Genomic DNA, 144,179 nt, shown 5'->3' with positions numbered 1-144,179 from the left:
AAGTCATACATCTAAAAATGCAACTTTACCAAAAACAAAAACTTCTGATTTTGAATAAAGTAAAAATAAAAAATAAATTCTACTCCATTATTTTGTCATTTATCAAATAAAAATAATGTCAACAACCCTAACTGACCAAAACTAGAAAAACTTAACTAATATATTTTGTTTCAGACAAAATTCTTTTGAAATTCTACTTTGTCTTACATAAGTAGTTGTCAAAATCGCATGTAACTACATTCATTCTTTCTCTGGTCAGACCACTGGAAATAAAAGAAGTTTGTGGGTGGAGCTGGTATATGTGTTGAGGGTAATGTGAAGTAAAACCACACTGAACATGAAGGTAGCACAAAGAGCCAGTGGGGTTTTTGTGGTCATGTGGGAAGGAGCTGTGGAAAAGACGTCTACCAGGGAGCTCGGGATATGCCTGTGGGTGTCTGTGTGTGCTTTGGATCTCCGTTATGCTACATCTATGTGGAGTTGGCATATAAACTGAAAAATCTGAGTTAGCTATGCATGCAATGCGAAGAATTATGTTGCTCTCATGCATGGTACACTGTCTACAATGTTTTTAGATAGTCTTTTTTTTTAAGGTTGACATTTTTCCTCCTCTTGCCTAACCTGTCCAAAGCAATTTGGAAAACATGTTCTTGATTGTAATTAACAGGGTTTGATTTAACCTAAATTATACAAACTGCATTTTTTAAAACACACTATTAATGTCTTTGTTATTTTAGTCTCATATGCAGCCACAGCACTATATGTTCTGTACTACAAACATTTGTTCAGGTACTTTCAAATCTTGACCAGAGGAAGGAGAGCTACTCTGCACTTCATATATTACCTCTTATTTTATTCCTTCAAAGCATGATGCTTCAATAAATGTTCTTTATGACTTCCATGTATGCATTTTTCCATATAAACAAGTGACTTCTTGCACTAGAGCCGAGGTTAACAGATTTATACCATAACCTACATGAAATCAGAGTAGTACTGAAGTGAAATTGACAATTGGGAGGAAAAAGCAATATATGGGGATAACCCCACACCCATAACTTTCCCACTGACATGGCCCTGACCAAATAATTTGACCCATTTCTCTCCCCTCCTTTCTGCTTTGCAGTAAAACAATGCCTGCTTCATTTCAGCCAAGCACGCTCCTACTGGGCCTCACAAAGGGGAAAATCACAGAGGGGATGAGATCTGTGATGGTTTAGTGGCATTGTCTGTGTGCGCCTGCAAGGTGGGGTCTGAATATGTTGGAGTTTTCAGAAACCTTGATGAGGTTTTCAGCAATGCACTTAGCCTTTCAACACACTGGAAGATGTCCCATTGATGTCATGTCATGGATTCTGTGCTGGATTCAGCTTAAAATACAGACTCACATACAGGAATAAGGCAATTTTAAAGGTCCTTAACTAGAATGGGTATTATACCTGAAAACAGACCCTATTTCAAATGAGACTGATGTTTAGGAGCAGCTTGATTGAACAAGGCACGAACTGGTGTGAGATTATCTTGGTAAATAAAAAATACCATGTTTTTTCTGAATCATAGCATTTATCCATATATTTCAACCAAACTGAACTGGAGTAAGAGTAAATTGAGAGCTTATCTGCACCAATTTCTTAAAAAGAAGAACAAGGACAATTGTGGTTTTAATAACCAACATTGATGATAAGGAGTGCATCAGAGGTCAGGGTAAGAGAATCATGGGTTCACATATCATAGTATAGAAATTAAAAGAAGATAATACACTAACTAATGTGAAACATATGTTTGCATCACACAAAAGCAGTAAATTGTTTTTGGCCAACGTTCCAGCTGTCATACAGGTTAAGCATAGATAATTACACCAAAGACTGTGGCAGAGTAATTTGCTTTATTTAATGCAATCTTAACCACTAATAAAGTTCAAGTGTCTTGTTATATTAGCAATAAACTGAGTTTGTGTTACATGATCGTTAAATTGTGTCAAATGTTATTTTTCTGCATCAGTACATGATTAAAAATATACATAATAAGATGCCATTCTGCCAAATCATTCCACACCACATTCTTGCTCATGTTTTTCTAGGCCGTGTATACAAAAGCAGCAGACAGTAACTTCAGAACTTACAACAATAGGAAAAGGCCGATCGGAAAAGCTCCAGCTTTATTAGACTGTCAAAAGTGATGGCCGCCTAATAAGAACCGCAGGTTGCTGGACGCTTTGTGGTCAGAGACTAATCCAGACAGCCTCACAGTCTTTTTTATTATGGATATAATAGAGGGTGTTGCGCAAGATGACAAGAAAGGATGACCTCAAGTTCACTTACAGCACTTTGTCTGGATACATAGTTGTGTGTGTAAAAAAGCACATTTATGAAGGCTGCTCCACATCTATATCTCAGGGTCCTTCAGTCTGAGGCTTCTTTGGAACAGTCTGCTACAAGAGATCCTTTCTGTTATAGTCATCAGAATTTACAATAACTCTTTGAAGAAAATTGGGCAATATGAGTTATTTCCAAAGTAATTGAACTGAATTTCCAGTTCCAGTAACATAATTTGCCACATTTGCTTATTTTATATTATCTTGACACATATGTCGTAAAACGTACATTTTGTACAAATGTATTTCAGTTTCAAACTGCTCTCTAACATTTATTTTGTTTTATTCAATGCATGCTTTTTTGCATTTGTAATGTGCTCTCATTCTAAACAAAGCTCAAAGGTCTCTGTTTTATTGTCTTTCCTCTGATTTCCTGCAAAGCACTTTGGATTGTCTTGTCCATGAATGGAGCAGTACAAATAAACTTTGCTTCGCCTTCTTGTAAGTAAATAAAATGTGAATGAGTCTTCTTTCATCTTGCTGACTGGCAGTATAACAACAGGCGGAGCAGGGACACAGAGTTTTCACTCTGTGAAACAGAAACCCTGGTCACTCCAGCCTCTTTCCTAGTGTTTTATTAAAGGAACCATAAAAACTTTTGTTTTTTAAACCAAGTCTTTTGAAAGTCTCTTTATACATTGACGCTGACATACCTGGTCAAGACTGTCTTTCTTGCCATCTGCACAGGTACCAGGATTACAGAGATTCCTCATGTTTCCGACTCCCCACTGCCCCAAGCTGCTAAAACAGACGGAAACCGTTGTTTTGCTTGTGCTTTTGCATCTAATTGGATCATTTTTCAAAAATGTGCGTGTCCTGTGAAGGATGTCAGACTATTTCAAAACAGGACCTTAAATGCTGTGCTTGTTTTCTGTTTAGAGAGAAAACAAGTTGAGTGAGACAGAGGAAAGACACTCTTCAATTTCCTTATCTCTGATTCTCTTTGGTAACTGTCCAATATCCTTGCTGTGTGTGTTTGCGCACCCTCTTTTCCTGCAGAGTCCAGTCTATGTAACCTGTCTTCATGAGCTGACTATTTTGCTTCGCTTCCCACTCTAACAACCTCCATATGGTAGACAAAAGGATGCCGGAGTTTGTTTTGTTTTTTCACATGAAATTAGACAGAAATTATGGCTTTATTCATGTCTCGTGAACAAACAAGGTCACAAAAAACACTGATAGTTAACAAAACAAATTTCAGGATTACAATAAAAATAGTTCAGGAAGTTTTTAAATGGTTTAAAAATGTAAAACTCAAGGTTTAAAGGAGAGTGCAAATATGACTGAAATTTTCTCTAGCTGTGTGAAATAAATACAACAGAAACAAAAGATGAATTTATGTTTCCCACTGAGCAGGCTGTAACTACTTAAATTGATAATGCGTTATTACTGCATCCTCTACTGTTATCAATGCATTTGTCAAGCACAGACAATAGAAGAGCTCCATTTGCCTTTAATCAACACAGCTGGTGGTAAATTGGAAATAAAATACAATTGTTAAATGAATTAACAATTGTATTTTGTTACAATCTATTAAGTCTATATTTATGTGTATGTTTGTTGAGCTCTCTATGTTGCATCATTTGTCCTTCCTTGGGTCAGTTTATATGAAAAGACACAAAAAAACATCATAAGATGAAGCATTAGAATAACACATTCTATTTTTCATCACTTTAAAAAAAGACAGACTTTAGCTTAATTTAGATATTTTATATCTCATAAAAAATATCTACCTTTATTTAAAGTGTAGTCTACTTTGCTTTGCAATATAATACCCTCATATATAAAGCACATACATATATAACATTTCTACTTTCATAAGTACACAAACACACACATACATATATTACAATAACAAATTATTTTATAGGACATTTTCAGTTGCTTCTTAAAACTGTAATCAGTACTTTGTTAATTTTTTGTGGTACGCTTAATGTCAGAAAACTTTACTATTTGGGACCCAAATCAAATTCAGATTTACAAAACATATCCAAACAAACCAGAAACAAAAACTTTCAGAACAGGAGGGATGGGACGATTTTTCACAAATTTGGTCAGAAAAATGCCAAAATAGAGATTATATTGATTTAGGGAAGTCAGTAAGAAAATAAAAATAAAAAATAGCATGATATTAATGATGCACATCTACTAATTCTGACCTGATAAGTGGAACTTGAGATATATCTGGTCCTACTAAATCTTTTTTCATATTTCAAGTTCTTATTTTCGCAATTTTGTCTAACTTCCTGACTTTTTTTTTCAGTCGACCCGGTAAACCTTTCCTCATCACTTCTTTACATGGCTCAGACTGCAGCTGCCCCAAACCTGTTTTATAACTGCTGTGGCTCTCTTGGCCAGATGTATTCTGTATTCAGAGTTTATCTTACTCTTGGCTTTAAAAGCCTGGTCTTCTGCATGATTAGGAGTCAGAGGATGGGAACAGACTTCAAAAGTTTGGGAAGAGGCATCTCCAGAAGCAAAGGAGACAAGAAAGGAAGGGTAGACTAAGTACTTTTTGATGATGAAATATTGAATTTAGTGTGTATTTATTTTCTGCATATGGCATTGCCCAGCACCATGAATAGAAGACAGAAAACTCTCTCTATTAAGTCCTTTATTATATAACATAACCCCATCTTGCACTTTAAGCATTGAATAAAAGTTACATCCTAAATGCCATTGCTAATCTGTTTTGTATTTTTATTGCTGATTTAAAAATGTTCCAGGTTCCAAATCCATTTAGCATACCTTATATTTATTACCATCGCTGCTGTTTAGAGTTATTGTAATAGTTTCAAGGCTTGCCCTCCTGCAAGCAGCAGACCACAGTCTGTACATCTGTAATGTCTGAACTTTGCATTTTGAGGATGAAGCCATCAAAGACTTCATGCTCCTCTCATATATTGTGCAACATGTTATAGGGGCACAGTCTGGTCTGCATTAGGCTTACACCATTTTCAGTAATACCCAAGACAAATACAGCACAACAGAGCAGGACAAAAATAAATTTGAAATTGGCACTGATGTTTATCATGCTATAGTTTTTTATGAGGATATAGGGCTGAGGGTAATTTGCAAATATATTTTTTAACAACTCAGGCCCTAATCAGTACCAAGATGCTACAGGTTGTTTTTCTTTCTTTCCATATACTCTTTGTGGCTTTTAACCTCATAAACTTTTCACATTTGGTCACATGGGAAGAATAAGCATTCATATATTTTACTATCAGTGACAGACCAACAAAAGAGATTCATAAGTGTTAACTTATGGTGTGTATTTTTATACAACCCCTTTTATTATGATACCACTAATGAAAATACATCAGCTCAACTGCCTTTAGAAGTCACCAAATTAGAGTCTTGATATGTGTTTTAACTCTGCTGAAGAAAAATGTCCCCATTAGCTTGACCCTGCCACCACCATGTGTGATCTCTGTGGCTCCTCCAGTTAGAATGGGTCTCACGGCTGCTTTTCTTATTAATGCTATGGGTTTGACTTAGACGTATCTGAAAACAAAATTCATTGATTTGAAATGAGAAAAGGTGGAGAGAAAGAAAACAATACTTAATAAATACAATTTTAAAAAAAATCAAATATTGTAAATTTAATGTGTAATTTGTTACAATTTAAATAATGTTTTAAAATATGTCTCCTTCTATCGGAATGGTAATTTCAAATATTTGTTTTCCCAGTTAATCTTCATCTAATGCACACTGCGCCACTTAAATAAATTTGTGAAATCTCCTTTTGGTTGTTAATGCCTAAAAATGGTTTACATTTCAACAAACTTTCAATGTACCACAACCCAGTAAACAGTTTTGTAGCACACTGATATAACTCATGTAGAGAAAAATTTTGCTTTCTTTGTTATAACAAATTCAACAAAAGTGAATAATGAGGTTAAGGAAGACTGATTAAGAGTGCTCTAAAACGTAGAAACCCAAATCCTCTCTAATGCAACAAGAGATCCAAGCTTTACCTCAGCTGATAGATGTTCATTGGCTGTTACTGCGAAAGAATAAAGAGATGTTGAATAACATCACATTTCTACTTGAGAGTGTGTGAAAATGCCTGACTGGACTGAAATAACAAAGAATGTCTGAAATCAAAACCCTTGTCAAGGTAAAGTAAGAACAAAATACTGTTTACCAGAAAAATAAGTAGGTTGAAAATATGTAGTTTACAGATTTTTGCTCTCTATTTAGTTGAGTCTAATGTCTCTTTAAGAGTTTTAATTAAGAACATTTCAAATGTTTTTTGTCTTGACTTCTTGCACCTACTCCCTTTTTAATAATTCTAAAATAATATAAATCCATTATGAAAACAAGCATTGCAATTGAACGCAGGTCAAAAGGGTTAGAACAGCAGTGGATTATCACAGTATCTAAAGTCATGTGAGGTAATAAGTTAAAAGATGTTTTTGATACCTGCTCAATAGGAAGGCAGCTGTAAGTGTGCATGAAGACACTCCATTCCCAAATGTGATAAATATTAAACAGCTTTGACCAAAGCAGTGAAAACCTTCTAAACCATTCCTGCTTTTGTTGTTTCTTGGTTCTAAGTGTAGTTTTTCTTAGATTCAAATAATGACTTTGATGTTTTTTGATGCACAGCAGCAGCAGTTTCTAAGGATTTTGCTGTTTGAACTAAAAAATGTCTATAGTTGTACAACATAAGGTATTAGAGTAGATTTTTTTATGCCACTTCCTTATTATGTACCACAACATACTGAACAGTGACATGTCTCCTGCTTATTTGACTTGTCTACGAAGCAACCATGCATTCAAAGTTCAATTGTTGATGTAACATGATACATGGGACAATAGAAGCATATGTTTAAGTGTGAAACATCTTGCAAAACTCAGACCAAAGCCTTGGATCAACCTGCTCATCAAAGACAGAGGGGGAATTACCCTGCACGCCCCTTTACAAACAGACACACAGGCATTCAGGCGGAGACAGACACAGGTCTAATGAGTCCCAGCTGTGAATGCTTGCGTGATACGGCTAGACAACAATTAATGTGGAGAAGAGGAGGAAGATTTTGACCCAAAAGGAGATGGATGGCGAGTAGGAGAAACAGGAGAAGGGATTCAGTGTAAAGGAAAGGTGATAACAAAGATAACAAAAAAGATGGGGTGTTAGAAAATGGAGAATGACTTATGTATCCTCAAAACCTCCAAAAAGACAACAGATCCTATTTTCAAATAATAAATATTCTAATGATTATGGAAAACTCAAATAAACTATAAACAGATTTATCACCTACATATGAAAAATAGACAAATTTAAACCAAAAGTAAAATATTTTTGTTAGAGCATCACCTTTTAGTTTGTATCTTTATCTGCTGTACTGATACAGATCCACAGTGTGCCTAAATGTCCATCACCACTTTCACCTAATAAAACACTGACTTCACACACATCCAAAAAGAAACTAATATTAACTTCAACTTTTGAAGTTCAAAAGTCTTCACTTAATTGTGCTCATTGAATTTTTGAAAGAAGCTGTCGTACCACAATGCAACCACCATGGGCATGACCTTTGCACTGGGAGATTTTTCCTCAGTTTACTGAGGAAACACCAAAAGATTCATCATGTCACCAGCATAAATGAATGTTTTAAAGGGGTTTCAATACAGCAGTCCTTTTGTTCAGTAAGCATGCGACCCTTCACTTTAATTTAACATTATCTAGTGCTCTCTGAACAACTTTATCCAAGTGCAGTCATAAAAAATAGAAAAAAATAGATGCAGAGCACTAGATTTGCATAGTAACTACACAGGAGCTGAACTGCTAAGAGTGTTCCTATAAAATCACTTGGAGAGCTGCTTGAGGCAAGCGCGGTTAGTCCTGCTATAAATTATATTGTGACCACTCTACGCCAGTGTATGCAGGCTGCACTTCACAAGACACACAACACCCAGGTCGCAGATATGCAGCCACCAAGAGTTCTGTACAACTGTTTTGTGTGTGTCTGTTTGTGTTTGGGAACCTTTATGCTCCATCACATGTAAAGAGGACAAAAGCGCATTTCTGATGCACTCCAGAAATCTCTCCATATGTTTTCATCTGTTATTTTTAACTCTCTGGTGGCCCTGTGAGTTTTTTTGTGCACCAGTTGTGTACAGTCTGGCGGGATCGCACTGACCCTGCATGCGCTGTCAGAGTTTTTTTGTGTGTGTGGTTTTGGGAACTCAATTGACAGGCTGACAGGACAACCCCTGTTTCCCCACAGTCACATTCTCGTGAGCATTGTGCTAAGACCGCAGGAGGGTTAAGGTTGTGATATTGTCTTAAGTCAGGTGTAAGTAGTACCTTAGATCTACATGAAGAATTTTAAAGCTGTATGAAGCAGTGAGGAACAAACTTGTGAAGAACAACAATGCATAAACCAGCTCCGATAGTCAATTAATTAGCATCAAGAAAAGCATCAGCACCAAACCCAACGTTTTTCCTGTGAGAATATTCTTGCTAAGGTGATAGTGAGCATAGTGAAGATGAAAGAGAAAAACATAGTAAAAATCATTTAAATAGTCTTCAATTGTGACTTCATTATATATATATATATATATATATATATATATATATACTGTACATACTGTATATATACATGATAGATAGATAGATAGATAGATAGATAGATAGATAGATAGATAGATAGATAGATAGATAGATAGATAGATAGATAGATAGATAGATAGATAGATAGATAGATAGATAGATAGATAGATAGATAGATAGATAGATAGATGTGGTTTGAAGGAGGTGTTTAACAAAGGACGGTCATTTGACACATTTTTGAACACCACATCCTTAACAAAAAATGGCCAAAGTTCTTTTAGTCATTGACAGGAAAACCAATTAACTAATTAAAGACTCTAAGATAGAATTCTGCAAACTTCTTTACAAAACCCCACTTCAACAAATCAAAGTAATTTCTTTGATGTGGTCCTGAAATACACCTGTCATCTGAAAACAATTCAACACTGATTGACTTAAATGCTTCTTAAATGCTTGCATATTTTTCTTTTGAGACTGTTAATCAAACAAACATTGCAATAATCACCTCCCTGAAAAGATTTTAAAAGGTAAATTCAGCTTTAAAAGGACCACAACATGTGGGCTAAAACCATCTCGATGTCCCCGCACACATAAAATATTATAGAGGTTCGGGCAGCAGAGAAGAACATGAATGCATAAAATCCATGTAGTTTCTTACCACACATGCACAAATGTAGCAATGGTTTTGCATTTGGCCACCCCAGACTCACCCAGCTATTAAAGTTATTGGGTGGCAGCCCAGAAAAGGGTCTGTATGTGAGGTGGGTTTGCAGAGTAAACAGACCTTTAAAACAATAACAAGTCACTGTTAAAATATTCAGCGCTGGCAGCGGCTCTGTGGACTAATAAGCCGTGTGTTAGCAGGTGACTTTATTGAAATTTTAGGGGAAACGTGTGGAGGTGTTTGTTTTTGGAACATAAAACACATCAGGCAGCAGAGTGTTGCTGAATCCTAAATAATGACACATTCAGATTTTTGACAGGGTTGGATTGTTTACCTAAATAAACTTGTTCCTTTACTCTTAAACGTTTCCAGAAGGTAAAACCTTATATTTAACTAAAAGTATTAAACGACAAAAGCTGCTTTTTTATTTTCCAGTGCCATGTGATTAAAAATAAAGGGCCACTCTAACCTTGTTGCATCCTAGAAGATCATGTTGGGCTAATTTTTTAATATCTTTTTTTAGTTGTCTTGTGTGAAGATGGCATATTTTGCAAGATGCAAATGCTTGCTTATTGACATTTTTAATCAGTCTGAGAGTGGTGCTCAGGAGGAGCATGGCAAATGTCATGGTCAGACAGCGGGGAAGCAGCGGGGTTGTCCTATCAGTCACACACACAAAAACTTGGTAAAAGCGCACACAGGGTCAGCGCAAACTAGCCAGTCCGCACACATAATAATAAACTCATGGGCACTAAATGACCCCAATTTATAAAAACTAAACAGTCACAGAAACATTGCCATGTTATTCACGTTGCAATGCATTTTGGGTAAATGACATCTACTGGGTCAGACTGCGCTAGCTCGGTCCAGCCAAAACAGCGATGCGTAATGTTTTTAAGCCTTTTCAAATTGAACAAGAGCATGTTGAGATCAATGGGAATGTAGAAATCTAGAGAGGTAATGAAGATAAGGAGGATCAAACAGAGGAAGAAGACAGAGTTGGGCGAAGAAGCTGGTGTTTTGCTGCTGCTGCCTTCAGCTTCGTAAATGAAACAATGAATGACATGTTCCTCTGGTCGGACTGTGTGATCCGGTAAGTACTTCTGTAGGTCTGTGTCCTGTCTGGTAACAGCTGTTTAGGGTTCAATGTCAGTCCATAGTTTGACATTCAGTACCGGTCACAGCAGCAATAACTCGGTTAGCATTTAACAGCGCTCCGAGCCCTGCTTTTCTCTGATGTTTCTCCCAGCTTTTTACGCTCACTAGCCGGCGGCAGTAGGGTTTAGGTGCTTTGTGGATAAAAACGGTCGTCACTGTATGGTAATGATAACCTGTTTGATCCTTCAGCAGTTTTGCTCGTACAAATGACTCAAAGTCTTGTGGAGAGAAATGTTGAGAGCACAAAAAATTCCTTCAGAAGTTGTGTCCATTGTGTCTTTCTTTTCATGTGAGAAGCAATCCAGACTCACCTCACCGTGTTTTTTTTAAATTACAGTCAACAGTGACGCAGTGTGGTATTATGAAAAATTACGCCAGTAAAACTGAATATGATTTTTGTGTTTACTCTGTAGATTCCAGTACAGATGAAAGAGTGGTGACTTCCATGGATGAAAAATATAAAGAAAAATACTCATAAAAAGTAACTCATAATTACTTAGCAAAATAATTATGAGTTTTGGCATATCACAAAGAGCAATTTTTAGTGAATAGGAAAATTACAACATATTTAGGCCACTATGTTCAACTAATTTAGGATCCCTTTAAGACCACGGAGGGTTAAACAACAATAAAATTTGCTAAATATTTCATTCCTTTTATTATTTTGACAAGGTTTCAACAGACTTGAGAGACCAAAGATGAAAAGTTCTGTTGAATTTTGGGATCCATCACATCTTTTCAGAGCTTGTATATTATTTGTAGCCGAAAAAAGTTTGAATTTATTAAGGGGATTGTGTTTTGCTACAACAATAAAGACTTCTGCTTTATTGTAGCAAAACACATTGCATGATGAAAGTTCTAAGACATAATTTGTTTGGAAATTATTCATCAACTCAGACAGACTCACACAGTTCATTTGAAGCTTGGACCATTCACCTAAGCAGTCTCTACAGACCATGGCGAAATGAAACAATGTTCACACTGAAAAAAGAAAATACACTCTCGCTATCCAAGGAATGAGCAAGGAAAACAGCCGAGCAGCACTGCTAGTGAGGTGGAAAAGTATTCCTCACACATAAAAAGTCTGCTTGAAACACCAGGGACAGTGAGACTGGAAGACATAGCCACAAAATCCTGGCCCTGAAAACTTCATAAGAAAACAATAACTGTTGATCTTTGAAAAAAGCAGCCCACAAGCCATTTTATTACAAAGCAGTAAAACTAGAATGTCTGTCTAGAAATTTCTGTTGTCTTTCTCCAAATCATGGAGAGCCGTTCCAATATTAACATAATCCTTACGACATGAAGACAACGTTTTTACATCTGGAGGTGAAGTATCTGCTATGCATTTGTAAAATTACATATAGGAATGAGAGAAGATTAACCTTTAGCAGCAAAGTTTGACAACCACCCAAACACACAATGAAGTCTGCACTACGTTTATTTTCTTTCATCTAATTTCTGAACCCCGGTATGAGCACTGACAGAACTGTGAAACAGCAGCCAAACAAAGACCAGGCTTGGACAGAAGTGAGACCGAGATATATTCGTTCACACTTTCCTAAGTAAACGCCAACATGTGCATCATCAGTCATATTTACAGTAAAGGCCTCAGTGTTGCTTTCTTTTGGAGAACACTGAATTAACTCGAGGTATTTACCATGTGAGGTAATTTTTGGGATTTTATGTTTAGATTTAAACCAGCCTAAAAAAATAAAACAGTGTCTAATCAGGCAATTATTTAAGTTTTCTACTGGTCGGAAAAGGATTTGCTGTATTCCAGTCTGATGAAAGGACATAGTTTTTAGTATTTTAGAACAAACCAATAACCTTTGCCCCAAACTGGAAAATGCCAGTATGTCAGTGTTGCTGTCTGAGGTGAAGTCACTTTTACACCAGGATGTATGGGGAGAGTGATAAGCAAGAAAGAAGCTCCTTCTCCAAAATTGACCTATAAGCTAAGAGTAAAGGTTGACAGTGTAGTGGAGGAAGTGAACGAAGCCATTCAGTCCGTTTTGGTCACTCTTCCAAATATTAGATTAATATTAACCTTCGGTTCAGTACTTCTCTCTTTGCAGTGGAGGATGGTTGTTTACAGCGCAGGCAATTTCCAGTAAGCTTTTTAGCATCAAACCGGAACATCACATATGTCACGGGCAGTGATTGGGTAAAATTTAAAACCTTCCTGTAGTCCGGGAAGCAATCGTTTCTCATTAGTAGAGAGCCCAGACCCTCTGTACAAAGCAAATAGCGTAGGACAAGGGGCTGGTTCTTACCAGGCTGTCTTTAGACAAAACTTAAATGCTAATTTTGACATGAAAAGTTCCTAAAGTGATGCCATCAGAAAACTGAGAAAACAGTCTGCTAGCAGCAGGGCAAATTAATAATAACTCCTCCCTGGGAGGGAATCCCCTCATCAAAGAGTATTTTAAAATCTTCACTAACACTGTTGATTTTAAACCTGTTTGGACTACATGAACTGTTAGGAAGGTAATTTTAGGGTGTAGGATAACAAATTGGCCTCTTTCACCCACTCAAGTCAATCAGGAAAGCAGAGCAGAAAGACACAGGCAGACAGACAGAGAAAGAAGGCAAAGGACAGGTAATCTTAAAGCAGCACAACCGAAAAGAAAAGTCGCCTTAGACTCAGACTAAGATGTGCACAAGAAAAAGATATCATAAATACCAAAGAGAAGCAAAACAGAAACGGCTCTAAATTCTCTGGTGGTCCATACTCTCACTACTGTTGCCACTCTTGATTTAATTGACTGGGAAGCAGGGAGATCAGAGTGGCAGCTTCACCACAAGGCTTTTATCAGACTCAAAAAACAATAACAAATAAAAAATTATAATGATGAAAGAGAAAACAACAACAAAAAAAGAAATAAATTTTAAAAGAAAATTGAACCTTGACAATGCAGGAGAAAAGTATGCAAGGCTGAGTACAAATTAGTGTCAGAAAGGTTGGAGAAAAAAGAGGAAACAAGTGGAGCTGGTGGTCTGTACAGTGGTTCTCAGCTATATTTTACTACCTGAGTAGGAGTGAGTTCAGTAGAAGAGCAGTAGGAGTAGCAGGCCTTCATCAAAGCTGCAGTCACTGCTCATTAGAATATATTACAGAACAGAACTAACCAGCCAGTGGGCTGATTACTGACTGGGTCCAATGGGAGGCCTCATTTGACTGGAATGTACGGAGGCTGAAATAGAAAACAGGTATAAACAGAGAAATGCCGTTTATAGACTAGGTGTTTTAATAGGGTTTTATATAAAACCCCAGGAGAAGGCCATCTGCTCTTTTTCAACAATCCCTGATTTTATTTTCTTCAATTCTTTTATTTTTATTTTTTCTTTTGTCTTATAAGAAATTGCATTTTTGAACGTTGGAGGCTGATTGGAGGTTGAAGTAAATAAAATAAGTACTCAAATGTGGGCATGATGTGACATTTTTATCATCCATTCATGGTTTTGTTTCACATAAAGTCTCAATTTCAGATAAGTTAAAATATGCAGTAGTTGAACTAAATCAATTGTGTAACTTGGAAGCATCAAAGTGAATGCCACTCATGTAACTCCCATTGCTTTGCTCCTGTTATTTGTGTATCCCTTATTTTTTATTTTTATTATTATTTTTTTTGTGTGTGTTGTAAACTACAGTTATTCTACCTTGCAATAGCCTGCATAAGCATCAGGGTTTTCACATTTTGTTTTGCCACAATCACAAATCTCAATGCTTTTTAAGATTTACCAAACATGACTGTGATTTTTTAAAAATTATTATTATTTATTTATTTATTTATTTTTTATTCTTCAGGTGTTTTTAGAAAAAAATATTAAACAAATAGCATCATGAAGACAATGGGACACACCAGATAGGTCAGAAATTAAAGTTGTGGGGTGGGGGAAGGTTCAAATGATGTGTGTTGTTGCATGGTGACAAAAATGTGAAAAAAAAATAACATGCTCTGATCACCAGCAAGGATTATTACCACCTCTACCATAAGATACACTGCTTGTGCACATATGCACACAAAAATAACCATCCAAAGACAACCACACTGACATTTGAATAAGTCAGGTTTGTTTCTGCAGATGGGATTTAACTGTTTTCATGACTTTCTACCAGTTGTTCATTTTTGCAGCATCTGTATGCACTAAGGGTGAGTACGCACTCATTATCTTCTTTATGTTGCCTTGGATCAGTTTACTTAATTTTTACGTCACTGAACAGCTATTTGGATCAGGGCCCTTATTATGTAGAGTCATAAAACAATTTTAGAACATATGGACAATTATTTTGTTCATCTGCAATGATCCTGTGATTCTAATATAGGTTTACCACCTGTTTCATGGCAAAAAAAAAAAAATCCAAAAACATACACATCAAGAAAGTAAGGAAAGTATAGCTTGTAAAATGTCTAATTTTGGAAGAATCCAATTTTTGTTCATATTGACCCTTCATAAAATCTCTTACTGTAAGACTGTGGGCTGACTTGTGTGTGCAGTGGGGGTGGAAAGTGTGTGGGGTTGATTCCTGGAACACTTAAAATTGCACACATGTGAGCAGATACGAAGCACACACACCCCAACACACACAGTTAACAAGACACGGATGATAAGTTGGGCAAATGCTCAGTGCCTGAATGCTGTATTCAATTAAGCAACAGAAGTGAAATTCCACCTCCCCTCAATCCCTACTACATAAATGTGGCTTATTTCTTTTATAATTGGAACAGCTAATGTTAGGCAGTCATAAAAAGGACTTCACAAAATGTGCAAATAAAAATGTTGTGAAGCTCAGTATGGGAGCTGATTATGTAGAAATGTTGCTCAGACTAGGTTCATATTATTTTGTTTAAAAAAAACTAGCTATTGCTTTTGACTAATTCTGTATGTTTGTTTGCTTTAAATAAAAATAAATAATAATAAAAAAAATGCATTCAGAAGTTTGTATTAAATCTTGTAACTACACAGTACAGAAATAAATTTTATATGTCAAACAATATGAATTGGTTGTCAAACTCTGAAATGGAAAACTAACAAATTTATCCATATGGATAACTTTTATAAATGTTACCTGGAACTATAATACTCAGACTTTCAGACTATAATGTATCCTAATGTTATAATAACATCAACTTCTTGGTTGAAGTTCAAGAACATAATTACAAGGGGAAGCTCTATGTTTATATGTTTGATGTTCATCTGCATGGGACAAGTGAAGAGCTATTTGTCAGCAAATAGCTCTTCATAAAAAAGGGAATTTTTTTATTACATTCCTTTTTTTAATATGTGTAAAATACATGAACAAACATAAACAGGATTCACAATGGCAGCAATGTATAACAATAAGAAGCAGAAAATATTTTGATGACCAAAATGACTCCTTATGAAGGACATTCACAAGGACAGCAAATTACATAATTGCCTTAAATTCAAAGAAGACAGGTGTGTCTCGAAAAGTTGAAATATTAGGTTTATTTTCGTAATTCAACTGAAAAGGCAAACTTATGGAGATTCGGTTCTAAGCTAATTAGCAAGAAACATTTACCAAAGAAAGTTGTACTTTGGCAAATGTACACAAAGGACAGTTATTGACCATTTATTTTGGTTAATAACTGAAGCCTGATGGGCTATCAAACATTCAGTTTCTAAATAGGAAATCATAATTCTCTCTTTGCGATATAAGGATATGCCTGTTAAGAAAGGCCAACAATTAATATTTTGGTAAAAATCAAACTTGACATTATAATAGTTGATCAAATTAAATGTCTTAGCAGGGAAAATGTTTATGTTTGCAAGTATATGGTAATAACTAAAAAACTTTGTTTGAAGTTAAAAAAAACCATTTACTCTAGAATAACTTGGACACCCTTAACACCACTTTGACTCAGTTTATAATGAGTACTACATTGCTATAGATTAAAGCATTTGTCTGCTTTGTGTTGTTATTCATTTCTCAGAATAGTAAAGGTAATCTGCTCTGAATTTGTGTTAGACAGTTTTATCAATATTGATATAATCGTAAACTAAACACGGCTGGAATGGAAAGTTTTTCCCTTCTAGCCCTCCTTCTGTCTCTGCATATCTTGTTTTCTCTTAGTCAAAAATGGGCCAGGCAAAAATTTCAACAAATAAACTCAGGAAGTTTATTTTATTTTATTATATGCAAAATTAAAAAAAAAATATATATAGTTTTTGTTCATTCAGAAACAACATACCACCTGTATTTTTTTTTTTCATTTTTCCTCTCTGTTATGTCACCCTGCTCCCTTCTATTTCTACAACTGCCTCCACTTTTCTATACTTTCATTTATACCACTTCCCTATACTGGCCTCCCAATATCTCATCCACCTATTCTTTCTTCCATCACGCCCACAGACCCATCAGTGCTTTTGAGTCCAGACTTGTATATCCATTAGTCAGTGTTATCTTTATGTCAACAGTTCCTCTCAAATATTTACAATAGGCCCTAGTTGGGAGACAGACAACCACGGGTGGAATGATTCACCTTTTGTTAACAAAAATCCACCCAAAGAAACTCTGAAGTACTCGGAAAAACATGGACAGAAGTAATGGGGTAATAAAAAATCCTAAAACATGTTTGGTATACTGAAGTACTTGACCTTTTACAGGTACTTGATGTTTGTTCAGAATCAGTTAAAACAGGAAGCATCCAACAGGAAAGTAGCTACTTAGAAGTTGCTAATTGGGTACAGTTTTCTTTTAACGTATATGGAAACAAGTCACACTTTTATGTCTGCAAATGGTCAAATATTGCATATAGAATGAAAAAAAAAAAACATGGTTGACTTAGGGCAGTCTGGATACATCTCAGTAATTTACTGTGCTTTTAGGTTAAACTACTAAAACAACTTTACTAGCAGATACCCACTCCATCAATCCTTCTACACCCACACATTTTTCAGCTGTTTTGGCTTACATTACATGCAGCATAAAAACCTGCATTCCAATATTTGCAATAACTCGGCCAAATAAATTTCTGTCAAAAAACTAAACAAAGTAAAAATGAAATTAGTTTTTTAGTTTAAGTATTTTGCAAACTTGAGAATGGTTTCCGTTCCGGTTCTGTCTATTAGGTTTTATTAGGGAGAGAGCAGAGCCAGAACAGAAACAAATGAGTCCGTACTTCAAGCTCATTAATGTGAAGTGTAGGCAACAAGGCACTGTCATTGCCTCACACAGTTGCTGAGGACAGATGGTCTTGGATTTTTATTTTTCTAAATAAAAATCTAAAACATGGTGTGCCTTTCCATTCAACTAACACCTTTTACTGCTATAACACCTGCAAGAAATTGTTGCCTATTCTCATTTTCAAGATAAGCTCATACTTAGTCTCATTGGCTGATGAGCATTTATGAACAGGAATGTTCAAACCTTACCAAAGATTTTCATTTGGATGTAACTTTGGATGTATTTAAGGTTGAAGATGAACAATCTTTCGCAACACTAAACTTTTCTTTCAGCATTGCTCTGTATTTAGTTCAACCCATCTTCTCTATAAACTCTGACCAGCTTCTCTGTTTCCGCTAAAGAAAAAAAGTCCCAACCTCATAATGCTGCCACCACTATGTGTCAGTATGAAAGTGGTGTGTTAAAGGGTTGAGGGAGATGCTTTGGTTAACAAGGACACAATAGTCAATGAGTTGCATTGATTTATTTAGAGGAACACGAGTAAATGGGGGCTGGATATAAATGTGCACTACTTCTTTTCCCATGGAAAGTGTACCTGGTTCAGATTAAGCAAAAATCTATGAAACTAAATGTTGAAAATGAGAATAAACAGAGGCTGTCTCAGTTTGAAGGGTCATGAGCAAAAATGTAAAGAAGCTTTGAATAAAAGTTTCAATGAGACAGAAAGAAAACACAAAAACTTTAAACTATTTTCTGTCCTTTCTCCAACATTGGTGACGTAATTTACTCACAATGCATCAGGGACACATTCTTTCCAACCACAGATCAGGCAGTAGCAGCTCAAGCAAGAAAAACAAAACTAAACATACACTTGAAATATTAACTGGCAGTGGCAGAAAGGCCACCCCAGGTTAACCACAGACATGTTGCACGTGTCCGCATCGTAACACTTACTGCTGGGGACACCCATCCGCAACACAGGCCCAAAGGTCATAAAGAAAATAAGCAGATACTGTAAATCTACAATGCGCAGGATGCACATGTGTCGCAAGCAAACATGAACTTCAGGCTGTTCACTTCTACACATTCTGATGCAAACACATAGACTTTCGAGCAATGGGAAGTAAACTGAGTCACGAGTAAACTCAGATGGATAAACAAAATGTTGGGGACAGGGAGTTTATTTGGCATTTCGTTCTGACTCCTTGACTTTGGTAAATGGCATGTACTTGTACAGCTTTTCATCTAGTCCAGGGAAAGCCAAAGCGCTTAACACTACATTCAGTCATTCACACATTCACATACTTTGTAAGATCTCTAATGACTCATCTCTAACAGTGATTTCCTGCAATAGCTGTTTTAGACACACTTACATGCACAGAAACATACATTTTCAGATACACATATGTCAATGAATCCAAACACACCGAATTCTCAAAGGACAACGTCTGACATAAAAAGAAAATTCTGTTTTGCTTTTTTTGTTGTTTTTTTCTTTCTCAGAGAAAAGGAACAAGAATGAAAAAAAATAACTAGAAGCGCTGATTTTGTCCTTATCTTTGGCTATGATTGTTTATTACCAAGTACCATTCTGTTGTCAATCTATGTAAACCAGTTATTCAAGATATGAAATGAAGTTGTTTGACGTAACTGAACTTTACACATAACTATTTTTGTCAATATATAAAATGTTTAAGCCATTTTATTCCTGCAAAGTAGAGAAACATCAACAATCTGGAATGAGTTGGTCAACTAAGACGTTTACATCTACCAGAAAGAACAAAAACAAAACCTCATTGTTTTATTTTTGAGAACTGACTTCCCTTTTCTGTGCAGTATTTTATTCTTCATTTTGTTTTTCATGTGTTTTAATACTTCTATGAATTGTGAACCTACATGCTTTGATGCCCTGACACTTTGCTGCTGTTGCACCTGAATTTCCTCACTGTGGGACAATAAAGGATTATTCTATTCTGTTCTGTTCTGTTCTATTCTATTCTATAATGTAATATCTGATTGAAATGCAGACCTTACAAGGTGTGAAATGCTAACACACACACACAGTAAGCATACTTATTTTTCCAGTCTGACTCTGGCATGCACAGGCTAAGTTGCGACAAGCAACATTTAAAACACACACAAACACAAAGAGCGACATGAATCAATGCACAAGTAAAACAAAGAACAAAAGCTAGACTAAACCTCTGCATGGGAAACATGAAATACACATCTTGAACTAATGTTAGCTGATGACGGAAAATAAATATTTGGCAATGAACAACTAACATTAGTCTTGCCTATTAGTTATCAGGCTTTATTAATTGCCTTAATAGTTACAAACTGACTTCATATGAAAGAAACATTCATGCAACCTTAGTATAATATCATGACATGCACATATATGTATATAATACATGCACAGAACTTCACAATATTTAAAAATACATTCTTGAAATATTTACAGTTTGTATATTCTGTATCATGTTCAGTATCATGTTCAGTATCTGAACATGATACTGAACAGGCATAAATTCAGTATTTATGCCTGTATGTGAGCATGAGGTACATGAGGACATATTGTAACACAACAGCTTTGAACTGCAAACCTAAAACAACACAAATGTTTATTTTTAAAGCTATGTTCCTCATATTAACAAATCTACTAAGGTTTGACAGTGGAGCAAATTCACCTTTAGTGTATAAATAAGTAAGTAAATATATACAGTAAAGGTATGCAATAAATACCCACTTCCACTTGAATCGCATGAATAAACTCAGAATTTTTTTTTCTCTGATTCATAAATTTAAAACTTTGCTCTCGACATCAAAAAATTCATTGAATAGTGTTTCAGCTGCTCTCTGCTTTTTCCTCCCTACTGAATAGAGCTCTAGGGAGGACCTAATGAGTTTTTAAGGCAAAATCCTGCCCAAATGTTGACAAAATCACAGACAGTAGATGAACAGCACTTTTAGTTATAGGACTCCAACAATTTATTTGGAACTTGACCAGGAAAGACCCATAATTAAAACAAACCTTATGTCGAGCTAACCAAACATCGGTGCAGAACTAGTAAAAATGTTGGCACGTCACTGCTTATAATCTTTCTTATCTTTATTGGATGTTTATTTTGCACCAGAAATTGTAGACTTTTTGATGGTAGTACTGTATGATAAGTAAGTGGATTAGGTAAAACACTTGTCATGTTATGAAGATAACATCATAAAAAAATTCAGGATCAAATACTTAATATTCTGGACAAGGTATTTTCCGACTGCGGTCACATTGACTGTATCTTTGCACAACTCCACTGCTGTTTCTCAAGACATCCACTGCAACAGCTGAGAAACATCTCTGACTGAACACTGAAACCCACACACATACGCACGAAACACGCCAGCCCACGCAGAAAATTATAAACCAACACACCCTTTTAGTCGACGCACACACAAACACACCCCGGCAGGTCACAGCCTCTTATTAATATTTCCTATTCTGGAGTGCTGTTTTGGCCGATTTCTCAGTGCTGCTGCAATGTGTGGCCTGACTGAACAAATAGAAGAGTTTCACAAAAAGCACCATAAATTAACTTTTATTACATTTCCAAGAAATGAGTCAGTGAACTGTCACACTAATGAGGGGTTTCCTTGCTTCTAGCACCGGTTTTCTCCTTTTCTGTATATTTCTGCTTGGTTGTGGGCTCATCCTTAAGCTGTCCTCTTTCTGAGTCATCACTAACAACTTTAAAGTACTACATAATGTTTGGCTTGTTTTCTTTTTTTTTTATTTTACTGAATAAAATTTGCCTATTTGACAAATTCCAATTTATGATGGTGAGTAATTTCAGTCGGTACTATTCACATTGTTCAGTAGCATGCAATTTATTCTAACTGTGGTCCGCTTTATTACAATACATTTTGATTCAGAGTGCAATATAACTGCATGTTGTTAGGTTCAAACTAATTCTAAATACAAAGTATCTAATTAAAATACAAAAAATAAACAACATAGTAACAAAAATAAAGTCAATCAGATTCAATTTGGTAATAAATATCAAAGAAAAAACAAACCACCTGAAGCTTGAGGTTTGTATTTTTTTTTAAAATTGTGGAATTACTGCGACTTCAGGTATTTTTTAATGATGTACACTGAGTTCATTCTGTTAGGTTACATTTAAAATCACATAAATATGATTTGTTATTTTGAATGAAATGCTTACAAAATGCACTCTTCACAAACTCTTTAGTGGGAGAGGAGGCAAATGTCAGAATATATTACCGGTGATGTCAATACAGAGGATTTGATTACATTAGATGTTTCTGAAAGGGATGGACTAGTTCTTGAAAACAAATTGGTAAATAAATAAATGTAACTGTAGAACCATCTTTTTTACCACCACAGGGTTAAATCTCTGCCAGCTTTGAACATCTATGCAATAAATGTTTGCCTCTTCTTGTTTGAAGAATAGCCAACATTTATTCAGAATGCTGAAAAATGTTGAGCAATTTTCCAGTTTTACCACAGTGCTTCAGTTGGATTTAGATCTGGACTTTAGCTTGTAATTCTTACACCTAACTATATTTTCATACAAAACCTTGCTACTTTAGCTCTGCTTATATGTTTACCCTACACTGATAGAAGGTGAAATGTTGCCCTATTCTCAAGTCTTTTGCAACTAATAGGTTTTCTTTAAGGATTGATGTGGCCATTACATAAGCTCTAACAAGCAGCCCAGTCCTTGCTAAAAGGACTGGGCTGCATAATGCTGCAATGTGGTGGCACATTGCATAATGCTGCCACCACCATGCTTCATTGGATCATGTGTTCAGGGTAATTTAATTTGCATATAGGCCAGGAGTAGACGTTTATCTGACCAGAGCATCTTCTTCCAATTCTTTCCTTTGTCCTCTTTGTGGCTTTTGGCAAACTCCAAATGGGACTTCCAGGGATTTCTTTTAACACTGGCTTTTCTCAATATCACAGTGTGAACTGATTTGATTCCCACTGGCATCCCATATTCAGGACAGGCACTAGAAAAGCTGCTTGTTTGAAAGTTGTTTGAAAACCAGATATCATGTCACATGGGTGTCATCAGTCTGTATCACAGGATCAGATATGGGTCATTTATGAATAAAAAAGCATACATATTTACACCTCTGTAGGCAACATCAGTAATCAAACATCAGAGACTCAACCTCCATGTCTGACATTCAGATTTCATCAAATACCCACTCAGACGGTGTGATCAAACACTTCATGTGAGCTGCTGGGTTTTGAATGGGCCACCATGCAGCTGGGGAGCGTTCAAAGAGACGATATGCCGGCTGCTGCCGTTCCCCTCTCCTCTAACCACTCAATCATACACGCACATAAAGGAAGTGCATGCACACTCACACAAAGACACACAACTTTGACACAAGTGACACATTCCTTCTGAGACCAGATACTGCTCACATCCAGAGCTCAGGTGTTCCTGCCTTTGTAGTCTTACAAAAACCAAGAAAGGGCCAGAAAGTGAATGAGGCACAGACAGGGAAGAGATGTGATGTTTTCCTTTTTCTGCCTCTGCTGTGAAACCTCATCCTGCTTTCATTCCCTTTTTCATTGTGTCAGTCTTTGCTTTTGTGTGGATTTCTGATGAGTCCCACCTGTCACTGAAGAGGTCATCCTGCTGATATATGATTCCCATTGAAGAACTTTTTCTCCCATAGACAAACTTACACATAGAAAAGCATATTTTAGATATTAATGTATTAAACTTGTGTTTAACAATTACATTAATGTTCCTCCTATAAGAAGGTACAGATTCACAAGTTACAAGCAAAATGTTTGTGATTACTGTCAGAGAGTTCTTTGTATGATGATACTCTCTTGATAACGTTGCAACCACGGAATAAAAATGCCAATAACATCTGAGAAAAGGGAATTATTTCTGGAAAACCACAGTAATGTATTCACTATAACTAGCTTTAAGTCACATTGAGTACCTGAAAGGGAGTTTCCAGCTTGCCTCAGAGTAGACCTGGATGTGTTAAGTATGATCTGCATATATGCACATTTTAATCTCCAACTCTTATTATTAAAAATGAAAAGAGGGTCTATAATTGAGGCTTAGATTTATGCATCTGTATTCTTTTAATTTCCTCAGAAACAAGCCTCTAAGTGACAACTTTCTCCCTTTTTCTTGGTCTCTCTGTTACTTTTTCAACGCAGGCTATGTAACCAAAGATGGTTACCACAGCACAGAAAACATTTAAGGAAATGAGTCACACTTTTATTTTTGTTAATTACCATTTGGAAGTCTTTCCAGGGAAGAAAACCTTAAAAGCAGGGAATTTATCAACATTTCACATATGCCATTTTATATGCATTCCTTTAAGGAACAGCAGAATTAGATCCCACAACTACTCCCACAGGAAGTTGTTTGTCAGGGCTTGATTGAATGAAATTCTAAAGTAAACAGATCTAACTATTAAAGTTTAAAATTTCGCCATAAAACCCATGTAGCTGACTGCTGCTGCAACATTTTCTTGTTGTATAGATCATTTTCTATATTAAGTAATTTCTCTGTAATTTTCAAGGTTCTTGAAAATTACAAGAAATTTTAAGGGGGCACTCCTTGCTCTGTGTTCATAGCTGAGATAGAAATAAGCCTAAATTTGTGGCACAATTGTTTTTGACACATTCACAAAACAATAGCCTTTTTATTTAAACATAGCCCATTATTTTAGGTTTCAAGCTTTTACATGTCCACCATGCTTCTTTAAGTATTTTGTTTAAGATTTCTACATTGTTTACCAAAATATATTGCTAATTCCCTTTCACTCCTCTAAATCATTAAATTCAGGTGTTGGAATAGCTTCCATGGCCACAGGTGTATAAAATTCACCATCTAGGGAAACAGACTGCTTCTACAAAAAAAAAAAAAAAAGAAAAGTCAGTGAAACACTGGGTTAGAGAATGTAATAGCCACTGCAGCATCACTTCCATCTCAATAGTTGCAGCAGCGAGTTTGATGTGGGAAACCTTGACTGAAGAGTCCAGACCTCAAACCAACAGAGCAACTTTGAGATGAATTAAAGTGCAGAGAGTGAGTCAGGCCTTCTTGTCTCACATCAGTGTTTGACCTCACAAAAGATTTTGCAGAAATGTTGTAATATAAATAAACATAAACACACACAATGGCAAGTAATTCAATACTTTTGGCAACACAATGTAGGGTTTTAGAAAGTGCCTGTTGGAATCATGGTGAAAATCATTGTGGATTGTGAAGTACAAAGTTTTATCTCCAAAATATTATTCAAAATTAATTGTTAGCAGTGGTTACATGAGATATACAATGGTCATAAATAGATTAAAATTACAGAGTTGGTGAAGTGCACAATTTGTCAATGCTATCATTGGTCTCTGAGCAATGAGCTAGTGGGTAGGAGTACTACCAGGTAGTAAATGAGAAGCTGAAAAGGTTCAGTTATTGTTTTATATAAGTTATTGGCACAGTTTTCCAGTTAATGATTTCTCAGCATGTTCAGAAAGGAGATGAAAAAAACTATTTACTTGCAAAGCAAAGTGGTGCATGCTTTAAACTTCATGGTACTGGGGATTTGTGGTCATGAGGCTGAATTGCTTTATGGTGTGTTTTGTTAGGACCACCACTGCTTCCCGTTTTACTGCTTTTGTAACTTGTTCTAGATTCACCTTTTTACTCTTGGTGTTTGTGGTATTATTTTTTATATTGGTCTTTTTTTCTGTGTCCCTCACACACCTAGTCCTTGTTTCTGCTAGTCACCTGCTAAACATCACCCCATTACTCCTTCAGAACAAATACATCCCTATGCCTCCAAAATGGTTTCTTATGAGATCGGAGTAGCTGCATTGTGCTTTCCTAATATGATATATTTTTGTCACAATATATCTTAAGTTTTAAGTTCTTTTAATATATCAAGGAAAATTTCAGTCTTTACTAGAGAATGCTGGATATGGACTGGATGAAAACTGGATATGATACCTTTCCTCTGGGATTAAATTGAATCCACAACCAAAATCCATTGAAATCTTACAGACAACAGTAGCTTGGTGTGATTGTTTTTCTTCCCTTTTAGTCTAATCCCCCTAAACAAAGTCCAATGAAACCATCTGCTTTTGAATGTCACTTAATTAGTAAACATTGTCGACATGATATGTGTTTATATGTCAGATATATGTTTCACTTTTGCCTAACAACTCTTGACTGCAGAAAAGACATTAAAAAACTAAAGCGGAGGAGCAGTTTGGGAAGATGCTTAAATAAACATTTCTTTCTCCGGTCCTAATGCCTTTGCATTAATGGTTCTCATAAACCAACATGCAAATGCCCAGACATATACAAACTTTAATCTAAATGTTTTTCCATTTTGAGTCTGAGAAAATGTCATCTCACTACTTCTAACCTCCCATCTGTTCCTGCTGCTGCCATCATCCTCCAATCCCAACATCTCAGCAGTTTACAACCAGAAGTTGGGAAGCAGCTGCACAATAAAAGCAGCTTAAAAGGACAATGTTTACAATTTCTCCAATTTTGAGCAGCGAAGACCAAGGAAGCCAGCTGTTTTTGTCAATGACCTACATCTATCTCTAGCTGTCACAGCTTTAAAAAATGTCCTGATATTTTGGGGACACTGTGCATGTTAGGAAGTGTGTCCTTGAATTTGATAGGCCTCATTTTGGGGGCTCGAGATACTTTTAAAGCACAGCTCAGTATACAGTTACTCCAAACAAATGTTTGGGACGAACAGCTTAGATTTTAGGATATGAAACCAAGACTAGATCAAGGATGAAATCCATAAGACCAATGATTCACAATGCAGTATTTTCAAATTTAAGAAAATCTCTGAAAAATACATGATTTGTGCATAATGACCTTTTTCAACTGATAAAATAATGAGGATAAAGTCCAGGGTTTGCTGTTGCTTTCAGAAGAATTTTTTTTTTTTGCAGTCATTAAAAATACTAAATAAGAAAAGCACAAAGCTAAGTGGTACTGCTTCATTAATCATTTCTATATAGAGAAACATGCGTGTGTATGGTCAGGGGCACTCTCTATAGGGAGAGAAACATAGCATACAGACGTAATGTTGTGTTTTGATTGTTGATTCTATATTGCATTGTGTTTCTGTTTGTAATGATGTAAAGCACTTTGAAATGCCATGCTGCTGAAATGTGCTATACAAATAAAATTTGATTGATTGATACACGCATCTCATATTTGTTGCTGCCTCTTGGCAACCATCAAGACAGAAAGAGACACAACTTAACAGAGAAACAACAAGCCTGAGGTACTTTCAATGGGAAAAAACACAACGTCTACAAAATTATTGGCAACAATACCTCTATTAATGGTTCTGTCTAAAAATGAGACACAGCTAAACACTATATAAGCAAGCCAGAAGCACTTTCTACTGTAGAGAAAAACAGAGCACAAAAAGTAAACAGTAGCAACATCTCCATCAAGGATTTGACCCACAAAGAGACTAAGACAAAAACAGAGGCACTGGGTCAGGTGTATCTTTTACGGAAAAAGTAACAAAGGTAAAACACCCTGGACATAATAACTGCTTTTAAGGCATAAATACAGAGTAGGAGTAAAGTGGTCAGTGAGTCTTTCAGCAGTATAGGTCTATAGCAGAACTGCAATAAGGACAACTCAACATGACCTAAGCCACTCAACTATAGGTTCTAGTTAGACAGTTTATGCTAACTGGCTATATGTTGACTGGCTGATTTGATTTGAAAATGTAATGTTTGCACCATTTTGGTTTGCATCAATGCTCTTGTGGAATCCCACAGAAGCATCGGTCTTTACTTAAAAGTCACAAGAAAATAAAAAATTTGGAAAACTGAACTCCTTTTTTGTTTTCCGGAAAAATAAGTAATTATGGAGATTCAATTTAAACACTCAGATTTATTAACAAATGGGCTTAAATAATCATGTTTTTTTGCAGCAAGTTTTCTAACAGGTTGCATGTTGAAGCAATCAGATTGAAACCCAGCCACACATCCACCCATGTATATATCTTTTCAACCACAGTTTGATGTGCAAGGCTTTCAACATGTATAAAGAAATGCAGACAGCTCTTTTGTATCCACACACACAGAGACATTTTTGTTTTTGCAGAACGAACTGAGACTGCACGTAATAAGTTTGCAACTTTATGTAAAATCCCACTGCAATCCAGTTTGAGCAACAACAATGCAAATTGTCCTGCCTAATCTAATAGTGCAAAAGTGTTTTATGCATTTCATTTATCTGTAAAAATAGATGTGAAAAAAGATTTGATCTGCTAACACAACGTTGGCAGTTCAAATGTTTTGCATTCCCAGGATGGATTTTTAAGGACATTACATCAGTTTTGTTATATGTTTTCCCACATTTCTATCCTCAATTACATTTTAAATTCAGACATTTCTCACATCCTTTGCATGCAAAACTTTAAAGTACCTGAAGCTCTACAGCCAATCAAACAGGAAAACACACTCTACACAGACATTCATCTGTAATTAAATACCAAAAGGAATCACACGCAAGGCTTTTTTTTCTACATTTATTTTGGGCAACATTTACTATGGAGGACAGGCTATCCTGTTGATGAATCATTGTTTATTATGTCTAGAAACTCTGGGTTGCCCTCGACTCTGCTAAAAAACTGTAAGTCCAGTCAAGATCTCCCTAACCTTAAGTGGAGATAACGGCCTGAGTGCCACTTGTTGCAGGATGAAGCCACCCTCATCTTGTACACATGCAATCTTTTCTTCCAAAACCCTATCTGTGCTGTGATCTGCTGTTTGGGCAGTGCCGTCTTAAGCACCTCCAGTTAAATCTGCGCTGATGAATAGCAATCAGTGCAGCTTGTAGATATTTACATTTTAGTCATTGTAATAACCCTCATCATACACTCATGCAATCCCATTAGGAGGACATGCTGAAGTTATTGATAAGAAAATATATTTTAATTGTCTGTGCATCATCTTCAAACTGCATCTTTTGCCTTCATTTTTTAACAGTTGCTCATTTACAACTAACGCAAAACCTGGTTTCGTGAATAAAGTAGAAGAAAATGGATGCATGCTTTTTATGCATTTCAAAAATAAAAACTTGAAAAGTTTGCCACATCTTTGTATACAGTCCCTTTTCTCTAAACAAAACTTGGTGCAATAAAATGCATTCAGAAGTCACCTAATTTGAAAATAAAGTCCACCTGAGTGGTTTAATCCTATTCTGTTCTGTGAAGGCTTAATACGTTTGTTGAAAATTTGTGAGCAGATAGCATCATGAAGACCACCAAGATGGATCAAGGATAACGTTGCCGAGATCTTTAAAGTTAGATTACAAAACAATACATCAGAAGAACAAGAACTGCCATTAATCCAGGCATTTGCTGCAAAAATTTGACATCTCAGTTGTCCTACGAAAAAACAGCTTTATAGCCATAAACCCCAAAACTGTGGTAAAAACAAAGTCATCATAGGGAGTCTTGCACAGCAACTTAACTGTTGAGAAACTGAAGTACACCTTTACACGTTTAAAGGGAAGTTGAAGAAAGAAACGATACCTTCAGGTGACATCTAGTGTAAATACAGCTTTATTAGGGAAGAAAATGTTCAATGACAAACAAAAGAGGGAAAAAAACAGTTTCACAGTACATTTCATCCTCTTAAGATGGTGCATTGAAACATATCTCTTCCAAATCCCAATGTTGCTCTGCACAAACAAGATGCCTTCTTACAAAAATACAACCCCTCAAGCAGAACAAAAAGCCTAAGTTGAAAGCGGGGACACTTAGAAAATACCGGATTTAACCATCCTTCCTTACATAATTTGTTCAAGAATGGCAACAATCTACATGTTTTAATTTTAAGAAAGCCTACTTGCTTGCACTTCTTGACGTAACAGGGCCACCTCTCAATTCAGATGCACAAAAAGAATAAACTATAGCAACAAACTGTTGAGGTCTGAAAATATAATAGAAAAAAAACATATTGGTCCTGGATTATTTGGAAGTATTAGAGCTTGCATGCTGAGCAAAGTGACTGGAAAATAACTTGGGTCCGATCATGTGAAAGTGACACAAATCGTTGTCCTACAGAGGAGTTGGTCGTTTTATAGAGAGGTAGGATATTTGTCATGGAAAAGCATGAGGTCCCAGGATGAATCATTATCCAACAGTTGTTCTTAAGTGTTTGAAGTAGATAAATTGAACAATATACACTCTAATTAAATGACTACAATAAAATAATATCAAAGAGATTTAGTCTTTGTTTAACGAAATACTTGAGTGGTTACACAGAAGCCAAATGATGTGTCTGCATCTGTGAAACTATCCAGATTGAATTGGCACATGATTAAGCAGATGTCTAAAGTCAAATTAAAATGAAGAAGACAAACAGTTCGTGGCGTAGCAACAATTCCACAAAGCGCACTGTTGTTTAGATTCAGATACAACAGATTAACAAATGGTCCTACTTATAAACTGTGATCCTTCATTTCCCTGTGGAGCAGTAATGAGGACGCACTCTGGAGTGGATAAGTCACATTCACTTAAACAAAAAAAAAACAACAAAAAAAACATCTACTGTAATATCTGAACCTGGCAGCATGATTGAACGCACCATGATGGAAAACATAACAAAATCCTTTCAGCTAATCTGAGCGATGAGAGTGTTTGTAAGAGCAGGATGTTTCAGCAAAGCTGTGGGATCACGCTAAAAGCTCAACGCCTGTCTCCTACGATCAGAGGAGGGATATTTTTAAATAAATTTGTCCTGATCTTAGGTTGGAGCCAATAAAAAGAAAATGAGCAAATACTTTAAGCAGATGCTTTTGAAAATTATTAGACCAAGTAAAAAACTTTCTCACATGTTCTCACTATTATGTTTTATAGGTAGATCAATGGAGGGGATGACCAAATTACAAAAACAAAAAAGAATATAGAGGGAAGGAAAAATAAAACTCTACAGCAAATAAGAACCTATTGGTGCATCCCTCACCTTTTCAGTCCAATTTTTTTTCTTTACTTATTAACTATGTCCTAAGACATCTTACAAGTGAAACTGAAAATATCTAACACTTTAATGCATCTATGATCCTGATTTTATTTATTTTTCATCAATAAATGTGTCTAAAGTTGAACTCCTGATTACAATGCAGCCTTTCCTCATGATCTAGAAATAAAAGATGTCCCGTTACATCAGTTAAAAATAAATATACAGTATCTATTATATAGATCCCACTGCTGCACAAGACAACATTCCTTCATTTTTAGATAACATGAAGGGGATCCCAAAAACTGCTCATCTCAGTTGGTGAAGTTACAGCTGTACAAAGATGAATTTTTAAATCTTTTCCTGTTTGTGCTCTCAGGTGGAGGTGTCTCTGAACTGGGGGGGGGGGGAGGGGGTCACGTTACTGGTTCTGAGACTCCCGGACCTTGGCCTGCAGGGCGTCACACGTCTTCTTGGCGTCGCCGAGCAACATCGAAGTGTTAGGTTTGTAGAAGATGGGGTTATCCACCGCTGCGTAACCAACGCCCAGAGATCGTTTCATCACGATAACCTGCAACAACACAAAAAAAATGATCATCGATCATGAAGGAAGAAAGCTTTCGAAAAAAATTGGAGGCAAAAACTTTTATTTTCTTTGATTTCTCCAGAGAGAATATTAAAGATGATCTATTATGCTACCTTAAACAGGTTGGGTCAGGTCTATTGGCTATACAAAACATGTTCATTAAATTTTTTTGTACAAATGTAATGATAAGATTCTTAGATAAGATTTTAGTCTGCTACGCTCCGGTTGCTGTGTGAGGGGGGTTGCCTGCCTGGTTTGTGACAATCCAAAAGGTTTTTGAAACGGCTTAATTTCTAGACCCAAAAAAACGTCAACTTATTGCCAAAAAACAGCTGGGTGTTTTTCTTAAACAGTTAGGCTGTTTTTAGAAGCAGCAGGAATCCAAATGGAAGTAAAAATCTGTGCAAAATGTGAATTTTGCGTAATATGTCCCTTTCAATGGAAAAAAATAAATTCACACAACTGTTGTAACACCATTGTGATGCTCTGAATGTTGTCATTTCACAAGGACAAACTCTAATAGGATCAGCATGGCTCTGCACCTGCACTCATAACAATCTGAATGTAGGCCAGCAGATGGACACGGCTCTGCTGTAAAATCTCCCAGTTGTCATCATCTCTCTGGGGTTTGAGACAGATCTTATCCCGCCTACGCCAGATGTCTCACCTGCTTCGCCTTCCAGACCTCCAGCACGGGCATGCCAGCGATGATGGAGTTGGGGTCTTCTTGGGCGGCCGAGTTCACTGTATCGTTGGCACCGATCACCAGAACCAGGTCAGTTTCTGTTTTCACACGGAACAAATCACAGGTTTAAGAACCACCTTGGTGTGAAAAACACGTGTTTCACATCTGCAGTACAGCTTGTTTTTTTAATTTACTGTATATGTCTTTTAGTGTTGAATCGAGTTGTCATAAAACAGCAGAAAATAATAGACAATTTACATACTTTTCGAGCAGAGTTGATGAGTACTAACGTCACATGTATCTGATTAGGCACAGTTGAGAAAGTGGGCCCACTGAATCCATTTTTTTAAAAGTGTGTGACGCAAACTTAAAAGATAATTCGGGGCATTTAAACACATTTGTTCAGCATTTGTTACAGCGTTCAGATTTTTTTTCAATCCCAGCCTTTTGAGTTAACCTTAAAGTACAAAGGATAAAAAAAATTGAAGTACCAAAAGAAGACTCAAAAAGGGAAAAATAGGGCACAAAGAAAGAGAAATCAAGGAAAGACTGTAAGTAGGACAGACTCACAAAAAGACACAGGAAAGAAAGGACACAAAGAAGGAATGAAAAAGATAAGAAAGGAAGAGAAGGAGAGGAAGAAGAAACATTAGAAAGGAATCAAGGAACACAGGAGAGAGAGATGGGGAAAGTAAAGGTTAGGATAGAGGCATGAAACAGGAGGGCAAAGGAATAACAGAAGAATCAAATAAATAAGCATGAAAATATAGGTGTAATACCGCAAAAAGCAAAATAAAGTTAGAATATAGCTTGAAATAAAGAAAGAAGATGTAAGAAAAAAAGGGACAATTACATTATATAAAATTTCTTAACTAAATGAACCATAGTTTACAAATTCAAATGAAAGCATCAGACTTTCCATTTTATCAGTAACAGTCAATTCCACACTTTTGTATTCATTTCTATAGTTTAATTACTTTTGTCTGCAAAATACCACCATGAGTTGAAGAGTAATTGTAACAAAACTGCGGAAGAAAATGAAAAGCTGGACTCACCAGGGAAGTCCTCATTGATTTCTTCCATTTCCAGGACAATGTCATATGGGACACCTGCTTCAGCCAGCAGCACGTTGAGCTGACCGGGCATACGGCCGGCGACAGGGTGAATACCGAACCTGAAGGAAAACACACCTCAGGTGCTCACTTTGCACAAAAACTTTACTTTACAAAAACAATTCTGACTGGACAGAAGAGATGTCGGAGGTTGCCAAGGAGGAATAAAAATAAACCGAATCGAGAAGAGGAGGATTCAGAATAAATCTAAAGAGTTTGTTGACAAATTAATCTGAGAGATATGAGCAATAACAATCAGATCACATCCAACTCTCAGTGCAAACATCATCTGATTAGTGAACTCCCTTTGTTTGTAACTTGTGCACAGCTCTCAAACTCAATTGACCATGACATGTAATCAGTTTAGGTAATTAGTAGAAGGCTGCTTGTTCCTTTCACCGTTCAAGCAGAGTTTAAAAGAACTCTTGTTTCTAGCAAACAAGCTGATCTGCATATGTTATAGATGAGGATTAAGGAAAAAGAAAGTGGAGCTTTGATCTTAGAAGAATCAGCATTTTGTGTTGTATTGCTGCATCTAACGAACAACAACAGAAAGGCAGATTGCTTAAGACATAAGAAAGACACAAACGATTACACAGGCTGTTGGGAATAAAGGGATAAATTAGGAAACAGAGTAAGAAGACAAAACAGAAGAAAAAACCTGAATGTTTTCTACTTTTTTTCCCTCTGACCACCCACTTTCCTCTAATCAGGCACAAATGCTCTAAGCAGCAGCAGCTGCCACGGCCAGGATCAAACGGCAGAGGCAGGAAAATTAGACGAGGTTCCGCTGTACCTTTTCTGTCCCTCGTTAGCATTTCCTTCTTTACAAACATACACTGGTCTCTACATGCAATCCCATTTTCTTATCAGCCAGATGGAAACAGCACAAATCCTTTATTACCTACCAGTAAAAAATGAGAACTATTATATCATTGTAATCTACGTTCATCCATCTGCCCATGCATTTGTCTTCTGTGGTTCTTTATTGACTATAAGTTATAAACACTTCTTTCTAAAGCAGGATGGAATAAGTTTATATTTCTGAATGCCTCCTTTTCAAACATATAGTTGTGAAAAATGTATATTGTGGTATTTGAATTGTGAATGAGAATATGTCTGAAATAATAATAAAAAACTAAACTAAACCCCAAAGGGAAAGTTTTGCAAATGTGAGTTTCTTGTAGAAGCCACACAGGCGCATCTCCATAATTTACAAAATCAATGAAAAATGTATTTATGTCAATAATTATACTAAAAACAATTGAACTCATTATATTGTTTATAGTATTTATAATACTGATCATGATAGCTTACTGTTGTTTGGAGCTCAAAATCCAGTTTATCACATCATATGAACAAAAAACATACTTTTAAGAAGCAGAAACATAAACACAGTAAAGACAGGTATTATGTAAAAACCCGTCAAGACACATAGTGATAAGCTACATGAGGTCATTTTTAAACAAGTTGTGATTTATACAAAAACAATAATGGAATGTTAATTGGAAGAATAAAACATTTATTCTTCCAATGTGCACAACAAACAGGGAGATTGCAGATTTGAGAAAACTGTGAAGTAAAACCCTTAAAGAGAGTTTGAGGGGAGATTCACAAGGCTGGATAAAAAGTGCTTTAAGAGCCACCGCAAAGGCTTCAATTGTCCTTGTGTTAAAGTGAGTGGTCCACGGACTCCTTTTTAGATGAAAAGTACATTTTGCAACTTATTAACAAGTCATGGCCTTGGAATCTTGACACAGGGTCGGGGGCTGCTCATGGTGTTTTATCAGGTCTAAAGCCAGAGCAGTCATATACAATCATATTTTACTGGTTCCATTTGCTTGCAAGCCTAATAGATTTATTTCTCTCAGGAGAATTTGGCACCTGTCCACACTACGAATAGAAAATGTGTTAATGGTGATATCATTGTGTTTGGCTGGTAAGCAAACAGTGGTGTAACGGCACACAAAAATCATGGTGTGGTAAATAACTTAGTCTTAAAAGTCATGGTTTGGTGCATTTTGTCAGGAGAAGCATAGCAAAATGTTTAAGACTTGGTTTTTTTTTCTTCTCTTTACTCAGCCGACAACAGAGACAAATTTAAATGTTCCGATAATATAAATATGTAACATTATACTGTCTCTTTTATTTGAATACAACATACTAGAGCTCTCTAGAGATTTGTTTTGATTACTGAAAGGATTCAACAAAAGTCAATTAGAAATGTACCTGACTTTCTTGCCAGCCTCTGCGAGCATCTTTACCAGCTCGGCGATGGGATACTGAGCCTTTGCAGCACAAAGTCCATAACCTGAAAGAGATTTTAAAACAGGAACATGAGTTGATTTCGACCCTGATTAAAAGAATTCAAATTTGACAGTTTAAAGGTAAGATGACCTGAGTGAAGTAGCCCTTCCCCTTCACCTCTCTACAAAATAAACAACTGGTTTCAAATGTTTGTGTAGGAAAAAAAATTGTTTGTGTACATATCAATTTAAAGATGTTAATAAATGTTTCCAGAGGTCAAAAAAACAGTCCACATTTTAGATTTTTATCTTGCACCAAGCAGTTCAGTGATGTTTACAAGCCTTGTCTAAAGCAGTCAGAAACTATCCTGTTACAACACAACAGACAGCGAGACACGGCTCAAAAAATCTCACCAAAACTATGTCGTCTGTCTTCCAGCTAAACTATCCGAAGATTTTCACTTTACACCCCTTCATAGTATTTCTTTTGCGAGTTTTATTGCCAATATTCTCACATGAGTTGTCTTGCGTAAAAGAAAACACATGCTTCCAGACCATGCCGTGATGGTTCAGACAAAAGCCAGGAAAACACTTCTGTTTATCAAGCCGGGCCTTAACTGTTTCCACAGACGTCAATCAGCCAAAGTGACTGTGACGGCTCCAATTAGGAAGAACGCTCTTAATGGAAACAAGGGCAGTGACTAAAAGCTGGCGCCAAATAATGATGCAACACTATTAGACAGTGTCATGGCACAAACACGTATTAGTCTTTCGCAAATTGCGATTTTGTTGTATTTTACATATTTGTAATGTAGTGCTACACATGTCAGAGGGATGACGTGTTTATAAGAAACAGGGAATTATAAGAGCTTAAAAAAAACAATCCAGCACAGTTTTTCTGATCAAAATTCCTTATTTCTTCTAAATAAAATTTATAGACTTCACAATCAGTTTTTCTGTTTCAGCCCGTAAGTAAGAACGGAAAGAGACGGACAGAAGGGTTCACGAATGGATAGAAGTATGCCAGAATAAAGAACAAATAAACTTATTAAAATATTTCTGTTAGTTTATAAATCACTGGACGGCTTAGCACCAAAAACATAAAAGATCTGTCGTTGTTGTTGTATCAATCTTTCAGACCACTCAGGTCTTCTGGTTCTCGTCAACTCTGCGTTCCCAGAACCAAACATGAAGAAGCAGCTTTTAACTTTTCTACACCACAAATCTGGAGCAAACTTCCAGAAAACTTCAAAACTGCTGAAACACTGAGTTCCTTTAAATCAATGCTAAAAACCCACCTGTTGAGAGTTGCCTTTGATTAATAGTAACTTGAACACTGGTCAACATATTTGATGAGTATTTGCTTAGTGGTTTTGGTGATGGCAAAATCACCAAAATCAAATATGTTTTTATAGTGTAAAGCAGTGTGAACTGACTTGCTGCTGAAATGTGCTATATAAATAAACTTGACTTGACTAGAATGGATGGATGACTAATTATTGACCTGAAGGGAAGACTGATGAGTTCAGGATGGACTAAAACCTTTCTACTCCAATTTAGAGTAATAGTAAAACCCAGGTTGGTGTCTTTAAATACATGCAAATGTTTCAAGAAAGTTCTTTCACATACACATATGTACATATTATTATATAAAATAATCATGCTGGAACATGTCATTTTTGTCCATCTTACTGATTGTAGGTTTTAATGAAATTTCCCGATACTCTCAGAAGGGAAAGCTGACTATCTGGACCTACATTTGATGCCTCGCTTCTCTTTCACTGGGCCACGGGAGTGCTGTAATTTGGCAATTCTTGTAAATTGCTGTGATTTCCTCAGAAGTTTTTTTGCAAAATTGGTATTGTGCTCTGTGACTGGAATGGCCAATTTGCAGAATAGGTGCTTTTTAAGTCTGTGTTTACATGTACCCACATGGTCATGGCAACCCAGAAAGCATCACAACAGTCTTAAGGAAAGGATTCAAATGTTGTCTGGGGCCACCCAATAATTCACGCAGCAGGCTGAAACTGTGACACGTTCTGCGTCACCTTAAATATGAGAAACATGTGAAACAGAGAAATGTGCAGCTGGAACTAAAGTTGTGTTCAGACCCCACGCATCAGTCCCGAAAAATGAACTACAGGCCAGCTTGGATGATAGTTGTCAACAAAACCCTGTAAAGCTTCATCTCATCTAATTTCCCTCTGACCTTGCATACATACGCCCCACTGTAGAATGTCTTATTTACTGCCGACCACACAGAAAATCAGGCGAGGGTGTTTTTGTCTCTGTGTACGCTCTGCTGGGACTTGTCAATTACCCCAGAAAACTGTGATGCAACATAGGTTGAGACGAGGTTAAACAAACAGAACGCACTTTGCTCGTGCCGGGAAAGAAAAGTGACGAGAAAAGTCAAAGCGCCATATTTTTCCACTCATGAACCAGACCTCTGTGTGTTTTACCTGGAGTGATGATTATGTTGTGGGCCTCTTTAATCATGTCGACAGTCTGTTCCACGTTAACCTCGGTGTGTGTCCCTGTGATCTCCATGGGCTTTCCTGTCCCGGTGGAGGATGTGCCATAACCTCCAAGGATCACGTTAGCAAGTGAACGATTCATGGCCTAAGAAGGCAGGAAATATTTACATTTTTCTCCCAAATAAAACCCCTTTTACTATAATAAGAAGGTACAGAAAAGACGCAAATCAAAAGGAGTCAAAAGAGGTTTTCACATTTAAAATGGTAAAGAGTCCCTCCTGCAGGACAGGAAAGGAACAACATTTAACAGTTTGTCCAGCCAAGCAAAACAAAATCATCAATGTAGCTCATTTTTGCTAAATCTTAAGAGCTATGACATTTTTTAAACTGTACATTACTTACCACACACATAATGTAAGACAGAATGGCTCCAGAGGAGCCGATGAGAGCACCGACGATGGTGAGCAGGTTGTTGTTCAGCAGGAAGCCCTCAGCACACAGAGCCCAGCCTGAGTAACTGTTGAGTACAGTGATGACCACCGGCATGTCCGCTCCTCCGATGGCCGCAGTCAGAGTTACACCCTGAAGGACAGGAGGAAAATGAGGATGTTTCATTAAACGCGAAAAAGACAATAACTTTTGTGACAATATGCCTATATATCAACATTCCTATACATTTTTAATAAAATGATTTAATTAGAACATTTATTCTTTCAGACTCGAAGAGTGGAAGGGGAAGAACAAACAAGATGAGAAGGGGAAGCGAGTAAGGAACAAAGGGACAGGCGCAAAGAAGCAGAAACAGATGATAAGGGGCAAAACAAACAGGGGGCAAACAGAAAGTAAAGGATGAGAGGAAATAAGTTAGAGGTACAAAAACGAAAGAAGGAAGAGGGAAGGAGACAAACAAGGAAGGAAAACAAAGGAAGCAGGTCTTGTTCTAGTTGAAGGGTAAATAAATGAAAATTGTCCTCTCTACTCTGTTTTTGAATTATTGATTTTCAATTTTAACTCTTTCTTTTGCAACGAAGAACACACCATGTTCTTCCAATCTAACGCTTTAAAAACAGAATAAAATTTATGGACATTAATGCCGCTCATGCATTAATGTTCCAGTGACACTTTTAGACCCTGCCAAGTGTTGGCATGAGGAGCTTTATTACATTGGATATGGTGAAAGAATCACAGCTTGGGGACAACAAATATGGAGCTCGTGGGCCACTTCTAGAGTCAACAAGTGCATTCAGTTTTGTTCTCTCTGTTCATCTTGAAAGCAAAGGTGAGGGCCCAGAGAATGAAAGGGTTAAATGTTAGTATAAAGTTTCTGTAAAGAAGACTGTCAAGTCTGAACATCACTGGTGAGCATGTTATTTCGGAAATAATCACAATATCAATGTAAACGAAATATAGTGTCATCTTTTAACTCCACTGTAAATGTGTAGTTTCAACCATCTACATTGTTGTGATTTTCTTACATTTAATGTAATATCAAACTTGGACTCCATTGAAAAATCATATTGGGACATCCCTGTCGTAAAATCTAGGTATAAATTTTAGGTATCCCACTTTTTTGTCTTTTTTACAAAACCTTACACTTGATGAAAATAACTGAACAGGTACATAAAAAGATGGCTAATTATCTATTATCTTATATCGCTATAACTCTGAAAGCCACAGATTACAAGCAAATAATAATAAAACCAGCTGGTTTAGTGATTTATTATTTGATTTATATGCTTAAAAAAAGAAACCTCCACCTGGAGAACTAACATTTTTCACAATTAGGTACAGATGCTCTTTGTTCCTTTATCATTTGTACAGTTGTTGTTTAGGAGAGGCCAACTGTAGTTACCAAAGAAGCAACGATATCCAAGACTGAGTGTTTCATTTATTTCAGCTCAGACTTCATAAATGGTTCCTTCTGACCAGCTGCAAGGTCTATTTTTAAAAACCTCTGCAAACGTACAGTGGATGATTCATAACTGTACTTGTTCTTGAAATACTGATTAGATCCACAAGTTAAGGAAGCTGAGACAATAATCAGCAAACCAATTGTTGGATGCAATGACACTGAAACTCCAGCTGCTGGTTTAAGCAAGAACCCATGCAAAAGGAAGTTTTTTTTCTATTTTTTGTGAATCACAACTGTGAATTTATGTCTAATCTCATGTCTAATCTGTTCAGATTTGCATGAGTATAATCTATATTAAAATATAAAACTCGAGTAAAAGATACCAGAAGCTTTAATGCATAACCTAAGGCCGTTTTATTTTTATTTGATAACCCAAACTTTTGGTTAAAAATATTATTCATTAAAAACTTTTTTACTGAAAAACATTTACAAAATGTAAGATTTCTTTAATAAATAAGCAATGAATAGTTGGAAAAAGCAGATGACTTTGCCTTTTATTGTTCCAGACTTCCTGAGAAGCTTAGTCTGTTAACCAGATGAGATCAAAACCTTTCAAACCTTTAAGTGCCGAGACCTTATTAGTTTATCAGAAGTTATGTATCAAACTTGTCTGCTTGTGACTGCCAGATTTCTGCTCCACTCAAACTTCCCAGACAGCTCCTGTTTTCTGTAACTTGACATTTATTAACAATTCCCACTCTTGTTACATTTCTCCTTATTTCCCCTCCAACATACCTTTTTTCTGACTCTTAAAAACTAGTTCTCCTTCCTGGAGTTTATTGAGGTTTTTAATAGCATTCTTACATGTTTAGCCTGTCAGTCAACATGTAAGAACATTTCAATCTGTGATGTCCAGGTTTTTCTACTTTTAAAAATGCCCCACACTGAGAGAGACAACAAATCTAAGAAACACACGCATGCAGCATACCATGACGGCAGACAGGGCAGAAACCGATCCCAGACAAGTCATGCCTGTGGTGTAACTTGGATCCAACATGTAGGGAACCATCCCACCGACGCTAGCAGCCATGAGCGTGGCATTGAGAGCGTGGCGGCCGGGGAGCATCAGAGGAGCGCTGTTCAGCATGCCTGCAGAAAAACAGAGGAGAGAAGGCAGGTGGGTATAAAGCAGAAAAATAGATGTGTTTAATCATTTTAAACACATAATGCAGAAGTAGGCACACACTCTGTTTATTCTACATAATTTAGGCCTATCCTACTTCCTATCTGCAGAGTGTATTTATTGTGATGATGTGGAATGACAATGAAATACTAAAATTCAACCAATTTTTGTCTAAAAATCTGTCATGGAAAATAACCTGAAGCTTTACTAAAACTAATGCTGCTCTAAAACTAAAACATGCCTATTAATTAGGCCGCTTCAAGGCCATTTACAATAAATCATACAACTGTTTTACTCATGATAATGATGGCCCATTAGTACTAATCTCTATACTTAACTTGATGGTGATGGAAGTCAAGAGTTCTCCACCACTTAGATCCATTGAGGTTGTAAGCATTAATTTATATATTTACAAGGAACACCACACTGATGAAGGCAGAATCTCAATCCAAGTTTCTATACACTGATCATTTTAAATTTCCATCCTTTGTAGATTCCAGTTTGTAGAGTTCTCTGTTGTGTTTTGCAGATTTTTTTAAACATAAATATTAAAGTTTCCTACCAATAGATGGACAGATGATAAATAGATGGATACAAAAATCAATGGACTACGACAGGAGACAAATGGATGGATGTTACAAAAGGGTGGATGAATAGAATGAACGACAGACTGTGAGATTGACAGATGGCTGGATTTAGGGATGAACATATGGATTAATAAATGGCAAAAAACAGAAGAAAAGACAGTAGAATGGATAGATTCAGTCGGACGCATGCATGGACAGACGGATGGATGGATGATGCACACCACTTCCTGTACTCCTCCATAAACTGATCTTAGCAGCTTTCAGATGCCTCAGTTCTCAGACAGTCTTCTCAGCTCGTCTCACCTTGCAGTTTGCCGTACGCCACCAAAGAGCCGCTGAAAGTGATTCCGCCGATATAAGTGCCAAGGTAGGCGACTATCTTGGTCAAGTTGGCCGCGGGGTCCGTGGCAAAGTGAGGGTACTCAATCATATATTCGGCCACGCAGGTGAGCACCGCAGCCAGCCCGACCAAGCTGTGGAATGCAGCCACCAGCTGAGGCAAGTCGCTGATCTCAATCTTCTTGGCAATGGTCAAACCTGGAGATAGAAACATAAAAGATGAATAAGAAAAAAAAAACGCAGAATGCCCCTTAAAGTCCCGAGCATAAATACCATGAATCACAAGCACGCACACTCAGAGTACTGCCGGGAAGTGAGCCCTGTGGAAGAGCCAGGTGCTGCTGACGAGGCCCACCTTGGGAAATGTTTCTGTCGGCCTACAGTGAGTGTGTTTGTGCGCACACATGTCCTGCAGGAAGCCTTTCAACACGGCTATATCTGGTAAAGAGCATTATTATTTGTGTGGATAGTTTAGTCTGGATTTCAGCTTTGTTACTGGAACAATTAGCATTTAAATGATCCAACTGTCCCAGAGCGGCGAGTTAGTGAGTAATACCTGACGCTGGTTGTTCAGATAGGCCTCAGGCATCTGGAGAGTTAGTCATGCTGTGTTTGATGTAAACATCACAAACCCTGAGCACACCTGCTTCTTAATCTTCTTAAGCTTGAAAAACAACAGAAAGCCTCACGTCCATCTGCCACAGCCCCATTCTTAAAGTATTAGGCATTGCCTTCAAGTCTCTCTGGTTATTCTGTTCAAGTAAATTCAAACACGCTCACCAGCCGTTCCACCCACAGCCATGGCTGCGCTCATCTGAGCCAGGAGCTCGGGACTCGGTTTGAGGGCACCCAGAGTGGCAGCCAGCCCTCCTGCGACTCCTATCATTCCCAGAGCGTTACCAAGGCGAGCAGTGGTCTGGTTGGAAAGACCTGCCAGGGCACCGACACAGCACAGGCCAGAGCCCAAGTACATCATCTGTGGAGGAAAAGAAGGATCTAATCATTCTAGTTGTACAACATCTGGATCAACAAAGGTACATTCAGAGGTCTGTTTTCCACTAGTTCTCAGGGGGTTTTCAGACCAGGCAAGTCAGTTGTTCCTCTTGTTTGGTCCAGAAGCGAACTTTTTTTTTTTTTTCCGTTTGGTGCGGTTTGCTTTCACATTTTGCTTTTTTGCATGTGGACTATCACTTGTAAACAAAGCCATACCTGCGACAATCATCGCTCCTTTTAGACAGCATAAGTGCACTTATGTCCAGATCAAACAGGGGAAACAAACTCTGGTGCGCAGAACAAATGTCTCGGGTGTGAATACACCCTCAGACAAAATGTCCACAAATCCTCTATGAAAATATGGCTACGAAATCATCATCATTCTTCACCTGTTCTACATGGTATCCAGCTTGCAGAGCAGCAGCGTAGCCTCCAACAAAAACGCCGGCTGGAAGCAGGTAGAGGTAGTTGTGCTCAGGAGGATCAGTGGGACGTTTGAACATGTCCAGCATCCTCTGGGTCACCAGGAAGCCACCTGGGACGAGACAAAAATATATATATACATGTATTTTATGTACTTAACAGACAAATTTGCAAAGAAATAAGGTTTAAAATCTATTTCAAAGAGCAAAATAAATAACAAGTGGAAAAAAATGGTTCAGGGGGAAAAGTGTGGAGGCTGCCAGTCAGAGCACCTGAAAGAGGTCAATAGGTGCCACAAAGCCAACAGCTTCCACTTGTTGCCAAGTTCAATAACAAATTTCAGGAATTTAATGAGTCTACTTTATGTCACTATAACTATTTCAACAGAAACATCAGAAGTTTAAACCAGGGAGCAGTGTCCCAGTGTTTTACAAACAGATCACATTACTGTCTGGTATGATTGTAGCCACATGCACACGCACATAAAAGGTGAACCTGAGGTTAACTTATGTTTCTATCAGGTACTCGTTGTTCGACGGAAAAATATCCCACTTAAAAACACAGAATAATATATAGAGTACTATTACTGTAGACAAGTTTAAGTAAATATATTAATATGGAGGAATTTTATTGTATTTAAGCAAAAGACGGCCAGAATCCAATAATATTCTTTTAACATTTCCTTTGGGTTTATTTTAACCAAGAATGACTCCACTGGTGGAAATAAAATAAAGGCTCCAAAAGGAAAAGAAATTTGAAAACCTAAACAGATTTTTTCTAAAGAGCTTTTAAATATTTAAGGTTTGAGGTTAAGGGTACATTAGGTTTAGGTATGAAACAAGGTGGGTTCCAGATCTATTAACTTAAATTTAGTTTAACTTGTAAATTATTTGTATGCATATTTTGTGCCTGGGTGTGGCTTAAGTGTCCCCCCTTCAATTATCATTACAAACTCCAAAACACTTGCAGGCTCCTGTTGAAAATGAGGGTAAAAGCATATCTTCTCTATGTTCCTGCTTTACTGAAAATAGTAAACCTTCCCCTCCTGTTAGTAGCAAATGGAGCAGATTACAGAAAAAAAGCCCAAATACTAAACGTCCAGTGCCTGAATGCATAAATACCTGTTCATTTAAATATTTCATATTTAAATTATATATATACAGACAGCATAAAACCAGACCTTAACACTCTAACTTTTACAAATGAAAAAATATATATGTTTTGTTGAATAAGACGAGTTACGTGAGCTATTTTCCTCAATTGATAAAGAATAATACCCCTTTTAAAAATATAAACACCCGGTTTGAAGTTTACAAAAACAAGCCAGGTGCCACTGGTGCCATTCTATTTATGCAGATATTGCACAGAAACATAAAGAACTGCTAAAACCACCCTTCTGCATTGCCTTTATAATTAAAAACATTTCTTATTTGGTTTTATAAGAGCAGCAGTAGACCAAAGAGCCACATGTGGTTCTGGAGCCTCAGGTTGCAGATCTGTGCTCTTTGAATTTTGATGTAGTTAATTTAGATATTATCACTACATACTAGAGCGGTGTGGGTCTTTCTGTGTTTTGCGGTAGTTTCAGAGTCTGCGTGGACACGGATATTTGTATAAAAGTAACAATAACATCCCTCAGCTAGAGACTCAGATTATATTTGGGCCCTGTTTGCATATGCAAAGTTAAACTGTTTAGTGTAAATACTTTTTAAATGGAAAAGTACAGTGGTTACGCTATATCTGTATATTCCAAAGAACATAAAAGACCAAAATACTTTATATAAAAATCAACCTTTCACTTGAGTAAGTGCTGTGTTTTCCTACTGTATGAAAACCCAAAGATGCTTATCGTTAAAACTTAAAACTGAATGTAAATGGAGGGCTTTGCAATACTGAAAAATCTTGCGAAGGTAGTATTATTGGTAAATAATGTGTTGATAATATCAGTTGTGATAAAAGCATCGGCTGCTGTGAGACTCTGGCCAACTGACTAAATATTAGCATGAAAAATACAAGTTCATTACACCTGGCATATATTAGCCAACAATTATTGGTACCGCCAGGTCATTTTTGTAAAGAAGAATTTGTTCTTAATAATTCACCTACTTACATAAAAGTTAAATAAAATTATTGGACTCCAACCAGTCCTATGTGATATGAATGTTGTGCAGACTGATATTGCAATGAAGATACAGTCGCTATATATTGTGTAGCTTTACTGACATCGTTATTTAACTGTAAAAAAATAAAAGTCCAGAAATGCAAATGTTTCTCCACTCTCTGTTTTCTCTTTTCCAAGAAAACCTGATGCAACACATCAGGGCAAAAACTGGATGTAGTTAATAAAAAAAACTGATGTTCAATAACATAATTTTTTTTAAATGAATTAAATTTTATCAGTGAGCAAATTAGGCATTAGATTTCAGGTTCTGTTTTGTGAGAGTGAGATTTCATGAGATGTTTTCCCATCTCGGTCAGCAGTGTGTTTCTTCTCATGAGAATTATTTCTCATGAGTTTTTGGGAAAATTTGGCAAACTGCTTAAAAATGTGGAGCTGTCTCCAAAGAAAACATACAAAAAAATAGCAAGTATGTAATACAGGGATGCCCAAAGTCAGTCCTCCAGGGCCGGCATCCTGCAGGTTTTAGTTCTCCCTGGTGGTACCAACAACCTTTTCAGCATGTCAGTGCTCTTCTTAGGCATTCTAACGAGCCATCATTTGATCCAGGTGCATAAAACCAGGGAGAGAACTAAAACATGCAGGATGCCGGCCCTCGAGGACCAACTTTGGGCACCCCTGATGTAATACATACCTTGTATTAGCTATGTTATAATCAATTACATGATGCCTGTCAGCTGTTCATTTACTTGCGTAGGTTTGGCCTGAAGGCCTCCTGTTAGCATACAGAAATTAAAGTGTGGAAGAACACAGTTTCCCAGGATTATTAGAGAGTGATGAATATACAAACGATTTCAGGAATTTATCATCGTAAAGGGAATTATTCAGGGGAGACAAATGACTGGATGTGTGTGGTCCAAGCCTTAGCCACTGGCTAAAAAGGGACAGCTGAAATTATGTTTTGGTGCAATCGACACAAACCAACTCGATCACCAGCGTGAGTTGATATATTTTTGTCTTGGCGTTGCTGTAACTGGCCTGGGTCGCTAGGAGGAATCTGCATTTGGGTGACTCACCAGCAATGTTGACTGAAGAGATGAAGGCAGCAAGCACAGCCAATGTCTCTGCAGTAGTAGATGGCAAGTAGCTCCCTCCCATCAGGGACAGACCACCCACAGCTGTCAGACCTGCAGACCACATATACATACATATACGTGTGCCAGTGTTCATGAAATTACATTTTCATAATAAAGGACATGGCAATAAAAAACTTGGCGAAGCTGCCGAATAAAAGGGAGGAACTCTAAACGTTGAATCAACACTTATTAGATTTGTTTATCAGAACCTCTACAGACACATTGCTCCGAAAACAGTTTGCCTGCCGGACTGGAAAAAGAAAGAGAGGGGAAGATAAAACGATAAAAAGCACAAAGAGAGAGTGTGTGTGTGTGTTTTAACCAAAAAGACTCAGGAAACCTTGATAACATCATCCCTGTAATGATTTACAGGCAGTAAATGCAATACACGGCACTGAGAACTTGCCTTCACACACATTTCTGTGCATTTTAGCTTGACTAACAGGTGTGTGCATTTGTGTGCATGCATGTTTGTGGTTGAAGTTTGCAATTCTAGATTAGCTTCTCAACAGAAGAAAAGAAGAAGTGGAGGTTTGGCCTTATTTCTCTGCCAAACGCTAGCTTTACAATCATGTTTGTATATCAGGCCTTATACAAAGTTTCAAATGTTGCCAAACATCATTTCTCAACTTCTATTATGTAATTACAAGCTCATTTAAAATCTGTACTATAATCAAAGAGATGAACACAGCAAGAAACATGTAGATACAGTGCTAGAAGACAATCTGATAGAAAAACAAGTTCTACAAACATCTGAATATAAGGTTTCTGCACATTTCTCATGTTAAATGACCATACATTCCCCATTTTTTAAGTACAAATACAAAGGTTCCCTGAACAAAAGACTGATTAAAGACAAACAGATGGATAGATGAATGGATGATAAAATGGCTGGACAAATGGTTGGAGAGATAGACAGCTGGTTGGATGATGAACAGTTGAACAGACAATAAATTATTAGATGAAAAGATCATGGTTGAACAAAGACTTTTTCTAAAAAATCAGTGTGGATGGAATACATTCTAACAGTGCTTTGTAGTATTATTGTTACATTAGAACTACATTTCTTGGAAAAAGATTAATAAACAGCCAGACAGTAAAAGGGCAAGCTAGTTCAGGGCAGATCAAAGATGCAGATAATCAAAAACCGTCTCATATCCAGTTACACACCTAATGTGGAACCCAACGGCGTTGTCTGACCCCAACAATGAACATATCAGTCATATCACTTAGACAAACCTTGATGCCAACTATGACACATACGCAGGTGTATATTTGATCAACTTTGAAATCACAACTCTGAGACAACAATGAGGTCTCCTGAAACAAAGAGAACAGAGTCAGTGCTCTCAAGTAGATTAAAGTTTCTCTCCCCAGTCAACAGATATGACAGATGAGCTTTAGTTTTCGACTGGATATGAAACCAGTATCTAAAGAACCGAGGCTGACCCACCAGCCGGTCACCAGTGGAAGCAACACTATAAATGTTCCCTGAAGAATATAACTGTCCATCACTAAAACTCTAAACTCCACCAAGGTTCTCTAATGTCTGCTAATAATTGTGTTTTAGAGTATGTGTGTGTGTGGCTGAGTGTGTGTGTTTTAACAATGTCTGGCACAAAAACAAGATCTGACTGCGTCCATGATCCATTCAGTGACAGGAGTGAAACATTTACACAACTACAGAAGATCTGGACACAGAACAGACAGTGAAGGAAAAAAGAAGAACTAGGTGGCAGGCACAGGTCAAAGAGTCTTTGAAATAAACTTCAGACCCGTTCCCCTTGTTCAAGTAATGTTCAAGAAGATTTGTGGGGGTTTTTGCAAAGAAATCATAAATTTTTAAAAAGCAGCAAAAACAGGCAAAGAAAAACATCAACAGCTTAAGAGGTCATTGGGGATCTATAGTAAAGTTTTAAATGAGTGTAAACTGTCCTTTGCTTGATAAACTGGTTCGCACGACAACTGAGCTCTAATGTCCGACTGTGTTCAAGAGGGAAGATCTCCCTGAACCTGAAAGATCACCAACAGTGTGTTGCTTCCTGCGTCATCGTGATCAAAGCCCTGAGAACCTCTTCGACCTCTTGTCGACAAAAACAGAAGAGACTTTATATGCAAAACACTCAGTTTTCTTCTTTAATCTGTAATTCTAACATGGATGCTGCTCTTCAGTATTAGAATTAAAAACTCACAGCAAAAAATTTAAAAAAAGTTTATGGAGCCTTTTGTTCCATAGTTCCTGTAGTTTTTGGGGTTTTTTTAAGTTGCTAGCTGCTACTTTTCCAGCCCTGTTTTTCCAAGAGTCAACAGATGAATGGGTCAATGTTACATGTCAGACACTCATGTGAAAGGTTTGATATGGTCACCAACCTGAGATGGCGTTGGTGACAGACATGAGCGGAGAGTGCAGTGCAGGAGTGACTCCCCAAACCGTGTGGTATCCCACGATGCCAGCGAGACCAAAGGTGGTGACAATCTGGGTGAAGGCGGCGTTTGGAGCCGACAACCCCAGACCGAGTAGGGTGCCGATGCCTGTTACAGAAAGAGAGAACAGAAATCTATTAAATTTAAATAAAATTTTAACACAATTAATCACTTTGTTTAACATGCAAATCTTTGTATTGTATTTCTGATATGCCCGTAAGTCTGATGCACCAGCGGCATCCGCAAACAACAAAGATGGATGAAAAAGCCGCTGGGAGTTCAGATTTGCTTCAAAAAAACGATCTGATGGGAAGCTAGAAACAACTATTGTTGGAGTTGGCCTGTCCAGCAAAATCCATGTTTTGCATTGCACCTCAATGCAAAACATGTTACAGCTACTGCAGACGTCCCCAATGCTAATGTCAGCGTTCACAACCCACATTTCAATGAAAATGAAAAGTGGCCAGAACAATTCATCTGGTTCATCATGATGACTATGACAAATTATTGTTATAATATTTTAAAAGGTAAAATTATAGCACCCTTTGTGAAATCTCCATTTCTTTGCTGACTAGTAGCCATTTAAGTGTAAGTAGGTTTTAGCAGCAACCAACATCAGTAGCTGTGTGGCTTTCAGGAAACAACTCCAAGATCTAGACAACGAGTAGAAGCACAGAGCTACAGGTGGTGAACTTTCACCAAGCGCTGTGTAGGACCCCTCGCTAACGCTCTACTTCAAACAACCAGCATAAAACTGATTTTACAATGCACACTTCCTGAGACCAAAAGGGGTGTGTGTGTGTGTGTGTGTGTGTGTGGGTACGCGTTAAAGCCTCCGAAATGTGCCTGTCACTTCTCGTCTCCTGCACACATTCCAGCAGTGACTTAAAAAGCGGCTTGTTAACCCATCCTTCACCTTTCAGCACGCCTCCGCCTCCCTCAGGAGCCGCTGCTAACCATTAACAGTGATGAAAGAGAAATATGGACAATTTTCTCTAATGAAGAATCAAATTATAGTGGGACAATCAGACTCGCCCAGAACTACAAACCTGCAGTGTACAAGCTAGCTGTGGTGAGTGTAGCCTTGAAGGGGGAGACCTGTGCGGCCTTCTCGGCCTCCAACTCCTGGACGCTCTTGGGTTTAGGAGGAGCAGCGGTGGGAACGTTGTTGGGCTGAGGAGCGGGGAACAAGTTCTGTCCATTCTAGAAACGAAGACAAAAAAGAAGTAGCATGGAATAGATAATAAACAGAAGATGAGAATTTACACCATTCAAAGCCGTTATATTATTTTATTGACTTAATTATTAATATATTAGAAATTCAAAGTGTGTTTTTATTTTTCTTCTAATTAAATTAAGGCTTATTAAGGACATGACCTTCATCTGTGGCTGAAACATCTTGAGAACACAGTGGAAAAGATCATGTTGTCTTTGAGTGACACCTAGTGACTACTGAAGGCACCTTCATTCTTTTAATTGACTAAGGTATCTACTATGTAAAATAAAAGTTATGCCTCATTCTTTCAGACTGCAAAACTTTCCAAATCAAGTTGTATAGATGTAACAGTGCGTTTACTCATCCCGAAAGATTAAAACAGCATTTCCTGTGTCAGATTTTACAATAAGCCCAAAGATTTGGAGTGACAATAAATGGCAACAAGGATTTGGAGATATAATACTATCAAACATGGAGCAAACATGCATCTGTTTGGAACCTGCTGTTTAGTGGAGGTCAACAGAAATGCCGCTTATCTTTGGAAACCTGATGTACTTTTATCTTTTGTCTTAGCGGACAAACAAAATATCAACTGGAAGAATCTCAACTGTTAACTGACAAGTTTAAAACATTCTTCCATTTATTATGTGCATATTGGAGCTTTTCACAATAAAAAACAACTGGCATTTCCTTGATAAACAAAGAAATGTCATATATTGATTTTAGTTTTAAAAAATAACAAAATTGAGAGCATTTTTGTCGACTGTTTGTACAAGCCTGATATTGGGTAAATCCTGATGTTTCACACCACGTAAATGATGAGTATTCCTTTCATTATCAATTTGGAAAATATTATTTACCATATTATATTTCAAACACAAGTTTCAGAATCTTTTAAATTTTTCATATTATATTACAAAAGAATACTTTTGTCTTTAAATGTAATCAAACACTTTGTTTGACATATTCCCTATTTTAGGTAGAGATGTGTGTTTATCATATCATTTATTCTTCATTGTGAAAGATTTATAATTGTAATAAGAAATGTGATTTATTGCGGCAACAATAAATTCTAATTAATGTTGTATGAAAAATACCAAAATTGAAAGTATAGTCAAATATAGGATACAATTTTTTGCGCATATCAGCCACCCATATATTTTATTATTATTAAATCACATTTAATAGAAAAAAAAATAGTTTTGTTCTACTTGCACTGTCCTGGTGCATTAGAGTTTCCTCACTAACAAGTTTGATTTCTTTTGTTCTGTGAGTTATTTTCTGTTCAAATTCAGAACAAATAAACTTAGCACTTGTTTCTTTTTCTGTTGCACCGCAACTGTAACAAACCAAAATACAAACCAGACCGCAACATGTGTGCACCATTACATGAATGACAGAGAGTGCATTACAAAAAGACAAATGTTTAGTCGAGCCCTCATACCTGCATGACAATCGATCCTCGCACAACGTGATCCATGGTCCCGTAATCAAATACATCCTTGACATCAAGGTAAAAGTTCTCCTTGTCCGGGCTGATTGCCCGCAGCAGCTTTGTGATGTTGTTAGAGTACAGAGTACTGGACTGTGTTGGCAAGCGGCTGGGCAGATCTGTGTAGCCAACGTGAGTCACTCCCTAAGACAATCACAAATTGAAAAATTTAGAAAAAGTAATACATATTACATATGTTATTTTTTCAAGATCTTTCCACTTTCTTGCAGTTTTTCTAGTAATGCTGCTGCTCTGCACTGACCTTGTGTATTGACAGTTCTCCTGGAACTGTGGTCTCAATGTTTCCTCCTGCCTCAGCTGCCATATCCACCACCACAGAACCATCCTTCATGCTCTCTACCATTGGTTTAGTGATGAGAATTGGTGCCCTTCTACCTGCAGTATTACAATTTTAAGAAAAAGAAACACACCCAATTAAACATTACATTAAAAATGTAAAATGTTAAATGAAAGGCATCTAAAGCTGATGTAAATCTTTGGATCACGTCAACTATATCACCTATTTCCCTAACGTCAGTCTGATATTGTGAGAAATTCCCAATAGTTGGAGGAAAAACAACTTGTAGCGTACCTGGGATAAGAGCCGTGCTGATGACAATGTCCACTTCCTGACACTGCTTGGCGAACAGCTTCATCTCTGCCTCTATGAATTCCTTCGACATTTCCTTGGCGTAACCTCCCTGGCCTTCGCCCGACTCCTTTATGTCCACCTCCAGCGGCTCTGCGCCGAGAGATTTAAACTGCTCCAATGCTGCAGCTCTGGAAAAGACAGGAGATGAATGTGAAAAAAGGTGATACATTTGTTGGAAATCTGATTATGGAACAAACATTGAATGTAATAAAAATTGTAAAAAAAAAGAAAGAAAATGTATTCATGAACAACACATGGCCAACTCTGTATTTTGAATTACCGGTCAAACAAAATACTTTATCTATACATTATCAGAAATGTGGATAATATTGAGAGGGAAATAAAACTGTGAAAAGAATATTTCCAAACATACCAAAAAAAACAACATTTTATGTAAATATTTTTAAAAGCCTTTATCTCTAACTAACAAATTTCTCAAAAACAATATGTCATTTTATTCAAATACTGCTCAGCTTGCTGTACAAACCTTTGTTTCTGTTCTAATGTAATTTTCAGGTGAATGATTCAGAACAACAACAGTGAACACCAACCTGGTATCAAATCCTCGGACAATGGCTCCCATGGCCCTGGCAGTGCCAGCAGCTGCCAAACCTGCCACACCTCCTCCAATAATCAGCACCTGTTCACAGAAAAGGCTGGGAGTGACTAAAGCAATGCTGCAGCATAGCTGCAAGGCGGTTTCAACACAATAGATGGATAGAGAACACCAGATCAGTTCACAATCACTCTGCTCTCACCTTTGCAGGTGGCACTTTACCAGCTGCTGTGATTTGTCCTGTGAAGAAACGTCCAAAATTGTTGGCTGCCAAGACGACGGCTTTGTATCTGAGGACAAAAATAAGAGAAAATTTTGAAGTTTAAGCAGAACATAGACAGTTTACTGAAAAACACTGTAGGAGTTGATAAAGTAATATTTAAAAATGTATGCAACTTATATATAAATATGACAGCATTACATAAGTAGTGTTTAACTATGGAAATAAACTATTAAAAACAGGTTTTAATATCCCTGCTTCTATTTGCACAGCCTTTAATTTCAAGTAAGTAGTCCATCGCTGCTTTCAATGCACAAATATGCACATATAATTTTTTAAGTAGTCCTATTCACTTGCACATTTTTTTGCTCCTAGTATGTTTAACAACTGTCCAGTATTACTTTTTCCTACTCTATAAATTTCTCTTACAACTCAATTTCTTTGTCTTATCTATTTCTGCTTTTTTTTCTTTGCAACATGATGATGATACTCCTGAATTTCCTCACTTTGGGACAATAAAGAAGGTTTCTCTTCGATATTTCTATTTTTTTTGCTTGTTGACCAAGATGTTTGTATTTTAACCGTGGCTATGAAGGTCTGGTATTCTCAATCAGAATATAAGCATGTTATGCAAGTATAACATATCTTCACATTAAAACATATTCTGGTCTATGAACCAAAACATGAAAATCTAAATGTAGAACATTCCAGCTTGTGTACCTACCCTGCAATGTTTGCCATGGAGCTCAGTGCATCAAAACCCTGGGCGATGGTGACCCTGGGCACCTGGTCCATTGCCAGGACCGTGGCGTTCTTCTTGGACAGCATGTCCATAAGTTCAGGGTTCTGAGCTGGGTAGATGAAACTGAGTAAAGTCGATGATTCCTTCATCAAGTCCACCTCATGAGCCCCCAAACCAGGGTTAAATGTGGGCGCACGGACCTGGAACCCGACAAATCCAATTGAGAAAAATACATAGACTTAATATTATAAATTCTAGACATAGACAGTTACTGGTATTAACTCAGTTAATTACTTTGTAATTGCTTATTTTTTATATTATCATTTCTGTCTGCCTGCATTTGGGAGAAAAGTCAAAACCTTATAATAAGTCTAAATTAAAAGTAAATATGTAAATTAATTCTCACAAATTTCAGCTGTTTGATCAGCTATGAAAATATGTTGTGGGATGGAAAGAAAATACCGACTACATAGGCCTGTCGCGATAAACGATAAATCGATTAATCGTACGATAAATTAAAACTATCGACGTCATTTCAATTATCGGCATTATCGTCTCTCCCGACCTTTTTCTCTTTCTGTTGATGACACCGAATGAAAAAAGGCTCAACTCCGGTGCTCTCACTGACTCCTCCCTTCCTCATTTCCTTAGTTTAATGCCCAGCGCACACTACACGATCTTAGAGCTGTCAGCCGATTGTCGGCCCATTTTCAAAACCTGACAGACCACACATTAGCCGACAGAAATCCTAGGTATAACGGTTCGATCGGGTTCGTTCCTGCCGTGTGGTGTCCAACAATGGGCACAAAATAATGGCTACAAGTCCAGTGAACTAATTTTAAAACCAGGTATTAATCAATGCTTTACAACAATCTACCTGCAATGCATGTGGCTAGTGTCAGCGTAAAGTCCTGACTGAATGAAAATCATTAGAACATATTTACGTCACGTTAACGAAGAACAGCTGAAAAGTTACCGGGTTTATCAACTGCGGTAGCAATTTCGCTCCAACTCCTCCCCTTGTCATTTCTATATTCTTTGCATGTTGAATAAACATTAATGTTGTTTCCACGTATCATCTCCGATGTCCGCTGGACTTCGGGTTGCGCCGTGTCAGCTGTTTGGGATTCCCCGACGTAATTTCACCTCAGAAAACACGGAGGAGAATCCGCGCTTTCTGATTGGCTACCTGTCACTTTCAACAGGCTGCGTTAAGATCCCAGTCGGGGAAAAACCCTGATTTAGATCGGAGCGGCAACGAGGATCTACCGTAACACACCACGCAATCTTAGGAAGACCAAAGGTCTAAGATTGTTGTATGGGGAAAAATAGGAGCAAAAAATCATGTAGTGTGAACTATTGCATCAGGTAGTCGATGTGCCCATCTTCTCTATTTAAATCTAATTATTACTGAAGGGCAACATAATATACAGACTTCATAATCTGCACTCTTTAGGTTGAATGCAGTATTTATTTCCACTTTGGCTTTATGTTGTTCAGTTTTTATCAAGTACATTTTTTGTTAATGGAGACTGAGAATCCATTTTGTTTTTGGTTGTTTTGTTTATTTAGTTTATCAGCTCCAGTGTTAAGTATTCTTTTGAAAATAAAGTGTATCTATCTTTGGCAGGAAATCACATGCATTATTACGTCATTTCCATTAAATCAGTGTAAAAAGGTCTTCAAACAATATTATCGTTTATCGCAATAATTTGTTGAGACAATTAATCGCTCAGCAAAATTTGCTATCGTGACAGGCCTACGACTACAGATTAAATTAATTTTTCCTCTTCAGCCACTTCATATTTTTATATCCTCCTCCATCAGTTAAAGCCTACCTTCACCAACAAGTCGGACGCCAGCACATCTTTCACGTCTTTAATTGTTGCTCCGGCTTGAGCGTACTGTTCATCAGGGAACTTGGAGGGCTCTCCGGCTCCAGACTCCACAACGACATTGAAGCCCTGCTTGATGAGAGCCTGGACACCAGCTGGAGACAGGGCCACACGACGCTCGTTCTGGAAAATTTCTTTGGGAACGCCAACGGTGAGTTGCTTGTATGGGATTCCTGGAAAGGCAAATAACAAAAGAGATTTGAGATAAGGTCAAACTGTTCAATGATTCACATTTCATGACATTTTATGGCTGACTGATAGAAACGTGGAAAATAGAAACAAACAAAAGCTTTAAAATCAATGTGATGATTTTAAAGACACTGATTCTATTTAAGTAAATCTTTTGAACATTTTTCAAAATTACAAATTGACACAAAACAGTCAATAAAACATACTAGAATTTATTTTTTTTAAGCAAATAAATGAGAACCTGCCAGAAGAAGTCAGAATAGGCTACATTGCAGGAAGACTAATTTATTTTTAAAAAAACCAAAAAAACTTCCAGTCCCTTAACTTATTAGCTAAGAGTATGGCAGATGTTTCACCATGTGCATTACATGCACTTTTGCTCTTTAGAGGTTGCTTTTTACCACATGTAATTAAACTGAATAAACATTACCCTGAAGTTCGGTATGTTTTCTATAAATCCAGTGTGTCCAAAATATGGCCTGCAGGTTATTTGTGGTCCTCTGAATAATTTAGTGCGGTCTATGACCACAATTCAGGAATGGTACAATTGTGGCCTGCCAGAAAAGATCATTGATGCAAATGGAGACTACTTTCCTTTTTTCTCTTAGTCTAACTAAAATATATGTCAGGTACAACACATTTGTCTATAACAATTTATAAATTCTTTTTCTATAACAAAAAAACACAAAATTACATTTTGGTTTCCTGAAAATATTGCAAGTTCAGTTTACAGTATTATGCTGTTTTGTTTGTATAATATACAGTTAAGCTTAAAGATAATCATACTCCTTGGAGATTTAAGTTTAAAGTAGTGATTTAACTTTACTAATATTTTTATTCTAACTGCAAAAATGATTATTGCTTTGCCAAAATCAAGCCAGAGTCCTGACTTGAATCTAATAGAGACTCCAAAGATTACAATGATGGCAAGAAGACCTGAAACTAATCATCAAAATACCAGTGAAAACATGCCAGTGATTATAAAAGTGGTTTGATTGCAATAATTCCAATATTTGTTTTTTTTCCCCAATTGATTATTTATAAGGGCGTTAATAACATTGAAGATGACTTTTTGTAATAAAATACAAAAACAATACCCCTTTTCCATTCAATTATCCAATTAGATTTATTGAAACCAATTTTAAATCAAAATCTTCCTATAATTTCTGGGTTGAAAATACATTCTTGAGATTTAAACTGGAATAAAAAGAAGGCAAACAACAACAGAACAAAGTAAGTTCAGCGCCATCTTAGAACAAAGTTATTTCTGAATCTTTGAGCAACAAGCAGGTCACATGCTGCATTAGCAGCAATGGAAAATTCCACCTCAGACCTTTTTTTCCCCTTCTCTTCATATAAACACAAGTGTGATACATTTCTGTTTCCTTCCCTTTTCTTCTGTGAGAATCCATCTCAATAGCCAGATACTTAAAGGGATTTTAAATGTCTAAAAATCTAAAGGTCAACAATACCATTTTATTGGGTGTTCTCTTGTTTTAATCCCAGTATAGATAAGTCCATAGAGGTCAAAGCTAGGTCAAATCAACACACAGCATGTGCCTTCTCTACAGAAACTTATTTGTAGCTGTGTGTTCAGGACAGACGCTGCCAGCTGTTACTGGACCTGTCTGAACTGCAGGAATGTCAACCTCTGTCACCATAAACCAGGAGGAGAAGCAAACACATGCAAACATTAAGCTCCTGCAGGCAGATAGCACCGGTTCATAGGACACACTTCCTGGCTGCTTCAGATTAATGGCAGCAGTATCCTCAAAGTGATATTGAAGCTCAAAAACAATACAGGTAGCACTTCCTGTAGAACTCTAAAAAATTGTCCTCAGTTTGATTATTCATGCCTATATATTTACAAAAAGAACACATTTTTTAAGCAGCTATTTAAAGATAACAATGCAATGAAGAACAATTAACAGGTAATGCTACTATAAATAAAGATGACAAATTAAACTGCAGTACGGGAGCAACTTTGAACTTTAAAAAAAATCAGGAGTAAAAACAACAACTCAGCTAAAGCCATCCAGCTGAAACACAAACTCATGACACTTTCCACCAAAGCTACAGGTGGTGTTGCCTTCATGTGTGTAGCAGTAGGTGATACTCACATCCCCATTTTGTCATATACTGTATGTGCATAATAGTAAAGTGGGGGAACATAGATAAAAGGTTTTCACAAATTGTACAAATAAAAAACAGAAAAGAGTGCCATATCTCAGTCTAAGGTCTGTATTTAGCTCCATATTTCTTCTCATTAACCCCACCCATCTTGCCTGTCCCTGCTGATGAAAAGTATTCCCACATCATGATGATGCCACAACCGTGTCTCATTGTGGGTATGGTGTAAATGGCTTACAGAATGTCACAATTGCTTTCATTATTCTGTAAAATGTGGATTTATACTGAGATGAAATTAATACAGGCAGACACTATTTATGAAGGTAGGAGGAATATCTGTAGTTTTAGACTCTAACTTAGCTGATTGTAAAATGCACTTTGTGAGAAACTTTGCTAAGCAGAGACAAAACCTTAGTATATATGTAAGACTATTGATACATGTATGAGTTTTACCGTTTTTATTATCTCAAACCACCAGATTGTTTGAAACAGTTGTATTTCTTCAGGTTGCAGATTATATCTGAAAATCAGCTTTACTCCAGGAAAGTGTCAACATTACAACTGCATGCTTTCAATGCACACTGTACAAAAATCAGTGTGTAGTGTTAGAATTTCATGGCAGCAAACACAACATGACTGTGCAGAGAGTCTTCTCTAAAGAATTACTTCACCAGCATGTTGCTTAAGACTGTAAATGTAGTCATTTTTAATATGAAACCTTACGTTTATTTGATTATTTTTGGATTAAACTCTGTGTCTTACCTGGACCTGTGCTCCGCCAGAGCGCTTGATGAGTCCGGAAAAAGCGCACACATGTTGATTTGATGGCAGGGCTGGTCTGCACCTTCACGGATGAGACGCCCCCGAGCACTGGGGCTGAGCAGCTGGACACCACGACGCGCAGGAGGCTCGCCATGGTGCACGCACACCTGACACTCGCACTGCAGCAGGAGCTCAACGGGACCGACAGCAGACGTCCTGGGGAGGAGACACGATGGATGTGTGCCAGCAAAAAAAAACAAAGCAGGGGGTGGGGAATTAGTAGAGGTCAGGAAAGAATGGATCCAAGAAGGTAAATAGATAGGTCAATACATTTTCTGACACTATCAGGGGATTTTAAACAGAAAAATGTTCAACCCTGCAGGAAAAGAAGGCACAATTGCTATTTTGTCTGTTTGTTCCATATAGCTTTAAAGAGGGAGGAGTGGGGTTATGTTATGTGCATTGGCAAAAAAAAATCACAACCAACCATTCACTTAGGTTGTTGCTCACTGACCAATACCAAGCATGTGGGACAGCATGTTTACTGTACAACAACATAATCAAACAGGCTAAACTGGACTTGGTGTCTGGTATAGTAAGGTTTAATCTAGACGTAACTGGTTAGCAACAGGCTATAAACTTCTCTCTGCCACTCTTTGACCTCAATAAAGAGGACAACTAAGCGTAGATGCTAAGCACACACGCACACACACACAAAGCAATGTGGGCACCAAAATCAAAGTAAAATGAACCGACAGTACAACTTGTCCCAGGAGAAAAAGATAAGTTTGGGCAAAACGTGTTCATTTGTTTTTTAGCTACCTCCTTCAGAGCACTTATCAAGGGGTAATTTGCTATTACCAGCTACTCAATTATATTTCCTGCTAATATAATGCTGCATCTTGTGAATTCTTTATGGTGATTTACTGCAAAAAAAATGTTACTTTTTAATTTCATATTTATGTATAAAATATATTATTGATCTAATATAGTTTTAGGAAAGCATAGATCAAGCTTTTCCTCACCACTAGCAATTTCTCACTTCCATTGTGGTCTGACTTACTGATTCTCACTGGATCCTAGATTTTTATTATAAGGACAAGAACAAGTCAAATTGTGTAAAAATGTGAAAAGGAATTCAATAATCATATTTATTCAAAAACACTATGTATCTCAGTAATGACCCCTGGCACTTGATGTAAAAATGATGGAGGTTTGTGGTTTTGATGCATTTAAAGATTGAAGGTAACTCAGATTTTATGGAGGTTTTTTTCTCTCTTTTTGGTGCATTTCTACATGCTATTGAATCTAATTGAACAATTTTAGCATCCCCTGTAGTGTATTCAAATTAGACTGGTCACTTAGTCTTCAAAATCACTTAGCAAGTATATTTCACTCTACTTAATTACAGAGAACCACTCAATTTAAGTTAGTAATGGAGTAAAATTATAAAGATTTGACCATTTTGAAAAAGAGTATGTAGTATGTTTTTCATTCATGCATCTTGTACTGTTTCTGCTGTATAAATCAGGTTAGAGGCTAACAGCTGCCCGTTCACCTCTAAATCCAGGGAAAGTAACAACTCAAATCAATGACTTCCCCGCAACAGCATTGTTTTCCAACAGTGTTATTCACAGAACCTGTGTGAATTTATTGTGCTTTAGTCAGCAATGGAGTTCCTCTGTGCGACACATCCATGCTGACTCCACCGCTTTCTTTTTTTTTGTCCCCTCTCTCTGCAGAACAGAGGAGCTAACATGAGCTAGCTAACCGGCTGGCGCGCTGAGTTGGGTAGAAAAATAAAAATCCCCAGGCTTTCATTGTAGTGGGCGATGAGTCAAAACAGAACCACTGCGCACTCAAATGTACCCGAAACTAAATAAATGCAAAGTGAAAAGTGGGACAAGTGACGTTAATGACGAATACCTTCACTGACCTTTGCAGACAGTCCGGGATCTGTGCAGCACAGCCGACTTTCCGTCGACCCGGAAGGAGTCGGCGGATCAGCAGCAGCAGAGAAACATTGACGTGTTGGCACCGCGGTCAGTGACGGGGCACAGAAAAAAAAAAAAAAAAAAAACCTGTCGTAGCTTGTGTATTTCAGTTCCTTATAATTAAAGTGAAAATGTAATAATTTTGAATGTTATTACATTTATTAAACGATGCGGAAAGCATGTTCTGAGGCTAGATTTGACGTAAATGTAAACTGTAAAATGAAAACTGCACTACATAGATATAAACAGATAGATAATTATAGAGAAACTCCCCAATGAACGCATTAGTCAAAAATACTCCAAGTCAAATATTGCAGGTCATTTCAAAATAAATTGTACTGAAGGTGCACGTCCATATCCTTCCACGGTGTGTCGCTTTATTATAGCCCAAACTATGAAGAACATTTTGTTCCGCGTTCTGGACCAGCCATCGATTCACTTTTCATATTATGTTTATAAGGAGATGAAAGACAAAACAAATGTGAAAAAATGATCCTTATTCTTAGTACAAATGACAATTTCATTTATTAAGGGGAAAAGAAGCTGCACAAACCAACCTGGTATCTCATGTTAAATGTATTCCTAAAGCAAACTGGCTGTGCCATACTTGGCAGAAACATCTTACTTTAAGCAACTTGCAAAGAAACTTTTAATCACTATGGAGAGATATCAGTTCTCTCTACGTTGGAAAATAGTTTTATTCAGGCTAAACTGGAGAGACTTTGATCATAAATTACCTTTTAAAGGTCACATCACAGCATCTCATTTAGATTTAGAGTCCAGACTTTGACTAGGCCACTCTAATAAGGATTCTTGTTTGGTTTTTGAGGCATTCAGAGGTTGGCCTGCTGTTGAGTTTCTTTTAGATCATTGTTCTGCTACATAAGACATCATGGTACTATCATGGTATAGTCTTGCCAGTCATCCACACCCTGTATCGTCATTCAGTTGCGATCAACAGTACGAAGATACAGCACTCCATAAGAAAAGGCACAGCTTCTGAGTTTAATTTTGTATTTATAGACAAACAAAATTTTAAAAAATCATTAAACATCCACAATCACAAATTAGGCTAAACATTTTCTATTCCTTTTTGATAGTTGCCAATAGTGGCACACTTTGAGACAACACGTTCCAATAGTGAGGTTCAGTATCTCAAATATGACACATTTTAGAACCACAAATGGTTTGTTGCTAAAACGTACAATGGGACAAAACACATTTTTCAAAATGTCATACTGTAAAAAGCACAAACTGAAACTAAATGCAAGGTTTCATTAGTGTTTCTGATGTTTAAAATATTTTTGTAAACAAACATAAATTTTTTCACTGTTTGAGGAGGTATTTTTAGGAAACACACAGGAGTTTCATGGGATGATATCCCAATGACAGGATATTTTTATCAGTGTGTTGCAAAATGTTCTGTTCCAATGAAGAAAATACTAAGTGGGTGGTATAATGATCAATGCACTACCTATATTCTGAAATTATTTTCTTTCCTTTTTGGAAACTTCTTTGTCATTTCTTGGAAGATTTTAATATTTAAATCCCACATCACATTTCATGTTACCCTTTCTTTGGCCTCAGACGCAATAAATGTGCCTGAGATAAGGTTTTCACGGGTGATCCTGCTGTTTCCATCTGTCTGTTTTTGTCCACTGCAGTCTTGTCCCTCATATGCAAAATAGCCCTGGTTTAATAACTTTATATACTGCACACATTGGTTTGTGTTTGAACTCTGACACACTTAAAACTTGCAGGACAGAAGAGAACTGTATTGACTGTATTCTTCAACTTTCACATGATCATCTGGTTCTCTTTATCAGGCGCTGAGGAAAGAATGCATAGTTGCTTTTCTTGCTTCTTGTTCTAGCATTGCACCCTCAGATAGCTCTTCTAAACAAATTGTCTGGTTTTTTTTCAGTTAGAAACTATAAAAAATGAACAGATTGAGACACCACTTTGAGTTCAAGGGGCAAGCGGAAGAATATATTTACCATCTTTATTAAAAGCGGTTTTGGCTCAATTGTAACCTAGCACTCAATGATATTTTCTTCCATGCACATCTAGCTTGTAGCTGTTTCAAATAACACCGAACTGGAACAAACAAAATAAGCCTGTGTTTATTTATAAATAATTAAATTTTACAAAGGAGAACTAGTATGTTATTAGCACTTTCTGCTCAGCAAGAATAAATATTCGACCAGACGATCAGCAGATCACTCCTCAAAGTTTCCACATTCAGTTAAACATCCTTTGACACGACATCTATTTTTCGTTTCGGCTCTGATAAGCTCAATAACACCCAGAGTGAGTGAGGTTAAACAAGAATAGTAGTTGTGTTGCAATCTGAAAGTTGTTAGTTCTTTCCAGTCACTATCTACTGCAGTGTTTCTCAACCCTGGTCGTCAAGGCATATTGACCTGGATGTTTCAGATGTTTCCCTGCTTCAACACACCCCATTTAGATGATTGCAATTCAGCGAAAGCCTGTTAATCATGCAGGGCAGTGTGCCTTGAGGACCAGAGTTGAAAAACACTGATCTACTGCATGGTTTTCAAATAAGTATGGCGACAGTTGTCGGGAGAAAATGGGGCATCTGTTCATCAACCTGTTTCTTTTGGAAACTGTAGTATTTTTTGCGTTTTTATTTAAAAAAATATATGAAACTTGTGCAACATAATTTCATTCTGCATTGTATCTTTGAGGTGGTGCTGAATTACAATAAAGTAAATCTTGAATCTTGAAGGCCAAGTTCTGTGTCGTTCAGTATGTAAACATTTCAAGAACTATCAGCTGTGTTGTTGGCTTGTGCCGAGTTTCTTTGCTGCAAGCTTTTTTTTTTTGTTTTTGCATAGTTTAGGCATTGAAATTAAAATAAATACGTACTCATACAAAGAGTAATTGAATTTACCTTTCTGGAAAATATAAAAATGAATAATTAAAGAAGAAACAAATCACAGATACAAAATACAGATTAAATACACAATGCATCACATAAACACGAAAACAAAATGTACAATTTGTGAAAAACTACTTTTTGGATGCAACTTGGGTCAAACTAAATATGTCTCCTGATTTTATGGTGTATTATTGAGTACTCTACAATATTTTTGCATTTGGTGATACACATATATGAGGTTAAACATTGTGGGGTGCAACTGTGAAAGAATCGTTTGCTTTGTTTTGGAACTAATTCTTAAAGACTAATTTGGCTTTGCGCAAGTTTTTCTTTTATAGTCAGCATGTTTTATCCCGCTTGAACTTTTTTCATATTCACCATCTGTTCTCATATTTGAGTGTATTTATGGGTTTACTGTCATTTCCCTTTCTGTCACCATTTTTGGACATCTGGCTGAAGAGTGAACTTCCTGCTTCTTTTCTCCCTCTGGTCACTTTTGTAAGCTTCATTTCTCAGTTGCTTTCCTCTATTGAACAAGACAATCAGCAAATTATCTTCTTTTCTAATTAAAATCCCTAAATATGTCAAACAAGTTTCATCACTCACAAGATAAGTGGTACTAATTTTTTAATCTAACATTTTCTTAGCTCTGCATTTGTTTCCAGGGAACACTCTGCATGTGAATATCTGCTCTCTTGATTAAATGTGTCGCAGGCTAGTTCCTTTCACTCTGACCAACTTTCTGACTTAAGTTGTGCAACAACAAGCTTCTTTGACATATACAAGTTCAAGTTTATTTGGGTATACAGCAATGTAGTTCAAAATGCTTTCAAAAACTTTGATTCAAAGTTGTATAAAGTACTGAAATCTCAGAGTCAAGTAAAAGTATAGGTACCTCTCCAAAATATGACTTTGGTAAAAGTCCAAGTCACTGACTGAAATGTTACTTGAGTTAAAGTCTTAAAGTATCTGAAACTTCTTGTACTTAAGTATGGAAATTACTGTAAAAATGGATGTACTCAAGTAATGTAATGAAAAGTACAAGTAAAAAGTAAAACAAAGCAAATGCAGTTTGAATGACATTTTTTATATTTTGGTAAACTTGTCAAATACACTTAACCCTTTGATGCACAACATATGTACACCCCTTCTAATGCACAACATGGGTCAAAAATGACCCGCATTCATTTTCCATGTTATTTCATGCTGACTGAGTTTTTCTTTGCTCTGTGTTTCGAAATCAATTCATTTTATGATTGAATATTCCAAGTATTCTTTAAATATATTGTTTTTAATTACCACAGATCATTAATTATTTTTTTTATTTCCTACTTTATGAACAAAAATAATTTTTATAGTACTATACATGGGTCATCCAAGTGTGATTTAAAATTAAATGTCTTAATACTATAAAAAACAATGTTTCAAGTAATTACTTTAGCAGTGAATGGGGCCAAACAGTTATTTGTTTAATACTTGCAACACGTTTGTCATTTTATCACACATACACATAAATCCTGATAACAGATAACAGCTATTGCACTGAACTTTATCTGTGGTTGAACAACTGTAAACTGGTGAAATGTGACCAAACAAAATAAAACACAACTGAACACATTAGTAGAACACAAACTGCCATCTCAATTTTTGCATGCCTCACAAATGATCACTAATTTTTTGTGCTCCTTGCACACCGGCCTAGTGCACTGGGAACACCAGCTGTTAGCTTTTCTGTCTTTCGAAACTGGGCAGATCGCGCACCTCTTCCTCTTCCTTTGGCCCTCCTGTCTGATGTCCTCTTGTAGCTGAGTGGTGGCTGTGTCTTTTTTTAACCCACACCTTCCCATTGCCTCAATAATATGCTTCTGGAGTTTGGGTGTGCCCTCCATGCGCCTCTTCATATGTGGCATGACGAGCTCTTTGCCCAGCTCCTTGATAAATAGTAGCCGTGCATTATTCGCACCACCCATATAATCAGGGTGTTGTGCACTGAAGTTGGTGTAGGCATTGAGTGTGGCACCATCCAGCATATTGTACCAGAGAACCATGGGCCACCTCCTTGTTCTCCGCAGACATGTGTAGTTGCTAACTATTTGATCCATTGTGTCCACTCCTCCTTTCGTTTTATTGTAGTACTGGATCACTTCTGGTTTCTTCTTCTGACTGCTGTTATCCACTGCTTTGTCATCATGCATGGTGCTCAGTAGGACAACAGCCTTTCCTTTCTTCTGCACATAGCTCACCATGGTCATGTTGCCATGGAATCCAAATTCCGAGCTATGAAGCTCCCGTGATTTGGATGGCTTCATGATAGATGGTATGTCAGGCTTGTTCTGGCGAAGAGTCCCAATGATGGTCAGATTGTTCTTGAGGAGCTTCTCAGCCAGAGGGACACTGGTGAAAAAGTTGTCCATTGTCCATGTAGAATTACAAAAGCTGTGCTTGTTCATAACTTCCATCCATCCATCCATCCATCCATCCATCTTCTTCCGCTTATCCGAGGTCGGGTCGCGGGGGTAGCAGCTTCAGAAGGGAGGCCCAGACTTCCCTCTCCCCAGCCACTTCTTCTAGCTCCTCCGGGGGAATCCCGAGGCGTTCCCAGGCCAGCCGAGAGACATAGTCCCTCCAGCGTGTCCTGGGTCTTCCCCGGGGCCTCCTCCCGGTGGGACGTGCCCGGAACACCTCACCAGGGAGGCGTCTAGGAGGCATCCTGACCAGATGCCCGAGCCACCTCAACTGGCTCCTCTCGATGTGAAGGAGCAGCGGCTCTACTCTGAGTCCCTCCCGGATGACTGAGCTTCTCACCCTATCTCTAAGGGAGAGCCCAGCCACCCTACGGAGAAAACCCATTTCGGCCGCTTGTATCCGCGATCTCGTTCTTTCGGTCATGACCCAAAGCTCATGACCATAGATGAGGGTGGGAACGTAGATCGACCGGTAAATCGAGAGCTTCGCTTTTTGGCTCAGCTCTCTCTTCACCACGACGGACCGGTACAGCGCCCGCTTGACAGCAGACGCTGCGCCAATCCGCCTGTCGATCTCCCGCTCCCTTCTTCCCCCATTCGTGAACAAGATCCCGAGATACTTAAACTCCTCCACTTGGGGCAGGACACCCCCCCTGACCCGGAGAAGGCACTCTACCCTTTTCCGGCTCAAGACCATGGCCTCGGATTTGGAGGCACTGATCCTCATCCCGGCCGCGTCACACTCGGCTGCGAACCGCTCCAGCGAGAGCTGCAGATCACGATCTGATGAAGCCAAAAGGACCACATCGTCTGCAAAAAGCAGAGATGAGATCCTAAGGCCACCAAATCGGATCCCCTCAACACCTTGGCTGCGCCTAGAAATTCTGTCCATGAAAGTGATGAACAGAATCGGTGACAAAGGGCAGCCCTGGCGGAGTCCAACTCTCACCGGAAACGAGCCCGACTTACTGCCGGCAATGCGGACCAGACTCTGACACCGGTCATACAGGGACCTGACAGCCCGTATCAAAGGGCCCGGTACCCCATACTCCCGGAGAACCCCCCACAGGGCTCCCCGAGGGACACGGTCGAACGCCTTCTCCAGGTCCACAAAACACATGTAGACTGGTTGGGCGAACTCCCATGCACCCTCCAGGACCCTGCCGAGGGTGTAGAGCTGGTCCAGCGTTCCACGACCAGGACGAAAACCACACTGCTCTTCCTGAATCCGAGGTTCGACTATCCGACGGACCCTCCTCTCCAGGACCCCTGAATAGACCTTGCCAGGGAGGCTTAAGAGTGTGACCCCTCTATAATTGGAGCACACCCTCCGGTCCCCCTTTTTGAACAGGGGGACCACCACCCCAGTCTGCCAATCCAGGGGAACTGCCCCCGATGTCCATGCGACATTGCAGAGTCGCGTCAACCAACACAACCCTACAACATCCAGAGCCTTAAGAAACTCCGGGCGGATCTCATCCACCCCCGGGGCCCTGCCACCGAGGAGCTTTTTAACCACCTCGGCGACCTCGTCCCCAGAGATTGGAGAGCCCAACCCAGAGTCCCCAGGCTCCGCTTCCTCAGTGGAAGGCATGTTGGTGGGATTGAGGAGGTCTTCGAAGTACTCTGCCCACCGGCCCACAACGTCCCGAGTAGAGGTCAGCAGCACACCATCCCCACTATAAACAGTGTTGGTGCTGCACCGCTTCCCCCCCCTGAGACGCCGGATGGTGGACCAGAATCGCCTCGAAGCGATTGTTCATAACTTAAGAAAGAAAAAATAAAAATGATGATTTGTGGTAAACAAAAACAAGATATTTACTGCATATCTGGAAAAGTAAATGATAAAATTAATTTATTTCAAAAGTATATCATAGAAACACTCAACCATACATGAAGTAACCTGGAAAATGAATGCGGGTCGTTTTTGACCCATTTTGTGCATTAGAAGGGTAGTGATACAAAAAGGGTTTTTGTTCAAAAAGTAAGAAAGGAAAAAATTAATTAAGGATGTATGATGATCAAAAACAAGTTAATTGAGGAATACCTAGAATACTGAATGATGAAATTAATTTATTGCAAAGATATAGAAGATAAAAACTCAGCCGGGTCACTTTTGACCCATGTTTTGCATCAAAGGGTTAAAATAATGTACCCAACCAAGTGCAGGCAAAATTAAACCTGCTAATAGATATACCTGCATCATCATCATTTAGTTAAGAAAATTAGGTGATTTACCTATAGCACAAGGTTAACTTAACCTGCTTTACAACTGAACCAGCTTCTTAGTATACCCTCCAGGACAGAAAATACAAAGTTTTTGTAAGCCTTAAGTTTTCCCTTCAAGTAAGGTCAGTGCTGAAAATGAGAAAAATAAATAGTACAGAAAATGCGGCCAACATGAAGAAAAAGAGCTGTTACGATTACTCTACTTCACAAATCAGTGAATCAGTCAATGCTACAGTCAGTAGGTGGTGCACACAACTGGTCATTATGCAAAAGAAAAAAAGAATTGGGAGGGAAATGCAGCTTATTGGCATCTGTAAACCTGGTTTTGAACTTGCATGCCTTTCCTATATTCGTTAAATTTAGTCTAAATTGCTATCGCTATGGCTTCTGTCCCCCCTTGAACAGAGGAGTCTAGGTAGCCTGCTACAGTCAACATTAGGCCTAAGCTAAATACACCACGTGTGGAACTGAAACAATGCCAAACAAAGTTCATTTATGGTCAAGATTTCACAATACAGTAGTGTCTAGTGACCAAGCTATAGTTACTGAAACAAGAGGATTATAACCATTTCATAAGAAGTTACCTCGATGTGTTTCTTCAAGTTGGACGGGGAGTTTTTGTAAGATAGAATTTCCACATCTTCGGGCAGGAATAACATACACTGCATGCGGTACGACGAATCTTTAACACCCACGAAAGAATGTATTGTGTTTAAATAAGGCCATGGGCTCTCATCACCAGCTGGTGGTTCCCCTGGAGCCGTGTCCGACGTAGTTGCAGTCGTTGTGGTCTCCGTCTCCTCCTCCATGTGGCTGCTGCTGATTGCGAGACTTGCTTTGTGTTTAATGGGAGAAGCGAAACAGGTGTATCCTATTGGAGGTGATGAACAAGCCCAGGCAAGTAGGATACCAACTTTGTTCGGTAGCCTACTTGCTACTTGCTAATCAGTAGGTGGGGTCAAAACACTTGCGTTTCTCTCTCTCGCTGTTTTGTAACGAGTAACTAAACCACACATTGAAAATGTATCGGAGTAAAAGTACGCAATTAAGTTCGGAAATATAGTGAAGTAAAAGTGAAAGTCATCAAAAATTTTCATACTCGAGGAAAGTATGAAGTACTCCAAAATATACTTAAGTAAAGTAGTGAAGTATTTTTACTTCGTTACTATACAACACTGACTTTGAAACTGTGTTGATGTGCTGCATTTTCCTGGTTTTGGTGAGAACGCGAGCAGCAGTGTTCTGAATCAGTGTTAAGTGCAAATGTGCACATGTGCATTTATTGGAGCACTGGTTAGAGTGCATCTGTGTTTGTGACGGTTGTTGGATTGAAAATAAACAAAAATGTGTCTTGTTCAGACACAGATAATGTATGTGCATGCATGAATATAAGAGTGAGAGAGAGAAAGAGAGACAGTGAGTGATTTTTTTTTTTTCTCAAGAAAAGTCTTTGAAGTTGCAGAAAATTCCAGGAGTTTCCTGTTAACAAGCCTGGGCTATAATGTGAACCAGGAGTGTGTCTGTGAATGAGAATCAGTTTCTTGGCTAGTGAGAGGAGTTAGGATCCCAGCAGTCTTTGCTGTCCTTTCCAGATTCCACATTTGATTCGCTTGTTTTTTTCAGAATGCAAAGTTCTGCAATGCTCAGAGGGGCTTTGAGGTTCGGAATGCAAAGGTTTGAAACGTATTAACTCAAGGTTTTTGTGAATTTTCTTGTTTTTTTAATCATTTGTGTGACTGGGATTTCCTTCCACTGTGTTTTGAATGCTGCTCTGTTTTCCGAGAACGAACAGTGGAGAAAGCAACATAAGAACTGCAGATTTTTTATCCCAGATGACATTTTACCAGCAGCAGCGGAGCTCTGACGCATGATCAAATTCGGTTTCAGCCATATCAGTAAAGATGTTGCATTTGTATACTTCACACCACCTTGTGTCACTACTTGCTTTGTGGAGCCTCAGCTGCACAAGTTTGATCACAGCCTGGGCAGGCATTCCTGGAAGTAAGCCAAAGGCTGATTTGGACCCAAATGTGAGAGACTGGGGAGATTACTCAGATCTCCCAGCTGGAATTGAACATGGACTTGGACTGGAAGAGGACAGAGAACATGAAGAAAACAGAGGAGTCAGGGAACCATCATCCAACTTGGCTCCTGAGCTGGATTTCCTGGCTGACTTTGCAGGCAGGAGAAGTTAACTAATCAGCTGATGCATCCATTTGCCTACTTACACTTTATTCAACCTCAATGTTCCCTCCAGGTAAGAAGCGGCTGTGGGTGATAACTGCTCCATCACACAATGATAACTACCTACGGATGATGGAAAAACAGCTTGAAGACATGGAGCAGGTAATTTGCTGAAGAATTCATAATACCAAGGTTTTCAAAATGTGTTACAATTAATACTTCTGGTACTTGGACAATCTTGTAAAAATCTCATGAGTTAAATCCAGCTGTAAGCTGTAAATATAATATACAGTACAGTGGTATGAAAAGAGGCTTGATCCCTTGCAGATTTATTCTTTCTTGATGGACTGGGAAACACATTCTGATATCATAAACTGAGTAAAAACAAAATGCAATATTCAAATGATGGCTTAAAATGTTTAAAGAGGTAAAAATAAAAATTAAAAAATTAAAAAAGAACAGCTAAATAAACTGACTGACCCCTTTTTAAATTCTGAATTAAGTTTGATTAACAACAAAAGCACAAACAACTAAAAAATCTGTTGTTTAGGGACAGTTTTTCAAACAAGTTTTCCTCAAAATAAAAATACAGTGGCCAATATTTTGAGAACTCCTGGATATTGCTGAACTGGATGATGGTGGAACAGGAGTTACTGATGATTGCCTGTCTTGTATTCTATTCAATAATCTGTAACTTGGATCAGGGAAACCAGCATAAAAGGGTTCCTGTTGTAAGCTAGAGAGCTTATCAAAATTGCTTGGTTTTCTGCTTAGTGACCATTCTAAATGTCCAAACATATATTCATTTGGACATTTTTGGACATTTTCAGTCTTCTTACTGAGTTATTTATACAGTTTTTGCTGAAACTGTCTCTTGCTTCTTCATATTTTTCTTCTAAGGAGGAGGTCCTTCTCATAATATTTTCAAGTGATCTTGTGCCATTTCCTTTCAAAGCATCTTAAAGCCTGTGAGCACAGTTTCCTGGACACAATGTACACCTTATTTATCTTATTTATGTAATTCATTTAAAATCAATAACGTGATCTGCCGTTGATGGTCAACTAAAGAATGATGCATTGCTCAGTTCCTGTGTGGGGTGCTTTCTGGGTTTTTTTACAAACATGACACTAAGATCCTGTTCATTTCCTTGAGTTAGTTTTTCATAAAGGGCTGACACATCTGCTCTAGTACTCCAGCATTCCCCATTTCTTTACAGCAGACTGCACATCTGCTGCTTTCAAAGACTAGAGAGAAAACAAGTGAAAACAAAGCAAAGCTACAAGGGCATATTTTGACTCGAGACAGCCTCAAGAACTACTGATCAAAGCCACTTTAAAAATGAATTCTTTGAACGTGAATGATAAGAGTGAATGGAAACCTTTCAAACAGCTTTGGCCTGTTTTTCTCCTGTGTTGTTTTCAGAAAGGGCTGAACTGCCGTTTAGCAGAAAGAGACACTTTCATCATAACCATCATCCAGAATGCCATGATGGAAGGTCGCATCCAGAAAACAACTTTTCAAGGAGATGCAACTGTGGAGAACCTGGATCCTGACACTGTTACCAAACTGCTTCATTACCTGGAGCTTTCCAGCCAAGTAAAACTGAAAACAGACCTTCTTTTTGCTGTTTTTGCTTCTGTATCAGTTTTACTTGCCTCTAGCTTACTGTAAGTTGTGCTTTATCTGAAATATTTCAGGAGCAAACCTTCACCATACTGGTCATGAAGAAGAACCTCCAGGTCAGCGAACGTTTTCCTTATCCAGTCCGTGTTGAGGCAATTTTGGAGCTCATTGATCAGTTCCCAGTGAGGAAACTGGAGAAGATGACCAGAAAAGGATCAAACTTAAGGTTTTGTCAGTGGACAACACTGGTTTAGTGAGAAACTTAAAACCTGTTGAAAGTTTTTTTAAATCAGACATAAAAATGTGACATACAGACGAATTGGTGCTATTCTAGCAAACGTTAGTAAAGACGTTTAAACATTACAACTCAAGAAAGTTTATTTTGACCAGCTTTTGCAAAAAGATGATCTCAAAGCTTTTTTCTTTTATAAACTGTTAACATGTAAATAATTACATGATAAGCATTTTGCATGGTAGAAACACAAATAAAGATAAAAACCCACTAAAGACAAATATGTAAGAAGACTATTAAATTCCCTAAAGAAAAGCTTTTAGAAATGTTATATCTAATTATGTATGACTTAAAGAATGGGAATTAAAAATGCCCACAAGCTAATTAAAAATAAAACTAATTATATATAATTAATAAGATATGGGAACATTTGCACTGATAACATATCCCACTGATGACAGATGGTTATATAATATGATTAATATAATTTTACTATCTAATTATTTTAATGAACTGCATGTGTCAACATAACTTTAGTCAATATGAATGGTATGAAGAGTACCTCTTTTTCCTCTTCAATTTTTATGTAATGATAGATGATGATAACTTAAATTATTTTAAGGCGCAGTACATCACAGGAATTGTGAACTAATAAAATATTGAAATAATAAGTCTATGCTGAAACTATCAGACTTCTGAGTTTCTTACTGAATTGAATTATGAACAATGGTCATGTTAATTTATTTGTAATGGTAATATATGAATAATAATAAATTCTTTGCTTGGTAATTATAAATTATTTTGCCTGTAATTACGCCATAAAAATACACTTCTATAATTTTTTTAATCAATCAAGAGTTTAGTCATCTGACAGTTCACCTCTTTTTTATATATATTTTTAACTATGATTTTGTTGTAGGTGTAAAACCACAAAAAAGAAAGTTGTAATGAAAAGAAAAAAGAAGATGAAGAAGATGGTGCTGAGTCCCCAGAGAGCGGGAGACGTGACTTCAGTCGTGGCTTCACAAAGACAACCCTTGGACAAAAAGGCTGCCCTGAGAAGCAAGATTCAGGATATACTCAATGGCAAGTCGAGGTTTGTGATTCGTAAGACGCCTGCTGGATCCACAAGAGGAAAGGCGTCAAACAGTGATAACTTGGAAACCTCCAAAGTGTCCAGTGGAGTCCAGTCTGTTCCACAAACTGATGAGAAAGTGGAGAAAGACAAGTAATGTTTGTTAAATTTTTATGCTTTACTAAGAAGTGAACATTGAGCATTAAAATGCTAGATGAACATGCCTTTGGTAGAGTTTTTCTCTTGTCCTTACAGGCCTCCTTCTTCCACTGACAAAGGAAAGGAAAAAAATGGAGGACAAAACACCAAAAACAAAGAAGAACCAAATATAAAGACGGAGACAGAGAAGAAACAGAGCACAAAGAAAAAGGGCAAAGGGAAGAAAGGTAAGAAAGGAAAGGGAAGAGGGAAAAAATCCAGCAGAGAAGTGAGTGAAGAGGATAAAACAGCTCTGAGAATATTTTTGGACAGTATGCGAAGGTCCAGAAGGCTGATGGTGAGAAACTTGCATTAGAACAATTTTGCCCCTTTATTTTAATCCTTTGCCAACAAATGTTTCTGTTTTTGGTCACCAGCTGATCTCGACGCCCAGCAGGGACACAACTCTGTACATCCAGCAGATTGAGGAGAACAAAAAGCAGCACTGTGAACTCGCCATCAGGAAGATAACCGTGGCGACCATTGTGGGAGAAGGAAGTGACGCCACGATCTCTGTGCAGCACCAGCAGCTCGGTAGGGAAAATATTTTGAACGTTTGCCTTCAAATCATTTGGTTATAGTCCCTCAGCAGAGTTTAACTCAAGTTTCTGAAGATATTTTAAAGACCTAAAAAACCCCTGCCATTAATAACTTCGGTTAACAGGGGAGTGTTATATATGCTTTAGAAAACCATGACATGGATGAAATACGGTGTTTCTATAAAGCACTAACAAAGAGTGTCTTTACCATCTGTTATGACGTCTTTAGCCCAATATAGTGAAAGTTAACTGAGGACACAAATTTAGAGTAGAAACATTCACTCTTTGCTGGAAAAAACAACACTCAATTTATCAAGCTAATATATGTATTTATTGAAAGACTTTTGTCAGTGGTATTCCAGATGGTACTGTTCATCTCCGACAGCTAGGGGAACTCAGGTAAAGTTATGGGTCAAATACATCCCGAATGGGTTAATACTGCTTATTTGCATGTAGATTCAAAGGACAGTGGATTCCCTGTGTTGTGCAGTGTATGAACCCATGGAAAATATGGCCAAACACCACAGCCCTTCAATATTTATCAAGGAATTCCTCTTGATCATATCTTGAAAAGGGAATATTTAAAACAAAGTTTGGGATATATCAGTACTTTGTTCTATTTGTGGAAACATGCACACAAAAAAAGCTTTTAATTCTCCCACAGTCCTGGCTCAGTACTTGGAAAGAGCGAGGCAGATGTCACGGTTGGATGGTGGTCAGGCACAAGCACCGTCACTCAGACGCATTTAACCCACCCACAGTCCCTCCTGGGACACAAAGTCCTTTATTGTTTTACTTTGTAATAAAATACATTCATCTTTGAGACCCTAAACCTATTTTCTTTGGCTTGACGGTAAAATCTGGCAAATATTTGCAAACCAGTGTTTAGCTTTAGCTTAGTGTTGGCTTGATTTTAGTTGACCTACAAAGAACATATCATATTAAAAATAAATGCAGTAGTCATATATATATATATATATATACTATATGCTTCATAGCACATGTTTAGTTTGAATCTTGTAAAATGACAGCTACACTTCAGTTGACATCTTTCAGAAGAACTCAACAGTGTCATGATTAACTATCTCAACAGAGTGACATGATCTGTGGAGAAGGTTTTAATATGTTGTGCTGTGTTTTGTGGATTTGGGACTTACTGTTTCAGTGTTTGGCCGTGGTATTTTGTCTTTTCTATGTGTGTTTCAGAGTCTGAGCGTCCTCTTAAGGATCAATCAGAGCAAGACTTTGACTCACGTCTGATCCCTCTGTTAAGAGCAGAGCTCGGCTTGTCCTCCTCCGACCTTTTCTCAATGACTGTCACGGATTATGACATCAAACCTAAAGTAGGAGAATGCCTCACTCAGCTTTGTGTCTTCCAGTTTGGCAGTCATGTTTTCTTGTTTTCACAAATATTAACATTGAGGTGTGTTAAAATAATCATAACCATCAACATTTAGGGTAAGGGTAAGATCAGGAATCTATACTACAATGTTTTTTTTATTATTATTTGTGTGAAAATGTTTAAGTTCATTAAAGTCTAAAATGCTTTACAGTAAAAAATTTTCAATCTGAGTTTTATAATTTTGGATCATGTCACATTAAGCAACATTAACATAAAAGTCAGTGTTAATGAAATTCAACTAAACTAAATAGGACTTTCTTGTTGTCTATTCCTTTTTTGTTCTTTAACTCGCCCTCATCTTTGCTTCAGAGAGTCTTTGAGGCTCCTCCATCAAGCCCAGCTCTGTTCGAGTATATTGACAACTTTCCCTCCAGGTACTCTGAGAAAGAGAAAGAAAGGAAAAGCCCTGCTGTTTGCTCCAAAGACATACAAGCACCTGAGGTTGAGAACTCACTACTCAGGTACTCATTCAGTCATGCAAAGGATGACTGAATCCTTTGCATGACTTTTTTAAATAGAGTGCATAGATTTTGTTTAGCATTTATTTATTTTATGCAATCTAATTATGAAAAATTGACTTTAATTCTAGTTGGATCATTTTTTTGTTCTATAGAAGATTAATAAATGCTATCAGTTGTACAAGTAGAACAGTGGATGTTATTATTTAAATATAGCACTTTTATTTCTGTACAGATTTATGTCTAAGCGGAGGCTGCTACTGATTTCTGCTCCCTCAGAAGACGATTACTCTTTCCAACAGCAGATTTCTGCTCTCAGTGGTCAAGAGTGTCAACTGGGTAATAAAATAGAAATATTTTGGTTGAGTTCAGCTTTCACTTTGAGTGATCAGCAGTTGTGATTTTACCTACTTAAGGATCTTTCTGTGGAATGTAACTCCAAGTTAAATTGGTCTAGTTGTGGATTTCTTTACAGAGCACATTCAAAATATTTCAAATAAATTGCAACTTATGATGTTGAAATACCTAGTTTAGTTGTAGGCCAGGTCCTTTTGGTTCCACAAAGTCCTGTGAACTTTACATTTCAAGTGGAACATTGTGAAAGGATAAAGAGATGTGTAATGTTGGACTTGTGCTTGCTGTATCTGTGCATCTACAATCTGAAGGCGACCTTCATAAAATATATATACAAAGAATGATACTGATTTTTTTGCATACACAACTTCTGCATATCCTGAGTTTTAACAGTCTTCATTTCATTTCCATAGCTTTACCAGTCTTTGATATGACTGTATGGCAACTGTTTGACAAAAAAATGCACACTTGAAAAAAAATGAACACTTAAAAAACTACAAATGGATGGATAGATGGATGGATGGCTGGCTGGATGGATGGATGGATGGATGGATTATTAATCTCTTCAATGCTAAATCTGAGATCTTTCTTCTCTTCACAGGTATCCGACACTTTGCTCTGTTGAAATTGACTGGAAATGGACAAAAAGCTTCAGGGACTGTTGAGCTATATCCTATAAATGGTAATAATTTCTAGTTTTGCTGGAGCATAAACAATATTAAAAAAAATTAACTGTACAAGGTGAAAAAGTTGTTGGTTCTTTATTTCATTATCATTTTTACCATTAAAAGCTTTCACTCCATCCTTTTTCCTCCAGGTCGCAGTCAAAGTGAGGTGGAGCCATTATCTCGTGATGTGGTCAACAACCTGAGAGAACAGCTGAAAATCAGTAAGGACTACTTCAGCATGTTGGTTGTGGGGAAGGACAGCGATGTCAAGGCATGGTTCTCGTCACCTATGTGGTCCCTGGACAACATCTATGACCTTGTGGACTCTATGGAGCTTCGTATCCATGAAGCAAACCTCCAGATGAGTGTGGGGATCCGGTGTCCCAAGGACATAGGAAGAGGAGGCGGTGAAGCAGGACACTATCCTGGTTATGATGAAGACCGGGCTGAAGAAACATACTTATATTACCAATCAGAGAACTAATTAGATTTCATTGAACCTAGAGGATTCATGAAAAGCATCATATGTATTCCTAATAGATTATGATGGATAATGCTATTTGTTTGATGAATACATGAGGACTCATGCCAAAAAGACTGACTGATCCACAACCTACAAGTACAAATAAACTTCTTCAGGACTCATTAACAGCATCATATAACTATAATTGGACATGATAGAAACCACAGCAAAAAAATGCAGAATTGCAGCTAAATTGTGAAGTTGCAAAATAAGTAAAAAGAACGATTTACAATCTGCACACTACAGGTAAATATATAAGAAATTTTTAAATAAAAACTTGATACAGAAAAAGAAAAGGAGTGTTTTGTTGACAAAAGAAATGACGAACAGATGCTTGACCTCCATCTGTTATGTGAAGCTGTTTGCTCTGATTTTACCTGCTGTTTGCAGCAGGGGAAAGAGGCTGTATTCCAGGCGGAGGAGGGGATTGTGATTTTTGGCAGCACGTCTGTCCAATTTGTCTCAAACACATTCATTGTTTAAAGTAAATGAAGAGAAGAGGCTTATGTTGAAGTGTTGTAATTCTATAAATGTAAGTTAGGCTTTGCTTGAAAATGTGTGTTTTGTTTTCAAAACAAATCTTACAAACAACTTTGGTCTCCAAAATGTGGAGTTATGGCAGCAACTCTTCCAACTTTTCTTTGGAAATCCTGAGTTTGTTTTGATTTAAAGTATGAAAAAGGAGTTCAGTAAAAACTTGTTTAAGAGAAGAAAAACAGAGGCACCTCATCATCTTGTCTCACAGAGAAGCTGATGAAGTAGCCACCTGGACCTCATAATAAACCTGTTGAAGTCTTTCCAGTTAGGATATCTCTGATAGTGATTTAAGAGAGAAACATGGTGGCTGAGGCCTCTTCACAGTCTGGCAACAACTGGTGAAGGTCTGCTTAAAGACTGTGCAAAGATGAGGGAGGAAACCTGTGGAAACCATCTGGGACTGAGCCCCCTCAGAGAGAGCAGAGGGCCTTATGAAGCCAGGCAGTGGGAAGCCTCTCTATGTGGAGTGTAATGTTGAATTGAGCTAAGGTTCACAAAAGGTGACTACTCCAGGAATGTTAATAAATGATAGCAATAAAAATGGGTTCATCTGCAAATCTGGGTTGGATCATCGTAGATATTTTGTTCTGAAGGAAATCTTTGAGAACTGTGCCAGATCAAGCTTCTGGTCACTGCTGTCTCCCAGGAAAATAACACAAACACAAGTTTTTTTTATATGAAAGCTAAAGCTTTCCTGTACTTGAGGAGGCCACAGTCTGTGAAGGTTATATAGGATCAGACCTGTTTTCTGTTTCTACATCACAGCAGTATAACACGGCATATTTTTGTGCCATGCCCTAATAAAAACCACTCTTTTCAGACTTTTGTACTTCCATTTGGGTCTCAACTGCTTCTAAAAACAGTTCAAAAGCTTAAAAAACAACCAGTCATTGTTTGGCATTAAGTTAATGTTTTTGGTGTCTGGAAAATGAACTGTCTCAAAAACCACCAGCTTGTTAAGTCACAATTGACGGGCACTGCGTCATTACCTAGCAAGCTGAAGCCAAGACTGCCTTGCAACCCAAGCAGAGCGCTAGCTTTTTTGGTCAGCTAGTTTTACCACTGTATGTGCTGTACAATGGCTATTGGAAAAGACAAGAGTTGTGCTGTTGACTTACCGTTCAGAAAACACTTGCTGCATACTTGATGGTTATGCTCTACTTCTGCTTTCCGAAAATATACGGTTGTATAATTGCACATCTGTTTACCGGCAAATGTTGAGTTGGGGAGCCTTAATCTGGAGGTGCTGACAAACAGTTAGTGCAGAGTAAATCTTGGAAAAGTCCATCATGTGTGACAGATAAATGAGGATGGAAGTAGTTACTGTAATCTGAAAGTGAGAAAAGCAACTGGGCAGGATACGTCTGGAGGGAACTCTAAAGAAAACCGACTAATAGATGCTTTAAGGCCTGTGAAAAAGCTAACAGTAACCATGGAAAATGAAATACAACAAGAGGTGAAGAAGACCAGAATAAGTGGGAGCATCAATATGGGAAAACTAACTGAACAATGGAGTTAAACAAAAGCAATAAATGATAAAACACAGACAGTAATCTAATTAAACGAGAATATAACAGGAACAATGCAGTCGGTTAAGAGAGAAATTAAGACCCAGACAAAAAGCAGACAAATTGTGAGAGAACAGTAAACTCTGCTCTAAATTGTAGGTTTAAATTAAACATAAAAAAACATATCCAATTAAAACCCTCAAAAAGTGAACCGTGAAAAAAAATGCAGAAGAAGAAGTAAGGAGGGTGAGCAAAATAGAAAGCCACTGTGAGTCGCTCCGACTAATTTTGCATCTTGTTACATTTCACCTTCTGCGGTCCAGATAAATAGGAAGACATGTCCAGAGGGTACAAGAGCTGAGGAGCAGGAAAAGAGCCAGATGCCTTTTCGACAAGATTCACTGTAATCTTTACTGAGCTAAAATTGGAGAATGTTAACTAATCGTAACAAACATCTGTTCTGACCTAAAAAAATAACGTAATATTGAACTGAAGAAAATAAATATGCACCACCATAGTTACATTTTGTTATGAGGAAGTGTGAAATGTAGCAAAGCTGTTCTTAAATAAAGATATTTTTTTAGCTCATTATCTGCCAAACCACTCATTCATTGTTTTTCAGAGAATTTTTTAGGTTTTCTCAGCTAAAAAAAAATGCCATACTAGAAAATTCAAGTTAACAATCTCTTTGCAATTATTGTATAATATTTTTACATAGCACAATTTCAGCAGCATTTTGACAACATTGTGACCATGTTTGCTTGTTTTATTGTATTTCTGAACATATATAGTACTTTAATATCTTGAAAATAACGTGTAATTGTATTACATCCACTAGCTTTCCCACGCTGTCAATGTTTTTTCACCCTTCTAAATTGCTCACACATTCAGTTAATCATTAACTACACTATCTTTTGGTCCTCACCTTGATTCCTTGCAAAACTGACATGTGCATCTATTTGTTAAACATTCTCTATTTTAAAAAAGAGAATCAACTGCAGAGCAACATTTAAAGCCCAAATGTGGAAAAAAAATGTGTAACTGATTTAATATTGAAAAGAGTGTTGGGTTTATCTCAGTGTTGCTGTGAATTGGATGAATTGTCTGAGCCACTATGTGCGCCTCAGACAATAACAAAAAGTTTTTGAATTCAAACACATTTCAGTAAATGACTGACTTAATAAAAAGTCGCACATATACAAAAACTTAACCAGTTACATAAAACGTAACCCCATCTTTGAATCATATCATCTGGTCTGTTATTCGCTGCTGTGTTACTCAGAGAAGTGTGGTCAACATTCTTTTATTTTTCTGTTATTAATTCATTAAAATACACTTTGGATAATGATTATTATTTCCTTATGTTAAAATCATTTGAGAAGGAAAATCAAGTAGGAAGAAACTTTACCCACAATGGATTTACAGATGATATACCAGTGACTGTGCATATAGGAATTACATGTGTGTTTCCTGGTATATTCACTAGTCGATATGAAGGAAAAAACAATACTTATAGTTAATTACTATACCGTTTTCTGAACGGTTAATGGCTTAATGGAGCTATTTTCAGCTTCCTGTATCAGATAGCTGTCCTGCATTGCTAATGTTAGCTTTAATAAGCAAGTGGTGGTTTGATTTTGTATTGCATCATAACTTTTGCCTTGCTTTTTAACATCTATAGCAGTGCTTTGGCTCACAACATTTTTCTTACATGTCTACTTTAGTATCTGTTTTATTTTTTTGTTGGTATAAAGTTGACAATGCACTGTTAAATTCACCTTGCTATCTGCAACCACAAGGAGGCCGTATGCATTTAGTTTAATGGATTTTGTTGCAGTGGTTCACTGTGTATGACTGTGTCATTACAACTTCAACGGGTTTCAAAAACCACAACTTAACTTTGAAAAAATATGCACTTTTTCATCCACTAAAGATTGATTGAATTATTTATTATAATACTGAATTATTGAATCATTTTTGTAATACTTAATATGGTTGACAGGGATACAGTGTCCTTAATGTGTTATGTGTTTGATTTTACTGAACTCTATTTTTGTTTTGTTTGGTTATTTACCTATCTTTCACTGAGTGAACATCAGTTACAAAGCACAGAGGAGAAACTGCAGGGAGTTCGCCACAGGTAGGCAAATCCACTAGATCAAAACCCAAAGATAACAGAGTCTCTGCGACAGTCACATTCTCACAAAGCACACACATACAACTTAGAGAGGAAGTTGTCAGTTGTAGACAAATGCTTATGTCACGACCAGAACTTGTGTCCACCCACAAAAAAAAAACAACCTCAGTGTCACACAGTTTGTTCCTCTGTGTTTGCTGCTCAGCGTCCCTTCGCACTTCAGTGCTTTTGTTTCTCTTCAACACCAACAGAACCTCGCTGAGGAAAGCATATCAAACACTTTTGTCCACTGACTACGACTACAACTGAGCTGAACTGCCTTGGACTGTTGTTGCAAAGATGGTGAGTAGAAATTAATCTTTGACCAATCGTACCTTTTTTCCTGACCCTCCGATGGAGCTTGGTATGTTTTGATAAGGGATAATTTTATAAATAAGAGTTCATTTGTCATAATTCAAATTACTCAGACATTACTTAATATTTTGCCAACACAAATATGACTGCAATGAAAAAGTTGTTACTTTAAAACAACATCCTTACCGTCAAGATAATGAGAACTATGGATTACCCCAGTTTATGTCAATATTTGATACTTTTGTTTTCAGTTTGACCTACAAGTTGGTTTTCAGCTGTTAAATCAGAAAGCATCTGTCTTTTTGTGCTGTGCAGCTGATTCAGAAAAATCTCAACAGATTAGTGCCCACCAGAGCTTCTATTGATACAGCCTTTTTACTGATATCTGCAAAAACTTGTAAAACATATCTTATCTTCCAAAGTCTTCTCATCTATAAGAAGTTATGAGGTTCTTCATGACTCCTAAACTGTATTTTCTGCATACAAACTATGTAGTTATAATTATAATGGCAGTTCCTGTATTAATGCTGCTCAGGGTCTCTTTCCACACCTAGCATATACTGGCTTCCTTCCAAAATAAATAATTTAAAAGGTTTTTGCTGAACAGGAAGAAAGGCAGAGAGAGAAGAGAAAGACATGTTGCAAATAGCCCAGAGCTATGAATTGTACCAGGAACAACTGCGTTGAAAACTGCAACCTATTAGATCCACCTGCTCTTCCACTGAGCCATGTGGTAGATCGGTCATTAGATTTTCCCAGAAATCTCTGGGGAAATCTAAGGACCGATTTTGTTTTTACCTTTTACAAACATGTTTCACAAAACTTTGTTTTTAAAAATGAGTTGTCCGTTATGGATTAACCTAGTCCAGGTTTGACAAGGCAGAGGTTTTCACACAGGTCTCAACATAGGTTGGCCTAAATGCCCCTAAAAAAGCTTTAAAGGGCAATCTTGAATCAATAGCGAACCATGTTGTAAGACAATCATTTCCAACAGTCCTTCTTTCCCATTAAATGAACATTAGAAAAAGCAATGCTGAACATCTTAGAATGTAGATGACAGCTATATTTTTTATTTCAAGAACTTGTGTTTCTCCCTGAAAAATCAGTACCCTGGGCAGTAAACCACACTTAACATGTCAAAAATCAATTACAATCTAAACCATACACATATCTAACAAATCATATGATACATCCAATATTGTTTTAGTTACTAAACTAGTGCTCTCTGAGACTGTGTAGTGGGAGGAGTTTCCAGTATGTCACAAAGCCCTCAGGTTTTTACAAAATTGCAACTGCAGTTTACACATTTTAAGAGAAGTGACATGTGCAACAGTTTGGCTCAGAATACATTAAGCAAGTTATAGATTTCTGTGGTGAAGAAGAGGAAGTTACAGGAAGAAACCTTTTTTTCATCCCCTTATTTTATATTCAGCTACAGTTCATGCCTGGTCTGAAGATGCTTTTATAAGCTGAGAGATGTTACTGGCAAGAACAGGGAAGTGATATTGACCCTGAAACTTCAGTGGCATGCACTATCACTGGTGGATTAATAACTTGAGTAACAAACAGGCTGGCACCTGACACCAAAAATACACAAAATTATAATAAAAAATAAAACAGGATCATTAAAGTTATACTAATGTTATCTACACTATTTATTTATTACAGTGAACATCAAGTATTCAAGGGGGTTGAGGACTGCCGCTGCCTGCAAATAGCTAAAATCCATGGATACTTGAGACTCCCTCTAATAACACTTCAAACTGCCAACTGCGAATAGGCGCCAGAGTTCACTTCAACCAAACTGAGACCTAGGTTTTTAGGCAGATCACAGTTTGCCTTTTTGGTTTTCATTAGGGTTCGATTGTCCATTCACACCTCCCCAAATGCAGCAAACTTTCTAGCAAAATGAACTACATTTGGTTAAAGCGGACTAAACAGTGCTGGTGTGAATACGCTCTTATTCACCTCATGACCATTCAACTCTTTGCCAACTGTATAACTCCATGGAGTTGATGTGTTGTTCTCCTTTACCGTCATTGCTGATTATCCATAGTTTTTGCAACCAGAAATTTTTCTGAATTTGTTCTTTTTTTCCAAGCAAGGGATAGAGTAGTAGACGTTTCTCAGCCAGTTAACTTGCAGTTCAAGGAAGTGTGGAGAAGTGATTATCGTGCTTATGTATGCCATGCAGGTGAAAATTTGAGCAGTTTTAAATATTTAGCTTCTAAATTTATTCTTTCTCCCAGGTAACCAGTCCATGCCTTGTAGCAAGTCAACAGCCAGTCAGCCACACTGCTTGAAACCCGAATGCATGATGGTGGCTGCCTAATCCTCTAGCACTAAACCACTGAGTTACTGAGTCATAATCTCAGTAACATGAAATGCAGCCAACAATGTACAACTTTAACAGGATAATAAAAATCCTGCTGGTAAAGTACCGCTTCACACAGACGTAAAGCAAACAGAAACAACAGAAGGACAAAATGTCTATGAATAATTTAAGTGGCAAAAAAACACCTTCTTCATTAATCAATATATAAGCTGTTAGGTAACGTGAATTGTGACATTTTAGTGAAAAAGACTGTATTACTCTTGTTAAAATTTATAATTTGAGATATATAAAAAATAAACTTTGTTTTTTCAGAATTTTTTGGTGACTATATTTAGGGGCATTTAAATGTTATAATCCAAAGTAAATTATTTTGACTTTTAAATTATTTTGACTTTCTGTTTTCATAAAAAAAAAACCAGTTGGTTAAAAATAGCTAATTTAAACACTAATATCCACGAATAAAGAATTTAGATGTAAATCTTATGCAATGTTCCACAGGAAGTTCACCTTGCTGTGACTTCCCATTAACCCTGACACTGGAGCTTTCCGTATTTTTCATTGCACTACAGCTGGATTAGAAGTAATTCTGTGTCTCCAGGCTCTTATCTCTGCTTCCTGGTTAGGTGACTCTGGCTCCCGTCAAACAAATCTCATTAAAATAGGTGCGGCTTCTGCTGCTCAGCCAGTCACCCAGTCTATTTAAAAAATATCCAAGCACAGCTGTGGAACTGACCCTCAAGGCAGATACAACTGTTGCACTGTTGTTTGTCGGCAATCTGATGAATATGAATATGGCACATTTGAATTACAACCTGATTCTTTCAAAAGAGGATAATAGAACAATGACCCTTTTTCAGGTTCATGGTTAGTGTAAAAATCTTTAAAAAAATCATTTTACGTGGCACAATCGTTCTGCCAGGGCTAACAGGACCTTATTATAAATCCAAACACATCTTCTTTCAGACTGAAACTTAAACATAAAATAGTGTGGGGGGTTTTCTGTCCATCTGCATTTCACAGCATGTGTTTACAAAGAGAGGCCAGGAAGTTGGTGCAAACTGTGGTTTGAGAAGTATCTGCATTGAATATCTGTATTACAGTAGTCAAGACCAACTAGCCAGAAGTAAATGTTCTTTTGTTTTCCATGATGCCTTGAAAAAGTATTCATATCCTTGAAATGGTACACATTTCTATGTTGTTACTTGTAAAAAACTAAAATGTATAATAATAATAATAATAATAATAATAATAATAATAATAATAATGTACAATTTATTTTTTGAATCACATTTAAGCTCGACTTTGTGTTGGTCCATCACACAAAATTGAAAGAAATACTTGTGGTTATGACCTGAGAAAATGTGAAAATATTCAAGGGGCCTGAATACTTTTGAACGGCACTGTAAAGTTCAAAGCAGATAAATACACGACTCTACCTTTAGGCGGCCTTTTTGTCATGAAAGTATAGTTTCATTCTTCCACCTTTTGCACTGCAATGTTTTTTAAATCACCTTTTACTTTTAATCCTTTCATTTTTATAACTGAACATGTGAGTTCCCACATTAAAGATGACTAACTCAAAAGCAAAAACCTTTGCTTCTTTTACTTTTAGTTTGCGCAAATAGATTTTAACCTTCACAAACTAACTCCTGGGACGGTCTGACATGCATCACATCTGTCTGCAGGGATGATACTGTGAGCTTTTAAAAGTTAACCAGGCCTTGTGAAAGATGTGAAATGAAAGAGAAATTCATACCCTTCTTATGAGCCCTTTACAAACAGCTGGCTTCAGTGTTGTCTTGACTCTACTGACAGTTGAACATGTTTGAACCATTCGTTCAAAGTTGTGACATGTACCAACCTGAACCTCCTTAGCCACAGGTCTTTGTGAACTTATTTCAAATCTAGTGTAACTAACCTAACACAGAAAAAAAAAGAAACTGACTGCGAGAACAAGTGGCAAGAGAAAAAGCCCAAAATCCAATGTTAAAAGTAGTTGATTATGAGATATGGAGGAAACAGGGTGTTTTTCTCAGTTTTGCAGCTTTCTGTTCCTTTTTGAACTTTTATCTGTCGGTATGTGTCTGCACAGCATATCCCTTTTTCTTTGATCGGCAGTTTTGGTTTCTGTTTTTGTCTGTCGATGTTAAAGCAGTATTTTATTAGGATTTGATTAAGTAGCATGTTACAGTGAAGTGGATGGACATGTGGCTTTAAATTTTATTTTGGAATTAAAAATCTGCATGGATGATGCAGAACCGCATTTGGCTGCTATTGCAGCTGCAAGATATTTTGGGCATGTTTCTAACAGCTTTTCCCACTTAGAGATAGAAGATTTCTCTTTGAAAATAGCCCAAGTTGAGTCATACCAGAGAGAGAGCAACTGTGAACTTCAATTTTCAATTTTTACAGTCTTGAGATAAAGATTTCAGTTGTAACTCTGGCTGTTGGGGGTCTTTGAATTGTTGTAGTGCTTTCTTTTATAGCCTCTACTGGGCTTTCTTCCTGTATTTCTCCACAGTTAGCTTTATCTATCTAAGCAACAATGATAAGCTTTTCTTTCCTTGCTGAAGAGACGCATTCCTGAGCTTGTTATACATATTAATAAAAAGTGCTCTGAGAGATGTTCAAAAGTTGAGGAATGTTTTATAACCTTATCCTGCTGTAAATTTCTGCACATCTTCATTCTTGCCACTTCATAATTCTGTGAATCTTTTTGTCTCTGTCAAACTCCCGCTAAAAGCAACAGGAGGTTGTGTTTGAAAAGCAGCATAATGTATGCATTTTCAAGAGTTTCAACTGTATATTTCAAACACACATTGTTTGTTTTTTGGTTTGTTTGTTTCAGGCAAACAAGACTGATGTGAAGGCCATGATGGCTCGATTCCAAGCAGGAGGAGCAAGCATTGATGACTCCACTCCAGTTGGACGTCCTAAAGCATCCCTGCAACCGACGTTATCTTCTGGCCCAGCCATACAAAAGAAGTCTGTTCTGGAGAGCCTCTCAGGCAGTGCGATAAACTCTACGCACAAGCCACCTTTTCCGAAAAACACACCATTGATTAAAAGTGACTCAGACACACATGAGCCAAACAAAGCTAAGGCTCTGGCAAACAAGTTTGCCAACTCCCTGGATGACACTGCCACCAACAGACCTCCCATTCTTAATAAAGTACAAACACCACCGAAGCCACCTTTTTCACAGGCTACTGAAGCTAAAGGGTCAATACAGAAACCTCCTTTTAACAAACCTCCACTCAACTCCACTTTGCCTGAAACCAAACTTGCATTTCCAAAACCCCCTGGAGCACTTAACTCCAAGCCTAGCAGGATGAAAGAAGACAGTGGTGGGGGTACTACACCAAACACCAGCCCAACACCGCCCAAAACACCAAATTTGCATCAAAAGCCACCCAGCAATGTTCTAAAAATGTGGCAGCAGAATGAAGAGCAGTCAGAAACAAAGACAGACACTGTGAACAAGCCGTCATCTCAAGCATTCACTGCTCCGAAACCCCCCACCAACTTCAAGAATGCTCAAAGTTTGTTCAACAAGGAGAAGGACCCACCCGAGCAGACAGAGAGTGGAGGGGTCAACAAATCAGCCTTCACTGCTATTAACTCTACTCCTCCCCAAAAACCTCCTGCCCACAAAAAGCCAAGTCTGAAGAAGCCGTCAAAGGGTCCTGCCCAGGCTGACGGTATTAATGGTGACATTCCTCCAGGCTTAAAACGCAACCCTCTCCCCAACAGTTTAGCCTTGGGTCCCCCTCCTGCTAAACCAAATAGGCCTCCCAAAGTAGACCTAGATGGCTTTAAAAAATCTGCAGAGACCCGTGAAGATGGTAAGTTGATTTAAGAAACACTATTAAAGGGGACTTATAATGTAAATTTCACTTTTAGCATGTTTTTATACCTTAATTTGGGTCTCACATCCCAAGAGCTTAAAAGAAAACACCGCCATTTTTTGACAAAAGTTAATGTTTTTTTGAGTCTTGAAAGTGAACCATTTCAAAGACCTTCCAAATGTTGAGTCACAATCAACAGGCACTGTGCCGTTACCTAGCAACCCCAGCCAAACCGGCAGAGCTCCAGCATGTTTGGTCAGCTGGCTTTGCTGCTGCATGTGCTGTACAATGGCTGCTGGAAAAGCCAAGTTGTAGACTTACCGTTTAAAAACCACTTGCTGCATTTTTGTTGGTTGTGCAGAAGGCTCCACTTCTGCTTTTCAAAGATGTACAGTTGTGTAATTGCACATCTGTTTGCAGCCACTTTCACATGCAAGTGTAAACACTGAGGTGTGGCTAGAAGCATCTTATTTGAATTTAAAGTGACAAGAGACTCTAAAGCAGCTCATTCTAAATGGATCTCAGAATTAGCAGAAATGACCAGACAAAAAGCTGGTCATAATTATCTAAGAATGATTCTGTCCTTACCTGTTCAAGGAAGCATAACAAGTCTCTATTAAGAACATGTCCCTGTGTTCACATTAATAGGTTCTCCCAGAATATATTAGTTTTAAGGAGTGAGGTCAGACTTTCATGTCCCTTGTTGAAATAAGACCACTTTATTTAGATCTAGGGAACAGTTTCAAATAGGAACTGTTTCAGATAGGCATCAGCCTATCGACTAGCTGACAGTCTTTGAGTAAAAGAAGAACAGGTAGACAGTCCAGAAGAAAAATTAGTATGACTAAATTTAAGTCAAATTTTTACATAACGAATAAACAGAAAATAGAGTTTTTTGGTGAGAAATCATTCAATTACAATGTTGAGTTTTATTTGAAAATAATGATGCAAATATTTCTTTGTGTTGCTAGCAATTTGCATAAGTACAAACTTATGTCAGCAAACAAAAACACAGTAGCAGTAAGATGTGAAGGTGGCAGTCAAAACGGACTTTAAATTACATCAGCCTCTATGTCTTCAAACACAGGTTGTCTCTTTTGAAGCCTCAGTCACGGTGCAGAAGTAAGAATAACACACAACTGTAGGGGCTAAATTGCAACATAAAATACTGTGGAGTTATTAAAAATAGCATACTCTGACCCAAAAAAATAAAATAATAATAATAATAATAATAATAATAATAATAATAATAATAATAATAATAATAATAATAATAATAATAATAATAATAATAAAAAATAGAAATGATTCAGTTCTTTTCAGTACCTATTTATTGGCATTATTATTTTTTACAATGTCTTCAAATCATAGATATCTTGATTTGACCATAGACAAATCAGAGATAACTTTAACAGGCTTATTGTTTTAAAAGCAACTTCTTGAAGGCAACAAGGACATTAGAATAGTCCCACAGGCAGGAGTTTCTGATTTTTTTCCTCCTAATCAAAGATGTTTTTAGTCTTTGTTGAGGAATCGTACTTCATAAAGAAAACTGTTTCTTAAAGTTTAACTGGTCACTTTCTGTCAATTAAAAATACAAAGTGAATGTTTGCCTATATTGTGAGTGGAAAGGCAGAAAGCTCTCTCATTTATTTAATTATTTATTTATTTTTATCTCAAGGACATTTCCTGTATATCACAAGAAGCATATAGTTGTATTGTGAAAGTTTTAGTGTCAGAGGTGTGAAAAGACTTTGCTTCACAGGTCTGTGTGGTTTTTCTGACATTTATAAGTTAGCTAGAAGAGAAGTAAAGTTTGGACAACTTTTGGCCCCTGTGCCGTATTAATGTGAATACAGAACATTAATTGGACATTTTTAGAGTTTGTCAAAAACTAACTTGTGTTTTACAAATGCTTCTGTGTCCAAAGTCATCAAAAAACAGGCAGAAATTAGAGAAACACACTTGGTTCCTCAATTTTTCCCCAGCAAGTTCCCCATACAGTTTCTCCACTCTCCCCCTTTGACAGCTGAGCTAGTTTCACCACATGAGGAAGTAAGTAACAGCAAACATAGATCGTTTCACGCTAAACTCTGTTTCTAGCAGCAAACTCCAAACTAATTTGACTTATTATAGCAGGATCTACTATGTGTGTGATTGCTGTTGTACATAGCTGTTAAGCTGGGGCTCTAAAATGAACTAACATTTATGTAACACATCTCACAGCACGTGCCGTTTGTATGTTGCAACAATATTGCATGGTATGGTTGGGCAATTAGTCAAGCATTATTCTGAAAGATACTGTTTGTTATCCCTCCAGCAATGTACATTTACCATTACTCATACCAGAGTGGCTCAAAGAAAGCTGTTGTTAAACAAAGATAAAACGTCCTGTTTGTAGTTTGCCATAAGCCATGTAGGGACACAGCAAAGTTGTAGAAGATTTTATTTTTATGATTGTTGGTTGTATCATGGTGTGGAGATGCTTTCTTTCAGGAGGGACAGGGACTAAATATAAAGCCAAGGCTACAATAGCCTTGTTTAAATCAAAACATTGATATATTTCAAGTCTGTAGTCATGTTTTAGACTTCAACAAATTGGGAAAGATTTGAAAAGCAGCATATGTACTGGCTTTTTGGAGCAAAACCCTTTAACAAAACCTTAAAGTTGGATGTTTTCTTGAGTATTTGTAAATTCTTCTACATCATATTAGTTCCAATTTATTTATTGTCCTTTAATGACTTTCCAATTGTTCCAGTTTTGAAAAACTTTGGAAAAGACATTTGTTAACATTCCAATTGATTAAGTTGGTTATAATGAATTCACATATGAATTTACTCTCTGTTGTCTATCTGTATTAGGTCCTGGCTTTAAGAAACCCCCTCCTTTGGCACCTAACAGCCAGACCAACCATGCACCACAGATTCAAGCCCCACCAACACTACCGCCAGTTCTGCCTGCAAGACATGTCGCCATGTAGGTCCAGCAAAATCCAAACATATTGCTAATCAAGATACAGACTGTGCTTTATGTGAGCTGAGTACATGTACAGTGAGAAACAGCTAAATCCTAACTGTGCTCCCCAGGAACCAGTCAGATGATATGCCTCCTCCTCCCCCTCCTGTGTTCAGTAAGTTCATTAACTGAGTGTACATTTATTGTAACTCTCACTCAGTTGCATATGAGAGTAAATATAACACGGACTTGAGCTGTTGGACCTTACACCTCATTCAGTTGATCATTTGCATGTGATATCTGCTTTTGTTACTTCCTTTCAATTGATGTTTTGACAAAACAGAAGCTAAAATGTTTTGTCGTCAGAGAAGTCGTTTCAATTGTAAAACTACTTGTTCCATATACTGTATTTTCTCTTTTAATGTTGTATCTGTTTTACAGGCCACCCAAGTCAGAGGGCAAAGGTGAGACATATTGTCAATACTATATTTGCTTACAGATGTAGATTTAAATAAAATCAAATAATAATTTACTTCATTACTTCAGTCTGAACAGTGAAACTCTTTAAACTGATTCACCCAGTTTATGTCTGTTTATTTCTGATATTTCTGGGGATCATGTTTCAATATCAGCCTGCTGGAAACTATCCCCGTGTACCATATAATTTGTGCACTCAGTACTTGGCAGAAACTATTTTGCATGAATTACTACACCCATCCAGCATGGCTTGAAGGCGATCAACATTTGCCTCTGCTGAGATGTGAAGAAAGCCCTGGCTGCTTTCATAACGCCATTCAAGTCATCTGTTTTTGAGTCAGAGGCCTCCATCTTCCTCTTCCAAATGGGCAAAAATCCCCAAGCAGTCACTGGACTGCTTCTCCACTATTCATTCTAGATTATTGGACCTTGGTTTTCAAATGAAATGCTGAATATCCTTTGGACCACTGAACAACCGTACAATCAATGGAAGACGTTCCTGGTTCAGAAGTGGCTTACCATAGGCAATGCTGTTGACACACCTTTGTGTGGTGGCTCTTGATGCACTTACTCCAGTTACACCTTGTGAATCTCCCCAAAACTCTTGAGTAGGAATTTCTTTGATATGATATTTTCACGTGTTCCAAAATTTTCCATCTTTATCTAGCATACTTTTTTCTTTCACTCATCTTTCCATTAATATACTTGGAGTCAGAACTTGATGGAAAACCAGATTCTTTTGAAATGGCCTTTTTTGGCTTAACCTAGTTAAAGCTGCTGTCGAGGGACCGTTTTTGACCACACTTTTTCTTTCCACTTAACTTTCCAATAATGTTCTTTGGTGCAGGAATCCTTAAATTGCAAAGTAATTTAGAGCATAGCTTGGCACCTTATGGAGAATGCCAGTGATTGTATGCTGGATGGTAGGCTTAACCGTTATTGTTTAGGTGATAACATTGTCATAAAATAACACTTCTAAAATCTTTGTAAGTTTGAATAATTTCAAAAATTACTAATTTTTCAATGCAGACTTTTTTGTTGCATTTTTGGAAAACTAAACTGTGGACCCCTACACAGGGACATGGAATGTGTTTAAAAAGGCATGTAAAAATTATTTGCTTCATATAATCAAAGGCAAAAAGGAAATTTCTGATATGTTCTGGTATTCTTTTTATCCATGTCCTCTGCCCAGGAGGAAAATGATGATGAAGACGAAGAAGTGTATGAAGATGTCGAGGAACGATGGTGAGCAAATGACTGAAGCATGTCCCTGTTAGTGACAGTTGTCGTCTTGATTTATAATGTACCATCTTGATGTTTTGGTGATTTTGCAACAATTAAGGAAAGACTTCAGTCTTATTGTAAGTCAAGGGTAAAGATAAGTTAGGAAAGAGATTCCACATGCAACTTCTGATGTTGTTTTCACATTTACTGCTTGCACTTTGACAAGTTATTCTAATTTGTTGTATAGGGACCAAGAGAAAAAGAAAGATGACAAAGAGGAGAAAAGGCGATTGGAGGCAACAAAGAAGGAGCAGAAGGAGCGAGAAAAGAAGGAGCAAGAAGCCAGGAAAAAGTTTAAAGTAGGTGAAAATGACAAAACCTGTTCAAAGTTAAAAAGAAGACATTTCCATGACACTGGGAAGATTTTTGCTAACAGCGTTCTTGTGTATGTCTGTGTTTTATAGTTGACTGGAGCCCTGGAGGTCATTCAGAAAGGAAAAGCTCTTACAGACTGCAAAGGCAGCAAGATGGACCTGGCTCTGAAGCAAGGAGACCAGCTCGATATTGTCCGTGTTCAGGGCAACCCAGAGGGGAAGTGGTTGGCACGGACAACAGATGGAACAAGTATGTGGCATGTCGTCATCTGCACAATGTTTCCTTTATCAGCTTTGTTCAGGCCTGTAGCTCCAGATATGCTTATTCCCAAATCCAAAGATGAGGAATATCCATCCTGCACTGAATCCAGGGAATTACAAGCAATCTGTTGCAAGTCTTTTCAGCATGTAACTTTCCATAGTGGTAAATGACTGGTTGTGACAATAATTGTATTTCATAAAGCTAAAATTTTGAAAATGAGAAAGAACACCAGCTGTTAAACATTAATCAGAGGACACCGCCTGTCAGACCATTTAACTCTGTAAACTCACCTACAGATAATTCCCTTGCAAAGACATGAAACTAAAAAGTATCTTCAAGTTAGTCCTTAGGCTATTTGCTGACAGAAAAGTAAAATATTGATATACTATAAAACAAGCAGAAGCAGTCAAATGCTCCCTCCCTTCTGAATCTCATTAAGCTCATACATGCTAAGGTATAAATCATACACTTCTGATAATTGAGTCTCTGGTTTAGGAAGGCAATACCAGGTATCAGAAACATGCAATTTGAGTGACTTATCTTGCTTCTAAACCAATATTATATTTTTCCATTCAATGGATAGTCATTTTAGCTGTTAATAAAAGCTTTACTAAAACTCAAGGACTCAAAATGATCAGTGTTTCTTTTTTCTGCAGTTGGCTATGTCAAGACAACCTCGGTGGAAATTGACTTTAACTCCTTGAAGAATCGTCCTGCTCAGCCGGCACATGAACCTGAAATCTATGACGACATTGACGTAGTCTCGGCAGACAGTGGGTAAGAAGAAGGTTGAATTTTTCAGAATTTGTTTGCACATAGAAGCAGCTTTTTCAGATGAAACAGAAGCCGTCTTTCCCAAGACTAATTCTTCACTCTAGATACAAAATCATGACTGACCTTTACACAAGTTATTATATTTTTCCTTTTTTTTAAAAAAAGAAAATACAACACTATGCTATTGTTAACTGCATAAAAACATTTAAGATGTTTTTATATGGGTTAAAAAGCTGTTATTGTGCCAGTCACAGACATGCTTTTTAAAAAACACTATTTTTCTTTCTGCAGAGGTGTGAAAGGGCCAGCAGGTAAAATTTTACACTAATTGTTAAAGCATTTCTTTACACAGAATTACATGTTTTGCATCTAATTTAAGGTTGCTTCTTAAAAGCATTCTGACTCATTCCGATTCATTTCATGGTAGTTGTCCTACCGCCACCACCAGGAGAAGATGGAGAAATATATGATGACGTAGTTGATCCAAACCTCGAAGTCAGGTGGGAATTAAGTTCTTAATTTAAGAAAGTATTTACCTTTTAACATCTTTGAATTCCTTCTATAAGGAGCAAGAACTGAGCAGAAACAAAGACATCCTGGAAAGTGACAGAAATAAACCAGGAAAAGAAATTTCAATCTTTTTATTCTCGGGTGGCTTTGCAGTTCTCTTGAAAACCAGCCCTCACCGGCGAGGACCCGCAGCATCCTGCGGATCTTTGACCGAAACAGACGTTCTCCCAGCTCTAAAGTGTAAAATACGCTCCGTAGTAAGATTGATCACAGACCTACTGTCCACTGTCGTTAATCTATAATATTTCAGTCATAACTGGCTGCTTTAAAGCTCACGTAAAATCACTTCAAATTTTAACATGCCTTCTGAGATCAGCATCAAATCAACCACTTCACTTTGGTCTGAATGAGTCAAAACTGTATTAACTTGTTGTCTGGTAGTTGCAGTTCTGACTGCTTTAATCTAACAGTAATTTTTAGGTGTGCATGTCTTATTATCTGTAAATTTAATAATCATCACGAGAAGTTTGCATGCGATTGATTACAGCATGGCATATTGAGGCATTAACAGCTTTAACTAACATGTTGTAATATAGATGCATGATGCTTCTTTTTTGATTGATTGATTGATTTATTAATGTCATTTTAACAATTTTAACCGTATGATTTCTGTTGAGCCAGACTGCCGGCACCTGACCAGTTTGCTGCAGCAGGGAATGCAGGTAATGTTCAGTTCAATAATAGCACTTTGTTATTAGTGTCTTTATCATTTAAGTTTTAGCTGGATTTATAGAGCCTGATGTCAGATCAATATCAGGTATTATTTAATTTGTTTTGATTATATTAAGGTGAATATGTGTGTGGAAACCTATCTGTATCAAAGAAAGCCTCTGTTGAACTACACAATTTTATATTTATGCTAATTACTACTTCATATATTCAGATTGCGCTCTACCTTCGTTGTATATTATTTAACTTGAAAACACGTTTGTTGTAGGTCAATTAAGCATTTTCCTTGTGCTACACAGTGCCTGCAGCACCAATTGATGAGGAGATATACGATGATGTTGACTCTCAAAATGCGCCTCCGCCTCCTCCCATCAGCAGGTACGATTACATCTTTTTCATGACAAAACAGTTATTACATAGTTTTCTGGGAAGTCAGACCTAGGTTTAAATTTCCATTCATGTTTTATCCTCCTTCTGACACGTGTTTACCTGTCTAGCCTCCCAGGCATGAAAGGCAAAAACAAAGCAGAAGACATGGACCCAAAGAAACAGAAAAAGTTTGAGAAGGAGGAGAAGGAATTCAGGAAAAAGTTCAAAGTTTGTTGCTATTTTAACCACTGCTTTTGTCAAATGAAATACCTTGTACAATAACACAGCTTACATTGCAGTTTTGATTATGTCTCAGTATGACGGGGAGATACAGGTCCTGTACCAGGTGACCATCATCTCCCCACTCAACAATAAGAAGTGGAGCGGGAAAGACCTGCCACTGAAAGCCGGAGAGAAACTGGACGTGATTGTCAAAGCTCAGGATGACAAACTAGTCTGTCGGAATGACGAGGGAAAGTGTGAGTATTTACTCACAATGCCAATGAAAGTTTGCATACACATGCGATGACAGTAGTGTCTTCTTTTATAGCTAGCAACCTCTCTGTCCATGATAATGTTAGACTGGCTTCAGTGTGGACTGGTCTTCTAGTTAATAACAGGTTTACTTATTAGTGGCTCCAGGGTTGATATTGGCCCTCCCAACTCAGTGGAATCTTAGTGTCAATTTCCTTTTATCTGAGGCTCTATCACCCACAGACCCAAATTGTCTAAGGGTGACCGTTTGGGTCAGATGGTAAAATGTTATTCTTTTTGTTGACTAATATTTATTTAGCATTATTAATGCAATTCTGCAATCGTGTTCTATTTGTCTAAACTCAAAAATCTCCATTTTACAGTTGGTTATGTTTCAACCAGCCATGTGGTGGAGTAAGTACTGCAAATATTTACATATAAACCACAAATAAGGCATCTAATATAAAGTACATGATCTAATTGTTTTGTTTACCCCACAGTGATGGAGAAATCTATGACGACATTGGAGGAGATGGTATATAAAATCACTTTGATCAATTTATTAATATATTTCTGCAATTAATTATTTTATAATAAATTTTTTTCTCCTCATTTCAGACTGCATCTATGACAATGACTGAGAAACATCCTTCACTGGCTGAATACACTGAGACTATTAACTTTTCACTATGCGTTATTTATTATGCTCACTGATGGTACTTTAGGAGATGCTGTAAGTTAGCTGCACAGTCTTTAGTTTCCCTGTTCTAACTTATAAATATGCTTTGAAAATGATAATTATATGAGAACCAGATATGGGAAGACGGGCAAGCCTGAAGTCATTTGAACAATCCCATGTTGTGTTTTTTTTATGTTTCTGGCTTCAAAAGCAAAACAAAAAGAAAAGCAGAAGCTGAAGTTGGGTATAACAGTATTTTATTATTTCCTTTTTTTCCCCCTAATGTATTCTTCTTTGGTTGTCATTTAAAACTCTACAGAAGTGAATTTTATTTTCCTTGTTTTGCTACATTATAGAAACAGTATGCAAGAAAAATATTAAGCATTTGAGGCTTCGTTCTTTCTTTGTCAGCGTCGATATATTATTTGAGCATTTTGTAGCTACCTATAAGTCTAACTGGAAAGGCATTTGATCATCAGTAAATACGTCCTGTTTATGGTGCCAAATAACCTTTCACGTCTTGTATATATAATATTTTCTCACAGCTTGAGTTTGTCCTATTCTGTGCACACTGAAATAAACAGCACTTTTGTTATCAAACTTAATAGATCCTCAGGTTAGACTTTGTCATGCCTGTACATGCAAATTAGACACATGGAAACATTAAGGACGATGCACATTCAATGATTTAATGAAGAACTGTCCTAATTCAGTTCCCATGATGATAGTTTCCATATAAGGATCCTTATCTTGTGCTCAGTGGAATCTTAATATCATCTAGTGGTAAAACCTTGCAACTACAACCTTTATCAAATTTAATTATTTTTTAATTAAATTATTATTTAGCACTTAGTTGTGTCTGTATTTGTTATTGATGTCTCATTTCCTGTTCTGGTTGCACAAAATCTGCTGACTTACACACTTTATCCTTGCAGGCATGCATGTAAAATAATTATAATTAGAATAAAGAAGATGTGTCTTTTGACCACACTTGTTTGGAATATTTTACTTTACCCATTCTGGTTGACGAAGATACAATCAGCTAGATCAGGTCACCTGTGAAAATGAATTAACAAACACTGGAGTTACTGTACATTCCTAGAGCATAAATCTCTGTTGAACATATGCAGATATTTTAGAGGTATGTATGAAATAAATTATATTTGCCATGGATATAAGAATGGTTGGAAGGACAGTTTTTAGTAATTTGGAAGTCAGAAGTTCACATACCTCATCGTCCACAAGAATCTTAAATTTGTAGATTTCTGTTCATCATTTAGTTTAACTCTTAGGGAAAAACAACTTCAATTCCTTTTGGAAGCATTAGGTGCACAACTTTGAATCTATTGGGATTTTTCCAAATCATTAAATGCTTATGTCATAGATAAAGCCTGAAATCATGTAAACACACACTTCAGTGTTGTTTGGATGCAACAGGACTGTGATTATAAACACATCAAAAGTAGTTTTAAAAAAGAATATATGCTAATAACAAGCTTTGGAAAGCACTGACCCCTCAACTTTACAGAAGATAGTGGGCACATACAATGCAGGAAATGAAATGAACTCTACTAATTCTGTTTAGATAGGCCAAATAACCTTCTTTATCCCTTATATTTTAACTTACGATCATCATGTATGTATGCATGCCATAATTTTGACCTTTTGGGGATTTGAAAAAAAACAACAAAAAAACAGCAAATCCAAAAAAAACACAGTAAATTCAGATTTGTACACCCAAGTCATGTTTTCGAAATTCACTGACCATTTCCACGCTAAAATCATTCCACACCAAGAAAGAACAATTCAAATGCACCATCAACCACCAAATAAACATATCATTCAAGTCTTAAGTGAATATAAACTTCTGAGTGGCGCTGTTGACGTTCAAATCCAATGTTTGTTGTCCCATTTATCGCGCAAAATCCAAATTAGAAAACAGACTATATGTGTTAGCTTAGCTTCCCTTTGACTTACTTTGAAAAACTGCTTCCGCTTTGACAGGAAGTCTTGGTCTGTTCTCATCCATCATGGCTCCTCCACTCGCAGTGTCACCGCTAATCAAGGTAAAAACACAACACAAAACAATTTATTTAAGCATGGAATCGGATCGTACCTGTTGAGTAAATTAGATAAATTACTTGAAGCTCCAGGTCCATTTAGGATTTAACAACAGATAATATACCGACCTGTAAAGGTTGTTGTTTGGTAGCATGCTAGCGGATACCTGCTAGCTGTGACATTGAAATGCAGGTGAATGTTTTGCTTCTCGGAACATCTCGTAACTCTATTCTTTCCACATTTGGATAATGCAAAATGTGTCACGTACATTGCCAAATGTATGTAATGTTATCTTAAAAGATAAACTGATTAGTTATGTTGTTTTGTGTCTCCTAAAATACAAAATTCATGTCAAAATAACCTTCAAATAATAAAAATAATAATAATAAACAAAACAGCTACATTGGTAATGTAGCTGTTGCATTTATTAGGAACCTGCTGAGAACCATTTTATGATCAATAACATTTTTGGCTCACATGCAGCTAATTAAAAAACTTTGTTTCTGTTTTTTGTTGTTGTTTTTTTCGCAATATAGACGGCCAGGTGGTCCGCCCTGCTGCTTGGTGTGCTCTATGGGAAGCAGAGATTTGGTAAGTGGGAATCTAAATCTGTTTTTCCGAGGTTAGCTTTTGAATGATTTATATATTTTTGTTTGTCCATTTTCACAGCTTTTTTTCCCTTCAGGTAGTTTTACAGAGGTGCAGTGTCCAAACCTTTTGGGACATCTGTTTTAAATAAAGAATAGCTGTACTTACCTACTGGCTATGCATTAAAAAGTTAGGGAAAATTATATTGCAAAAAAAAAAAAAACATAGTCAGGAACAAATTTCCAATCATTAAGCTTCCCAACTTAAAGTTCTGTTGTGGCAGACTAAGGAATATATATATATTTTTCTATTCTATTCATTTATTAAAGAAATGGTAAACATCTTTGTAAAATTGCTAGCATTGGCTGTAGCTGTTTTTATTTCATACAATAAATTGTTATGACAGAAACATGATTAAAATCAAACCAGAGCAAAATCTTGCTTGTGCATCATCATAAATTGTAAATTCTTAAAATAAAATATATTTTAAAAGCAAAAATGATTAGAGACCTCATATTTAAAGAAATAATTATCTAGTAAATCAGTTAAAAAATGTTTAAATAGCATTTTTGATGTTGTAGTTCACACTAAATGTTCAAATTAAAATCTCACTCTTTTACACAGCAAATATCCTTCTTTAAAGTTTTTTTTTCCTGTCTTTGAGTTGGATACTTTACAGTCACTGAATTACACTTCCAATTGACTACATTGTTGTTCTCCTTAAGATTACCTGAAGCCTATTGCCGAAGAGGAAAGGAGGGTTGAGGAGGCAGAGAAGAAGCTCAGAGAGGAACAGGAACGCATCTACAAACAACTGTCAGAAGGTGATAAAGAATTATTTTCTGTAATATATTCTCCATTTTTGTCTCCTTAATATTTTGTTAAATGTTGTATTTATACAAAAAATATTTTTTACATGAATACAAAAACATTTTCTTTTTTTCTCCCTTTGCAGCAAATTCTGACAGCATCCTCCAATGAACTTACTTATGGACCAATCATGAACTCAATAAAAATCTTCAATATTTTTCATGACATTGTTTCAGTCTACTTTTATATTACATAAATTTTGGTAATATTTGTACCAAAATGTTTTGGTGAATACATTTCAGGTTCATAATAGGTAACTGTGAGCACATATGCACGCCCTTCAGTGAGAGATGAGCCTTTGGAAAAGCACTGCTGTAATCCCAGCCTAGTTTAGCTCTAATCCCGGGATTAGGGTCGGGGACCAGTAGTAAAAAGTGCAGTGTGGACAGAATACTCTTCTGTTGTGTAACATCCTAACCTTCATTATGAACTCTGAATGGAAATCTTGTTTGACACAAACGACAACAAAACACAGACAGACTGTTAAATTTTCATGTTTCAATGCTGAAACATTTTTTTTTATCTCTCAGTATCTAGGTTAATACAGCTGGACCAATACCTCTGTTGGTTAAAAAAACAAAATCTGTTTTGTTTTTTCTTTTAAATAAATTCAGCTTCATCCTCTGTAAAGTTTTACTTTGGAATGGCAGGAATCAACTCGCATCATGACAACATAAAAATACATTTGCTTTATTTGAGTCATCATTGTACACATGGACCAGACGATGAGGCAAGCTTTAACTCGCTGGCTTTAAATTAAAATAACTACAATAAATATGTTACAGATGTATCAACAGCACATAGAGGTGTCATTAATACCTAATATTTTATCTTATACATTCAGATCTCACTTTAATAAGTGGAAAATGAACAAGCATGAACTCATGGCTCAATAAGAGCAATACAATTCTGGAAGCGCTACTATTTCACCTTTAAAAATATTGTATTTACAAGTGTAGAGGCAGTATGTACATGTCGTTACACAAAGTCAGGTTACTCTTTTCTTTTGACTGAAACAGCTTTGTGAGCCAGGAGTCTGAATGGTTGGTAGCACTGCTGCCCTACAGCACCAGAGCCCTGGGTTCAGTTTCTTGATCTTATGAATGAGTAGTTTCCACATTCTTTGCGATGTGTGGATTGCATTCCGTTCATGCTCAACGCAGTGCCTGCATGACATAGTACAGGCTTATTTTGAAAGCCATTTATTAGCTTCTTGCTCTTACTTCTTTAAGACAAGCATTTCATTCCAAATAGATAAAATGCAAAAGAATTTGAATCCCAGTTTTTCTCTTGGACCCACCAATGTCCCTGAACAGGATCTATTTCCAAATACATTGATCTACTCACTTTATTCAAGGTTTTCTAGGCTATTCTCTCTCGCTCTCTCACACACACACATACAGACTCCATATGGACATTATAAAGGCATCACAGATAAGCAGCTACAGATTGTGTTGATTGGAAACATGCATATCTATTGCACATGATTACCACATGGCAAGTTGCCTTGCTAATTGTAGCAAATTGTACTTGTAGATCACTGCAATCAAAGTAAACACACTCTCATTTGTAAATAGTGACTGGAAAGAGTGAACATTGAAAACAATTGCTGGAAGATGTAGATGTACTACTTTCTAAGAGGCCTTTTTACAGTCTGATCTTGTCCAAAAAAATGTAATAGAGCTATATTTTCTCTGTCATGTAATGCAGTACATATGGTACATGGCAAGGTTACCATTGGCTATGTAAAGTATTTACAATGATTATCTTGTGACATCTGCTGGAACAATACAAACAAAAGAAACATATACAAAAATGTATTATCTGTACAGAAGAGACAGTTTGTTAAGTCTGTACCTGTCAAGTACCTAAAAGTAATTCTCAAAAGATAAACAACATATTTGAAACAAAAGTGAAATCAGAATGCAAAACAATATTTTCAGAGGAGTCTAAAGTTAAATACAACAAAATTTGATTCAGGGGCTCAGTGATGTCCCAGTAATGATTGATGTTTTACCATGTCCCATTATTTTAGCTGAAGTGCAGAGCTCTTTCTGTTCAGGCTTTTCTTCTCTGACTGAAACTTGCACTCTTTAACTCTTCTGTGGTCTTAAAAGATGGGATCATTTAAACCCCACAAATTTTTTATTCTGTGCGCAGCCCAGCTGAGAACACTAACCCGATGTTGACTTTTACAAGGTTTTTTGTGTGGTTTCAATAATTGACAGTCCAATGGGGCAACCCTCCCAAATCCCCACTGTCTGACTGTGACATTTGCTGCGCTCCTCCTGGGCGTCGCGCTATGACTGTGGGAAGCTTATAAGTATTTTGGGGCTTTGCAAACATATCCAACTTCTTTATTTTAGAGCTTTTTTCTTGCCAGTCAGTCTAAAATATTCAAAATATTTCTTTTCAGATGATTCTCAGCTTCTGCCTTTAGAGTCTTTTAGCAAACGGAGCAGGTCTTGGAGCCTCCACCACTCGGGTTGTTTGCAGCAGCTATGTGAAGAATAAATAAATAAAAAAAGTTACTTTTTACATGTGTAGTTGTTTACACATTAGTCAGAGCTTCTTCCTATTTAAACTTTTCAAATATGTAAAGTTGGTCTTATAAGTGCTCTTCCTTCAACTTTTTCCTTTGTAACAGAGAAGTTTGAACCTACAGCTAATCTTAACCACTTGTGCAAAATTAAGGGCTGATGTTCTTTCAACAACACAGAACCATTGTCAGGAGAGTTTTCACTTTTTATAACATTCATGCCTTATAACATGCATTATTGGCATAATCCACAGTGGCTTACAGAGATCATATAGTACATGGTTTTATGTCTAAGTCAAGCTGGATAGTGCAAAGTATCAGATGGCAACAAACGTTTGTTACAGAGCAGTGAGTTTAAAGGATCACTTTACCTTTTGCTGCCTGAGCAGCCTCTTTTGCAGCCTTCTCCTCCTCTATGGCTTTGAGTTTAGCTTCGTATTCCTCTTTTTTTGCATTCCATTCTTTCCTGTTGTTAAGGATACCATCTAACATAGGCTGGATTTGGGGGTGGAAACGAGAAAATTCCTGAGAAGACAAAATTAAGAACAAATGGCTGAAGGGGAACAAAATGAGAATTACATCAGATGGTGGGTTTTGGTCAAACCCGTTGTTTTGCTATGAAATCAACACAAACATAGCACGCATTGCTGTTTTATAGATTAAGACCTATTGTATAGATTAAGACCTATTGTAGGCAATACCTTGTAGACAAATGTGCAGACAAAGTCAATGAAACCACATTGTAGTTTTGGAAGCTCTGCTGCTTTGTTCCTGTCCATCATGGGCTGGTGGAAAAGACAGAATCAAATCATTGTTAGTGAAAACTCAATGATGGAAGCAATTTCTTTTATCTTCATTAGTTATCAGGCGATCAGTTTCTCTTGTCTATAAATATTATTATTCACCCAGATATTACCTACATTACTCCCACCATCATTTTGTAAATATGGGTAAAAATGTTTAACATAAATTAATTTCTGATTGGAGAAGCAGGATCTCAGATCAAAATAATAATTTAAAAAAATTACACCTATTTGTTTTTGGTTTTTTTATCTCATGTTTCAGGCCCAGTAAAGTAATAGTAACCATTACTATAAAATAAATGTTTTGAAGCATATATTTATTAATACTTTACTTTTTTTTTAATTGAGAAAGAGCTTTGAGGAATTAAATGGTAATTTATAATTTCGTGAATTTCTTAGTTTTAAATCTGATGTGATGCAAAGGTCTATTTCTCTGAGATGGTCTTCAAAATATTACAAACAAAAAAATAGAACATTTGAGAAAAGCATTTGAGTGTTAGCCATTATAACTCAGAAAATAGCTACAACACAATAGTTTTTGTCCATATAAACTCACATTAACAGTCAGAGCAATAATTTAAAAGCTTAAATGACAGAGACTGTGACAAAGCCAATCAAGAACCCTATTTTTTCTTGCCAGTGAGGAGTATGCAAAGGAAGTGAGAGATCCAAAGCTTCCTGCTGAACTAATCTGTTTTTTTCCATGTGAGATTATGCTATAGTATAATAAATGCATATTTCTTTACAATCTTTGTAAAACATTTTTGCAGGGTGCCGATAATTATGCAGGATTCTTGTATTTGGTGCTGAATTTATCCTTGATGCAGTGTACTACCTTTTTTGTTATAACACCCATTTATGCAATGTTGGTGGAACTGCAACTTGCAAACTCACAATAGGTTGCTGTTCCAGCACTGTCCTCTCCAAATCACCCTGCTCCCAAAACTCTGCCGCCACAGACAAGGCAACCTGAAAATTACACACTCAGTTCATTATCTGCTAGCAACCTGCTTCCCTCTTTGTTTAAACCTTTTATTGTCATTACTCTTACCTTGCTCTGCACTTCCCAGGGCTTCGTGATGGCCGACAAGTCACATGCTGTCATCATCATGGCCCTGAAATAAACATTATCCAGGTTATAAACCTAATGGACAGTAGACGCCTGAGTTGGTTTCATTTCACTCACATGACGATCTCTTTTCTGGTTGTTTCTAGAGACATGAAATCCACCCATTTCTTTTCATCTTCATATGTTTTTGAAAGGTCCACAATCTTCTGGAACATTGTTCTCTTCCTGTGATAGTAGAAGATGAATTACTTTAACTCATTTTTAACCAAGAGAAAAATGTATTGACAAGACTGGACTGAAAAGTGAGAGACACTACTCACTTGAAATAAAGAGCTAGGTCGGTGGCGATGATGGCAATGTCGGTAAGATGAATCACGTGATCTACCTGCCGCCTGTTCAGGTTCTGGTAGATATTCAGTGACTGCAGATGAAATACAAAGTGAGGTCGGTATATTCAGAGACTGTAAGACACGTAGCCTACATGTTAGGTTAAACGACATCTCTTTACCTCGTCAGAGAGAAGAAACTTTCCAAACTCTAGATGGTGTCGTTCCAGGATGGAGGAGCCGTGTAACTTGGCCAGAGGATTACCAGATCTGTTGGATTCAATTAAAAAGAAAATGCTTAAATATATCATATACATAATACATGACAACTGAACCCTTGTCTGACTCAAGTGAAAAGCCAAGTCTTAAGAAGTCTAACTCAAAAGTATTTTTAAATTGCCTTTCACTCAGGCTTGCCACCGCAATAATAACTTAAATTGGTGAGTTGTTGCAAAACTTAAACCATAATTAATAAACTGGCTCAGTAAGAATTTATGATTCAGTTTGCTTACAAGCACAAGAAATTTACAGTAGTTTGCTGTAGTTCACAATAGGTTACAACTTTTTAATACAAAGTATTCAATTTAAATGTGGAAAGAGATATCCTGTGAGACTGTAGTCACTTACTTGACCTGGTACAAGTTGTTTGTTCCTCTGTGATCAATATCATGCAGGAATCCTGCCGTTATCATGGCCATGACTTCTAGGTCTGTGTAGTATCGTTTCAGATGCCCTGTCTGAGGACAAAAAGAAATAAATATGCAGTGCAAAATAGAAATATTTATGTTTTGAAGAATAAGCTACAACTAAACTAGTTAAAATGAAAATTGGTTCATTTTCTTTTAGTGTTTTATAAATGGGCACTGCACTGAAAAAATATTCAAACTGATACCGTTAACAATGTGAACATGGTCTGTCCCACGTTGAAGCCATGACGCCAGTTGTGGTAGGTGATTTTTCTGTAGCCTTTACTGACTGAGTACATGAAACGAACCAGCACCTTAGAGGAAATTAAAGAGTTAAGATCTCAAACTTTTTGCGCACACTCTCAACAATAACTGTTGTTTACATGTGCAACTATATTACTTCTTGAGGAATCTGGAACTTCTTCACTACACCGACTTCGTAGTACATCTGGATCCCACATTTCACCAGCTCCAGTTCTGTGCAGTTAAAATCTGAGAAGCGAAACTCGTAGATCTCAAATTTCTTGATAAGACGTGGCAGGTCTTTTTTCTAAAAGGATGACACCAGAAAATGAAAGCTGAGTGAGAATAAAAACCATGTTTGCCTGAAATATTTTCTATGCCTGTAGTCTCACACTCTGATTTTATTTATTTATTTTTTTCCTAAATAAAAGAAACCTTTATAGTTGGAAACCCAAAATACACAAGTTCAGACATTACCAGAATGTCAAGAAGATCCTCTTCTTCACAGTCCCAGGGTTCACAGTCATAGACCTCTCTTGTGTTCTGGAAAAATTGCATTTATATAATTAAACCAGTCAAAACTCAAGGAATAAAATATGAAAAATCCTAACATTTAAAAGGCAAATAAAAATTACTGACACTTTTCTATCAAGATACTAGACATTTTATGGTGCTTTTTGAAGAATGGAGAATTAATGCATCCATTTAGTCTAATTTAATGTGTGTCTCCATTATAGAACCTTGATTCATTATCCTACTTCAGTTATTAACCCTGAACCTTTAACACTTTGTGGGCTGTTTGTAGTCTGTCTTTTGACTCACTTTTGCCAACGATGAATGAACTTGTATAAATAAAATGCTGACACTTTGTACAATAAACTGCAGACGACAAAAAATTCACAATAGCTTTATGTCACTTAATTTATTTAAAGTCTCTCCAAATTAGTTTTCATGTATTTTGCAGCCAATCCCTTCTTACCAGTTACTCTGAAATTAATCTTCAAGAAACAATGCTCAAAAAATTCCTCAGGAGCATAATGCTAAAAATCCACTTTCCAATTTGTGACTTAGAAAAGTGCTAAAGCATCTCAACCTAAGCAGATTAAAATCCAAAAATGTTTAAATAGAAATAACAAAAATATTATGTGAGGAAAATAATTTAGCTCTCTCAACAAAGCATCATCCAGGTTAATATGAAAAGTACTGTCTTTATACCAGGGCAGTTTTCTGGGGTAGATTTCTATTTATGTAATCTAATGGATTCCTGAAGTAAAAATGCGCCTTTGAAAATAAGAATGTTGTGGGTGTTTTTTAAGTAAAAGTATCACTGACCAGGATATTCTGAATTTCATCATTTCGACATTTGACGTGGTAGAGCACCATATCTTGAGCGATGTCCTTTCGGTTCTCGAGTTTGTTCATTTTGTCATACGTGTCCGTGTTCAGAGCTGACCATCCCAAGAACTGAGTCAAAGCCTGGGAATCAGAAAAATTAACATGAAAAACTTTCAAAGAATATTATTAAAGAATTTTTTATGGATCTTTGTAATTAGACGAAATTGTACAAACTCATTTACAATTGTACAAACCAACAAGGACAGATTAGCTATACCTCCATGAGATTTTCATCATGATCATCAAATGGCTTCCCATCTTTCCTGTTGTAAAACGTTGCCACACCGACTATTTCTTCTTTCTTGTTGACAATTGGTAGCGAGAGAACATTTTTTATGGTCCAGCCACTGTCATCCAGTGGCTCTGTCTGCGATGACAAGAAAACACAATCAAGTCTGTAATTGTCTGTATGTATAACTAGATTTCATATTTATTTCAGTCAGCAATTTCCAAACATTTCCAAAACACTTGTCAATGAGTAGAAATTAAGTGCATTAGCAAACAAAGTACTTAGGTACCAAAATGTAGCTAGATGCCTTAGTTTCAGACAGATACAATCACATTTGTTTTTAACAAAACAAGGAAAAGAGAACAACATGATCGGTGAGATAATACTTAAAATAAATATTAATTTGGTACAGATCATGTCCAACAAAGTACTGATGATCATGCCACATATATGTATTCTTTAAAGATAGGAACAATAGTTTAAAATAAATATTTTTATAATTATTTTTTTAGTTAATATATCTTATTTTCCTATTCATTCAAATGCAGTTATTTTTTAAATAACTAAAAAAAATACAGTTTGGAAGGACGTTTTGTATGGTTTCTAATTTCTTAGCATAGAACAAAGTTCAATATTGTTGTTAATTTATCATTATACATTCAAACAGGTGTAGTTCCTACAGTTTTCTTTTTGTAATCTATAAACCAGGTGAGTTGTTTTTTCCTGTATGACCAAATACTTTCCACCATAAATAATGTATGAGATTATCATGGTAATAGCATGACAGCATGTTTTTTTTCTAATTATTAATTTCCTTTCCAATGTACTTGGAAGCTGTTACAAATCTTTACCAGAGAAATATAATGTACATTATTATCATAAGGAAATGAATGTATTTTTATATTACAGTTAAATTTGAGTCAATCAATGTTTTATTAAATGTGTTTTTTCTCTAATACTAAAACTCTTCTACTGTTACAGCAAACCAGCTAGAGCTTTTTAAGTCACCAACAGCAACCACTGATTCAACAGCATGTTGATTTTTTATTCAACACTATTATCCAAGCTGCATTTACTGCCATTAAGGTCGACCATCCATCCAGCCATTGTCATCCAATAAACTGTAAATCATCAAGTTTTTACAAAAATAAGCGCTTGGTGAAGCACCTGGAGGCATGTAAAGTTTCTCACCTGGAAATGAAACATCTCATCAGCGGCCGCATTCATGATGTTGCAAATCTGAAGGGCAGAAAGGAGCAGACTAATTAATTTGGCTTCAGATAATTCAGCAGCTCGCTGCAGTTGTTGAAAAGAAAACTCACAAAGCCGCTCTCTGCAACATAAGTGGGAAGGCCGCTGCTCAAGGCCCAGTGGTCTGCAGGTGGATTTCTTTGTGACAAATTGAAAAAAAAAGATAAGTCAGAAGATGTGACCACAAATTATTTCCAATCTGTTACTGATCTGTGATTATTAGTTAAACTCAAATGAGTTTGAAAACTTTTCAAATGAGTTTTCAAACTCATTTTGGAAGTTTGAAGTTTTTTTCACTGACCAGTGGTCCTGGTCAGTGAAACATAAAACAAACATAAAAAAGAGAAGGTTGTACTTGTACTTACGGTATTACTTTGATGTCTTCTTTTCCATGGAGTATGTAGTCAATAACTTTGTAGAAAATTACTTCCTACGGGGTAAATTAAATAGATTAGCAATAGAGACCAAAGCCGAACTAAAATAGAGACTTTTAATGAATAGATGAGTGATGAGAACATAGGAAAAGTTAAAGAAAACAATGCACCCTGCCATCTGGAGTTACAGGTCCACTGTAAGGTGGCTGCTCTCCCATCAACACAGGCCAAATGTCAAAGAACTCCTAAAAGAAGGAGGGTGCCAGTCAATAACTTCATGGTAAATTACACAAAATAATTTGACCAAAAAATAAAGATATACACTAAACCTTTTCCTTTGTCATGTCTAGTAACCCCACAGAATATCGGTCACAGTTGAGGTAGGCCCGGACTGTGTACAAGGCTTTGTGAAACTGTCGCTCGATGTCTGTCAGCTCTTCAAACACCTTGTTGGCAGACCACAGCAGCAGCTACAAGGAACATAAAGGACAAACACACGATTTAAATGCAGCATACATACAGACAAAGAAATGACAAACCTTTGTTTTAACTTTTGCCCGCACCTGTCCTTTGCGTGTCTCACAGTTGTGGAGGTAACTTAGGTGAAAAATCTTAAGGTTCAGAGAGGCAATTTTCAGGTACTTCAGAAAGAGCTGCGGACAGGAACAGGAACATGATTTATATGTCATATTTCTTTAAAATGATTCCACATTTTGTCACAATACAACCACAAAAGGTGATGTAACATAAGACGTTTATATGATGAAACACAAAGTTGCATGTAATTCCGAAGGCCAAGGAGATTTGGTTGTATGTAGAGGAGCTAGTGCGTATTTCCAGTTACAGATGGGCAAAATGTCACCTATAATTTATTGGCCCATCATAGAGATAAGCATGACCAACAACAATTCACAAATACAATCACACCTAAAATGTAGAAACTGTGGGAGGAACCCAGACTACCCAACCTACACATGGATGGGGAAGACATGCACTGAGTACAGAATGCAACTAAAATTTAAAGTGTGGCATGCTTTTTTTCCATTTCCACTTGAGTCAATATTTTTGTAGAGCTCCCAAATATCAACAAGTTTTTTGGGGCTCTAACAAATATTTTCCAGTAAACAGCTCAGTCAGATTAATGTGTCTTGGTATGTTTGTTGTTTTACCATCCAAGGCTTAGGCTGTCATTTTGTAACTAAACCCTGATTGAAACGGTTCAACATCTTTACTCCTGGTTGTACCAAATTTTATTCAGAATTAAGGAGATTCAATACATTTCAGATTTATAAATGTACACTAAATTTTAAAACTCTCCCTCTTAACATTTACGTATTACTTTTCTTGGTTAAATCACATAACATAAAATACATTGAAGTTTGTAACTGTGATAAAACATTTGAATGTCCTTTGGTTGTTTTCTAATATTGGTAATTCTTTTCTCACCTGCCCATCTTACAAAAATATGGAATAGGAAAGTGCTCAAAATTAAATAAATAGATGAAAAATAAAATAAACATCTACATACATAATTAACAGATACATATATAATGCAACAATAGAATTATAAAATATATTAAATTCCAATCTCAGTACACTTTTCAGTCTCTTAAAAATATGTTCATTAAAATGAAACTTTATTACAAAAATAGCTTTTGCATGTGACTGACAAAAATCTTGAAATTAAGCTTGAAATAAAAGGGTATAGTAGACTGTTTGGCTTTATTTGTTTCAATCCTGCATCATGAACCTGCACTAGGTTACTTTACTTCACTAATGCTCCTAAGAATTAAATTTTATCCAAACTGTTATGATACTCAGTCATCAGCTGTTGCCACCAGTAACTTGTGGACTCACATCTTCATCCTGGCCAGTGAAATGTGGTCCTGTGGTCTTGTTCAGGGCCATGATCACGGCCACCAGGTCTTTGCCATTGAGGATGGGCGCTGCCAGCACGTTCCTGGTCTCATATTCTGTGAGTTCATCAACGAATGAACTGAAATACTGGCTCTGAAAAGGTAGAACATATTCACAAGCACTTGTGAAAGTCTCATTTTTTTATGCTACATTAAGAGTTTAGGAGGAAAAATCTTATCCTCTTAAAAGTGGTTCATCTGATTTAAGTACTTTGGATCTTAGTACTTTGGATATTTAACTAGAAAATGTCTCAAAATATTAAATAGATCTCAGTAAATAGGCCAATGCTATTATTGCTGTCCAACAAACTTGGTTAGAAAACAAGCAATCAATTAATTTATTTTAATACATAGGTTGCATGGAAATAACACCAAGTAGTTTTGATCTGTTTTACATTCCTGCTGACAGCCAACTAAATGTCAGCAGCGTCTAATCCATGGCTACAGCAGAGGATGATGCGATCTGAGAATAAATGGATTATGTCTGACAATGAGATTTACAACCACACTTTGTTCAGGTCTACAGCAGGGAGACTGCACATGTAAATACAAATTAATTCAATTTCTATATGTCATTTGTTTCTATTTAATTCAAATGCTACATTTAAAATTGTTTGATATCAAATAAATTAGCTTTTAATTCACAAGACTTCAAATATCTGTATTATTTACTTTTAGATTATCTTTAAATATTAGTTTAAGGTTTTAAATTGGGGGTTATATTGGATAGAATAGCCAAATACTGAAGCACAAGACTCTTGATCAGAGCTGCTTCGAGGTTGGATGGAGCTTAGTTTAATATAATTAACATCATCACTAACGCTTATTTGCTCCAGCTTTGTGAAATGATAATTTAAGACAATATGTTTAGGTTAGTCATCTATCAGTTAAATTGTCAAGAGAGTAGCACAGTTCACATATTATTTGAACATCTGACATTTTTCGACGTTCTTACCTTCCTTATTTATTTACTCTGCAGAAGATGTTATGAGTGAATTTAAAAGAAGACTTGTTTTGGAAGTGCTTGACAACAAATATGAAGTTTTGAGACTGAAATACTTTGTGGTAATTCAATAAATTTGAGGGGCGTCCAGCTGGCTACGTTTGCTTCTGTCTCAGGCTGTGTGCATCATCATTGAAAGCTTAATAGTAATTCTCTCTGGTTCATCTTTTTGCTCTGACTCACAAACTGATGTCCAACCTCCCTGCCCCCACTTTACCTCTTTGACATCTTTCACGTTGACATTCTTCTTGGTGAGGGCCACGTTGCCAACTATTCCCAAGTCCAGAGGGTAGACGATCTCAGAGTCTGGTGAAACCACACAGTCCTCCAAGACTGAATTGGTTGAGACGTTGAAGAGCCTCGTCGCCAGCTCTCCGATGCCGTTCCGCTGCCGGTACATGAACAGGCTGCAGCGGTCGGCGTGAATGAGAGCTCCAAGCCGCTTCAGGATCTTGAAGACCACCTTTTCCATGTTGATGTTCTCTTGCATGTCTTTGATCAAATCAAACATTATTCGGCTTTCCTCAACCTTTGAAAATTAGAGAAATATAATCTTGTTTTTTTTTTAAATTCACAAAGATTATTTTGCTTCTATCCTGAGAAATCATCAAATATATAACTTACTCGACAAAGTTCCTCCAGCTTTCCAAAGTCAATCTCTTTTTCTGGGAATCCTGATATCTTCGATATGGAAGAAGGGCTCATTGTTTTGCAAAAGTATTTCGTAGCAAACTCAGGGTTGTCATGAAGAAACTTCTCCACGTCTTCTTTTTGCACACCCATTGTTCCTCCTTCCTCTTCTTCTGCCAGCTATTCCTTGTCCTCTTCCTTTTGTTCTCAATAAAGCTCCAGTGCTGCTCGAATGGAGGAACCGCTTCTCCAACAAGAAACCACAAATAAGCAAAACAACTTACACACCAAATACCATTTTATCGACTCAAGAAAAGAAGCAAATCTTACCCAGGTGATGTACAGGTTGGGGGAAATTGGCGTGAACACATTCAAATGCACCAAAAAAAAGTTAATAATCCCCCTGTGTAGTTGGATGAGTGGACTGCAGGAGGGAGAGCCCTAAGGAGAAGGCAGAGGGCTGAATCCCAGCAATCCCTCTGTCATCAGCATATAGTGCTGAAGGTTAGCAGGGATCTACCTATGCTAAACTCATCAGCTGATCATGTAGTAACAGATATGTGGGCCAAAGTACCCAGCCTTCACTCTGGATCAGTACATTCAGACCAGAATGACTCTACTCCTGATAACTGTGGTCTTAGTAAGAGTGTAAATATGGACTGTAACATGTTTTTATTCAGGCGAGCAGCAGGATTTGATAAGCTTATTTTCTGAAACACCCTTTTAATTCTTCTAATGAAATCAAAATTGAATATTGTTGAAGCAATTCTATTAGTTGCAATGGAAAAAAATGAAATCACACACTTGCACCATAGAAATCGCATTCATTTTAAGCAAGCGTCTTTTATATTGATATCCCACATGTTAATGTATTGAACCTGTACAAGCTGTTTAACTCTTTTAAACAAGGCCTCCTTTGCATGATCCTCTGTTTTCTTCAGACACTGATGATCTCACCAGCCAAACTCTTTTTCTGCAAACAATCTTTATTGCAGATTGACATGAAAAAAAAGGGATGTAATGCACCTCTAAAGGAAAACTAATCCTTTCATTCAGAGCTAGGAGGACCCGTCTATTATAAGGCTGCATAAAGACCTTAAGCAAAAGGTCAACTAGATAATCTGCTGCCACTATAATACATAACGACAAGTATGTATGCATGCATGTGTGTGAATGTAAGTTTGTTGCCCTGCTAGTTCTCAAACTGTGAGTGAATGTGATTTTGTGCTATAACAAGATACTTTCTTGTTTGACCTATGATTAAATTTAGATGCATATAGTTATACATAACACTCTAATGTATGGTATGTGGAACATCATTTTCATTGTTTCAAGGTTTTGGAAAACAGGCTACAAAAAACTTGAAAGGAAAGTAGAATGTGTTTAAAAAGCATTTCATGGCCATTGTAAAGTAAGGTGGAGGACGTTTAATGCTGTGGGCCAATTTCTCTACTAAAAAATAATCTCATGAACTGTTACCAAGATATTTCAAGTTCAATTCCAAGTGCCACTAATGGTAAACTGAAAATGAGTCATTAGTGGATCTTTTTGCTAGGTAATGATTCAAGAAATTTCTACAAGAGCTTGTAGAGATGGTTAATCAGACAGATAGAATCAATCTTCTCCCTTCCCCATCTCAGCTTTTGGACCTAAATCTTTTAAAGAACCCATGAAGTGAGCTGCAGAGGAGAAAGGACATTTGGCACAACAAGAGCCTAATGTTAAGAGCAGGTTTGTAATAATTGTGGAATTGTTGACTTTGTTACAGTAATGTGGGATTTCTTCCCCTACTGAATAAATATAGAGAAATTAACATAAATGTAAATTCCACCACAAAATGTAAACATGTAACAATATTGTGCTTGGAGCGTAATTCTGCTTGAATCAGAATGATTGGCTATTGAGATGAATTTTTAAGCAGTAAGCGAAACAAATAAAGCCACATAATTATTTATTTAACTTGTATAAGGATGGGTCCATTTGAAACACTTATCCATTCATTAGCTTATACTAGTGTGAAAAACCCAGAACCTTCTTACTGCGAGGCAACAGTGTTACCCCCTGCACCACTGTGCAGCCCGCAGTGGCGCAGTTGAAAAACTTCTGTTAAGCAAATGATGTCTATTTAATTTCTTGACTTAAAAAGAAAGGTCTTGAAATTAACAGGTGTTAATACAGTGTTCTATAGTTGTTGTGCTTTCTTAAGCTTTATGTGGAATGTATTTTATTTTTGTGGAAAGCTAGGCATAATTTACATATTAGAAGCAAATAATCCCAAAAAATAAATAAAAAATTGTCCACTGCACTGGTTGCACTGCTGACAAGCCCCAGTAGATGGAAGCAAACACAATTATAAGTTCTTCAACTTGACCACACTTCGAGCTTCAAATAACTGGGAAAATTCGGGCAAAATGAGTGTAATATTTCAACTTGAGAGTTAAAGTGAATCCTCCAAATATTCATAATAAAGTTCTTGCAACATTTCTCTTGTCAGCTGTCTTCTAATAAGAATGATCCCTGGATGCTTCCCTATCAAAGTTATCCCAGCAAAGTGGGTAGAACCAGGGAAAATCCAAAACCCGAAGCTGAAGGGATGATATATTTCATCTTTGGGGATATATTGTACTATTTGGGAGCTTTTTTCCTGGAGCTTTTTCTCCTGAGATCCAATCTTAATCATTCAGAATACAATAACTACTTCAGCAGCAAGGAAAAAACCCTGCTTCTTCTCCATGTGTCCTCAGTCCTCTTAATGATGAACTACAATTTTCCAAATTACATCTTCAATGTCTCCTTCAGTGAACCTCCACAATCATATTAGCAGCTAAACAAATATGCCGTATCCTCCATGAATGATGATCAGCTTGTCACACTGACACCTATAAGATAAAACACATTTTTAAACAGCCACATATCAAATACAGCCTCAATGCATCACTAGATTTAGACCAGTTTGCCCATCAGCTCTGCAGCAGGATGCAGCATCCACCAGCTTGGCCAAGACAGTTTTTGATCTTTTATTCTAAACTTTCTAGGGATGCAATCAGAATTTGTCCTCTTTGGAAAAGAAATAAAACTGAGCAATGGGTTTCCACACTGCTGTGTGTTCAATCCATTGGTTAGTGGTGCAACCAAAAGTCCCATTTTGGTTCTTATTAACAATTTCAAAACAGAAATTGAAATTTCTGCAACATATTTAACAGATTTTGCATTGAGCCCTTGAAGTTTCCATTCAACTGTTATATCAGTGTTTTGTCAACTATCTATTTTGAGCAGCAAAAGTAGGATTACGTGCCTGATATAGTCAATGGAATAAAATAGATCAGTAGTCTTGGCTGACTTCCCTGTTATCTTCCTCTCTGAGGAGAGCCTTTACTGTGAGAGTCAGTCTACAGGACTGACCTTTTCTGTCTGCACACATAATAGTGAGACAGCAGACAGCTATATAATAAGTTATTATGCAATTAGCAATTACACAATATACTGGACTGATAGTGATTAGGGATAAACCAGGGAATGAGAGCCAGTGATTGTTTAAAGAGATAAACAAATGTCTACTTTCTCCCTCTATGTGGATTGAATTAACAAAGTTTCATACTTTCAATACTTAGTGATTGAGAAATTACAGTATGTAATTGATAAAGCGAGTTTGGTTAATAACAGCATCCACAGTTAAGTAACTTTTATTCATCTAATTATCTAACTGTATTACTTGGGCTTGTTTACAGACTAAACTCTGCCATCTGTCCAAAGTGCCAAATATACTTGTGTTTATTTCTAGACTTACCCTGACCTTTCGTGACTTCTTCACCCAAAGTGTCTCAGAATACCTCTCATTAAGTGCAATAAGTTGTTCTCCTTCATCAGGATCAGATAGTGGCTGATGTTTAAGAGCGATTGCCATCACTATTTTTAAAACAGTTAAGTTTGCACAATCACATGTTTATTTTTAGATGTGATCTATTGTTTAGTTTTTGTTTTATTGTTTTTAGATATACTTTTATTAAACTCTTTGCAGCTTTTCTAGAACCATTCAAATATTATTTTCTTCAATTTATTTATCACTTAATATGAAATCTCTGATGTGGGTTGTGAAACAACGTCTCAGGCTTTCAAGTACCACTCAGAAATCAAATTGAACTATAATTGATTACTAATAATATATTTTTTCTAAAAACCTTCAAAAATGTTCCTGTTTGTTTCAGTGGAATTACCCAAATTATTTCTATTGCCTAAATTCCATAATGCATCTTCGATAAATGTTGAATTAATATGATTTTATCTGTATTTTAGAGCATATACTGGGTATCATATTCTGTTGTATGGTATTGGCGAACATAATTCAGCTGCTTATAAAAGACCAAACAAGAATGCTGTGTTTTTATTGTAACCCATGGAAGCAATTAATTAAAAGCCTGTGTTTAAATACAACTAATTTGTCAGCCGGTGTTACGCATGTGCCTGTTCTGCTGTGTTTCCAGTCAGTTACATAATGGTCTAATTGTTTTTATCGTAAGTCTTGGACATAGAAGCCAGATTACGACAAGGATTTCAACCCAAAGAGATTACCTCTAGATTTAAGCACCTTATTTAGTTCCAAGCAATGAAAATCAGCCATAAGCTTGACTGTTGGGCATGTATATAAAGGCAGACACCAGCCCAGGACCTGATCTGCTGCAGCGGGAACACATCCACACCCAGAACTTTGATTTTTAATCTCGGCTGCTACTCTTAACCCAAACAGGTAAGATGCTTGGATTTGGATTTTAACATTAGTTGCCTATTTACTAGTTAAATTGTTGCTTTTGAGCTGCATCTATACCTTCTGCGCTCTAGTAAAAAAATGCAGGAAAGTCGCAGACTAAAGACAATCCTCACTGAATGTTGAACCTTATTTGATATTAGAACAGAGAGTTCAGACTGAATTTAAATGTTGCAATAGAGTTTTTGTGTATTTTGTTTAAAATTACTCTAAATGGTGAAGAAATATGTAGTCAATTTCTCTTAAACACATGTTTTGGTGTACCTTATGCTTCATTACAGAATGGGATCCTTTAAGTTGGCCCTGCTGCTGGTCTTTGTGTCCTGCGTTGAACGCAGTCTGTCTGCCTCCTGCATTGTAGATAGTTTCTCAGTCAAAGAAGACTTTGATCCAAAGAGAGTGAGTACAAAAAACACATTGAGATATGAATGTCAGGAGAAAAAAAGACCAAATATTTCTGACTTCCCTTTTATGACAGTATGCTGGGAAGTGGTATGCACTGCAGAAGAAAGACCCAGAGGGGCTCTTCCTGCAGGACAACATCTCTGCCGAGTACACCATTGACGATGATGGCTCCATGACTGCCTCTTCCAGGGGACGGGTCACATTGTTTGGGTAAAGAACAGAGTTTTCAAAAGAGGTTCTGCATCAGATGCTGCCCTTTAAAATGTTTTTCCCTTCTTTAAAAACTGATGATGACCTGACCAGGGCAGGAAAAGATGTTATTTTTCTTAGCCAGGTTTTAAAAAAACATGTTCAGGACAGAAATATTTAGGAACAAAAACATCCTAAGCATTAATTATAAGCAGAGTTTTCACTCAATAATAAAGGATTAGGAAGAGATACAGTATGTCATGGATGTTTTTTTTTTGTTTGTTTTTTTTTTTTTTTGCATGTTTTGAAGATTTGTAGTTAGTATATTCCAAAATAATTGTTGTAAGCATTCAGAAAAGAGAAGCTAAAGAACTTTTCTTGCATCATTGATCTGATTTTTGGTTTTGCAGCTTCTGGGTTGTCTGCGCTGACATGGCTGCTCAGTACTCTGTACCTGACCCTACCACTCCAGGCAAGATGTTCATGAACTACCAGGGCCTGGCCAGCTACCTCTCAAGCGGAGGTATGTTCAACACTACTTCCCATCACACATTTGCATTTTTACACTTCATTCCTACAAACATAGTACTTTTCTGTCAAACTAGGCGACAACTACTGGGTCATCGACACCGACTATGACAACTATGCCATCACCTATGCTTGCCGCTCCCTGAAAGAGGATGGCAGCTGCGAGGACGGCTATTCCCTTGTGTTCTCCAGGAACCCCCGTGGCCTGCCTCCAGCGATTCAACGCGTCGTCCGTCAGAAACAGGAGGAAATCTGCATGGCCGGACAGTTCCAGCCCGTTCTGCAGTCTGGGGCCTGCTGAGCAAAATCCAAGAAAGAGAAACGGGGATGAGAAGCAAGTGCCAGTCAGATGCTGTCTTTGTGGATAGAGAGCAAACAGAGGGAAAAACCTGAGAGCATGTGTGTTTGGTTAATCTATGACACTGATGGAGTTGAAAAATGCAAAGAGATTGACAAAAGAAGAATATTTCTCTTCTTCTGCTTTTTATGAATTTTTCTTCCACCTCCTTCACATATCCATGTATTATTAGTATTATGATTAGTATTTTGGCCAGATTTCTCCTGAAAAAGAGATGCAATCTCAATGAGACTTTCCTGGTTAAATAAAGGCTACATACAGACACAAATACACACATACATGCATACATGCAAGAGAAAAATTTTACTTTGCAGTAATGTTTGTGAGTGAATGTGACAAAACAAATAAAGATTTTTTTTACACAAAAATGATTCAAGATTTTATTTATTAATTAGAAATTTAAATGCATAAATTAGATTGCAACTGTGTTATGGTAAATTCCATGTACACAAATCTCGACACTTGCAAAACTATTAAAAATGTAAATAATAAATGGTTTGTGTTTTTTTTGACAAATAAAACATAGTTTTAGAACAACTTTTGGATATGTCCAAATCTGTTTTATAGAACTTGATCTTTGTTTTTGGTTGTTATTCATGATAAAGTTCATACATTTCGCTGTCAGATGTAGATGTTTATTTTTGACAAGAAATGAGATGGACATTTCCAAAAAGACAAAAAAAAAAAAAAAAAACAATGTAAAATGAGAGTTATTCTTGAAATAATAATGAAAAATATATTTTCATTTCACTGAAAAAAAGAGTAAAAAATTATTGATTCCCTTCTCAATCATCAGAGGAAAAGTGTTGGCAGTACAGCACTTTGTGTCTGATAAATACAGACTAGTTTTTTTGCATCTTTGCACTAACATTCTGAATATTCATCTTCTGTGATGAACTTTCATTAAGATGACAGAACTCTGCAAACTCCTAATTTTTTGCTCCTTCCACAGATCAATATATCAAAACTGTTTTGGTCCCTGCAAAAAATTGGTATTGCCTTCAGTAAGAAGAAAGTGAAATATTACTTTAATCTTACATTGGTTAAGGATATGAACAATGTTCGGGTTAAAAGTTCTTGGTGAGAATGCATGAAATAATGTGCTTACATTTTTATTCCTTTTTCTGTTTTCCTGGACACTGAAACTCATCTTTTTTTTACACAAAGGCACCTAAAAACTTTTACTTTAAATAAGAGTCCCTCACAGTTTGTTCTTTAAAATATGTTTTACAGTTTTTGATTTCTGAGACATTATAATCCAAATTCTGATTAGAAATTGACCATAATAAAAGAAGCTGTAGTGTTTTATACCAGCATTGATTGCTTTGGTTTAGATTTTCTTTCATTCACAAGCTGGCATTCCACATTCCACACACAGCCAGATTATGGTGCAGATAATCGACATGGTTCCTGAATTTACTTTCCATCTTGCTCACGTTGCAGCTAACCTCGCTTATCCACTCTGTACGTGTTGGGCCCACTTGTAAGAGGCTTTTTTTTTCATGTCTAGAGATTTTTTTTTCTCTGTCCAGGCTGTGTGTGAAGCCAAAGCTTAACCATCAGACTGGGAATAGTGTGGGGGTGGAGGGTGGGGATTTGGCAGAGAGTAGAGTTACTGAGTAAAAATGAGGTGATTCAAATATCTGACTATTATCCCAAATGGGTTTTATCCTTGTGAGCGTTCTTTGGGCCCCAATCAACTCCAATTAGACCTTATATGTCCTATAGACTGATAAAACACTGAATATCACAAAGTGAGCTGGAAAGTGTTGCTTCACAGAAGGATGGGTTAGGAAATACTGAACAAAAAAGACCAATTTATTGAAGCACTAACTCAATAGTTCACAGATTAGTGCTGGTTCTGAAGATATTCAAGACAAGCTGGTGAAGATCATCAGCTGTCCAGGATATGTAAAGCAAAAGTGCTTGGTTAGAAACCAATTGGACTTATTCTCTTGTTTCTTTAAGAGCCTTCACCTTTCATCCAAAAGCTTCTCCAGCTTTGAACCACTGATGAAAGTTGGAAGAAGAATGCAAATGGATCATTTGGGAAATTAATTTGGCAGTTAAGGACATATATAGCCCAGGTCTCCATTCAGTTCAATATTTCGGTCGTTGTAATTGACAATCCAAATATAACCTTGATAATGCCAAATGAACTATTTTAGTCACATGTTCAAAGGTGTGAATTGCTGTAAAACCGCCTGGGAAGGCAAATGAAGGCTTTAGTGTAGGTGTTAAGAAAAAGATTAAAAGTATGATGCCATGCTGAAATTCATTGAACCCCTGAGAGAGTGACCCAGTCTTTCACAGATGTTTGTAAAATCAGTCTGTGGGCCTATCGGTGCTGGATTTTATACACTTGTGGCCATGAAAGTGATTGGACCATCTGAACTTAATGATTTGGAATAGTGAGTAAATATTTTTGGGAATACAGTGTATTTTAATTTGTATGAACACTCAATGGGACCATTTCAGTCTGTTTTTATGCTGTTTAAAAAATTACCCAAATTGGGCTTGGTAAGAAATGTGCTAACTTTTAAAATATTAAATGTAGGTTCACAGTAACTTTGAAAAAAAAAAAAAGGCTTCATCACAATCACACAGGATCACAAGCACAAACGAGAGCAGAAATTTAAGCTTGAAAGCATGATAAGAAGCTGCACTTTGGTCATTCAAGTGTTTAATCCCTTATTAGTCCTAGGAAATGAAGCCAAACCCAACACAATACGTCTCAGGCAGTAATGGGCTTAATGGTGTTCAGAGGTTTAGGAGTATTTGGTCAAACTGTACTAACTCAGCTTTTGGGTCATGAAGGGCCCTTCAGGGTTAAAGATCAAACATACACAAGTATTTTTATTTTTATTAATTTCATTATATTTACTACTTAATTTGTTAATAAAAGTATTTTTTTATATATATATATTTGAAGTTCAAATATTCAGAAATATTAGTAATATTGTGTGGGTTGCTGCATTCTGACAATGCCCAAGCATTGTGTCATCTATTTAAACATAAAAACCTGGATTTCACAGCACAAAATCTGTATGGCTACATCCATCCATCCATCCATCCATCCATCTTCTTCCGCTTATCCGAGGTCGGGTCGCGGGGGTAGCAGCTTCAGAAGGGAGGCCCAGACTTCCCTCTCCCCAGCCACTTCTTCTAGCTCCTCCGGGGGAATCCCGAGGCGTTCCCAGGCCAGCCGAGAGACATAGTCCCTCCAGCGTGTCCTGGGTCTTCCCCGGGGCCTCCTCCCGGTGGGACGTGCCCGGAACACCTCACCAGGGAGGCGTCTAGGAGGCATCCTGACCAGATGCCCGAGCCACCTCAACTGGCTCCTCTCGATGTGAAGGAGCAGCGGCTCTACTCTGAGTCCCTCCCGGATGACTGAGCTTCTCACCCTATCTCTAAGGGAGAGCCCAGCCACCCTACGGAGAAAACCCATTTCGGCCGCTTGTATCCGCGATCTCGTTCTTTCGGTCATGACCCAAAGCTCATGACCATAGATGAGGGTGGGAACGTAGATCGACCGGTAAATCGAGAGCTTCGCTTTTTGGCTCAGCTCTCTCTTCACCACGACGGACCGGTACAGCGCCCGCTTGACAGCAGACGCTGCGCCAATCCGCCTGTCGATCTCCCGCTCCCTTCTTCCCCCATTCGTGAACAAGATCCCGAGATACTTAAACTCCTCCACTTGGGGCAGGACACCCCCCCTGACCCGGAGAAGGCACTCTACCCTTTTCCGGCTCAAGACCATGGCCTCGGATTTGGAGGCACTGATCCTCATCCCGGCCGCGTCACACTCGGCTGCGAACCGCTCCAGCGAGAGCTGCAGATCACGATCTGATGAAGCCAAAAGGACCACATCGTCTGCAAAAAGCAGAGATGAGATCCTAAGGCCACCAAATCGGATCCCCTCAACACCTTGGCTGCGCCTAGAAATTCTGTCCATGAAAGTGATGAACAGAATCGGTGACAAAGGGCAGCCCTGGCGGAGTCCAACTCTCACCGGAAACGAGCCCGACTTACTGCCGGCAATGCGGACCAGACTCTGACACCGGTCATACAGGGACCTGACAGCCCGTATCAAAGGGCCCGGTACCCCATACTCCCGGAGAACCCCCCACAGGGCTCCCCGAGGGACACGGTCGAACGCCTTCTCCAGGTCCACAAAACACATGTAGACTGGTTGGGCGAACTCCCATGCACCCTCCAGGACCCTGCCGAGGGTGTAGAGCTGGTCCAGCGTTCCACGACCAGGACGAAAACCACACTGAAAACCCTATGTATGGCTACATAGGGTTGATAAAATAAAGTTTATATTAATTAATGTTTCTAAAAAGAGATTTGTCACACTAAGTACAGTCCACCAGAGGGCAGCGCAGTTACGCCCCACAGCTCTTTATTCTTATTTCTCTCAGTACAAGTGAAACAATCATCTCTGTAACAATAAGGTTGTGCTTTATGATAAAAATATTTTACTCTCCTAAACAATGCAATGCCTATTTTCAGTACCTTTGTAAGGTTAATTAAAAAACAATATGGTGCCTTACTACTTTGGTCGCTGCATTGTATTCAAACAGCTGCTGTTTCAATAACTGAAGCAAAGCAAACAGGAGGATTCTCAGACAGACCACTGAATGTAGTCAAACTACTTTTGCTTTTTTAAGACGTTCAAGTGATGATCAACATTTAGTCTGTGCAAACAAAAAGAGAAAAGGAAGGAAACCTGACGGAAAAAAGTAATGGAGGGATGATATTCATTCACCAATAGGTTCGTAAGCCATAAAGAGATTAGTTGTAGTACTGTCTGCAAGTTTTCTAACCTTTCACTTAAGTATTTTGTTTTTATAATATATTTTCAAATACCTCCTGAACACAAAGTCTGCACTTTGAGTCTGCTTGTTTTCAAAACATCCCCTTATCCAAAGATCACTGTCTCATCTCTGCTTTCATCGTGTCTCATTTTCTGTTTATGGCAAGAGGAGAAAAGAGACTAAAAAGACATTGCCATCACTTGAATTGATGTGTCTATATTTTATGGTGTGGACTATTTATTCTGAAATGAACAAATAATTAATTTTAGAGCAGTCATAGCCAACCAATAAGTAATCAGAAAGATGATTTGATTGCAAAAAAAAAATAAACTTTTGCAGTTGAAATTATTTATACATACAGTTCCAACCGTAAGTTTGCCAGAACTGTATAAAACGAAACACAACCTTTACCTCACTGTCTGATATTAAGTCAGACTAAATAATTCATCTTTTGGATCAGTTAGAATTACAAGCATAATTTCTTTCGCAATGCTAAATATATATTTTTACATTTCTTTATAACTATGTCTTTTATCAAAGTCAGTAATATATATTACTATTCCTTTATATTAGATAGATTACATCAGATGACAATGATGCAAGGCTTATTGTATGTTTTGCAAATTATTACACTAATCAGAGATAGACTTGTACTGGGATATAGGTACTTCTTTATTTCAAGTACAGTCAAAAACCACCAAAGATATGTAAATGTAAAGGTAAATCCATTTTCTAAAGTCAACTTTACAACACAAGGAAATAAATACCTAATTCCAGAAATTATTCCAAGTATAACACAATATTTTTGTTAGTCGACTCTCACCCAACGATTTGACTAAAAATGAAAATACATGTTTAGATGCAGTTATCTATTGTTATTAAGATAATAAAAATCAAAGAATCTCAGATTAACCAATGTATGGAAACATTTATCTAAAACAAAAGAACATACTATAAAGTCAAGGCACACTCCAAAAATGTCTCATTCAAAATACTTTTTTCTTGTAAAACTGAACATCGGTGTACTTTTAAATGTAGGCTAACATGGTGATATTGTTTTCTATTGTTCCTCTGTGTTTCTTTTGCAAGCAATACCTTAACCTTTTAATAAACTCTCTTTTTCCTTTTTCCTATTTCTTTGTTTCTTCAATCTGCTCCACCTCGCTGGACTCATCCACCACTTTCCCATTGATCATCGTCTGAGTCACCACCTTCACGATCTTTCTGGTGCGAACATCTGGCTCCTCTGCACGGAAAGGAGATTATTTTCGATCAGGTGAGCTTTGCGTTGCTTTTTTAAAGAAATTCACTAAAAAGACACATGGACTACATTTGTTGAAATCATCAGATTCAAATGACAACTAAACAAAAAGAAAAACAGTTATGGCTGAGAGGAACAGGATTTCCGAGCTGAAATGAATGAGATAGAGAGGATGATGGTGTGAGTTTATGTCATCTTCTGAGATATATTTCTAGTGGGACTTTTGACATGAAACTTGCACCAGATGTTGGGGAAAAGTAATTCACAGAACGAAATGTAAAACACATAAAGAAAAAATATGTAATAAGACAAAAGAAGCCAATTAACAAGCTGAAATCTGTGATTACTTAGAAAACAATCTTGTTAAAGTGTAAAGCTGTATCAGCTGGTTAAGTTTTGATTTATGGTTTATTAAAAGATTCCCATTACATGATAAGATGAGCAAACGTAACGAGTTCCTTCAAACTCTTTGCAACCCTACGGCGAAACACACTGATGGCATACGCAAAAGTTGCTGTGAACACAGACATAATCGAGAATTGGACATGTATTCAGAATATGTAGCAACGATCAGTTTTTCATACCAGATTTTATGATATGAATAATCACAAGAGCTGTCTGTAGCAAACAGCATATAGTTCAAGGTGGAATAACTGAATAAATGTACTGGGATAGGCGAAACAAAGGTCGATCAACCAACTTGCATTGAAACTCTATGGTAAGAACTGAAGATCACAGCTTTCCATAACCTTCTAGATTTGAAGATAAGTTTGTTTGGAGGAATGGATCCAAATCCCACCTGAACAACGCATAGGGCAAGTTTCCTGATACAGGAGATGTCTGGAAGTTGCCAAACAGGCTTTTCTAAAGCACATTGAATACTTTTACAATGTATTTCCCTTGCCATTCCACTTATGAATAGAGTAAAATGTCAACTGCATCATTAGACACATATTTGTTGCATAGATTTACTGATACAACTTAAATAAGAATATTGATGATTAAGTAAAAAAAAAGCAGTATGATACAAGGAGAACAAGATGCTAAACAATAAATCAAACATTATGACTACTTAATATTACCTCACTTAAGTATTCATAATCCCTTCTAATCCTCTATATTTCAATGGCATTTTGACTATTCTGCTAACCCCAAAGAAACCTCTGCATTTTTGTTTTTCTTCTCAGTCAAATGATTTTTGAAGCAGCCTCCTGTTTGCTAACCCGTCAGCATGAGTAAGTCAAATTAAAACACAGTTACAACAACGAGATAAATCCTGTCCCACCCACAGTTGTTGCTTCAGGAGCTGAGCTGTTCACTGTATTTACTTGTTCGCAGTTTCATAGAACTGTAATTATTCCTGGGCCTCTTGGGTGTGTTATATGTTCTGCCTCAGGTACAATATCTATCTATCCATCCATCCATTTTGTATACCCATGTGATCCCACTAGGGCCTGTAATTATCTGTATGCTGCAGGAATCATTTTCTTATTGTTTATTTGTCTCATATGTCTTTGTTACCGAATCTTCCCAAGGGAGTTTCCTTTTAACTTCTCCCCATTCTTCACTTGTGATAAATTTGCTGAATCAGTTTTATAAGCTGTCACCAGAAACTCAGTATCTTAAGTCCACAAGGCTATGACTATTTGACTGCCTTTATTAGTTTAAATTTGCAACATATCAAACATAAAATCATTGTAAAAATATACACTTTAGCCAAGATCTTCCCGGTAACACTTGTCAGTAATTGCTGATCTGATCTCAAATTTCTTACCTTATTCTCTTCAAATTGATCTGATTCACTCTACAAGAAAATAAATCTAGCAGACATGCAAAAAAGGAAGAAACCAAGGACTTACTTTTTGGTGGAATAATAACTTCTTTGACTCTGAGGGGGAGAAATAAAACTAGTTAGGATCACACAAAATAAGGTAAAGAAGACATGTGTGGGTATTTAGGACAATAATGACCTGTCTTCTATTTTTGGTTATTTCCATATGAAGAGAAAAATGTTCAACTATTTAAATTTTAAAGATAAAGCTTCCGTGTCTAACACTAACAAGCACTGATTTACTCTATCTTTGAAGATAGCAAATTTACATGCTAAAATTCATAATTTAACAATTATGAATTTTAGCATGTAAAATGCTAAAATTTTACATGCTAAAATTTTAGCATGTAAAATTTGCTAAGGACTAACTTAGGTTTAAGGACTAACTCTTGTCAAAATATTTTCATTCCACCCACTTAGCATACTGCAGTTTTTCAGTTTTCATTGTTTGATGCCTGAGTTTTTAGAAATGAAAAGGTGCCTTCTCATTTAATACATTGTAAAATGGCCGCCGTGTGTCAATTAAGTTTCAATTTGACAATAATTTGGAAATTGTTTTCTAAAAAGTGCTTGTTGACTTCAATAAATAATGACGACAAAAAAAGAGGTTGCTCAGTGCTATTTTGGTTGGATGCAATATAATCTGTTAAACCATATTTCAAACAGGGATCAGAATGACATTAGGACTAATTAGAAAATAATATCAAATTACTTTAAATTAATTGTGATTTTAGTTTTTTAAATGTTATTTGTTTCCATAATTTATCAAAAATATTTAGCTATGAGATTAAAAAAAGTAATGGGCATGAACTCTTGGAAGATACAGTTCATCTCCATGAACAACAATGGCAATATGTATGGAATACAAAATAAGGTTACAAATAGATAAGGAGCAATTTGACTCAAAGGCAGAATATATTATTTGAAATAACATAGATTGGTGCCATCTGAGCAATAGGTACATTTTTATCTGAAGGACGTGATAATAAATTAGGAAGTATAAATGTACTGTGAACTATCGCTACTTTACATTTAAATTACACCAAAGTGTTCTGTTTTCTTGATCTGTTATGATGACAGCCGACTTTCCCATGTTATTAATGTAAACTCTATTTAAAGCCACACTGTTTTCAAACATGGGCTGGGGTGGGTTCTTACATGAATGAGGGTTTGCTCTTTGTACGAGTATACAGTCAGTTAGTAAGGAGCAGTGTTGTGTCTTTACATAAAATGGCAAACATGGGAATATGTCTACAAAGGAATGCCTGCAGCTTAAAAATGGAGTCTGTACATCGGAAAGTGATTTATTGGTCCATGCATCATTAAGGAACCTATACAACTTTAAGGTATTATTTCAGCACTGGTACCAGACAAAGCAAAACAAGAAATACCCAGCCTAAGTTGTAATCCATGAGAAAACAATGTGTGCAACCATACAACTCAACTGCAAGGTGGGTCACAGCTGAGCCAGAAAAACAGACAACAAAATTAAGTTAACATCTTTTCCTGCCTGAGTTTGTAACTTGATTAATTAGCAAAAAAATCTAAGCAATATAACTTTTCTCGTAAGCCTGAAGCCTGAAAAGCTTTGTTAGCATCATTACTCACGTTTCCTCTCCCTCCAACAGGCGCCTATAGGTAGCAATCTCCATTTCCAGGTTCTGCTTGATGCGGAGAAGCTGCTCGTAGTCGGTCTTGTTGCGCTGCATGTCCAGCCTGAGCTGGGACAGGTCGTCCTCCATCTGGCTCAGGGTGACCTGCAGCCGCTCCATCTCAGAAGAATACTTCTGACCCGTCTCAGCCAGGTTACCCTCCAGAGCTGCTATCTGGGGGAAGAAAAGTGAAAATAACAGATTACACCCTGAATGTCAGTTTAAACAGACCATAGATTTAGCAAGCTCTTATTTATGCCAGTGAAAGCTTTGTCATATACAACGCACCAAGAATGAGATTTATTAAAGTTGAATAAGTTATTGTGAGAATGTAAAATGCAGAAATTATTGATGTAATGTTATTCTTTGAGCTTAGAAGGGTTCCTCTGACACGCAAAGGGAAAATCTCTAAACACATATAGGTTAAGCTACAGTCATATTTTCCACATCTTCCCAAAGTCCACTTCTAAATGGTCTCATTAGTCCGTCCTGGAAGGGAAATCTTCTAAGAATGGATCCAAGAAACCATTGATCCAGCAAATTTCCATATCAAATCCAGAAAGTTTTTGGTTGATTGCTGATTCTCTAATTCTGCGTGTTAAATGACCTGTTGGTGCACATTGTAAGTTTCATCTGTTTTCTGTACAGTTTGTGCAAAGTTTAAGACTCCATGTTTTCTATTTGCTGTAAAGATGATCTCAGTTTAATTCTATGAATTACTTAAGTGGTGTTACTCTTTGCATTAGCACCTGTGTCCAAAGTGTTTCAGAGCTACATTGATTAGGTTTGTTTATCTTTTGTTTCTTTTAGTGTGAGTTTATCTGCTGTGAGTTAGTGGTTTCCTATCTTACCATCTATACTATTACATGTGTCTAAACAAGAGGAAATTAAGTTTCAATTATGTGTCTCACTATCAATACACTTTCAATCCAAATAGTGCATGTTTATTGGAATCAAGGTGTGGAATTAACAGGACTTTGCTGCATCAGAACAAGGTTGTTTTCTTTTTTCATAATGTCACCGTCACTGACTCATTTTCAAATTTACAGATCAACTAACTGCCTGGGAATTAAATTTCAATGCTATGAGTGATACCAAGTAGTTATTATCAGAAAGTAGGCCAAGCCGTAAGTTTCACTTTCAGACATGCTGAGCTGAGTCAACTTTGATCATCTCAGCATGCTTAGATAGATGGTTTTCATGCAGCTAAATGTTTTCCAAGCATTCTGGCTTAGCTGGGGATCAAATTATGTATGATACAGTGTCAAATGTTTAGTAACGTGCGGCTGGAGCGTTATTTTACTGGAATATATTGACTGACTACAGATTTGACTCGTAATTTCAGTGATTTCTGGATCTCATTATTAAGTTTTACATTTTTACTGGTGCTGATTTTAAATAATTTTTATATACTGAAGAATACCCAGAGATCTCAATGTGTGTGTTTTATTTTTTAGTTTAATAAAGATAATTCACAGAACTGCTCAGTCCTCAAGTTGATTGACAGATGAATTTAATCTAAATCTTAATGCAGTTTAACTTCAACAAATATCAAAAGTATTAATTAACTGAAGCATAAGGTTGTATTAATGGAGTCTGTTTAAAATACTGCATGCATAAAAAGCTTTAGTGTTATTACCATGGTACAGTGTTTTACATGGTACAGTTGGATACTTTAGAGTGCCTGATGAAATCTAAGGATCCCTCGACCGCTCCAGTTGCATCAGAAGGCGTTTTGCTGTGGTAATTTAGCCACAAGAATGTCTCCTACTATAATATCTAAAATAGCCTCTCCAACAACAATCAGCAGATTCCTGTGAACTGATAACACCTTGGTACCCAAAGCAAATACACCCACCTCAAAAACAATTAGCCGTCTCAGCGTTGTACGTAACCCAATACTATTCAACAACTGAATCCCACGTGCTGTTGCGTGTCTTATCAACGTGGGAGAACATGTTCACTGTCAACATGGGATTACAAGTGGAAAAATAACAAAATGCAAAAAAAAGTAGAGTTCCCCGACTGTAGAGTGCTATAGTTTGGAAAGGCATGAAAGATGCAACAAAGAAAAAACTTGTCTGGTTGAGACTGAAGGTTAATTCCTTTAAAGATTTTCTTTGTAATTGCTCTCTCTCATGAAACCAGCCTCTCTTTCACGCTGTTAAATAACCCACTGTGGTTTTGTTCTAGGTTAATACATATAACCGTCATCTTAGAGTCCAGGCTGCGGTGTTTACATTGCTTTATTTACATAAGTTGATGTTTGTACAGCTCCTGAAGAGGAGATTTGACTCCGATTATCATTTTCAACTTACTTACTCCTTTTTTCTCTCTTTTATCTGCATCTCCTCAAGACTTATGAGGAGATGCAGACTAACTAAACACTCCACATTATGTTGGAGTGTTCATTCTGTCTGACCTCTTCATTCCAGCAGCAGCTCACCTGTTTGTGCAGACTGTCCAGCTCCACCTCCAGTGTCTGCAGGAAGCGCTGCCTCTCAGTCAGCTCTCCCTGGGCTCCTCTCAAGGCCTCGTTGCTCTCCTTCACCTCATTCTGCACCGTCTCCAGCTGCACAAGTGACGCGTTTCAATTGTGTGACTTTTGCCCTTTTAAATCGATATATTGTGGGTATAAACTGAAGAGTGCTTTGAATTGTCCCACACCTTCTTGCGGTACCATTGCTCTGCTTGCTCCTTATTTTTCTTAACGATTCCCTCATACTGAGAGCGCAGTTCAGACAGAATGGTACCCAGCTCCGGTCCGCTGGCAGGGTCCACCTCGACATTCACTTCATCCCTGGCAATGCGAGACCTCACCTGCTCCAGTTCCTTCAGGGGCATAAATATTAGCACACTTTGTGTTTGCACTGTCATACTGTGAGCATGTGTTTCAAACATGTTTAACATCTGTGCAAACATGTTTAATAAAACTGAGAGCAGTTCCTGTGAAACAAAAACTCCAAGTTGCAAAGTAGATTTTCATTATTTAGATGTCCCTCATTAATATTTGATTGGACCAAGCTCATCTTACCACCGGCTTTTCTTCTTACCCTCTTTTATTCCTGCTCAGGTGTACTCAGTAAATCTACTCCATCACGTACATATAGGCATACCATGCCTCAAAAACATATTCAACTCTTTACATTCTGTGACGTTACAATCATAAAAGATATTCTCTCAGGATTTTATGTGACAGAACAACAATAAATAGATCATAATTGTAAAGTGCAAGTTTGATGATACCTGTTTGAAAAAAAAATCCGAAAAGACTGGTGTATGTTTGCATTGAAGAGGTATAAATATTTTTAAGATATTGTGGACTGAAAGGTTTTACAACTGAGGAAATTGGTCTATAAACAGGTAAAAAAAACCGCAGACGTACAACACAACATAAAATGCAATACTTTGTCATTATTAATTCAAAAATTGTCAAACTGTAGAAACAATGACTGAAATCCAAGTACACCCATCCTGTTTTAGCAAAATTAAGAAGCTAATTTGAAGTTGACGACTGTAAAGTTAAAATGAATTAAAATAGTATGGCTAGTTTTGAAGGTTTGCCAGAACAAAAGTCAATCTTCTCTATAAAATAACCTGCCATTTAATCTCAGCTTTGCAAAGTGGAAATTTATTTAAATAGTTCTGAAACATTCTTCTAAGGTCAAATGGCACTAAAGAAAATATGTTCTGGCCAAAACGCACAAATCCATTGTTAGAGAAACCTAAAAACGGCACGAACACCTTTCTGTGTCGAGCATGGAGTGTTAATTTAGGCTTTCTTTATAGAGTATATTACTCTATAAAGTAACGTACTATATGCATATCCTACTGCATATTATATTATATTTAAACTTGAGGGAAAAGGAGTTGGAGAATGTTCAATTAAAAGTTCTTCACACTCTGTAAAAACACAATAAAATGAAGTAGAGATTACAAAAAAAGGGATGGGTTGTAGATCAGTGTATCATTTAGTGGGAGCAGAGTAAGCTTATCTTCTTTTGAGGCCACTTTGGATCAGCTGATTTCATCCAAAGTGCATTTTTGGAGCAATTAGATCTGCTTGCCTTTTGTCCACAGTAACCAGAGTTCCACCTCAGTTTGGCTCCACAAAAACTACTTAGACCACTAAATTGGGTCAGGCTTGTATCAAACAATGTGCTGCCTGTAGGTTCAGGTGCTACAATAAAAGATAGCAAGGGAAAAACAGGATAGCACAAATGTGGGGTAAATGCTGCCAAACAGGTGGCTGAAATAACTGCAGTTCACGTGAATCTGGAGATAGACGAGGAGAGAACAGGGGAACATGTCTTACTTACCTCCTCGTGGTTTTTCTTGAGGAAATAAAGCTCCTCTTTGAGGCTGTCCAAGTCTCCTCTCAGAGAAGCAATGATCTGCTCGTGGTCGGTCTTAGCCTTCTTCAGGGCAACGCAGTCTCTCTCCACAGACTGACACATCACCAATTCAGTTTCCCATCTTCCAAAGTTTGGGAAAGTGGACAAAAATGGTCAGCAGAACATCAATTTGAATAATCAAAAAGAAACCTCTACTGTTTGAAACAGAAGGTTATTGGTAAAGCTGCACAACATAGGAGAAATGCTTCTCCTAACCAGAGATTGTGTATAATTTTCTTTAAATTAATATTACAGAACTGACTAAACTAATATCTATAACTTACAAATAGAGCTCTTGCATGTGGGTACATGTAGTTTCCTTAGTTATATTCTGTGTCATTGATGCAACAGAAACCTGAATTACCAGAGAGCTCTTTACACAGTGAGGTCAAGATCTTAAAATAGAAAAAAACAAAGTGCATGAAATTGTATTTTTCATAGAAGCGCTTTGCTAATAACAGTACAGGTTCCTCACATATTTTTTCTCTGTTGTCAGAGAACATCAGGTCTCTCAAGGTGACATAATTACATATTATTACAACATATCTGCAACAAATTGTATGTTGAAGGATTGTGTGTCTCCCATTTCCTTTAGACATGCCCTGACCTAAGTAATCATTGCAAATATCTACCTTGGTGTCAGTTTTCTGCAGGAACCAAGATGTACACTGTAAAAAAAGTATTTTCCCCATTTCTGTTTTTGTCTTTCTTAGATATTTCAAATCCTCAAACAAAATTTAATGTCAATGATAACCTAAGTAAAAACAAAGTGGTCCTATGAAAACACAATTCAACCCTTGTTTAATCACGAATTAACTGTTAACCACATTTTTTGGTCAGTTTCATTAGTTACACTCAGGGCTGATCATTGACAGACTAGTAGCATCAAGAAAGCATGTAAATGTTAGCATGGAGGCTAAAGATCTCAAAATCAACACATCAGGTCCCAAACTAAAGAAATTAAAAAATTACATGGAACAATTGTGAGTCTGTGTGAGAGTAGTTGTCCAATTAAAATTAATTCAAAATTAATCCTGCTCACCCAGGAAGCCACAAACAAATACAGAAGAACACCTTCAGTATAGCAGACCTCACTCGTCTCAGTCAAGGTCAACATCTTCAGTCATACATGTACTGTACCGTACTATGACATCAGCAACCTCACCATCGACTTTGGAGCGAGAAGTCAGTCTTTATACCGACTGAGATGTTTTGACCATAAACAAGCAATTCAAGCATCCAATGTGGAAAACAAACAACGACGTGAGGAACATGATATTTTCCACTTGTTCATTGCCAGTTATTGTACATGCTTAATGACAGTTAAAGGCAGTTATGTTTTCACACAGAAACAGATTGGTATGGATCAGATTTTAACCACAACAGATCAAGTAAACATCTGGAAAAAATAATTCTGCATTTGCTCAGGTCATCTTTGTATAAAATTAAGAATTATTTAATTATCTGAAACATTAAAATGTGACAAAAAAAAACTGTATGCAAGAAAGGGGACAAATACTTTATAATTGCATCATGAGTAAGCATGATACAATTGGGCCATTTTGAGTCTGTTTTAAGCTGATCACAACGTTTGTTTTCCACCTTTTATTAGATGTGATGCCGATTTTTTTCAAGATCAATTCTCCGTTAAAGATTGAACAAAGGCTCTGATAGAATAAGACCTAGGTTCTATTTAACAAGTTTTATCACATGAAAGACAAAACAATTTGCTTATCGTGATGTAATCTTTAACCACTCACTTGATTCTGAAGTCATCAGCGGCCAGTTTAGCGTTATCGATCTCTAACATGAGACGAGCATTCTCCAGGGTCTTCTTCCGCACCTGATTAATATTAACAGAGGTTAAACACAGCTCATCCAATCTCAGAGTGAAGGCTAAATCCCTTCATTCTTCTGGTTTCTGTTCATGTTTTATGACCTTATAAAGACGCATGCACCGCAGGGTAACTTAGTAACACGCAGCAGTCTGATTTAGTTGCACAGCTTGCAGTAAAATAAATAATTTTCAAGGATAAAATGATGGAATTTTCAAAAAAAATATGACAGTATGTAGAGTACTTAATAATTTAAGTTTTAAAATATACATACCAAGAAAATATCAAGTGGTTAATGCAGGTCAGTAATCACACCATGAAAATACAGAAATATTTTTATAATACTTTATTTATCCTTAATTTTTATGCTATTTAAATAAATCAAATGTTGTTTTCGGAAACAACATTTGAAGTGAAAAAGTAAAAACATGTCAAAGTTACAAAATATGGTCAAGTAATAAGGTATGAAAATAAGTTTTAACTTCCTTTTTAATCATTTGAGAGGGAAATGCCTGCTGATCCTAATAGACTAAGAAATGGCTGCAACTATTGCTACAGTGAAATCAATATAGAGACAACTCCAGGTATGTGATTTTGTGCTTCTGTAATAAAAAACTTATTTAAGGGTTTTTTCACATGTTTACCAGTAGTGCCTACTACTGTTTCCTTTGGGTTTTAAGCACCTCACGACTGCTATCATGAATGCTTTGTTTCTACAAAATTATGCAATAAAATGAATTATTTTGACCCTTGTAGAATTCTATATGTTATTCTATATCTTTCATGCCCACCTCTTGCTCAACAGCATGTGCCTGGGCCATCATTGAATCAAGGTCATGACCTTTGGGGATGCGCTCGATCATCAGCTGTTTGATCTTTATCTCCAGGTCGGCATTGGAGCGCTCCAGTGAGCGCACCTTAAAGAAACAAAGAGAAAGGAAGTGTTTCGGGTTACGTCGAGCTGGATCCTTTCCCCATTTCCTGTGACCTGACAATGCTGTTCTCTTATTACACTTCATACCTTATCCAGGTAGTTGGCCAGACGGCTGTTGAGACTCTGCATGGCCTCCTTCTCATTGGTGCTGTTGCCGTGCAGTCCGTTCAGCTGGAGGCTCACTGGTCCGTTGAGATCTTGGCTGATGGAGGCCGAACGGGTCAGCGGGCTGGATGCAGCAAAAGAGACGGATGCCCTGGACCGTGCGCGGCCAGTGTCCATCAGAGAACGACTGGAAAACGAGGGGCGGTTCATGGAGAAGCTTCTCACAGAGATGCTAGAGGCCATGATGGTCAGCTGTGAGAGCAGAGGAAATGAGGTCAAGCTCAATAGAAAACATAACATGTTTTCTATTTATTTGGATGTTCACTGAATGGTAAGCAGACGAACCCTGTGCCGTGCACAGCAAGCACTGTAAGAAAAAGTGGCTATCAGAAGGCTAGATGCCTCTGATTCTGTTACATTAAGAGGATGTTTTGCCTTTTTAAATGGATTAAGACTGCATTTGTAAAAAAAAAATCTAAAAGGAATCAGGTAAAGGATTTGTTTCCGTCTCTGATGGCTTTAACAGGTTCACATTTAAAAAGTAATCATTACGAAAACAGACAAGTTTAAATGTCAGCCTGAAGGATCTTTTTAAGACATTTAAGTTGTTTAAAGCTACCCTTACACGGTATCTAGTTTCAGAAAAAGCCCTTAAGCAAATGGGCTTCACTGGACGGTGCTTGGCCGGCCTTTTTTTTTAATGGAAACACAAGTAGAGCCTAATAGTCAATTCAACTGATCGCCCACTGAAGATGATGAAAGAAGCTTTTCAGTGAGTGGATTTACATGCGGCCAGTAGCCATTCAGGCTAACCATCTGCATCTGAGAGACGGATGACTTTATGGTCAGAGCCACTTCAGCGTGTTATTCTCAGCTGTGTGCAAATTCAGCTTCGACTCCAGCCATCATGAAATCAAAATGTAAATGAGCACAGCTTGGCTCTGAGTCAAAGAAGAGCCTCTCAGGACGTGCTGAGGACACTTTTGCAGCCTTTCACTGCGGTAATAAGATTTGTGGTGAATTTAAAAGAAGAATAAAAAGAAGAGAGAATCTAACTAGGGTTAATGTTTTATTTTTTAATGCTTAATCCTCAGATTTGATCTTCTCTGAAACAGGTATTCACATTACTTCCTGTGCATGAAGCATGACAGTTGTTTGGATGTGAAACAGTGTGCAAGGCAGCATATCTTCGTCCGGGTGTACGTGTGTGTGTGTGTTGTGCAGGGCTTTGGTGGCTGATTAGTAGTCAAGTGAACCTCTCTGTGTCTCTGTCACTTGATCCTCGCAACACCGTTCCCACAACACCACAAAGGACCCACAGCGGGAGACAGGCAGCCCTTGTTCAGATAAAAGATTGAACTCGGGAAAATGATCTAGAAAATATTCAGAGGGAATTCCACCTGCACAAGGAGACACTTTGTTCTGCAGGAAATTAACTGTCATTTCAGTTTTTCATATCAGCTTCCTAGCAGTTGACAAGTAGCTGGGATGATAGCTCTGAATAGAACTGAACAGGGGAAAAAAATCCTAATTAATTTTCACATGGAAGGTTGTTTTTTTTTTTTTTTACAATATTTTATTTATAATATTACATTGAATTTTATCTAAAATATGTTTTTAAACAATTTCTTTATTCACTACCAATCTTATAAACACATTTTTATATAATTATTTTCTATAATATTACTTGATAAACTACAACAACAATAGTAGTAGTTTTGAAAATGTTTCCTTCTTACCAGGTTTTACTTCAGATGGAGTGAAGCTGTGATCCAGAAGGATGCAGGAGGCTCTGTGTTGCTGATACCACCACAGGTGAGCCTGTGCAGGCTATATATAGCCTGCACAGGTATGCAGGAAGTGGGAGGAGCTATTCTTTCAGGAGGTGTGTTTATTGCACTCCACCTGAATCATGACTCTATGCTTTTTGAATAGAAAAAATGTTTAATTTTACAGTAGCACTACCGCACTACACAATAGAGGAAGTAGAAATAGTGTCAAGAATTTTATTATCTCCTTTTGAGGAGATATTATGCACAGATTATCTCCTTAAAAGGATGATATTCAATATATTAACTAGGAAAATAAAAACGGATCAGTATCACAGTAGTTGTTAGCAGGCAAGCACCAAAGTAGACTGTTTTCTAAAAAATTATGTATTTTGAAATTGTTTTAAACTCTTACTTTTCTAACCTCCAGCAGCTGATGTTCAAACATTATGTAAATAGCAACAATATACAGAAATTTAGATTTTGATTTCTTTCTTCTTCTACAGCAGTAACACAGCTAATAACATATTTGTCTGCTGCTGTTTTTAAGTTATAGCTGAGTTATGCTGTCTAGAAAACCACCACAAAGACTTGCTCTCAGGACTCTTCCTCCCATCCACCTTCTGCCTCTTGCTAATGCAAGTTGGCTATATCTGCATTTAGCTTTCTGAGCTAGCTTTGCAACATCCGGTTTCTAAACTTTAAAGAGAGTGATGGGTAAAAGCAAACTTGCTGGCGCCCAAACAGTAAATCATTAACCAATCCTTAGGAACCCAACACCCACTGTAATTGACTTACTTTTTAAGTATTATAAAGTAGGTGGTGGAGAAATAGAGAAGGTTAACAGAATGTTTACCATCTGTTTAGCTCTATGTTGCTATCCATATACATATATTAATCTGTTTTGAATTAAATAGTATCATTGTTTAGCAGTTTCATTTTGATGAGCTGCAGTTTTGTAATTTTGCAATGTAGCAAACCTCACAGGAGAAAAATACACTTTAATGTCCATCGACTTTGAATTCTTGCCATAGATTGCAAAGCAGATATGTTTTCTCTGAAGAAGCACTTCCTGTGTTTGGTTCAAACATGTTTTCCGTAATTTGACCTGTTTTTCTGCCTGCTGGTGATTAAATATTTAACCTTCTCCTACAGTGCAGACAACCTGCTTTTGTGCTGCTTTGGTTATATAGTCACAACTATATTTGAATTGTAATAATGTAGGCATCATTTTAAAAGTGTTGATGTATAAATTTGAAATATTCCAATAAAATACCAATCAATCTCTTTAGATCAGGATGGGAAGTTTTAGATGTTTGCTGTAGCCTTATCAGTTTAGTTGTGTGTGTTTTCCAGTCTTTTGTAAGGCACTTTCCTGTTCCTGTCCAATCAAGTGATGCTCTCATTGCACCTCTGGTGAACTTTGTCCATGCACAGTCCCTCGAAAACACAGAAGAACTTGTGACATTAAAAATGTGTGTGTAAAGCTTTTAATTCTCACATGCAGTCATATTCAAATTACAGTGAGAGGAGTCGTGCAAAATTGCAAATGTTCTATTTGCATTATCACATGTCCTGCCTTGAATACCTGCAAATTCCAGTTAACTGTGAGGTGAAGAGCTGATGTTGGTGTCCTTTTTAACTTCTTTTATTTTAGTTCAGAATAACTTGCAAAGTGTTCAAAGGGTAAGCATATTTTTGAGCAGTTTTCAGTTAAAAAAAAGAAACATTTTAAATAGATTGACTGCAGTTCACTACACTTTTTCTCATTACAAGACACAGCACCATTTTATTTTGACAATACTTTAATATTTGTGACAAATAGATGAAAATAAGGCAAATAAGTTATTCGCACAAACTCAAGAAACTCCTTTCTTTTTGCAGCTTTAATTACATCTGAGAGACAATGTTTTTATTTTATTTCTATATATTTGTCTGACTGCTTTAGTTACTTTACATGCTGAAAAACAACTTACTCATCATGAACAACTTATAACATTTTAAGATGAGTAAAAGCCCTTTACAATACTGTTTTGAACTGGGTGAACCATGTGCACCATCATGACTGAAATCTAATCCATTTCCCTCTTTTAATTTTCAGCCTTTATGGCACAAATTCTTCTCCTTTTAAATAACCTTTGAGCAGAAAAAAAATGCCTGCACATGACATGGTGCAAAAGATTAAATATTAACTACTAAGATGCAGTGATACCATCAGACACACATTCTGTCTCGATTTCTGGCGTTAAACCAGACAAAACATTTTTCCAGTTTTGTCAGCAAAGGCAGCAACTCAAAGGAATCAGGTAGGAGAACTGTGGACAAAACTGTGATTCATCCCACAAATCCCAGGTGTCTGAAAGTAACATGTTCATCATTTTATACTGAGCTATAAAGACCATAGGAATGTCCAGCAATTAGGGAGAGAAAATTTCTGAGTCATAAAGAAAGACATTTCCTGCTGTGAAATGTGTGCATCAATCCCAGAACAAACCAAAAGACTTTGTTTAGATGCTGCTTTAAGCTGGTAAGAATGTCATTGTGGACAGTGGCAAAAACTCTGTATCAACATGGGCAGAAACACACACAATAAGTACCATAAAAGCCATATTAAAGTTTTTGATGACACATCCCAAGTTCAGATTAATCTAAAACTAAATTGCTTGGTCAGTATGATCGAGTTTGAACTCCTTGAAAACTGTGAAATACAGAGGTGGCAACATAATGTTTTTGGGGAGATTTGTTGCAGGAGGAAATGATTCACTTCACAAAACAGTGAATCATTTCTTCATAAGGAAACAATGTTATGAGGAAATATTGAAGCAACATGTTACAACATCAGCCAGGAAGTTTAACCATCCAAATATACAGCCAAATTAGTTCCAAACTGATTAATGCAAGAAATTTCCTAGAGTGACCATCACAAAGCCCACATCTCAGTGACAGATTATTTGTGTGCAGAACTGAAGAGGTGTGTGTGAGGGCAAGGAGGCCTACAAACTTGACCCTGTGATTGTCAAGGTAGAGAAAGCATACCAACAATGATTCACCTACGTCAGACAATTTAAACATTAAATAATGAGAGTATGTAACATCTGGCTTTGAAGAAAGTGATAAGAACTCCTAAAAACAATCTCTCATTATGCTTAGCATTTAGCAAATAGGAAAAAATTATAATAGCTAAATCCAACATCATGACTGAAAAGGTTTAGTTATGACACTGAAACAAAAACACAAGAGCAACTGTATTTTTATAGTGTCTGTAAACATCTGGCTTTTATCTAAGTAAATAATCTAAGCACTTCAAATTTAATACATTTGCCTCAAAGCAAAAACTTTGATCTGAGGACTTGACTTCAAATTCATCATTTTGCATCAGTTTGAGATTTAGTGTTAGTATTGTCATCTGCCACCACCAAGTGGTAAGAAGTTGTAAATACAAGCAAAATAAATCCAAATTGAGCACCTTAAATCCACTAGGGGGCAGCAACAAGCTACACGTAGGTCATCTTACATCACTCACTTTATCGCTTTTCTAACAAATAAGAGTAAAATGTTATTTTAAAAGGGTTTCCATGTAACTAAAGATAATTTAAAAATACATAAACTCATTGTTCTCTAAACTTGTTTGTTACTTCTGTATTTTTAAGTTTTTTTGTTTGTTTTTTCATGACCTGAGCTGCATGGTGGAGTAACTTTTATGACTTTCCTAGGGCTGGAAGGTCACTTCAGTGTTCGTTGTTATTGGTGCAAACAAACAGCATGATTCACAATATGATAAGACATGGAGAAAACATGGACATGGAGAGCAAATTATTATAGTATGGAAATTTAAGTATGTTTCCTGTGTGACATATACATGTATGATGAAACAGGAAGAGGTGCAGAAATATAGCAAGACATATATAGTAGCACAAGGAGAAAAAAAGCATGTACATATAATACAAGCCTCTGAAGCAAGACAATACGAGTAATAATGATTATTTAAAAAATAATATCGTCTGTATGATGTGAGTCCAAGTGAATATTGATTGAATGCATAAGTCAATATGCATTCACTTCAAAGTGATTGAGAAACAACTCGTGCTGACCACAGATAGTAGCCATGTGATTCTCATCCCAACATGAGATCAGTCATATCAGATGTTTAATTAATCCACCCTCACTCTCACTTTCACTTTCTGCCTCCTTCAGTCAGTGCAGAGCAGAGTTTGGTCATTAAATAAATAAACAGATGATTAGACTGGCAGGATGTCAGGATGCTACTCATGACCCCACTTGACCCCTTGTGACCTCTGTCACATGTGATCATGTGACCACAGAGGGCAGACCCTGTAGCACTCCAGGAAGGGTGATGCTGTGGGTCTGCCAACGTCCAGGTGAGGTACTCACAAAAACAGAAACGAAACATTTACTTGTTCTTTTATAATGCGTAAGTGTTTCAGACAGAAATAACCCAAATAAAAACTAAATGTAATTTTTGGGAGGATTTACTTAGTTGAAAAAGCCATCCAAACCAACCAGGCCTTGACTAAGATTTTTATCCAATCTATTTTTGTTTTAGCAAAAATAGATAGCCACACCCAGGCCTGATTTGTGTGAAACCCAAATAATAAAAAAACAATCTATTAAGTCAAATCTGTCAGACAATATGAAGTAAGCCACAAAATTTCTAAAGCAGGTTTTACTGACATTAGCTAAGATTAATATTTATTTAACAGTGAGAAATAGGCTGGAATCCATTGGAGTTTCAATACAAAAACCTCTCCTGACTGACAAGAATGAAAAAGGTCGCTCCAATGTGTCCGAAAACATACAACTAAAAACAACCTGATGACCCTGAAAAATTTTTAACAATATTTTGAGTGGAACTTTTTAAAAGTATCCGCTGTGTTACTTACAGTGTAAAACTAACAACACCTGATAGAAAAATACCACACTTGTAGTTCAAAATATTATACTTTTTTGCAATTTAATTTAGATTTAACAATATCAGAGTGGTACATATTTAACTAGTTCTCTATATTTGTATCTAACACCAAGCAACCAAGTGCAGAATTTATCTTCTGATCGTTCAGTGTGGTAATAGGCTATTTTACTGAGTTTGTGACCTCTGATTTTCTATTCAAATCATTGCAGTTTCAAAATATTCAGGTATCTAAAGAGCACTTTTAAAGAACCACTTCTTCAGTTTAAAACACTAAATTAAGAGGATTTAGGGATCAACAAAGTGCAGGAAACGGTGATTTCATTTTCTAATGACTTGCATTGAATGATTTCCAACACAGATAATTTTTCAGGTAAAAAAAAAAAAAGCTTACAAAACAACTAAAATAAAGATAAGAACCCCAAAATATATATGAATATTGAGTGAATTAATTCATTTTAGCAGCTTATGCCTCATTTGGTATCTCTGTAACTGAAATATCACTTTTATTTACATATTTTGGATGCACATGTTGAGGCATTTTTCAGAGGCTCAAGATGCCATTAATCAGGTAAATCTCAATGAACAGTGAACATTTAGCTTTCATCTTATGATCTCATTTCACTTTCACAGGACAAAATTGGCCTTCATAATCAGTTTGCCAAAACATCTGTTGTTCAGATCCCTCCAACAGAGTAAGTCCAAATGTTTCACATCCTCTGATTTACTCACTGCAACCAAAAATACCTGAACTGAACTCCCTATCATCTTGTTGGACAGAAAGGTTTTGCAGGACAAACGTTCAGCTTTTCTTGCAGTCTGACTGAAGAAAAGTAAGTTTAAAATACAAGCTGGACCCAACAAACTTAGATCATGACGTCAAACTCTCCAGAAGCAAAATTTGGTGAAAATAGATGGAATCTGGGTAGGATTTTTTTGTTACTACTTAAGTTCTGAGAAGCCCTTATCTGCATTGATAAGTAGATCCCTGAAAAGGCTCAGTATTCAGTTACTTTTACGTTCATATGAGGGGCATCCAACAGTTTATCTCCAGCAGTCAATGGGCGAGAGGCGGGGCTCACCCTGGACA

At 37.0% G+C, this 144,179-nt stretch overlaps 7 protein-coding genes and 1 long non-coding RNA gene across 12 annotated transcripts; 3 read left to right on the top strand and 5 right to left on the bottom strand.

The window, feature by feature from the left end:
- Window positions 1-29,509: 29,509 nt before the first annotated feature.
- On the bottom strand, window positions 29,510-61,006 carry nnt (nicotinamide nucleotide transhydrogenase). 3 transcript variants are annotated; one of them, XM_032569593.1, is made up of 22 exons: window positions 60,879-61,006; window positions 58,943-59,158; window positions 55,805-56,034; window positions 53,949-54,166; window positions 53,207-53,294; window positions 53,000-53,088; window positions 52,389-52,576; window positions 52,059-52,192; window positions 51,749-51,940; window positions 50,138-50,291; window positions 49,035-49,196; window positions 46,605-46,715; window positions 43,376-43,521; window positions 42,774-42,969; window positions 41,958-42,191; window positions 40,873-41,033; window positions 38,435-38,614; window positions 38,018-38,177; window positions 35,539-35,620; window positions 33,253-33,371; window positions 32,180-32,295; window positions 31,348-31,497 (listed from the first exon to the last, which is right to left on the bottom strand). In XM_032569593.1, exons 2-22 carry the CDS (start codon window positions 59,094-59,096, stop codon window positions 31,348-31,350), a joined length of 3,264 nt encoding a protein of 1,087 aa, XP_032425484.1. In that variant the 5' UTR covers window positions 59,097-59,158; window positions 60,879-61,006. The 3 variants fall into 3 exon arrangements, with proteins under 3 accessions (XP_032425486.1, XP_032425484.1, XP_032425485.1); XM_032569594.1 differs by having other exon boundaries at window positions 60,869-60,963; XM_032569595.1 differs by lacking the exon at window positions 60,879-61,006 and having other exon boundaries at window positions 29,510-31,497; window positions 58,943-59,096.
- A 3,947-nt stretch (window positions 61,007-64,953) lies between these two features.
- On the bottom strand, window positions 64,954-68,447 carry LOC116723937 (piggyBac transposable element-derived protein 4-like). Its single transcript, XM_032569164.1, has 2 exons — window positions 68,069-68,447; window positions 64,954-66,290 (listed from the first exon to the last, which is right to left on the bottom strand). The coding sequence occupies exon 2, from the start codon at window positions 66,286-66,288 to the stop codon at window positions 65,479-65,481; it is 810 nt and encodes a 269-aa protein (XP_032425055.1). The 5' UTR covers window positions 66,289-66,290; window positions 68,069-68,447; the 3' UTR covers window positions 64,954-65,478.
- Window positions 68,448-70,059: 1,612 nt separating this feature from the next.
- ccdc80l2 (coiled-coil domain containing 80 like 2) lies at window positions 70,060-79,145 on the top strand. Its single transcript, XM_032569736.1, has 12 exons — window positions 70,060-70,713; window positions 70,790-70,878; window positions 72,140-72,313; window positions 72,415-72,566; window positions 73,492-73,800; window positions 73,903-74,143; window positions 74,223-74,379; window positions 75,591-75,727; window positions 76,096-76,247; window positions 76,480-76,583; window positions 77,200-77,280; window positions 77,416-79,145. The coding sequence occupies exons 1-12, from the start codon at window positions 70,434-70,436 to the stop codon at window positions 77,748-77,750; spliced, it is 2,211 nt and encodes a 736-aa protein (XP_032425627.1). The 5' UTR covers window positions 70,060-70,433; the 3' UTR covers window positions 77,751-79,145.
- A 2,992-nt stretch (window positions 79,146-82,137) lies between these two features.
- Window positions 82,138-98,188, top strand: fyb1b (FYN binding protein 1 b). 2 transcript variants are annotated; one of them, XM_032569734.1, is made up of 19 exons: window positions 82,138-82,313; window positions 87,509-88,505; window positions 91,371-91,485; window positions 91,596-91,639; window positions 91,906-91,928; window positions 93,134-93,186; window positions 93,413-93,524; window positions 93,630-93,789; window positions 94,458-94,578; window positions 94,867-94,886; window positions 95,003-95,075; window positions 95,239-95,325; window positions 95,767-95,807; window positions 96,114-96,192; window positions 96,312-96,411; window positions 96,500-96,662; window positions 97,041-97,071; window positions 97,158-97,192; window positions 97,276-98,188. In XM_032569734.1, the coding sequence occupies exons 1-19, from the start codon at window positions 82,311-82,313 to the stop codon at window positions 97,296-97,298; spliced, it is 2,280 nt and encodes a 759-aa protein (XP_032425625.1). In that variant the 5' UTR covers window positions 82,138-82,310; the 3' UTR covers window positions 97,299-98,188. The 2 variants fall into 2 exon arrangements, with proteins under 2 accessions (XP_032425625.1, XP_032425626.1); XM_032569735.1 differs by lacking the exon at window positions 95,239-95,325 and having other exon boundaries at window positions 82,139-82,313.
- On the bottom strand, window positions 97,864-99,397 carry LOC116724232 (uncharacterized). Its single transcript, XR_004340124.1, has 2 exons — window positions 98,567-99,397; window positions 97,864-98,392 (listed from the first exon to the last, which is right to left on the bottom strand). It is a non-coding gene; the product is annotated as an uncharacterized LOC116724232 (long non-coding RNA).
- A 2,132-nt stretch (window positions 99,398-101,529) lies between these two features.
- Window positions 101,530-115,445, bottom strand: pde6b (phosphodiesterase 6B, cGMP-specific, rod, beta). The gene is made up of 24 exons (XM_032569732.1): window positions 113,650-115,445; window positions 113,314-113,563; window positions 112,907-113,218; window positions 111,628-111,780; window positions 110,334-110,423; window positions 110,100-110,240; window positions 109,941-110,015; window positions 109,762-109,826; window positions 109,468-109,534; window positions 109,337-109,384; window positions 108,134-108,283; window positions 107,854-107,997; window positions 106,999-107,064; window positions 106,679-106,828; window positions 106,485-106,592; window positions 106,220-106,329; window positions 105,775-105,862; window positions 105,587-105,687; window positions 105,384-105,491; window positions 105,249-105,312; window positions 105,092-105,166; window positions 104,096-104,179; window positions 103,766-103,919; window positions 101,530-103,354 (listed from the first exon to the last, which is right to left on the bottom strand). Exons 2-24 carry the CDS (start codon window positions 113,470-113,472, stop codon window positions 103,302-103,304), a joined length of 2,565 nt encoding a protein of 854 aa, XP_032425623.1. The 5' UTR covers window positions 113,473-113,563; window positions 113,650-115,445; the 3' UTR covers window positions 101,530-103,301.
- Window positions 115,446-117,955: 2,510 nt separating this feature from the next.
- On the top strand, window positions 117,956-119,923 carry rbp4l (retinol binding protein 4, like). Its single transcript, XM_032569108.1, has 5 exons — window positions 117,956-118,063; window positions 118,363-118,480; window positions 118,560-118,696; window positions 119,086-119,198; window positions 119,281-119,923. Exons 2-5 carry the CDS (start codon window positions 118,364-118,366, stop codon window positions 119,502-119,504), a joined length of 591 nt encoding a protein of 196 aa, XP_032424999.1. The 5' UTR covers window positions 117,956-118,063; window position 118,363; the 3' UTR covers window positions 119,505-119,923.
- A 5,109-nt stretch (window positions 119,924-125,032) lies between these two features.
- Window positions 125,033-138,238, bottom strand: LOC116723764 (keratin, type I cytoskeletal 18). 2 transcript variants are annotated; one of them, XM_032568865.1, is made up of 10 exons: window positions 138,133-138,238; window positions 136,376-136,645; window positions 136,146-136,271; window positions 135,280-135,362; window positions 133,445-133,601; window positions 131,793-131,957; window positions 131,572-131,697; window positions 129,082-129,299; window positions 127,498-127,530; window positions 125,033-125,627 (listed from the first exon to the last, which is right to left on the bottom strand). In XM_032568865.1, exons 2-10 carry the CDS (start codon window positions 136,634-136,636, stop codon window positions 125,552-125,554), a joined length of 1,245 nt encoding a protein of 414 aa, XP_032424756.1. In that variant the 5' UTR covers window positions 136,637-136,645; window positions 138,133-138,238; the 3' UTR covers window positions 125,033-125,551. The 2 variants fall into 2 exon arrangements, with proteins under 2 accessions (XP_032424756.1, XP_032424755.1); XM_032568864.1 differs by having other exon boundaries at window positions 127,502-127,530.
- Window positions 138,239-144,179: the final 5,941 nt, after the last annotated feature.

This window comes from Xiphophorus hellerii, chromosome 8 (genome assembly GCF_003331165.1).
Source record: "Xiphophorus hellerii strain 12219 chromosome 8, Xiphophorus_hellerii-4.1, whole genome shotgun sequence".
Classification (NCBI taxonomy): domain Eukaryota; kingdom Metazoa; phylum Chordata; class Actinopteri; order Cyprinodontiformes; family Poeciliidae; genus Xiphophorus; species Xiphophorus hellerii.
This window is presented reverse-complemented; position numbering and strand designations above follow the sequence as displayed.

Coding starts and splice junctions, on each gene's coding strand:
- pde6b (XM_032569732.1), bottom strand. CDS start 113,472: ATGGGTGTGCAAAAAGAAGACGTGGAGAAGTTTCTTCATGACAACCCT. Junction 113,219..113,313: donor AGCTGGAGGAACTTTGTCGA/GTAAGTTATATA, acceptor TAATTTTCAAAG/GTTGAGGAAAGCCGAATAAT. Junction 110,241..110,333: donor GTGAGACACGCAAAGGACAG/GTGCGGGCAAAA, acceptor TGTTCCTTGTAG/CTGCTGCTGTGGTCTGCCAA.
- nnt (XM_032569593.1), bottom strand. CDS start 59,096: ATGGCGAGCCTCCTGCGCGTCGTGGTGTCCAGCTGCTCAGCCCCAGTG. Junction 49,197..50,137: donor AGCTAGCTTGTACACTGCAG/GTTTGTAGTTCT, acceptor TTTCTGTAACAG/GCATCGGCACCCTACTCGGT. Junction 38,178..38,434: donor TGTCTTACATTATGTGTGTG/GTAAGTAATGTA, acceptor CTGCCTTCTTAG/GCCATGAATCGTTCACTTGC.
- LOC116723937 (XM_032569164.1), bottom strand. CDS start 66,288: ATGAACAAGCACAGCTTTTGTAATTCTACATGGACAATGGACAACTTT.
- ccdc80l2 (XM_032569736.1), top strand. CDS start 70,434: ATGTTGCATTTGTATACTTCACACCACCTTGTGTCACTACTTGCTTTG. Junction 72,567..73,491: donor AGAAAAGGATCAAACTTAAG/GTTTTGTCAGTG, acceptor ATTTTGTTGTAG/GTGTAAAACCACAAAAAAGA. Junction 74,380..75,590: donor TGTGCAGCACCAGCAGCTCG/GTAGGGAAAATA, acceptor TGTGTGTTTCAG/AGTCTGAGCGTCCTCTTAAG.
- LOC116723764 (XM_032568864.1), bottom strand. CDS start 136,636: ATGGCCTCTAGCATCTCTGTGAGAAGCTTCTCCATGAACCGCCCCTCG. Junction 136,272..136,375: donor TGGCCAACTACCTGGATAAG/GTATGAAGTGTA, acceptor TGTTTCTTTAAG/GTGCGCTCACTGGAGCGCTC. Junction 131,698..131,792: donor AGCAATGGTACCGCAAGAAG/GTGTGGGACAAT, acceptor TCACTTGTGCAG/CTGGAGACGGTGCAGAATGA.
- fyb1b (XM_032569734.1), top strand. Junction 93,187..93,412: donor GAAGATGTCGAGGAACGATG/GTGAGCAAATGA, acceptor TTTGTTGTATAG/GGACCAAGAGAAAAAGAAAG. Junction 96,193..96,311: donor CCGCCTCCTCCCATCAGCAG/GTACGATTACAT, acceptor TTACCTGTCTAG/CCTCCCAGGCATGAAAGGCA.
- rbp4l (XM_032569108.1), top strand. CDS start 118,364: ATGGGATCCTTTAAGTTGGCCCTGCTGCTGGTCTTTGTGTCCTGCGTT. Junction 118,481..118,559: donor AAGACTTTGATCCAAAGAGA/GTGAGTACAAAA, acceptor CTTTTATGACAG/TATGCTGGGAAGTGGTATGC. Junction 118,697..119,085: donor GGACGGGTCACATTGTTTGG/GTAAAGAACAGA, acceptor TTGGTTTTGCAG/CTTCTGGGTTGTCTGCGCTG.